Below are 132,739 nucleotides of genomic sequence, written 5' to 3'. Positions count from 1 at the left end.
ACTCCATGAGTCAACTTTATTACCCATCGTTTTGAAAAACTAGTTTACTTCTTTGTCTTGTTCTATTTGGATGATCGCAATTCATGACGTCGATTTAGAAGAACCTTCTTGCTACCTGTTGTTGGGAATTCGACCAGAATTTTCTTCTGGCTTTTTTATATATCACGTGTATGTATGGAGGAAAATCAAGTTAGCGAAGGCATCAAAGTTCTCCGAATTTTCTTGATTATTTCTAAACTAGGATAAAGTTAAAAAGAAAAGAAAAGAAAATATATAAAATAAAATAAATAATGTAGTACAAATGATAAAAAAATAATTTGAAAAAACATTTTTGAAAATGGGAATAAGGATAAGTAAATCCAGTTCAGTGTCTTAAGAGATTTGGAAGGAAATAAATTTTTTTTTTATTAATATGTGACAATAAATTCTATCAAAGATTTTAATATATCTCTAACGTAATCTTTTAACTAATATTAAGACATTGATTAGTAATGTAATAAGTTTAAATATACAATCTAAATCCCTTCAGCTCAAGATTGCCACCTGATTAACTTGAGCATTAAAATCATACTGTTCTTCAAGTACTGCAGGGGCAATTAATAAAACGCAAGATAAGAATAATTAGGTAGTACTTTGTCTTTAAGTGAAACTCTGGACCTCTATTTAGTAATCATGATGCCGAAGGCTTCAATCAAGTTAGGTGCATCACCTAAAACAAGCTACCTGCTTTCATTACACGAACACCACTTTTATCATTGCTGTGATGAAAAAATTAAGGCATTCACCAACCCTTGCAGCAAATGCACTTCATCCTTAGACCTATCCTTTTCCCTAGGGTTCTCAAATTGATATACTAGCAACAAAATAAGATTTTTTTTTACCGTATATATATATATATATACAATTATAAAATATTTTGGACCTTTTGAGGAACACTTTTTACGAAAGTAATAAAAGATATTTTTTGAAATTCATTAATACCAGCTAGCTAATTGATTAATACATATCTTTGTAGCAATTTGAAATGAATGTCAGTTACAGTTGGCCAGTTCATTTGTGTTTTATTATAATATTAATGATTCAGAAAGTTATATAAACTTTGTTTCATATCGGATTCTTTTCTTGTGATACTTTTTAAAAAGTATAACGTTAATATATTATATTTAAGTGATGAAACCTGTACAAACAAATCATTAATAGTATTCGATTTGCTATTTGCTGAATTAATGAACCTGCATGTGAGTCCAGGGCTCATGTTTTGATTGGGGTTGGTGATTAGAGTACTGAAGCACATGGTAATCCTCAACATTGCAACTTTGTGTTCCCTACTCCCAAATACGTATGTAACGCTTTGACAAGCTATGTCTCCATCCGTAGGACCCTCAACTTTTGATACCTCTTAATCCTATGGCCCTTTTTGTTAATACCCCAGTGGATCTGGCAACGTCTCTGCTGAGTCAATGTACTGATTTTGCAATTTGTAGCTTATAGTAAAGTGTTAAATAAATAAATTTGGAGCATTTACACTCTTTTCCTAACTTGGCATATCACTTCAAAGCAACAACGATGAAATTGAAAGGGTTTGGTTGGATAGCACAGTCAAATGATATTGTGAAAGTAAAACGGACGTAACTCACCACGACCTGTTCAAGCAGATGGACCCAACTCAATCTTCAAGGTAAATGCTGTCTATCTATAGTCACAATAAAACTCAGAATGAGTTGTAACAGTTATATTAATTTATTATATATTGTACGACGTCTTTAAATATAAGATAAGGTATCAATTCTTTAATTTTATATTTAATGTATACAAATAAATTTAGTAACAGTTAAATACACTTTCTCTAATTCTTTTTATTAAACTTATTTAAATAATTAAATTACATAAATTAATAAAAATAATTAAATAAATCATATTTATATTAATAGTTTAATTTCCATTAAATATAAATTACGCTGACAAACACTATTATAATGCTAATATGATCTGTTTTAGAGTAAATAAAATAGCAATAAGGATAATTTACTAAAAAGAGGTTCAACTAATAAGTAACACAAAAAATTGATAGCAACACATTTTTTTTAATATATTTTTAATTATTATTTAAAATATATTAAAAACTATCAAAGTACGAGTGAGAAATATTAATTTAAAAAAAGTTACTTACATTTGTTATAATTTTAATAAATTTTAATCAATAATAAAAAATGTGTTAAAAAATATATTGCTAGTATTTTTTTTATATTAACATTTAAATTTACACAAAATTATTATGGTAGTATACATACAAAACAAATATTTAGTTTATTAAAATTAATAAAAATTTAATTACATTTCATAAATTTATATTTTATTTTAAAAATATTTATAGTGTTAATTGTTATTTTATATGCTAAACAAATAATGTATCTACTTATGCCGATAAAAAACAAATATCTTGTGGACATGAATTTTATAATAGATAAGGATATATTTTTTATAATTAATATATTTTTAAAAAATTATTTTTATATGTAAAAAATAATTATATTTTCTTATAAAAATTGTATTTTTATAAATAAAATCTAAAGTAGTATTTATGAGTGATATGAGATTGTATATAAAAATGAATTTCACACGAGTGTACAAAAGTTTTGTAGCCAAAGCAAAATTTACAGCATTTGTCCAAATGTGACACCACTCATTCTGTAATTTATGTCCCTGCTTGAAAGTACTTGTTTTATGATTACCGGAATGTCCCACCACTTATTACCTTATTTTCATCAAGTTTGTTGCACCTCAGGGCCACTACATTATGAGTTAGTCCCAGGCCTCCAAATTTCATAAATCTTATAATTTATAATATAAATAATCATAACAACGTGAGCAACATTTATCGGGTCAATTAAATAAATAAAGCAATATTGAGAATTTTCTGGTCAAAAAAGATAACGGACACTAAATTAACTGCGAATCCGTAACTGTAAGCAAAGTAGGGCAGTGGATTATTGAGATTGTGTAATGAATTGAAACAGAGTGAAGGAGCAGGGGAGCGGGGTGGGGAGGGGCACAGGAGAACAGATTCTAGAGATTCCCGAAAGTGCCCAAATCGACGTAGGAAATGCCAAACTAGTAGTAAAATAGTAGGAGTAATGCGAGTGTAAGGAACAGATACCATGTGTCTGCAGCCGGAACCGTCTTCGTTGCACGTGCCTCTTAAAAGATGCCACGTCACCGCATGATGTTCGAATGAGTGGCTTCAAATCTGATGATGCCTCATGCCCCCAGCCAATTGAGGTTGAAACCGAAGCTTTTATAATAATAAGATAGAGAAACAAATAACCCACACTGCACACATTAAAAGAGCAAATATTTTCAGCAGAAAGCAGCCGCAGCACCACCTCCACTACCACCCAAGCACACACACTCTCTCTCTCCCTCTTCCCTCTTCCCTCTTCCCTCTCAAGCATCCTTTCAGTTTAGTTGAGTCCCACTTCACCAATGGGCGAGGTAGAGGTAGCTCTTCACTACCATTCCATTTCTTATTCTAATTTTTTTTTTCAAATTATCATCTTTTAAATTTATTTACTGGGTGTTTTGAATAGGAAGAAAAGAAAGCAGAGGAAAGCAAAGTGGAGGAGAAAAAAGAAGCAGGGGAAGCAAAGGCGGAAGAAGAGAAGAAAGAGGTTAAAGAGGAAGCCAAAAAAGCGGAAAAACCGGAGGAAACAAAGGAACAAGGTGCGCCGCCAGAAATTGTGCTTAAAGTGTTCATGCATTGCGAAGGTTGTGCTCGCAAGGTTCGTCGCTCCCTCAAAGGATTCCCAGGTGAGAACGACTCTCGCTTTTGTTTTTTTTCCCTGTTTTCCCTCAACGTTTGATTCTAGACTTTGTTTGTTTGTGTGTCGTGGATTTTTCAGGGGTTGAGGATGTAGTCACGGATTGCAAAACTCACAAGGTGGTTGTTAAAGGAGAAAAAGCGGATCCGCTGAAGGTTCTAGAGAGAATACAGAGAAAGAGCCATAGACAGGTCGAGCTTCTTTCTCCCATCCCAAAGCCACCAGCGGAAGAGGAGAAGAAGAAGCCACAAGAGGAAGAGAAGCCAAAGCCAGAGGAGAAGAAAGATGAGGTTTCTCTTTAATTCAATTTCTTTTAATCTATCCGTTAATATTATTTTTGAATTTTTTTACCTCTCGTTAAGTTTATTTTATTATGCAGCCTCAGGTCATCACTGTTGTTCTTAAAGTTCACATGCATTGCGAAGCCTGCGCTCAGGAAATCAAGAGACGCATAGAGAGAATGAAAGGTGGGTAAAAACTGATATGTTAATTCTCGTGGAATTTGAAGATTTTATTCTGTGATTCAGTTTTATTGTATAAATAAAAGAGAGTATTATTTCCACGCCTTCCGATTCAGCTTAAAATTTTTATTAAAGTCGTTGGTTTCCAGTGAAATGAAAGTGGTCCTGCCAGGTCAAATTTAATGACTTTAATATCATTTAAAATTGCATTTAATATCATATTCTTCCATTTTCAATTTTAATCTGAGTTTAGGTATTTCTATCGTGTCTAAATTTAATACACAGGTACCATTAATTGCAATAATTTATAATAAATTTTTTTATTTATTAATTTTGTATTACTTGCCTTTGTGGAATGTGTTTTCTGAAGAACATTTATATTATTTATAGACAAAATTTAAGTATTATTTTTTATTCAAATTAGAATTTTATCTTAATACTAAAGATGAAACTTTAATATCAATATTAATGGTGTTAATGTGGTTGAAAACGATGCAGGGGTAGAATTAGCGGAACCGGATCTGAAGAAGTCGCAGGTGAGTGTGAAAGGAGCGTTTGAGACAGAGAAGTTGGTGGAATACGTGTACAAGAGGACAGGGAAGCAAGCAGTGATAGTGAAGGAAGAGGCAGAAAAAAAAGAGGAAGAGAAAGAAGCGAAAGGGGAGAAGAAGGCAGAGGAAGGTGACAAGGGTGGAGAGAAGGGAAGTGGTGAAGGAGAGGAAAAGAAGAAAGAAGGGGAAGAGGGTGAGTCCAAAGGAAGCGAGGGAGGCACAACAGAAGAAACGACGAAGGTGGTGGAGCTGAAGAAGAATGAGTATTATTACAACCCACCAAGGTACGGCATGGACTTCTATGCATACCCTGGCCCAGGATACCCGCCCCAGATCTTCAGTGATGAGAACCCCAATGCCTGCTCTGTCATGTAAAAACTCACCATTGTCAGGGGTAATCTTGGAACTTTCCCAAACATTATGAAATTTCAGGGATTTGCTGTATCCTCAGATACATGTACCCTTCCTCTGTACTTTTCCCCCAATATAAAAGTGAATCTACAGATAAGCTGTAGAGTTTTGTAATGCTTCTACTTTTTTCCTAAATTTAACTGTTATATATGAAAATATATAAGTAATTGTAGTTTTTAAATAAACTTTATTTTACTTTTTGTTTTTTTAAGAATAAATAGCACTTATATCTTTTAAAGTTTAACAGAATTTGATATAATATTTTTTATATTATTGTAACTTATTCTAATCTTACATAAGAAATTACGAATAGTTAATGTGGTTCATGTCAGGAGTGTTATGTAATTGTATAAATCAAAGGAAGTTTGTAAAAAATTGATAACATTTTATTGAACTTGCAATTTATCTTCTAAAAATAATATAAATTTAATTTTTTATTTTCGTAGTTTATATAAATTTTTAGGTGTGTTTCTAATGTAATTAAAATATCAAACAATTTTGAAATTTAAGAGAAATAAATTTAACAACAAATTTAAAATATTATAAGATGTGAAATTAAGTTACTAAAAAGAAAATTTTAATCTTTTAATTAATTAAAATCATATATTTTCTGAATCCTTATGGACTTGAAAAGTTTTAAGAGATTAAAAATATAATTTGAATTAAAAAATAACAAATGCAATTAAGTTTCATAACGTTAAAATATTGTTTAACGTGTTTTGGCTTCCAATCCAATTTTTCCTTTTCAATTGTTATGAAATAAATAAATAAATAACTTAATTTACTTTCTTTTTTCTTCTGCTTCTACTTTATTCCGTGTTGCAAAAAAAAAGAAGAAAAATTTGAGAACAAATGTACTCGATGTGTTTAAAAATTACAATTTTATTATTTAATTTATTTTTAATTTAATTAAAAATAAAATTTATTTTTATTTAACATTTTATTAATAAAATATTGATTTATTTTGTTATTTATTTATATATTGTTTAAATTATTTAACAACAGATAATATGAATAAAATGACATTATGTTTTTTATAGTTTGTAAATTTAAATAAAAATTGTAAAAAAATAAATATAAATATCAGTATATCAATCATGTTCAAATATTATAATTATTAATTATAAATAAAAATTTATATAAAAATATTAAATCATTATTACAAAATTCATAACAAAATTAAATTTAAATAAATATAAATCTTTAAAAATATATTTTTTTAATTTAATTCTTATAAAAATTTGTTAATTTTAGTTCTAAATAATTTTTTTTAACAACCCCTATTTAACTAAAAATTAGTAAGTAATGATTAAATAAATAATATTTTACGTTAAGTATATATAATTAGTTCTTAAAAATATATTATTTTAAATTATTTTTATCAAATTTTTATTGTAATATTATTTAAAGAATACCTTACAACTCGTCTTTTTCTTAAAAATGTTTGTCAATATAATATTATTTAAAGTTGAAATATTATATTTTAAGAATAGTTTTTAAAAGATGAGTAAAAAAGTTGTGTTATATAATGTAAAAATATTAGCTTTATCATGTTTCATTTAAATTTATATTTATATTTATATTTTTCACTAATTAAAGCATGAATAATAGAGAATATAATAAAATAATTATTTTTACTTAGTATATTATAAATTTTTGTACTCATTTTATTTTTTTAAAATAATATTTTAATCTTAAACAACACTACTCGAAAATTATTTATAAAATAAATATGCAGTATATGATATCACTTAAATAAAAAAATTAATTTAAAAATAATAATGAGGTTTATTTTAAAAATAAAATTTTACATAATTAAGATAAAAACAAAAATTATTAAAAATTAAATTTAAAAATATAGATTTTTTAAATACTAATTATTTATTTAAGTCCTATCGTATTTAAAGTTAGTATTTCACGCAATAATTATTACATTAAACAATATTTATTTAATTATCACTTAATAGCTATCAGTTAATAATAAATTATTTTTATAAAGATTAATAATAATAATAATAATAATGATAAAAACATTGTTAGAGCTTATGCTTAAGAGTAACTAAAACTATTTACAACCGTTTGTTTTCACCCGTAGACTCGAGTGCACCACCCTTTTGTATATATAAACTCATAAATTCTTTTAAATGCTTTATTTTTATAACAGGATTGTTAGCCGTTGGTTGGATTGACCAACTTCAAAGCTTAATTTCCAACAACAGTGAACATTTCCAATTTCCATTGGCTGACTGTAATAAATAAACCATAGGTTTTTATTTGAAGTAGAAGACAAAAAGAAACACAATATAGGAGCCAACTCCACGACTCTTGATGTATATTCTTTCCACTAAAAAGTGTAACTTGGGGTTACCTTTAATTTTTGAAGTCAATGGCTTTAAAGACACATCAAATAACTTGAAGAAAACAATAAAACATCCTAATTTCCAGTGTGTTAAAAGTGAGTTAGATATGCATAAGCTCCCAAACAACAATCACTCGCTACTATTTATTAATAATGAAAGATAATTATATCATAAGCTTACATATTATTTTAGAAAAGTCTATGGTAGCCTTTTGAACGCCAAACAAAAAGTATTCCACTTCGTAGCCTATGTGCGAAAGAAAAAATATTAACATGTAGATCTGTTATAATATTTGACAATAAAAAAAGATATAATATCGTATTTTTATTTTTTTTCTTATTGTTAATTTTTTATTTACATTCAGAGATTGCCTCAAATATAAAAAAGAATACACTTTTGAACTTATATTACTGTAATAGTAAAAACAACATTTTGCGTGAAGAAAAAACACACGATTGAAAGCTATCTTCGGTTTCTAGCGTATCGAATCCCGTTATTTGCGTCGCTAGCGATGTGATTATTGTATCATTATTTTTGGGGTAAATGTTTCCACTGCGCAAATGTCGGCTTGTTGGCGGAAGGCGTGATATTCTCATTCCAACCAATTTTATATATTATGTACTTTTTCTTCATTCAATTACTAAAATATATTAATATATTATTTTAATTTTTTTATTATGAATAATGAAATGTAAAATCAAATTTTTTTATATTTTAAAAGTATGTACATATAACATTAAATTTAATTTATACTATCAAGACATTAAATAATTTTCTATTAACATAATTTTTATAAAAATGTCTTCATGAAAATTATAATACAGAATTTATATGTAAGAAGTAAATTTTTAAACACGTGTTTAATGATATATAATATAAATTAATATATAATTATTTTTATTAAAAAATTACACAATATATTAAATATTATAATTTCTAATAAAATTTTCTATTTATTAATTGTTAATATGTATTCTTAGACACATATTATATATATATATGTACATGCATATGTATATGTATGTATATCACGCATATTTATTATTTTATATAACGACTCATGCTAATAAGTATCTGACATTTGATAGGAAATTAAAAAAACATTATTGATGTATTTGTATAATAAATTTTCATGTGCATCAATACAATGTGATTTATTTTTTTAATTATTAAATTAAAGATACTTATTAACAGAAAAATTAATATAAAAAGATAAATATAAATATAAATATTTCTAATCTGGTATACTTTTAGTTATTCAAAATTTCAATAAATTTAATATGTTCCAAAGAAAGTCACAACTGAATTGATACGAGAGTTTAATAATGAAACAAGGTGTATCTACAAAATATATTTTAAAGATCAAATCAAAGTTTGTATTAGTAGAATAACAATAAATAATAATTTGAGTACTTGGATATAAAATATCTTACTTGTTATACGGCATTCGAGTGAAGTTTATGACATGACAACAAGTTTACTTGATATGCTATGGCGTGATAAATGTCAAAGAGTTTAGTAGTGTTGTGATTATGGGTGTTGTTTGTGATTATTGTCTTATAATTTTTGAAGATTTTAGTAACCTTAAATATTAGGCTCAAGTCAATTAGCCCACGCATCAATTCTATGGAAAATAATTTTAAACGAAAAAACACCTAACTTTATTTTTTTTTCGTTTAAATTATAGTACTCAACTGGCATAGGTTTCACTTAAATTCTTGAAAATGGCACTTTTTGGAAGACCGCACTCCTAGTCCTCAAAATCAAACCCGAGTCAGAAACAAACTGAACGGTTTTTTCATCCCAAGTGGTAGTTCTCTTTTTCCCACGTAGATTATAAAATCACTTTATAATGAGCAGCTCAAAAGTTCACCGAGTTGGATAAGACGGAGAGTATTGATCAAAATTTTGGGAAAGCTCAAAACTTAAAAGCATCTTCATTATTATCTTTCTTTCATGCTCTGCGTGGTATTATAAGCCAATTTGCTGTCGAAATGGCTCTCCCATTATTTCATTTCCATGCCTCACGCCTGTTCTGGGTTCCTGCATTGCTTTTCTTTGGTTTTTTTTATAAAAGAAATATCATAACTTTTATTGTAAGAATTAATAAAATATTAACTTTAAACGACTAATAATATTATTAAAAATATTTATTACATTTTTATGTCTTTAATATATAAATATTTTGAATAAAATACTTGATATTATCGGAGATGACGGAATGTTATAGTTCTGCTTTTGCTCAGCTGGGCAACACCGCTCTTCCTGTGGTGCTATATTACTTGATAATTTTCTCGTGCATTGATTGGCGAGAAAAATGTGCTCTGGAAAAGAAAAGCAAAAGGAAAAAATGAAAAAAGAAAATTTCAAGTTGAACTCATCAATCAATTTTATGGCTTAAAAAAAGAGGTTTTATAAAAAAAGAGAGGAAAAAAGAAGAAGAAAAGAAAAGAAGGCCCTTGAGATCTGACAAAGTAGCTACCAGTAATAGTGGAAGTAGGTCATGGTGGGGGGTTTAGTAGACCAAATAATGTGAATAAAGACTCATAACTAGCATAATTGGCCGGGTATTTGCACATGCAATGCCTTTTGGTTAAGTGTGTGTTCAAAGTGGTATTGTCGAGAGTTGTGCCAACAAACAGTTTTAACACATAAGTTAATCATGTCATGGCAACATATTATTAGATTATGGAACAGTCTATGACTCAAAATTCCGATATGAAAAGTTTGTATGACTGTTTGTGCATAAAGATTCGATCTCACATGCTAATTTCATCATTACAGCTTGGAGGGCTTTGTTTTTGTTTTCTTCTTAGGGGAATATTGTTAAAACTTTGCGATCTAGTTGTGGCTTGATGGTGGATCAATGAGTATTCCAATTATGGCATAATGTCCGAACCAATGAATATAAACATTATCAAGATAGATGATCATGTACGTACTTTTTGGCAAGGGAGAGATGGGCAAAGTATTAAAAAATGATACCAAAATACACTTTTTGGATTTGAATTGTTAACTCACATACTGTTCTTTCATTTTAGTTTAATCAGACGAGAATACGAGATTGAATGTGCTTTTTGTCATTTCCTAAAAGCCTTTAGACTATGGCTTTATCTGTTTTGGCTTAACTGTATTTCACTCTCAGCAAATGTGTCTCAATAAAGGAAATTCGTTTTAGAATGGAAAATATATCCCATTTTTTAAGCCTTTGGTCCGTTTATTTTATTACCTTTTGTCTAATATTTCTCCAAAATTAGTACCATTCTGTCGGTATTCATTGAGCATCAATAAATAAAATTTAAAACAGAATAATGTCAATTGCAGTGCAAGCCTCATAATGAACAGATTCATTTGATTTTATAATGGCAAAAGTTAATAATGCGCTAAGACATTAACTAAAAATAAAATTACTAAAATTATTTGCTATATTTGTATAATTTATGAATGTATTTTTTTAAAATTTTAAAATGCTTAATGATGTATGTTATATACTGTTTAATTAACATTCTTCAAATACTCATCAAAACCTTAACATTTATTCAAACCTTAAATAGAGTGTAACTTTTTATAAAATTTACCTGTAATGATAACTGTTCAAACTCCAAAGTCATCACTTTGAGAAGGATTTACCTCATCATCACCTGTAATTTTAAACTTCGTTATACAACTATTAGCTCGTTTATTCTATTTCTATATTTTGAATACATCAACTTAAATAAATTTTAAAAAAATTAAAATGATATATTATTCAAATAAATCAAATAAATGATTATATATTCATACACAGATTGTATATTTTTATTATTTTTTCTATTTAAATAAACCATCCACTCAAAAAAGAAAAATCATTAATCCTCCTCTAATATTCATGATGACCCTAATTGCTTGTAACAAAGGACCAACTGAACCACTAATGCTAAGCATATTTGAGAAGTGTCAACGGGTTGCGAGAGAAGCAGTGGTTCAGTGAGAAAGGGTATCGTCAAAAGTCAGGGAAAAATTTTGTTTCACACGAAATTCTTAGCAAACTTTGGAGAAAATGCAGAAGGTAAGAGTCAAGCTTTCTTTTATTTATTTTCTTTATAAACACAGTGTAAGACTCAAGCTTGCAATCGCGTCAAGGTCAATTCGGGTAATAACGGTAGGGTAGTGTCAATTCAGTTTATGTTCCAAAAATGTATAAAATTAGGTTAAACTATATTTTGGTGTTAAAATTATCAATTATAACATTAAAATAAATTATATTAGGTTGATGTGCCGATTATATATTTATGCTTATATAATTGAAATTTTAAATCCGTGTGAAGAAGTCCATAAAAAAATGAATTAGTTTGTCCTATTTTTACAAAGTGAGATATATATTTTAGCTCGATTCATTTAAAGGTAGATTGAGTAGCAAGTGGATTAGTCCGTTGAAAAAAAGTTAGAAAAAATTCGCCTAAATTAATATAAAATTTTATAAAAATTATTAAAATAATATTTTTAAATTAATAAAAATTAATTATTCAACTAATAAATGATTATATGTTTACATAATGAAATAGAGTGAGTTAGGCTGGTGATTAAGTGTAAAACATTCGGCCTAACTTGTAAAACCAAACTCACTTTCTTACTTTCAATTGTTGATTTTAACTAATTTAGTTTTAAAGCATAAATATAATTTTTTAAAATAAAATATAACATTTTTGCTAAAATTTGAACAGATAAAAAATATAAGAATTAGTTATCATACTACCGTAACAATTCTTTAAAAATGCGTCATTTTTTTTAGGATGAACGTTGTGGGGTCTTCGTGGGTCCTTAATGTTGTGAACATGACAATTCAAACAAACGATTTACCATTGTTTCGCGCGGTTGCAAAATCTTCGTTCTGCCAAATCCACAAATGCGAAAGTGGTCCTAACAATTTTTGGACCATCCATGAAATATTAATAAACAAAATGAATTGCTCATTGGTAGCAAATTAAAACTGTTCTAATTTTACAAAATAGTTCCTCAGCCCAGTTACTCTCTTTTACTGTGGCTAGTAGCCGTTGGCAAATAGTTACTTAACCCTCTATTCTCGTTGTATATATATATAATGATTCCCTCGTTGATAACACGATTACGTCAAAAAAAGGAAATTATGTTTCTTAATTAGGGATTTGTAAGCTAATTAGAAATGCTTAAATGCGATAATTATATGTTTATATAAATAGTTAACACTGCTAAATGTCTACCACGTCCTAATCTTATTATACTAAGGTTTATAGTAGCGATAGACGATAATAGCTACGTTAACTACTTAGGGATTAAATTCTATGACACAGGTTAGATTTCGTTCAAATCTTCAGCTAACCATGTAATCACTTCTATATTTTTAATGAGTGATCCATTAACCTGACTTAACTTCACTTAACATTCTGTTTCAGCCTTGAATCTTACACCAAAAATATAACAATTAATTATACAGCTAATTCTCATTTATTTTTACTTGATCAAAACACTTGTTTTTGTATAACCACGGGATAATTTTTCCTCTTTCCATTTCTTTTTACTCATTTATCTTCAAACCAAGGCTAAGTGGATAATAATAATTTAAAATAAGTAATATTATTTTATGTTAAATAATTAAATGAATTTGTTTTTCTAATAATATATTGTTCTTATTAATTATTTTAATTTAACCACATTTCATTCAATCAATTCTCGGCCGTGAGATAGGTTTTGGTCGTCACATGCTGACAGTAGACACCACGACGATATCTATGATTTTCCTTTTAATTATGTGGGCTTCCACGCTCCCACGTTATGTTTAATAGATGGACACGGGTTAGGATACTGCAAGGTAACTTCATCAAAAGGGTAAGGTCAAATTTTTAAAAAAGGCATTTATATTTTATATTAAATGCATCCATGCTCAAGCTTTTGATTATTCATGTTTGGTATAAATTTAAATTTATGCTGTGTCATTTATTTTTTATTTTAAGGAGAATGCTTACTTTTTTTTATGGTTCGTTAAAAAAACATGTTTTATGATCTTATTTGTGAAAGTTAATGATATTTTCATACGAAAGATTATTGGTTGCTTTATAGGATTCATATACAACTGCATAAAAAAAAGGGATCAGATATTATTTCATGGCACATATCTAATTTTGTATAGTTATGACTAATCATGCCAATAGAATTATTAATTACGTGATCTTGTTAATTTAAAAATTAAATAGTTTACATTTATTCATGAATTTTGGGTATTAATTTTATTGGTTGAAATGATCATAGTTTCTTTTTAAACATTATCAATTTTGTTGGTAAACATAGAGTTGACATTCAAGATTTCTTTTAAAGACTAAATTTCAATCAATATTGTTGCAGTGAAAATTTAAGAATTTTCACTATTTAAATTTATAAATTGATGATTTGATTTAATAATATACGTTTAATTGATAAATTACAATTCTTATCAATCGAAAATTGAGAAGTATCTAAATGATAAATAAGTTTATCTTATTTTTATATGATTGTATTTTATTTTATAAAATGGAATCAAGTTTTTAAATTAAAAAAAGAAAAGAAATGGAGGATCTGACTAGCTAGGCCTAGAAAGTAAGAGCTAGGAGCTATATTTGAGGAGGAATTATATGACATGGACGTATTCCTTGAGTCATCACTAGTCCCTGTAACTTGTCCTAACCTTTTCCAAGAACTTATTATATACGTAATAATGAAATCAGAATAGATCTGGGCCCAAAGCCCAAAACTATCCAACAAGAGAAGAGTCAAATCGTACGTACAAAAAGGATTGAATGATATTGAGAGATATATAGCTTCTTTATTCGATTTCTGTCATTGTTCAAATAATTGAGCTCCTTCTCACTTTGCATTCCAATTGGAAAAGTTGTGCAAAGTATAGATTATTAGAAACATTATTGATCTAATTTTATGATAAATAAATTTAATGATATTTAGATAAGTTTTTTGAAAAATTTTATAAATAACAAAAAATAAAACAATAAATACATTGAAATATTTGTGCAACTCTCACAATTGTTCATCCTTCATCTCTTTCCTCTAACTTGTTGACATTGTTTACCATATGTTTTCAACTTTCACGAGTTGTTAATATTAATTAATATTTATTAAAATTTTTAATTTTTATTGATTTTATAAATAAAAAATATGTAAAATTTATTATTAATGTTCATCAACATTTATTTAAAATTTATTTTTTGTTAAGTCTATACATAAAAGATATAGGATATTTACTAATAGCATAATAAAAATTTGAATAAAGCATTCGTCAATAGCAAAAGCTTAAATAAAACATATAATATTTGTCAATAGCGTAACAAAAATTTAAATAAAGTAGGTATTATTATACTTACACATAGTGCTCGTCAATAAAAAATATGTAATTTTCTATGTCATATGTCATTTATTTAAAATAATTAATATAAAAAATTATTATTAGTGAGCTTTAAATTTTTAAATATTTTTTAAAAGATTATTAATTTATTAATTTTTCCTTTTTTTTTGCTAATAAAATTGTTTCCTTATTTTTATCAACACTTACACAAAAAATTGTCATTGATAATATTTAAACTAAATTTTGTAATATTTTCAAAATTACTATATTTTATTATATATAATTTTAAATTCTATATATATAAAAATAAAGTGAAAATGTACGTATTTAAAAGCATGTTAAAAATTATAAATATAAATTTAACTTATAAACTATAGTTAATAATATTAAATAAATGTAAGTGTATAATTTAGATAATTGTGGAGATGCAATTATCTATTGTTCAGTGTCACATGTGTTATCAGAATTTGATTGGATGAGAATGGCAGGCATCGACAGGGAGCTTCAGAGTGATATTGGATTATTAATTAGAGAATAATAATTTATGAATTGTTTGGTTCTAGCGTCCATAAAATTCATTCTCTGTATTGATTACACTTTTTGACAAAATGAAGCGTTCAAAATGGTCTCGAATCCTCGTTGACGAACTCGGAAAAGCTGGTGGAAGCTCTATTTCTTTTGTGGTGGCCTTGGCAGTGGAGAAGGAACACTATAACTTGATGATTTAAAATGGCAAAGGATAGCAATAATATAAACTTTAAGCAACAATTGACATATATGGAATCTCTTTTAAATTTATGATCTGTTATATTAATTATTAGTGCTAATCAGTGATGTGAGTGGAGGCTTGTCCCCATACCTAGTGAATTTTCATCAACGGGTAAATATTTTTCTCTCTTTAGTGCTTTCTCTGTTTTAATTCATCGCAGACGATGCTTTATGGTCGGGGCTAGGCGTGAAGCTGCCTCTGTATTGTGATTGAAGAATAATATAAATAGCTTTGATTTTTCATTTGATTCAATAAAACCGTATAACACTTGCATAGTATGTTAAGGATCTCCCACCAAAGTGATGAAACCTATATGTTTACCTTTTTTTAGATTCATGAGAACAGAAAAAATATAAAAATAGAGAGAAGAGAAAAAGGATAAAATATTAAACTTCTATTATTTGTTTTTGCAAAGATTAATAGATTGTTAATTTAAATGGTTCATGCTTATTTTTTTAAAAGTAAAGTCTCAAGTTTGATTTTGTGTATGAAAAAGCTAACTCCAGTTTCTTGTGTTTTTTTTTCTTTCAATTTGAACAATATTATCTCATGTGAAAAGTACTTGTAGTCTATTTATTTGTTTGAGAGACCCACGCAAAAAGTGGGTAGGGAGTCATTTTTTAAAATTAAATATTTTTTTATAAAAAATGCTAAAAAAAATATAAAAAATGTTTAAAGTTCTTTTTATTAAATTTACTTTTTTAATTAGTATAATGCTTTTTTACATTATTTATCTTTTTCTTTGTTTTAAAAAAACAAAGAGAATTTTACACTTTTTTTTAAGTATAGAAGAAAGGGATAAAAATTGAGAAAAGAGAATAAAAGCATGTTTGATTTTTTTTTTAATTTTAAAAACAGTTTTTAATTTTTAAAAATAAAATGTATAAATATATATTACATTTTATTTTAAAAACTAAAAATTATTTTTAAAATGGAAATCAAATATACTCTAAAAGTGTGATTTTATATGAGACAAGATTTTAACCTTACTCCTTCTATTCATCTCCCTCTAGCTTAGAAGTAAGTTATCATGGGGGTACCTATTCTCTGGTTATTACGCTACCGTTTTTGGGTCTGATTCATAAATCTTCAAACACAATAGGCCGAAAATGAGGCCCACAACTGTAATATTTCAGTGTCACTTTAAAGTAACGAACACCTTTAATGCACTTGGGCTCTTAAAACACTAACGTAGACTAATTAGTATAACATAGGCCTTCTTTGGGCTTGGTCAGTTTTCCCAAATAGCAGATGGCGCTAGGGTACATCAACTAATAGGTGATGTTCAAGATCAAAGAATGCTAGTTGACCAAAAAACATCGACAAAAAAAACTAATAGGTGGAGTTGGACCAAAAAAAAAGGAAAAAGAAAAAGGCAATGTACCAATCACAACACCAACAATTCTAGAATCATCACCTAGCTAGTTTCATTTTTCTTTTGGTCTTCAATCTAGGCTTTCCTGTTTTCTACGTTTTCCCTTCGTAGGCATTTACACTCTTAATATAGATATTATCAATGTTCTTAATATCAAACTCTGAATATAGTTACGAACAATTCATCTGTCAAGATATTTTTTTCTTCCCTCACTGGAGTTCTTTTCTTTTTCTATAACATTGTACATGAATAGTGTATCAAAATTAAGCTCTTAATATTAAATTATCAATATTCTAGATGCTATAGAAATATTTCTTTCAATTTTTCTTTGTTATTCATGGAAAGAAATTAATAGGTCGGTGGTAACTAGGTATTCCTGTACATAACGTGATTTCAACAGTTTATCCTAGTTGAGTGAGTTTTTTCAAACTTTTGTTACCTTTCTAGGCCTCAACTACAAAATTCTAACTTGCTTAATCGTTGTGATTTATATATAATGCAGAAATGAAAAATTACAAATTATCAAATTGATGTAAATAAAAAACTTTTAGCAATCAAATGTCTTTGATGTTTTGTCCATCTTCTAAACTTGTGTATAGCTACGAACTCCCTATAAAAGAGAAATGGGTTTTGAAATTAGAAAATTAGAAAATAAAAGTCAATTATACGTTGGTCACAAATGCATGCATTAGTATGAGTTACATGAATGAAGTCAAGAACAAAAGTAATTACATTATCCTGGTACTAAGGTAATACAAACACAAATATTTTTGGTAAATCAAACCAATGCACATGATAATTGGCTTTGATTAGATAAAAATAGTATTTAAATTATATATACGTAATTTTATATGTTAAAATATAAAATTTGAAATGAAATTATTACTCTCCTAATTAATATTTTGATTAAAAAGATAGGAAATAAAGAAGTGTAAATTTTATTTATCGCATGAGTATTATTAAATTAACATGAGACTTAGATAAAAAAAAAACGAAGACATATTTTGTGTTAATTTTAAAAATTTAAAAATAATAAAATATTTTTGTTTTTAGTGACTATTCTATTATATTAAATAAATTCAAAATAAAAGAGATCAAATTTTTATAATTAAGAAAAATTAGAAAAAATTAAAATTAAGTTCCTTTTCCATCTTTATCAATATGCTATGTCAAAATGTTTAAAAATTAGTTTAAATTCAAATTAATATTGATTAGGAATGTAATAATATTAAAGTTGAGTTTATTTAAAAAAAAGATATGTTAATTTTGATAGTATATGAAGATTTAAAATTTAAATTAAATTAAATTTAGAATAAAAATAAATAAATAATATTTAAAAGAAATAAAAGGTAATAAAAAATTCAATACTGTATGCAGTAGAACGATACAATGAAAATAATTAATGGATTGTTGAAAGTTTGTGTTTCCAAAAAATTCTGGACCATTTTGTAGAATGCACTAATAAACGGATTATTGGGCCTGCTTTATCTACATGGTGTGTATTCACCGACCCGCTAACGTTGGGAAGCGTGCACACGTGGCTTGTGCTTTGGGCAAAGAACCTCTGATAAACAAAATAATATCAAAATTACACCTAAATTAGATGATCAGTGAAGTGGACGGCGCTAATTAAGCGTGTCAAGTTTCTTTAAGAATCCGATTCTATGCTGTTTCCTCTCTTCTCTCTCTCACGTGCTCATGCTCCCTCCCTTCTATTACAAATTCACGCCCCAACATTAGAAGTAACTGTCTGTTCCTTCCATTTAACAACTTCGTTTGCTTTCGTAACTCTCGAACGTTTTCCCACTTTCCTTCGTTAAGGTTTTCTTTTGTCTTCTATCCCCGTTGAGATCAAGAGACATTTTATCTACATAGAAATGAGCAAGTTCTGGACCTTGATCACCCAACTTCATTCCCTTGCTGGGTATGCATTATTCTCTCTACATTGTATCTTCTTTCCCTTCATTTATCAATATATTGAATTACCCTTTTTCTGGGGTGAAGGTATTATCTTGAATTACTAATTCCTATACATTTCATTTTTGCAGGCCGGTGGTAACGTTATTGTATCCTTTGTGAGTGACGGATTTACTACACACACATTCTACCAACATATAATTTATGAACATTGATTAATTTCTACTTATTATTATTACAGGTGCAGTTATTTAAGAACTTAAATTAATTAATTTATCCTTTATATTATTAAAGGTATGCATCGGTGGTAGCGATGGAGAGCAAATCCAAATTAGATGACGAACAATGGCTTGCCTATTGGATCATTTATTCGTTTCTCACACTCATGGAAATGGTTCTTCAGCCTCTCTTGGAGTGGTGTGTTTGACATTGATTAATCAAACCAATGTACGATTAAATTTTGTCTTTGAAATAGAATTGTAGATCATGAAATGCGTGGAACTCCGTTTCATTTGCAGGATTCCAATTTGGTACGATGTGAAGTTATTGTTTGTGGCTTGGCTGGTTTTGCCGCAGTTCAAAGGTGCTGCTTTCTTGTATGAAAGGTTCGTAAGACAACACATTAGGACGCACATAACGGAGAGAGCGCAACACAATAAGTCTAGCGCTGGCAAGGCCAAGGTTAAGTTTGTTGACTTCATCACCTCCAAGACAGTGAGTTAACCAATCTATTCATTTCGTTTATTTTAATCAACAGTTTTTAAATATTTATTTTAAAACACACAATAAAAAGTTAATAAATAATAAAACTTTTGTTAGAACTGCAGCATTTAATGTTATTGTTGAATTTTGAATGTATTAAATCCTCTAGTTTTTATAAAAACATTTTTTGTATTATGTGTGCTTAGAGACATATCAAATTAAAATGAATTGCTTAAATGGGGTTTTAGAGTTTTCGAAATTTGATGATATTTGCGGTTGTGTTTTGATGGCGATCGAGGAAACAGGGGGATCATGATTCATGAAGCATATTGAATTATGAAGACAGTGTGTTGAGGTGAATGCTGAGCAGTGAGTGGCTTTTGACTGAAGACTCGCGTGTTGGTCTTTGGTTCTGGGATCAACTTTACTTTTTATTTGGTTAATTACGTATGGATTTGGTCACAATTTCAAATCTTAGCTTTGTTTTCTAATCGCATCATTATATGTAATGTGGTTTCTTCCGTTCACATTTGCTTTGTAATAAACGGTCATTTGAAAGATAAAAAGGGTATTGGATTACAAGGTATATTCAACGAGGAATAGGGATCTCAAATAAATGAAACTCACACAGAAATTGGTGAATGCCGCTCCTTTTTTGACCAATATTCAATGTCCCCTTCAACTTAGCCTAAGATGCAAGTAAACTAACAATTGCAATCTCATCTCCATTTGTGGGTTCTAGTTTTTAGCTCTTATAATTTTGCTTTTAATTTTTTCGCTGAATTTTTACTTTAAAAAATTATTTAAATATAAAAAAACTTTGTGCATTGTATAGAAAAAATCTATTAGCTTTTTATCGTTGTTTCGCAGCACCACCAATTGGGAGCATTATATCACGGTGAATTATAACATAAAATTACTTTGAGGGGGGATAAAATAATCTAATGATTTTTAAATATTTTTTAACCGTTTAAAATGACCCTTTCCCTACTTATGCTTTTTTCCCCCTATTTATGTGAGGACACCTTCTATTAATGTTATTATTTTCGTTGTTTTATCAATGTCAAAATTACTTAGCACTTTTTGTAATCATTGTAGTATCACTCTTTTTAGGATAATTTTGTCTTATATATAAAATTTATAATATTATCTGTTAGACTTTTTTTGGTATATACCAAATAGGACAATAGCTTAGCATGATATTGTTATTTTTATTATTATTTTATTTTCTTTATCGCATGTATTCTTATCTTATTCTAATTATCAAATAAACTCCAAAACATATTTAACGAAGTTAAGATTTATATTTGAATTTTTTTGTTTTATTTAATTACCTTGGAAGTCTACTTGACTAAAAACAATGTGAACCCTATTTGCATTTGTATACAAGGTTTTTTTAAAAGCTTTGTATTAAATTTTAGTGAAAAATAAAGGATTATATCAGCATATGTTATATTACTCTATTAGTGGAAAATACTTTAGCTACCTCTTTTGAAATCGGGGTCGATCTTTCCCATCTCAAAGATGGACTGTGATTAAAATATTTATATTTCAGTTCAAATAAATAAATGTGTGATTTTTAATTTATATTTATTTAAAACATGAAAATTAAGAAATCATAAAACATATAATGGTTTTAAAATTATACAATCACAAATAAAATATTTTTAACTTGACATTGATTTGTTTTCATTAAATTAGAGATACCTTAGAACGTGTCTTAATTCAACAAGTCAAAACTGTTTTTTTTTTTTTTTTGCATGATTTAGTTTTATTTTCTAAATTTAATTTTTATTTATAAAAAAGAAAAAACTCTATCTATAATCCCATAATCATTCTCAAGCCTAAATAAAGGAGAATTATTATATTAATCCCTCCACAACTAACACACAACTTATTGAAACGTATACATGAATTAATCATAGTGATAACATTGTTGTTGTAGTTTTTAGTTAAAAAAAAATTAGTGTATTTTTTAGGTTATTTAGTTTGACACATTTTTTTTAATCAAAATTTTACACTATTAATTTAGGGTATCCATCTTAAAATAAATACATAGAGCGGTGAGGTAAAGTTAAATTCTTATATTTTCTATGCATAATTATACTCTTAAATTCAATGCTGCATCTAAAACCATCTTTTAATTTAAATAAAGTTGACGTGATTTTATTATTTTTTAAATTATCAACTTGTTTTGATTCTAGTTGTGACACCATGAAATATTCATATGGTTAAACCTATCTTTTTCTTTTAAGAATCATACCATTTTTTAAAAAACTTATTTTATAAAATTCTCCCATAAAAGTGTTTACTCAAAGCATTTATTTATATATTATCCTTTTTTTTTTTTCTGCTCCAACATACCTTAATAGTGATTCCCCTCCCCACTCTTAGGGTGTATGCATGTTTTTCCTTTATTGAAGGGGTCCCAGTAATGCCGGCCAACCAAAATGCCTTTTGGCAAATTTTTGCAGATCACTATAAAAAAATAATTTTAACATCTTTAAAGTAAAAAAATTAGAAAAAATATTAATTATTAATGTAAAATTAATTATAGCTATAAAATATTTAAAGTAAAATTAATAATAAATAATTTTTTTTTTATTTTTTTCATATCTCTTTACTTAGACGAACAAAATTAAAAAAATGCCCCCACATGTCCGAAGAGCTCTTAGCGTTTTGCAATGACTAATAAAGCTAATAAGATGACTAAGCTATCAAACAAATACTCTAACACTTGCCGATAATCAATTGTTTTTTTTCCACTTTCTGCTTTCATTGATTGATTGGCACATTATTGTATTTATCATTCTGTGTTTCGTACTGCCTTTGCCATGCATGCACAGACTCGTAGGTGAAAGTCGGCACGTTTTATTCAATAATTTTATATGAAATAAGTGTTTAAAGTTATACTAATATTTTTTTTTATCATAAGTTATGCTAATATGATTCTCAATAAAATAAATTTAAAAACTATTCCGATGAATTTCCTTTAAAAATCTCGTTGAAATAGTTAGAATTTTATTTTTTAATATATTATTCCACTTTAAAAGAACCAAATCTATTAAGAAAGCTAAAATTTTATAAGGAGATAAATCACTTTCATAAAAGCGAGCATAATATCTACAATCAAATGCCTTTCAGAATGGAACAAATAGGAGATTACTTTATCAAAATTGACACTTAACGGTAAGCACTAAGCATAGAGAAAAACGACGCCATTAATACAATTTAACTGAATTATGAAAATTTAAAAATCTTTAATCTGGGCGTGTATCTGTAGTTTGCTGGGACGTCGGAGTCAGTTTTTTATTTACTAAAATAAAGAAGTATAAACTTATAAATAAAAGAATTAACTGATATGTGTATCATATATGTAACAAAATTTACATATAATTAATATATTTTTATGATATATTAATTTTTGAGTCTTAACTCATCAAGAGTGTGAGATGGTAAATGATTTTACTTCGCCCCATCATGACATTCTGCTGCTTATACAATACTGTATAATGCCATTCACACAATTAATATAGAAAATTAATTATAACATACGGGTCAAGAAACACGTAAGCAAAATAAAAAAAAATTAAAAAAAAATTAAAATTAAAAATAAGAAAATGTCATGCATCCCTTTAGCAAAAGAGATTTAAAAAAATATATATTATAAAAAATAAATAAATATTTTATTAAAATAAATAAGATTATTTTTTATTAAAATTTATATTGTATTTTTAAATATTAATTGTATTAAAGAATTAAATTGATGGTATATATATATATATATATATATATATATATATTAAATAGTTATATATAAATGTTACGTGAATATAAATCTCGTAATAAATAAAAATATTAAAAAATAATAGTTAAAAAATTTAAGAATAATCGATATTTTTTATAATTATAAAAAAATACTAATTATTATTACCTATAAATGAATCAAAGTAGAATATAAATTTGGCTCAATATTTAAAGCACCTGTCAAGAGTTTATCTTCATGGAAATAAACAAGCAATCATTATCATTGTCATTTTTATCAAATTTGTGTAAACATAAAGAAACTTGCATAGTGCATAGTGCATAGTGGTGTTCACTTGTTAAATGTCAGTAAATCTTAAGTTACGATTGAGACGTGTAATTAAACTGTGAGTTAGCCACTGCCATCGGGTTCTTACTTCTTACCAGCTCATGGTTCACAAAATAATATGTTTCGGAATTCTGTCATTGCCTTGAACAGTGAAACCCTCTTTTTTTGGCTATGTCCTTCGTGCCACTCATTTAAGAGGCTTCAGCTAGAAGAAATGTTAAAGGAAAAGCTAAAGAGCTTCTTTAACAAAAATCTATCCCACTTCTCTACCAGTATAAGACCAAAGAAAGAGAGGGAAAAAAAGAGATACCGAGGCTTTCTTGAGGAGATTCTGTAGCCAATATCGAGAGCAGTCAAAATGTTATTCTTTTCTTAATGGGAATGTTGGGGTGCAACAACTTACAAATGGTAGCTTTAATTAATCAATTAATAAATTATATTTAATTTGGCACCCAAAATCCCAAAGTTTCAAATTGTTGTGGAATCACAATCAGGGAAGCAATGAACATTATTTGATTAATTATTTTTTGTTGTGCAACCAATATTTTTAAGTTATCACAAAGGAACTCGTTTAACTTCCAGGTTAGCGCAAATTAATTATACAAAAGTCTTCCAATGAGATGAAAATAAGAACTGCCCTCATACAATTAGGTGAAAAAAAATTGAAAATGATTAAGATTTGAAATGAAAAAGGGCCAATAAACGCCACGCCACCATGTCCCATAACTTTTTAAAAAGCTGTTAATTAAATTCCTTATCAAATAATGAAAAAGTAGCATGTGAACAATATTACCAATCAACCCTTTTCCTCAATCTATATAACTTGCCGTTTCTTATGCTCTTAGCTCAGTGAAATAATTTCTTCCCAATACTCTCCAAACCCACCTTAAAAAGACAAGTCGAGCATAATGGATCCTACACAAATCAAGAAGATTCAAGCCATGAAGAGGTATAAGAGGCGTCAATTCCTAGATAATTTGTATTTCTATTTCTTCTCTACCTTAACTTGCAGTTTTATCTTTTTTTTCACACTGTGCCTACCCTATCTTTCTTCTCATGTTCGGGTCTTTTTCTTGGTGCACATCTCAAGTTTAATACCAATCTTGTTGAGCTCAAAGCTAATATTCATCATAGGCAACCTCATAATTTTTTTCCTTTTGGTAAACTCTAGAATCCTTTCCTCAGATTCATCTTCAACTTCTGTGGTTTACTATGATGAGTACATTCATAGCAGTCAAACTAGAATGCCTCATATTCCAGCTACTGAAGTCAACAAAGCTAAAACATTGGAGAAACTACATTTTGTGGAGAATATGGACAAGACTTTGGAGGATGGACCCAACAGTGTGGACTTAAAAGGTAATGGGTGGGTTAAGAAAGCTACAGAAGCATGGCTAGGCAAAGAGGTGGAGAATCTAGAAGGAGGAGATGAACAAAGTTTTCTTTCTTCTTCTGATGAATTGAACAAAAGGGCTGAGGATTTCATTGCAAGGGTCAATAGGCAGAGAAAGCTTGAACTTATCCTTCTCAAGCATGATAATTACTAATTCTTAGTTAATCATGTTCGAGATAGGAACCTTACATTAACTTTTTACTAGAAAATTTTTCTAACCATAAGGTTGGAATCTGAAACTCGAAATTAAACATGTACCCTTAATCAATTACCTTAATAATTGCAGGTCTTTAGTATAGGAAACTTTTTATTCTTGATTAAACTATCTTTTTAAAATGATTTTTCTTTAAAATTTTATAAACTATAGTTAATTATTATTCAATTTCTTAACAATAATATATTCATAATTAATTATTTTGAAAGTAAATTTACAATTAATTATCATAAGGAAAGTTTTATTCTTATTTATAAAGGTAGAAAAGAAAATCACTTATCAACACATATGAATGCTCTTAAAGATAATTTTTTCAACTAAATATGAAAACTCTTACATAGTCTGCAACCAAGCGATACGGTAAAAAACGTTTTCAAAATATTATAAGAGTCGCTACTAAAGTTTATTTTAAGAAAATCTTAGAAAAAACTTTTTTAAAATAGTATAATCTTTGAAACAAAAAATGAGTTCGGAAATCATTTGCGTATGAGAAATGTGTTAGCACCCCACAACGTCCGTTTAAAAACGATTACCTTAAATTAATTATGCAAATTTATCTTAATTTTAAAAAATATTTATTTAACCCCTAAACAATAATTTTTTTTATTTTCACTTTAAAAGAAGAAAAATTATTTATTAAGATATTGTTTGGGTATTTTAACAAAGAGAAAATTTATTTTGATTTGACGGGTCCGTTTCTTGCTCTTACGTATCCCCGAGTGCAATAGAGAACTCAAAATCACATAATTCTATCTAAAAATTGTGAAATTAGTTGATTAAAATAAAGTTTAGTAAAGAAAATTTGTTTTGAGATTAAAATTATTTTCATAAAATTATAATGTTTAGAATACAAGATAATACGGTTATACATGTACCCTACGAGAAACAATACAATAAGTGAAGGAAGATCACACAACTATATTGCAAATCGTTAAAAAAAAATTTTGTTCGTAAATAAAGTATTTGAATTTGAATTTTGATTATGATTAATGTTGAAAGACATTTAAGATAACGTAAGCTATACATAAATCTCTTTTAATTTTGGACAATCAATGACAATGTAAATCGCACATCGATGTTGTGAAAATTTGTATAATAAAATGAAGAAGAGATTGGTTGTTTAATTTATTAAATTAGAAGTATGATTTAAGAAAATTAAAAATATGAAATTAATTCTATTTAATGAAATGAATAAAAAAAATAAAAACTTTGTTTGATAAATTTATGTTATATAGAACTTAAAGTAATATTGGTATGGATAGGTTCTAATAATTTATAATGCGTAAAGGTAGAGTTGCTACACATTAGCATTATAAATTATTGTGTTAATAAAATAATTTTTATTGATTGATTAATAAAATAGTTATTATAGGGAATACATTTTGATTGATTATTAGATAATCTTTTTAATTAATTAAAGATAACATATGTCAAATTAATATTGTCTAAAGCCTCGGTAATATAAATACACATAGACTTTATCAATTTATAACACACAACGATAAAGAAGTTACACGTTAATATTATAAATCGATACACTTATATATTATGCATTTATTTAATAAATCAAAAATATGATTTGTAAGCCATAAAATAAGAGAGTATAGAACATGAAATTAAATTACATCAACGTCTAAAACTTATCCAATGCAATAAAAGATGATCATATTAAAGAACAATATAAATAAATAATTAAAATAAATAAATAACATGCAAGATGTAGTGAGAATCTAATATGATTGTATAAATCAAGATTTGAACGGTCTCTAAATCTAATTTAACTATTTTGTTACCATTATTATTTTTTAAATTAATTAATAAATGAAATTAAAATAACCAAGATTATAACTCATGGAACCACAAAACATGCAATTTCAAATTCAAATAAAAAAAGGAGTAAAAAGTTGATTTGTAATTAAGGCTATTAGCTTTTAACTTTTAGCTTTAGGCCCTTAGGCCTTACGTACTGTAGAGTAGTGCAGGGACTTGTCCAATCCATTCATATTACAGGGTTAATAAAAATATTAATATTTTATTTTTAAACAAAGTATTTGAATTTGAATATTAATTGCGATTAATGTTGAAAGAAAATTTAAGATAGCATAAGCTATACATAAATCTCTTATAATTTATTGGATGATTGAAGGGAATGTAAATTACATATCGATGTTACAAAAATTTGTATGGTAAAATGAAGAGATGATTGGTTACTTAATTGATTAAAATTAGAAAGATGATTGAAGAAATTTTAAAATATAAAATTAATTTCATTTTAATAAAAGAAATAAATTTATTTGAATTGATTAAAGAAGATTCTTTGTAATAAAAATATTAAAACTTTTATTTGATAGATTTATATTGCATAAGACCTAAGGTAACGCTGACACACAAAAGTCTTTACGATTTAAAATGTATAAAGGTAGAGACGCTACATAGTAATACCATAAATAATTGCAGTAATATAATAAAGGTGTTTTAACTTAATTAAATAAATAGATTATTTTTTTATAATAGAAAATAGGAAAATATTTTTAATTAGATGATATAATTTAATTAAATAAAAATGTAATTGATTGGTTTTATAAGTTAAATTAATTTTTATATAAATTGATGGTGTATAAAACTTAAGGTAAAATTGGTTCACATAGATTTTAACAATTTATAATACATTAAGGTAGAATTGCTACACATTAGCGTTATAAATTATTGTATTAATAAAATAAATTTTTATTTAAATTGATTGATTATTAAATTAACATTTAGTGGGAGTCACATCTTGATTAATTATTAAGATAATTATATAATTAATCAAATACAACATATAATAAATTTATATTGCATAAAGTCTAAGTAACATAAGTACACATAAACTTTATCAATTTATAACACATGATAATAAAGAAGTTATACGTTAGCATTATAAATTGATGCAATTATATATTATTTAATTATTTGATAAATTAAAAATATGATTTTTAAACCATGAAATAAGAAAATATAGAACATAAAATCAAATTACACCAGCGTCTAAAACTTATTCAATACAATAAAAGATAATAATAATAAAGAACAATATAAATAATAATAAAAATAAATAAATAACATAAAAGATATAGTGAAAATTTAATATGGTTGTATGAATTTAAGACTTGGTGTCTAAATCTAACTTAATTATTTTGTTACCATATTATTCTTTAAATTTATTAATAAATGAAATTAAAATAACCAACTTTAAAAAAATAAAAGGTAAGATTCCAGCAAAATAAATAAATAAAAATAAAAAATAAGATATTTTTATTTTATTAATTAAATCAGAATACGTTTAGAAAAAAATTGTTATTTAAAAAATAAAAATAAATGAATAAAAAAAAACGAATAAAAATAATATTAACAAAAAAGATTACAAGCTGAATGATTAGGAAGTATCTTAGAAGTTTCTACTTTCTCATTTTTCTTTATTTTATTTTGTTACATTTTTTTTTAAACCAAACAAATAAGTTATGCATGTTTTTGAGACTCAAATAAGATCGTGCTGTGTTCTTGTCCAATAACCACTCAAAAATTAAATAAATGAATAAAAATAAAAATTTTATTCAGACGCACACCAATTCATATTTTTATCACTATACTAAAGTCATTTATTTTTTTTTTATTTTTTTGGTTAGTAGCAATTATGAGACCCATTTATCTTACCTAACTCTGATGCCTCACATAACCACAACATGAAGTTTCAGATTCAATCAATAAAAAAAGTCGCTATTACTTTTAGTTTTTGTCTTTCGGCCTTATGTATTGCAGAGTTCTTTCACATCACACGCTCTCATAGTCAATAAAAATATATTAATATTTAAATAACATAAAAAATAAAAAAATAATTAAATAGAGAGTAATAAAAGCTAGGACATTTTTATTTATCATCATTCCTAACTTTGTTGCCTCCGTTAAGGTAACATTTTCTTTTATTATTCAAGAAACATTCAAGAGTAAGAGCAAAGAAATACTTTAAATGAGAATAAACTTGACCAGATATTATTGAGAGGTGACTACAATAACTCTTGCGACAATCAACAATGCTAATTTTTTGCTTCTTTTTTGTATTTTTTTTTATAAGATCTCTCAAAAGAAAGTTGTTATCTCTTCTAAAAATTTTATTTTTCTTTCTCCGGTCTTTCTCTTTAAAACGGAAAATTTATTATAATATTGTAAATTAAAAAACAATTTATTATTTTATAGTAAATCTGAAACAATTTCTCAATCTGAGATTTTTTTGCCACGTGAATCAAATTTTTGCCAAACGGCTAGCGAAAGTATTAATTTTTGAATTTTTTAATATCTATTTCGCCACAAAAGTACGAAATATGACTTCTTAGAACGGTTAAATTAAAACCGCTCTCTAAAATAGAGTTATGAGAGCGGTTCCTTTTGAACCGCTCTCTAAAATAGAATATTGAGAGCGGTTCCAAAGGAACCCCTCTCTAAAATAGACTTATGAGAGCGGTTTTAAATTAACCGCTCTAAGAAGTCATATTTCGTATTTTTTGTGGCGAAATAGATATTAAAAAATTCAAAAATTAATACTTTCGCCAGCCGTTTGGCGAAAATTTAATCCACGTGCCCCAGATTGAGAAATTGTTTCAGATTTGCTATAAAATAATCAATTGTTTTTTAATTTACAATATTATAATAAATTTGCCCTTTAAAACTATGACCCTCTTTCTAAAAAACTTTGTTGCTACCTCTTCTAAACTTTTTTTCCTACTTGAAAGCTTGTTACCTCCTCTTCGAAAAAAAATTTCCAGAGAAAAAGTTATCTTTTTCAGATTTTTTACTTGAGTTTTTATACCCCTTTCATCTCACGTAGGGTTTTTTTACAAAATGTCAACGTTCTAAGTTTTTCTTTCTTGTGTATGAAGTCAGTTTTGAAATTGTAGTGTAAGCCTGTATGGTGCAAGGCTTTCATTTCCGATCTTTCTCTTTTTTCAAAATTTTCTATTTTTCTGTAAAATAATTTTATCTTATTTTTATAAATTAAAAAAAATTTGGAGGCCATCTCAGATATGCAAAAATTGGTATTCACAGTGGGATTATTCACTTTTGAGACATAAGGTTTATTATAATGAGACCTTTGATTAGGTTTGTTGTCATACCTTTTCTTATTAGCTTGTATCATGTTTGCCCTCGATGTTAATGCCTTTGCCCTTGAAGCCTTGAGTTCTTTTCTATTTGTATCCTCAATAATAATGTGAGTGATAAGTTGAGCTACAGATAGCGGTTTATTCTTATGCTTTATTTGCTACTTATAATTTTTCCAAGATTCTGGTAATTTTTCAATTAGTAGTCCAATGACAAAATTCTCAAGCAGTGTGATTTTCTCATCTTTCATGTCTTCCAGCAGCTTATGGTATTCATTGATTTGAATCTTGATATCTTCTTCATCGTTCATCTCCTACTTATAATAGTGTCCGATAATGAACTTCTCTCTTATTAGCAGAAGTCCAGTCTTCTAACAATTTTGGGGTAGCATTTGAATATGGTTTCGGTTGTGCGAGAGCATGAGCTACGCCATGCAGGTCAAGAACAGAATAGATACGCTCCTGCCATCGTTTAAAGTTTTTCCTTAGAACATTTCTATTTTTGACACGTTTGGAAAAGATTTTGCATAGTTAACTACGGGAACAATTGGAGTAGGTAGATCCACGTTGATACCATTTTCATGGTTATTTGCAACGTTGTTGATAGAGTTTTCATTATTTATTGATTCAGCCATAACCTTAAGATTGTTGTCAATATGACCTGAAGTAGCTTATCAATAATTTAGTCTGAGGCGTGTACAACACTGTCCTTAAAGATTATTTCAGTACAGTAAAAAATCCTCCAAGATACAGCAGACTCTTTTTGTCTGAATGTACAAGATTCTCAAGAACTAGCAAGCTTGCTCAACTCATAATTCAAAGAAATAAATATAATAAAAGTCTGTGCATCTTTCGTGCAATTTTTTGAAAAAATTTAAAATACTTTAATCACTATAATTGCTCACATAAATGTTACATATAACTGAAGATATAAATAATAATAATTATTAAATTAGAGTAATAAAATAAAATAATTAATAATTTTTTTTAAAATATAATTATATTATTTTTAACAGGATATACACGTGAGTTGAGTGTTCCCACCAAGTGAAAAAGTGCCACAAAAGAAGGAAGTAAAATTAGGACACATAAATATTAAATTAAGAATGAAAAAAAAGTAAAATTTATATATTTTTAAATAAATTCTGGTTAATAATTAAAAATTGTGTTAAAAAAATATGTCAAACAATGTATTGCTAGCATTTTTAGAATTTTTTTTTTAAGAAGGACAATGTTTTAATTTATAAAAAAATATATAAGCTAATTATATTATCAATGTTATTATTAAACTGTCAAAAATAAATACTTTATATAATATTATATATTATCATTTTTATCTTTCACTTATACTGTATCTTTTCTACTAAAAAAATACATCAAGATATAAAAGAGAAGTCCAAAGATATCCCCACCCATCTATACAACAAAACATTCATCTGTAACGGGTATATATGGAACGATTGTAGAAATCATTGTATCATTTTTCACAAAAGGCCAAATGATTAATTGATCCTCCGGCCAAGGTGGTGACCGATTCAGAGAAACAATAAGATCATCATTGGCATTGAAACGCAAATAGAATCGTCCGCGAACAATAGTCACCGATATGGTTGTGTCTCTGAGATACGTGTCTTTTACTTAGCATGCAGAGTGACACCTTACCTATACTTTTTTTTTCTACTTGTAACACCTATCCCTTTCCCATGTTGCTTCCTTGTTTATAACTAAACCCCCCCAAATTGAAATGCAACCTTGTTGATCGCATAGTTTCAATTTGCATGAGTCATGGACCTTATTCATAAATTCCTGAACTTAGTTGCTCCTCCAACCACCTTCTTTTCCCTCTGCCTCCTCTTACCACCTTATTGGACTTTCAAGTTCTTCCTTTCCTTCATTAATTCAATCTTTTCTGAAAATGTTGCTGGTAAAGTTGTTCACATCACAGGTGCTTCCTCTGGTATTGGCGAGGTAATTCACCCATATATATATATATATATATATATATATATATAAACTTAGTCCGAATAGACTGCATTGCGGAAGAGTTTATGTATAGTTTATGAAAATAGTTAATGCCTTATTTCAACGGACTCCTTAAAATACTTTATAAAAATGCTTTATGTTTTATTTTAATAAACTTTATCATTAAATTTATGGTATAAGTTTTTATATAAACACAATTTATGATTAAATAAAAAATTAATTAAATTGTGTATCCTAATACTCCAAATTGATATGTGACATCTGGAATAACGATAATAATAGTAATATTTAATAAGAACCTAGCTTAAAGTTTTTCATGTGTCATTTGTCTCATTGATTGCTCTTATCCTACTCGAATCCGACCTGGGTCAGTAAAATTCAAATTATATAAAAAAATGTTGTAGCAAAAAAATTATCTGAGTCCTTTAGAAGTTATGTAGTAATTGCTCTTCAATCAATTGGATTAAAGTTTTAATTATTTATCTAACAGAGATTTTGAGCAGTTACATTATCCTTGTATTTTAATTTGTGCAGCATTTGGCGTACGAGTATGCTAGAAGAGGTGCTCGCTTAGCACTTTCTGCAAGGAGGGAGACTGCACTACGAGAAGTTGCTGATAAAGCGCGTGATTGTGGATCTCCTGATGTTATTATAATGCGTGCAGATGTTTCTAAGGTTGAAGATTGTAGCCGATTGGTCGATGAAACTGTGAATCATTTTGGAAGATGTATGTTATTTTAGAAATTAAATTCTTCGAATCAATTCATTACACATTGACCCACTGTAACGATAATTAATGTAATGCAGTGGACCATTTGGTAAATAATGCCGCAATCAGCGTTGCCACCTTGTTTGAAGATGCAGATGATATCACCAATTTGAGACCTATAATGGTAATTAATTGGTCGTATTTAATCTGCTTAATTATTTTTCCCGTGTAGCTAGTTGTGCATATTTTACTATGTATTTTTCTTTTCCCTCTTTCATAAGTAGTCTTCATGCTCTTTGCTGGTATGGTGCTGCATTGTTAATTTTGATATGATGCATAAAAATAAAGGAAAAATAGTTCAATAGTAAACTCATTTCTTCTACTTTATAAAATTAACAGTCCCAGTAGTTCAAATATACAGGAGAGGAACAAATTTTGAATGGAATAGAGGGAGGGCTCCCCTTGTTTAGAAGGGTAATATTACCTAGTTTGATTTGAAGAGAAGGGAAAATATGAATATTTTGTTATATAATATAAGTATGTAATTGAAGAGATGAGATGGAAACAAAGTTTTGAGACAATTTTGTATATACAGACATAATTTTAATTTGCATAATCTAAAAATTATTAACCGTTTTTTCTTCCCTCTAAATCCCCTATTATTATTGAAAGGGAGGCAAAAATAGGAGAGGAATTATAGTTTCCTTATCAAATAATCAGTTTATTTCCAACTCTCGAGTTTGGTCACTAGGACTAATTTGAGTCTTCAGCTACTTAGTTCCTGGTTGTCAAGTTAATTGCTTTTTGCAGGAAACAAACTTTTGGGGATCAGTTTACACAACCCGTTTTGCTTTACCGCACCTGAGAAAGAGCAGAGGTAAGATAGTGGCCATGTCATCAGCTGATTCTTGGATGCCAGCACCCAGAAGGAACGTGTACAATGTAAGTGACATAAAAGCCTTAGAGAGAATTCATAAGGTAGAATTAAATACATCTTTGGGTTCAATTGATGTTCAATTATTCATTTCACACCACACAGGCAAGCAAAGCAGCATTGGTGAGTATGTATGAAACATTGAGGGTAGAAGTTGGGTCCCAAGTTGGTATAACAATCGTGACACCCGGTTACGTAGAATCTGAAATGACCAAAGGGAAGTTCTTATTGAAAGAAGGCAAGATGGACGTGGACCAAGATTTAAGAGATGTAGGCAAATTAAACCTTCCATTTCATATATTATTCTTTTCCATGCCAATGTCATTACTTCGCTGGTTTTAATTTAAATAAGATTTTTTATCATGAAAATTGACGATGCAGGTGGAAGTGAGCGCAGTGGCAGTAGAGTCGGTGAGTGAGTGTGCCAAAGCCATAGTCAGTAGCACGTTGAGGGGAGATAGGTACCTAACGGTACCTGCGTGGTTCAGAATGACGTACGTGATAAAAATGTTGTGTCCAGAGATAGTGGAGTGGAGCTTCAGAATGTTGTATTTGACAGAATCAAGAACTACACCTGCAAGGGAAGCCCCCAGCAAAAAGATATTGGATGCCACTGGTGCCAAGAAGCTTCTTTATCCCTCTTCAATCCAATCTCCTGATGTCAAGATTGAGTGATTAACCAACATAAAACCTTGAAACAGCGATTGCGTATGTGTATCTTATTCCTGTTCTTGTTACATGTTTTTTCGTCAACGTTTCTTATGTTTATTTTCTTCTCAAAGTCCGTTCTCGTCTCTTACTCTTCTGTTTTGAGACTGTTACATGCTTTTATGTTCTGCTTTTATCCACACTCATGTCTTTTTCACAAAATTTTAGATTAAGGAGTGAGGTAGGAACTAGGAAGAGGAGTGGTGAGTGAGACAGATTTTAAAAAATATTGTAAAAAGGTGGTGTTACAAATGAAAAGTGTTATTCATTATCTTCTGGTGTGTCTACTCTACTTTCGTTTTGAAGGAATAATATTTTTTAAGGCATTTTTTATTATTAATTAAAATTTACTATAAAAATTAAAAGAAATATTTTTATAATTTCATATTTTTAATATTTAAAGCTAAATTTGTAGATTAGTCTATTACATTTTTTTAACTTTTTAATTTATTTTTCACATTTTTATTTAACTTCAAAAAGTATTTTGTTAAATTTATTGTTAATCTTCTTTCTCCCTCTCTCTCTCTCTCTCTCTCTCTCTCTCTTTCATTCCACATCTCCCATATTCACTAGCATTGAATTCACGCTCGTCGCTATCGTTTTTGCTGTAATTTTCGTTATTATTGCACTAAACTTATGTTCTGTTGTTCTTTAATTACATTGGCAAAATTGGCTTCAATTTATGCCTTTGACATTGGCATCTCTGTCGTTATCTCTTTTCTCTCTTAAGAGGGGTCTGTAAGGATACATAAAGATAAAATACAACGAAAGAATCATAAATTTTCAAGTTTTGATGAAAATAATTAAATAAAGAAGAGAGATAAATAAAGATAGTATATAATAAAAATAATAAAACAAAATATAAATTATATATAACTAATTAAAAAAATACTATTTTATTACAATTAATATAATTTTTAAAATTATTTTTATTTAATACAGGAGTCTAATTATAATAAATTAATAAACCAATGTTTTAGAATAATAATATAATATTTTTTTACATATAAATGAATCTAGAACTTACACATTGTTTTAAATATTATTGTTTTTTTTAATTTAAGTTTTGTTTAAATAAAATTTGGTAGTGATTTTTTTGAATTTTTTAATATTTATTTTAATTAATATTTTTAAAAAACTATGACTCATGTTGTAACATAACTCAACAAAATAAATTATTATATTTTATTATTTAATAAATACTAAAAATAAAAAATATATATATTGTCTTTTTATCATATCCAGCCTTAGGATATAAAAGAATTTGTTGAAACTTACTGTATATTTTTTGAAGTTTAAATTGGGCAAAAAGTGTTATAAAGATATGAATAATGGTTAAGGAAAGCAGGAAAAAAAAGAATATAAAGGAGAAAATTTGTAGAAATTAATATTTTTATAAAAAACTTATTTAAAATATTTAAAAAATTAAAAAAGTTAGAAGACCTGACAATTAAAAAATAAATATACTAATTTAACTTTTTAAAATAATATATCGTTTTTTTTTCAAAATATAATAAATTTAAAAACAATTTCCCAATTGAAAAGCTGGTGGATTCCAGCTTTGTGGCAGTTTTTACCTGACAGTTGAAATTTGTTCAAAAACTAGTGACATTTGATTTGATATCAAATAGTAACGGGTAAGGAAAAAGCAGGCGTTTGTCATTTCATGCACGCTTTATCTTACGTTATTTGAAATTTTCGTTATTGGATCGCTTTCTATGCGACGTTGTACGTTGTAAATCTATACTATGAGTTACGGTGACCTTACCTTTTAGTGGTATTGAATATTCTATTTCAGATTTATTATTCTTTTAATATCTTCAAAATTAAAAAGTATTTATAATTTTTTAAAATAAACTAATAATTTCAATTTTTATTAATATAAAATTAATAATTATGATTATTTTACATATAAAAAAAACATAAAATACTCTTATTTTACATAATTTACCTTGTAAGTTCGAGAACTTCTTACTTGTAAATATATACTAATTAATAGGCATAAGTGGGTCTCAAGCTACTTCGAATAGTCAATTTCATGTTGTATAGCAAAAAAATAAAAAATAAAAAAACCTCATTTACAAGAGTCACTATCGATAATTTTATTTCAGGCAGAGAATATATTTTTTAATTATCTTATTTTGAAATTTTTTAAAATTTTGCGATATTAAAAAAAAAAACGATATATCACTGGGTTTGATACGGGCAAAACTAGAGTTGCGCAGTATTCCCCTGCAAAAATCATAATCTTTCATTTTACATAAGGTGGTTTACATTAAAAAATTTCATTGAAAAGTTACCTAACTTGTCCCCAACGTGTATTACAAATTGGGAAAGTCATGTCATATTCAATGATTTATTATTTTTTTCCAGTTAATGCCCTTTAATTCTAAACTACTAACGTGTCCTGCTCCATCTTCAATATATTTTACGTGCAAGGATTTTTTTTTTTTTAAGAAGTGTTGTATTTTTTAACTTTTTAAAAAAAAATTCTTAATATTTTTAATTTCCTGGTAACATAAATATTTAATATGTTTTAATATTTTTATTTTATATATAAAATATATACGTTAAGGAGTGTTAAATGGATTTTTAAATGTTTTTAAAATAAATACTAAATATTTTAATGTTTCTTATATAATAAATATTTTATTTTTTAACAAAAAAATTGAGAAAAAACTACTTTATTTCTCGAAATCATTATCCTAATTGCATTTTTGGCTTTCATATATTAAATTAAGAATATAAAATACACTTTAATTTAACATGTTTAAAATTCAATGCAAATACTATACACATAATTCAGTCTCATCCAATTTAACAACCAGCAAAGCTGGGACATAGGAAAAGGAACGCGGATCCCTTGCAATCCGAAAGAGATAGGAAGCTAATTTATCTCTACTCATTATTTTATTTTTCATCTTTGATGTTCACGTAATTAAATAAAAAAATAATATATAGTAATATTTCAATAAACAGGACTAAAAATAAAAATTTATAAAAAGTAAGGACTAAAATAAAAAAAATATTTAAATAAATTAAAATAGAAAATTCACTAAAATATAAAAATAAAAATATATTTAAGTTAATATATAAACAAAAAAGTTGATATGAGTACATAAAACTTCGAGGAGAGCCAGGTTCTAAGAATAGCCACGGTTCAAGGAAAGGTTAAAAGAGAAATATAAGTAATATATTTTTAATTATTAATTAAATTTTAAGAATAACACTACTTTGTTAAATAAAAGGTCATATTATGAAAGAAAAAGTAATTAAAACGAGTAAGGAATGAGCGGATTCAAAAACTGGATTTTAAATATAAATTTAAAATGTGAAATTTGAATATAAATATAAAATTTGAAGTTGACAACATAAAATTATATATATATATATATATATATAAAACATATATTTTAGAACAAATTATTATTTTTTAAATTATACGTTATATGTGAAGATTTTTATGAAGTTAATATTATTTATTAAATATAATTATATTTTTTATGTTATTATTATTCTTGAATTGACTACTAAAGGGTAAATTATAACTAATCAATTAATAGATGAACCTATCAATTATTATGTTAACAGAATTAATGGTAATTTAAATTTAAAAATTAAAAAAATTAATCAATTACATCAACTTCTAATTATTTAATTAAATTTAATATTTTTTAATACTCTTATTTATATTATCACTTTCTATCATTATAACATATAAATAAGAAAATTGTTAATATTAAATAGTAGTAATAATTAATTAAATAATTAATAAGTATTTTAATATAATATAATAAAATTGAATTAGATAACATATAAATAATCATAAGAAGAAACGGAAGTTCCGAATTTTTATCCATATAAATTAACTTTGTAATTTTTTTATTTTGATTTTTTTAATTCAAATACTCCATACATTATGTTGTTTAACATTAAAAAAACATTAATAATAAATATTAGTGATTATAATCATTATAGTTATGATTATAGTTTTTGTAAAAACAACAATAAAAAAAGCAAATATTTTTTTATTATAATTTATGGATATACTTGTCTGTTTAATTTTTTTTTTAAAAGGTTTAAAATCCACAACATTAATAGACACTACTTGCTGGACCAGGCTGACTGAATCCTTTCATATTGCTGGCGTGCAATTAATTTTTTGTCTTTTAAGTCCTTTTTTAGCCATAAGTGATGTGAATAGCATGTCAATTTTATTTTCTAAAAAATTCCTCTTCAATGAATTGAATGAAAAGGAAACTTTACAATATATAATGTTAAATTAAGGCGCATTATTCCTAATTTGATACACGAAGATAAAAGATGTAACTATGGTAATAATTTATAAGAATAAATTATTATACTTGATATACATGATAGAAAAATAATTATTTAATGAATATGTCTGATTCAATTTATTTTAACAATATTACATTTTTAAAAAGTATTTTTAATATCTACTTTTAAATTAACATTTAGTTTAAACACGGGAACTATCATGAAAGTTTTGCGAAGATGTTTTTTTTTTTAATCTTCCTTTGAACTTTTTTCTTCTGGATACAGCCAATCAAAGCAAAATATCAATTATAACTTGAGGAGAGGAGATAATTTTCTTTTGGGTATTTCACTGCTTTATTAATAACATAATACGTGCTATCACCTATTTTGCATCACTTCGAATTAATGCATTTACACCGGTTAACTTGTCTATATTCATCACCCACCCTCTTTAATGTAACGTGTAAGGTCTCATGTCGGCATTATATTTAATTGATAGAAGATTTTATTACATATATTATTTAAAATAAGATGAGTAAGAATGGAATTTATCTAATATTAGAATAAAATAAAGCCTAAAAAATTAGTAGGTTTATTATTGAAATATTTTTACACGAAAATCCATCCTTGCACCCTTAAAATAAGCTTAGGAAATAAAAATATGTTATTATGTTATGTTTCATTTTATTTTTAATAATTTACTCAATAAATCCTAACGTGTTTCTGACTCCAGTCCATCTTATTAATCCACTAATAGCTTAAATATCCAAAATTTGATTACGTTTTTTTTTTAAATATATATCTGGGTTTTAATTTTGAATTATATATATATATATATTACAAATTAATCTTTAGTCTTCATAATTTTTTAAAAATTGTGTTCCTTAATATCTATAGACTATAGTATGTCACCTCACTTATATATGTAGTGTGCCTCTCAGCTCAAACCGTTGAAGCGCAATGAACATTACATGCTGCAATTAATTCAGGTGGATTAATATCTTGGGAGAAGTTTGAAGACACAACTTTTGCTCTAGCTTTGAAAACTCAAAACTAAGAGCAATGACTGTAATTCAGATGCTTCTGAACGTTGCATTGCCCCCATTATCATTGATTCTGATGTCTGCTTTCATGCCACCTTTACTTTTATTCAAGCTACTTATGTATGTCAAAAATTTGGTGCATACCGAAAACATGGCAAGAAAAGTAGTACTAATCACCGGAGCAGCCTCAGGGATTGGCGAGGTCTAACTCTCTTTCTCTCCTTTCATTTAAAGAATTAAAAATAAATAAATAATAATTATTATTATTACATCTTTCTTATTCATATATATTTTAATTAAAATTTTTCTAATCATGCTATTAAAGCTTTGTTCTGTGTCTTCAAAAGCAACTAGCTTATGAGTATGCAAGGCGAGGAGCAATGTTATCTCTGGTCGACATCAGAAAGGACAATCTTGTAGCTGTGGCTGATAAGGTGCGCTCTCTGGGTTCCCCTGAGGCTATCATAATTGGCGCAGATGTATCCAAGGTTCAAGATTGTAAGCGTTTTGTTCATGAAACGGTGAACTACTTTGGACGATGTACGTCACGTGCTGCGCCTGTGATGATTTTTGTTTTTTTTTTTTGTGTTAGATATTTCTGTATGTCAATTTCTATCTTCTTCTCTTTTCATGGTTTCTAATAAAATTTGATGGAATGGTGTTACTTGCAGTGGATCATCTGGTAAATAATGCTGGAATTGGTAATTCTTTAGCAAGGCTGGAGGATTGGAGAGAAGGTTTTGAATTGTTTCCGATCATGGTAAGCCACTATTTGTAAGAAAAATCATTGTTGTATATACCTCGTTTGTAAAGATATGGACATCATTGTTATATTTTAAAAAATAATTAACCTTATTTTTAAATTTTATAACACTTATTATGACTCGTTTTTTTTTCTTTTATCTTATCACTTATTTTATATTACACTTGGTTTTCTCTTGGTGTTAATTCACAGGACGTAAATTTCTGGGGAGCAGTTTATGGCACTTTATATGCAATTCCACATCTGAAAATGAGCAAAGGCAGGATCATAGTGGTTGCTTCAGGTTGCGGATGGTTCCCACTTCCAAGAATGAGCATCTATAATGTAAATAATCTTTGGATATACATTTCAGACTTGAAAAGATAGTGCATGCCACAAAACAATTAATTACATTATAATAAATTTAAATTGTGATTGTTGAATGGATACAGGCGAGCAAGGCAGCAGTCATAAGCTTCTTTGAGACTCTGAGAATTGAAATTGGTAGGAGTATTGGCGTAACTATCGCCACGCCCGGTTTAGTGAAAACGGACCTTGCACTGAGGGCCATTAAGAATGAGGTTGGTCTTGTATACAACACCACCTCTTCCAATGACTATTTGTAAGTTGTTATTGAAAACTTTATTTATCATAATGTTGATTCTGTATTGCAATCCAGAGTACTCTAGGAAGAATTCCACTGGAGTCAGCATCTGAATGTGCTAAAGGCATAGTGGAGAGTGCATGCAGGGGAGATAGGTACGTGACAAACCCATCATGGTTCAAAGTGATGTTTCCATGGAAGGTGCTTTATCCTCAAGTCGTGGACTGGGCCTGCCGCTTTGTCTTTGGGCTTTTTCCAAACATGAAAGGCGATGTGCACTTGTCCACGAAATTAGAGAATAAGGCAGAATAAAATGTTACACGCATTATCAGTTTTATTACCGTCATCCAAGACTAGTTAAACTGCAGCTACAACTTTTGTTTATAGAAGATTATTTAAGTTGCTCATCTAATTACTGTTTTTAGCTCTTGTTTATGCTTTGTGCTGATTCAAAGGAAAAACAATTATTTTCTAGCGGCTAGATTTTTCTTACAAGGTTTGTATTTTTATTTTGTTGTATTTAATGTATACAAGATTGTAAGTGTTTTAATTTTTATTATATTGTATCGTTGTAACGATGTTAATATATATATATATATATATATATATATAAGTCTAAAAAGTTTTAATTTAATTTAAGCTTTTTATTTAATTAAATCTAACGGTTAGTGAAATAATAAATTATAACCCGTTAGATTTAAATTAAAAAAAAAGCTCAAATTGGTTATAAAATTTATAAGAAGATCCTTCCCATATATATATATAGAAACTGTTAGACTTTTTTATTGAGAGATTGTTGTCGGCCTTAAACGCAAGCTTTATGGACATAAAATTTAATTTTAATTGAACAACAAAATAAAAGATGTGATATTATATTTAAATTTTGTTCATTTTAATATACTAAATCAATCCTCTTATTTTCATCTATTAAATGAAAATTTTATTTTTTAATGGAATTAAACTACATAAATATTAATTTACTGATGAAAAAAAAATTACCAAGACACAAATAAAAATTGAGCATAAAAAAGACGTTCACAATTTGAATTTGTTTAATGTAAATCCATATTATTAATAAAGTCAGCCGTAGACCACTCATCTTCCAAGTTGGTTCTTGATCCAAGCTTTTCTTCGTAATTACTAATGAAAAACTTTAATATCACCCTTTAATATAATCAAAATAATCCTTAAAAAATAGATAAGGAATCCGTTCAAAAAACAGATTATTTGAAAATGTAAAGCATAAAGCTTGATTAGCTTTACATTAAGAGAAATAAGAATTATTTTGCACAAATTGTACTTATTAAGTAATACGATTAATATATTACTATTTTAAATATAAAACAATAAAATAATTTTATATTATCAAAACTTAAATAATTTTGTATGTAACATAATAACAATAACGTATATGATTTTATTATTTCAGCAAACAATTTTGTACACAATAATTATATGCGAATTCTTCACCCACAAAAAAATATACACAAAATTAAATTGTTGTATCGGTGATGGAAGAATACTTTTATTTCAATATTATTTTTTCATTATAATATTTGCATCACAACATAAGACGGGATAAAAAGAGAAAGGTAAAATAAGATGAGAGATGTGATAAATAAATAAAATTTCAAAATTATTTCTTTTTTATATTAAATGTTATTTTGAGTTTTTTATGTGTTTTAAATTATTTATCACTTTAAAATATTTAAAAATAATTTTTAATTATACTTTTATTTATTAGATTAAATTTTGTCAAATAACTCTTATAATAGCTTTAACATTACAATAATTTTAATATTTTTCATCGAAATATTTTAATGAATTAATTATTTTATTAAAATATACATTGAAGTATAAATGACATTTAAAAATAACATAAAGGAACTATGAAAAGACTTTTGAAATAACATTATTCTAGCTCTACCACTTGTCAAGATCCAAAAGATGCCACGAGTTGCTTACTCTCCATGCAAAATGCCAACGTTGCAAAACTTTAACACCTAAATTGTCGTGGCCATTGAAACACACAATCATAAAATTGCTGTGTGTTTTTATCGCTCAAGTTTTCTTTTCTCCCAGACAAGGCAGAAAGGCCCAACAAAAACCATGGATTTAATTCATGGAATCTTGAACATTCTAGCTCCCCCTCTAAGCCTGATTTTGATGCTCTACATTATACCACCATATATGTTATTTAAGTTTCTCCACTTCATCATAAGATCAATGTTTAGTGAGAACGTGGCAGGAAAAGTGATACTAATCACTGGAGCCTCCTCGGGCATAGGCGAGGTTCTTAGTTCCTAATTACAAGCACCAGTGTTTAAATCATTTAATGTTCCAATCATACATGTTCTTGCAATTAAGTGGAATTGGTTCGTCTTTGTTTTCTTTTTTGATTTGTTTTGCATAGCATTTAGCATATGAATATGGAAGAAGAGGAGCACGTCTAGCTCTTGTTGCAAGAAGAGAGAATCGACTCAAAGAGGTTGCTACCACTGCCAAGTCGCATGGATCCCCTGATGTCATCACCATTCCTGCTGATGTTTCAATAGTCAAAGATTGTAAACGATTCGTTGACTTAACAATCAACCATTTTGGACGATGTGAGTTATATAATCTTCAGTTTTAAAATTCATTGTGTGATTTTAATTAGCTTATGATTTTAAAATACATCGTTTCATTTTATTCTGTTACTTGCATGTGTATTTACAATCTTAAAAATATAAAATTAGTTTTTTTATACAGTAATTAGAGAATTTGTAGACGTAAACAAAGAAGATTTATAATTATTTTATATCATTATACAATCCAGATTTATTTTTCTTGTCGTAGTGTAAAAATGGCTTATCCATTGGATATATGTCATACATGTGTATATATAAGTGTGCATTGATTTCGAAGTTTATGGGATACATGGTTGATCATTTGTTAATTTTGACCTTCCTTTGTAGTGGATCATTTGGTGAACAATGCAGGAGTAGTTCCTATCGGCTTGTTTGAACACACCACTGATACCACTAATTTTGCACCTACAATGGTAAACGATCTATCAATTTTTTTTTAAGAGTTCTCTATTAATTAACATTTGCCAACACATCATGATGAGATTATGGAAATGGGAAATATCGATCACATCCCCTTCTTCTTTCAAGAATATACGATGTCGATTTGTGGGTACATACAATACACTTCTTATATATATAACCTTTCCAATTCTTCAATTCAGTAATAATAGCTCATAAGAATAAAGCAACCGCTCTCACAACCTCCTTATCATCGAAATATGGAGTCTGTTAATTTCCTATTAGGAAGAAAGTCACCAACCCTCCATTATCTTATACTAATTATAATTCAAAATATGTTTGAATATACTATAAAATAAGAATACACTAGGAATTATCAAAGCAGGAATATGGTAAAAGCAAGTGGAAGTACTTTGCTTACTAGCTAGTTTAGTAAGTTTCACATACAGGAATTCCAAACCAGTAGAGATAGATTGGAGCACAATATATTCATATAATTTTATAGTAATATTGAATGGTTTTCTATGGATAACTCTTGCAATCCATATTCAACAGGACATTAACTTCTGGGGTTCCGCGTATTGCACATATTTTTCAATCCCCCATCTCAGAAAATGCAAAGGCAAGATCATAGCAATAGCTTCCGCTGCTGGGTGGTTGCCTGCTCCAAGAATGCTCTTCTACAATGTAACATAGGAGACCCCATCACCAAGCTAATTAAGCTTTCGTTATGATATCTTTCTTTCTTGTGGCAATAGTCATTAACCAATTTATAGCTTTCCAAATTCTTTAGGCGAGCAAAGCAGCAGTGATAACCTTATATGAGAATCTGAGAACCGAATTGGGAAGGGACATAGGAATAACTATAGTCACTCCTGGGTTGGTTGAGTCAGAAATGACGCAAGGGAAGTTCCTATCCAAGGAAGGCCAAATGGTTCTTGACCAAGAAATGAGAGATGTAAGCTACCTTTATACTGTTCAAGGCAATTATTTAGTTCTCCTATCATATGACTTTTATTTATATATTTAGGTTAAATTATAATTTTAATCTCTATATTTAACTTACTTTTATTTTAAACTAATACAAAAAAAATTATATTTCAATTCTTACGTAAAAATAATGTTTATAAATTGACTTTCATAAGTTCTAAAGATGTTAGGGTATTTTTTTTAACGGAAATCGTTAAATAAAACTGTTAAATGTTGGAACTGAATTTAATACCATATTTCTAACTTTAATAAATAGAAGGAATTGGTCAATAAATATTTTTTTTGGAGAGAGAGAGAGAGAGAGATGTGTTAAGTGAGGAGATAAAATTTATAAAATAAAAATTCTTTTTTGGTTTTCTGGCAACAGGTTCAAGTAAGTGTGATGCCTATAAGATCAGTCACAGAAGCTGCAAAAGCAATTGTGAATAGCGCTTGCCGCGGGGACTCGTACTTGACCGAGCCAGCATGGGTTAAGGCAGCGTTCTATTGGAAAATATTCTGCCCTGAAGTATTAGAGTTTTGTAACCGCTGGCTACTAATCTCGGGGTCTTCAGAGAGGGATACAATTAGCAAGAAGCTCCTCCATCTATCGAGGTTAAAGACATATCTGTATCCCGAGTCAATCAGAAATCCCAATCTCAAACCCAACTAACTACCAAATTTATGCCTATGAAATATACAGGTTATGCCATGTTATTTCAACTAATATACCTAGCTGTCCTAAAGTAACGTGAACTAATTATTGGTAAGGAAATAATGGCTAAGATGGTCCTATACTTATGAATTCTTGAAGGACTTGGACAACTGACACCAATCACTTTCATCGCTGTTTCATTTTGATGCCTTGAAACTCAGTCTAAGAATTTAGTTTAGATTTCCACAAGTGCATGGCCAACATTCGCATGAGTGAAAATATAAAAGGTAAAAAGGGGGCGCTCATGTTTGTTTGTATTTTTAAAAAGAATTTTTTCCTTTTAAAAACTAAAATTACATATATTTTTAATTTTTAAAAAGAGAAAATTCTTTTTAAAAATGTAAACAAACGTACTCTTAGTTTATTATTTTTAATGAACATTCCTTAATTTACTATTTTTTTTAAAAAAAATCTTAGTTTTTATTTTTGTTTTATAAATATATAGTTTTCTTAATTTTAAAAATAAACCTTCTCAAATTTTACTCTTCAACATATATTTACAAAACTAGTTAGCTAAAAGGCAGCAAAGCTAAAATCAATGACAGAAAATTTACATTTCAAATTTAATTACCAAAACAATTGTTACATATATTCATGAACTACAACGCATCCTAACAGAAGAGATACGTCCCATCCTACAAAATAACCTCCAACGGCAACACGAATGACGATGAAAACATGGAAGGCTAATTCAGGCCTATATAGCCTGTAGGGATGTACCTGGCAACCTTTGATCACATTAGTTATCTTAATTTCTTTCCTCCTTTTCCCAATAATCATTCATTACTTTTACCAATGCAGGGTACTAGTAACGTCATTCCTTGATATGATGTCAATGAACACTAAACATTTTATCGCCTTTCCTCTGGACCTCAATATATAGTCTGTAGGTCAACTTTGAACCTTTACCTGTGAGGTAGCATACAAGTTGGTTCAGCACCAAATGCTAACTCATAATGCCATATTTCTGAGTCCATCTTAGTTATACTAGGATCTGGGGACTCGAGGATTTTGGTGAAGTACGGAGAACGAAATTATTTTCATATTGAATACGTAATTGTAAGGCCTGCAATAACACATTTCCATTCATGTTATATTTGCTTGGTGTAACCATTTTGAGCCCAACTCTGTTGCGCCCAAATAATGAACTGCTAGCCATTCAGAAAATTACGGGGATAATTCAATTGGATCCGAAGGAAAATGTGTTTGAACTTGTGCAGGGTAAAGAGTCTTCAGTCTTCTCAGAAGTAACCACGCATCGGATTGAGGACAACCTTGATTCATATCTAAGGCAAGTGGAAGGGAAGATTTTCTATTTAATTCCACAAGTATTACTCCCTAGAGAAAAAGAAAGAAGATGTGAATTAACAGAACGAAGATACAATTATTAATTTGCAACCAATTCTCATGGCTAACTGCATGCAACTTGCAGGAATCTAACAGATTGCCTTATGTCTATCGAAATAGAGATTGTATTACCTCAAAATTTGCTAAAAAGGTTTGAAATTTGCGCATTGTATCCTTCATGTTGTGGACAACATTCGTGTCAGGAGAAGAAAGAGCTGCAGTGACCTCCTGGGCAGAATAACCAATTCCTTTCTGTACAACCTAAATTTTTTTATCATTGATCAACTTAGTACAATAAAACGATGAAGCCTATCAAATAAAAGCTTAAATTCTAGAGCTAACTCACATCATGATCAATGAGGATTTCAGAAATAAGGCTACCATCGTCTACATATGCCAGAAGCTCATATGTTGTCCTTTTCTTATACTGGAATCCTTTTACACCAGTCAAAAAGCACTGCAAAACGAAAATAGCATTTATACTCAAGAAAAACATAAGATTGCACAAACTCCAAAGAAAACATAAGTAGAATTATGAGATGCTCGAAGAAAATTTCATCCAAAGAACCAATGAAATTGCAATGAATGGCTGATATTCAAATCTCAAACAATAAGGTGCTTAACATAAAGAGGAGAAAATACAAACACGTGGATTCTGGCCAGAGAAACTTCTGACATTATTGTCGTAAAACATGGTTGATAGTCCATACCAACTACTCATTGGTTGAAGAGTGAAGAATCAATAAAAGAAACGTGAATACTAACACATGCATAAGTGGTAAAAATCACTGCCCAAAGAAAGAAAGAGCATATAGTTTTAACTTTTTACCTTAATTTTACCCTGAATCGAAGGAGCTTTCTCCTTCATTGCAACCCACTTGGCTGACAAACTAGCTAAGTATGTGAATGGAACCTCTTGGACTCCGGACACTGTGACTGGGCAGTCACTGCCATCAACCATCTGTATATCACTAGTGTTTGAGATAGTGGAGGAGGATCTTCTCGGAAGAGCATTATCTGTGGTTAGATTAATTCTATCCCTGCTTGTCTCAACATTTTCAACAACAGGAGGGCACTCAGTAGCCCCAGAACTTTCTCTGGTTGTATGAACAGTATCCTTATGTGCAGCTGCAACATTTGATCGCATGTGAGAAGACTGATTATCAACAGAATCTTCCCTGGAGACATTAGCAACATCTATGTGCATATCCTCAGCCTCTGAGATAATAGAAGAGAACTGGTTCGCCATAGAATTGGCACGGGACATCGGATTGATGTCCCCATGCATATTTATGTTCATGGCCTCAGCATTTGACAGCATGTGGGGTATTGAATTAGAAGCAGAATTTTGTGCACCCATGACAAAAGTATCATCAGTTGTGAAGATGTTACCAGTGCCAGAAATGCTCAGGCCAGCACCTGTAGTTAAACACACATGTGAAGAACAGACAAGAACAAGATCGGGGAAACTAAGATGGTGATTGGCTACTTCACATATGTAAACCCTCATCCACATACTTTTATCTGTAGCATAAGAATGTACCTTGGCTGTTTGCCTGGATAGAATCAGTACTGTGCAATGTAGAGCCACTTTGCCCAATATCATCAACTCCACTCGAAGGCCATGCAGCAAGAGTTGCTCTAGTTGCTAAAGGAGGAAACACTCCATTTTTGGTTCTGCATGAGGAGAATGAAGACTAACTAATCAAGGTTTACCTATGTGCAATAAAATCATATATTGTGATAGACTAATATTAGAAGCCAGTAAGAAACAAGAGAAAGTTGGACTACTGCAGTTTCCATTTTAAGATATCACGCAACTTCCCCCTTCGCACATTTTAGTCCAAATAATGACTGCAATAAATTCTACCTTTTTCCCCTAGGCGGCTTATTTAATTCTTCAACCAACTGTTTTCTTGCTGCATCCAGCTGCTCAACTAATCCCCCCAAAATTTCAATGGTTTCAGGGACAAGCATCAGAAGTCCACGATGGACACGTACGTTAGAGATAGCAACCTACATGTATCAAATAGATCCCTCAAATTCACTTTTACTAATAACAAGGAATATAACCAAATAAGTTGTGTGTCACATGGATAGCAGATGGAAGTGATAACCTAAAAGAAGGCCAAAAGAAAATAAGAATAAGAATGAACTGCTATTTATTTGATTGAGCTGGTGCCATATATCAGAAGTATTAAATTTCCTAAAAATATTGCATCCAAATTAGTACAGTTTAGAAATCATTTATCAGCATCTTTTGTTTTAACAAAATTTATGCAAAAGTAATCCAACAAACACAAGGTTTAATTTAATAGTCCACGTCGCAAGTTACTTAAAATACCTGTTGCCAAATTATAGTCATAAACATTAGTATTACACACAATACCACTGCCACCTTAATCTCAATAACTCAAACGTAATTAACATGTATTCAAGGAGTATATCTAGTTTTTCTGATAAGTGTTTTTGGAAGTGCATCATGCCCGTGTATTCAAATTAAAAGAAGGAAAAGCATTGGAGAAACCTTTAAACCAGAAGATGCACAAACTTCAAGAGCTTGGATGGGCCTGTACTCCATCCCAAAGACTCTCTGAACGCCATCAGTCAATGACAACTTCAGGCACCTTTTAAGTCCAGGAGGGGCTTGTTCATATCTGCTTCGTAGAGGACAACTAATATTGATTATTTCATCAACCTGCCAACGCAATCCATCAAAACGACAGTGAATTGGACATTGTGGTGAAATTCCGCGAGCATGTCATTTTTCACGGTAAATTGAATGCTGTGCTGAAAATGCAAGGACATGCGAGTTTTCAGGTTCCACATATGAAATTGATAGAACTTAGCTATCAGCAGAAAATACACATCAGTAATCATCTACACAAAATTGCTCATTTATGCGCCGAGTCTGACAAATTATTCAAAGAGGGCTCCAATTTCAAATAAGATTTTGTTGTTTCTAAAGCACATTAACTTTACACCAAAATAACATAAGCAAATCAAGCAGACACTTATTTAATCAAATTCAAAAACCATTTTTGCATGCATCAAACTTACATTTCCTTCTTACTCGAAACATTCGATAACTAGTGGAGTTCAATTCAATATAAATACAACATTGGAATGCAACACTCCATAATAATTATAACAATAACATAAATAATTCAAAGGCGCACCTGCAATACGTAGGGACCAGGGAGAACGCTAAGGTGCATGGAATCCACATTGGGAGGGAGAACGCCGCTGCCACAGAAGTTCATATCAGCAAACAGAAATTGCTCAAAACAGAGCTTGGCCTTTGCGGCGACATCGAGGCCTTCGAAGCCAGTGACGGAGGCTTGGAGTTCGCAAAGACAGGAAGCAAGCCAGTCTCTCTTCAAGGCCAATCCGAGGCGAGGGAGGAAATTAGCGACGGGAGAGCCGGGAACAGGTTGCGGCTGAGGAGAGGGCGGAGAGAGGCTGTCGGAGACGTCGATGAATTCGTCGTCGTCGGAGATGTCGACGGACTCCGGGGGGAAAGTGGAAGCATTTGAAGGTTGATGAGTAACTGTAACTGTCTGTGGAGGAAGTGTGTTTTGTTGTTCTTCGTCGGAATCGGAGTCGAGCCTTTCCTTTTGGGTTCGCTTTTTACCTTTCTGTGACATAGAAGCAAGCTTCAAAAAACTAACACTAAAATAAAATTCTATCACAAATTTAAATAACATATTTATTCAACAGGTAAGGACTCAATGCCACTACAATGGCTTCATAGAACACAGAAACTTGAAGGAAATCAAGATATCATGTTTTGTTCACCTAAATGCAAAACAATCCCGAAAACTATATGGAGAGTTCAGAAGCAATTACCAACAATCAAAACGACAATTACCTAGAGCTTAATCCACTACATGCAGAATTTTAGCAACTGGAACTGAAAAATCCTGCTATAAAATTTAACCTATAACCACAAGCATCATAACTGCCCAAGATATTCACAAAACAAACTTTCAACTGCTTTACAAATCGAAAGGAACTTCATTTTATTTGCTAGGAACATCAAACGGTATCTTAGAAGTCAGGGATTCAATTATTATATTTAACCAATAATTTTTAACTTCAAGTTTGTTCACAGTTTCAAGAAACTTCTTCAGGTGCAAACATCAAAGAACAACTCAGGTGATTGGCTGAATTAGTGCAAAAAAAAAAAAAAAACAGCTGGAATATTTTCAGGCTCAATTACAGAACTTCAGAACCAAACTACCATCAACAGTAAACCTGTTAATATGCCAACATCAGACAAAAACATACTTTATGATACAACGTTCTACTTGAAGCTCATCCACATAAGTCCATATAAATGGAAAGTAAATTCAAATCCCACTCATAGGGGTAGGATCAGACAAACATAACTGAAAACAATCACATTCAAACCTAATTAAAGACAAAGAGATCATCACTGATATACATATAGCGGATGATTACAGATACTGAAGCACAATCTACAAGAATCAAATACTCAGTCACATTTTGATGCAAGCAAGAGAATGCCCAACATAGTCTAGCACATAACTATTGTGAGGCAAACCAAAATGAATTTCATGTATAGTATGGCAACACACCTTGGCAGGAGTTTCAGATCCTTCACCAGAAGATTTGCTAAGCCTTTCCTTTCGGGTTCGCTTTTTACCTTTCTGTGACATAGAAGCAAGCTTCAAAAAACTAACACTAACATAAAATTCTATCACAAATTTAAATAGCATATTTATTCAACAGGCAAGAACTCAATGACACTAATATCAGCTATACATGATTAATTAAATCTACGAAAATATACTTCTGAAAATTGACTAATTCAATTGTTGAATTATAAGTCATACTAAGCTTGCAAGTTAAATACAGAAAATTGCACAAAATAAATCTTCAATCACGCATGGACATGTTAAATATGAAAAAGTTGTACTCTATATGAGAAAGGTAACAGTGGGATTAATTTTGTCACAACTTATACCAATATTAATTAACCCTTATCCTCACACAGTCATATTAAATAAAGTAAAATAAAACCTTTTCCTTTTCAGAAAGCAGAATGTCAGTTGTAGCATGTGGGGACTCCAAAAATTCCAACAATTTCGCAGACAGTTCCTCCTGAAATGTCACATCAATAACAGATTTTTGGATAGACATTCTTTGATTCCATGTGAGAATGGAAAAATATTACGATCAACACTTACCTTCTTCATACCAGTTTTGTTTATTGGAATATTAAGCACATCACAGAAGTCCAACAACTTTTCTTTGATACATTTGTCAATTCTCTCCCTTATCTTGGCCCTCTGTTTTTCCTGCCAAGAATTATAGAACCATACTATTTGCAGGTTAATTACAGCTTCAGACATTCAAATATTTAACAAAAGACAACATGCACACCTAACCAAAATAAATAAATAAACAAGACATTAAAACAAAACCCATTCATCTGCATATTTAAGAATAAAAGACAAGCAATATTACAGTGTATAATGCAACTGTACCTCATTTTCAGCCCACACAAAGTCAGAAAACAGCCCTATATTTCTCTCTAGATTGGCTTCAGCTAGGGGTTCTCCCACTTGAGGTTTCTCCTCTTCTAGGGTTTCTGAAGACATGGTTGAGACTTAAGAGACAGAGAGCGAGAGAGAGGAAAACGAATTGCGAAGAAAGTGAAAACCTAAGCAGTGGATGAGAAGATTAGAAGGAATCAAAGCGATTGTGATTGGAAGAGAGAGAGAGAGAGGGAATCGTGAAATGAAATGAGATTGGAGGGGACGAAATAAGAGGAGGCGCGCTGAAGGAGTTGTGTTTCAAATTTGATACCAAATTTCTGAGTTGGGTGTTGGACATTGGACATTGCTTGCTTTTACATTCCTACTACTCCTACACGTGCTCGTTATCACTTTGAGTGCCAACTGGGAAGTGGTGCTAAGGGAATCTCTTTCCTTTCGGGCTAATGGGCTTCCTATTCTCAACCTTTCACTAAATTGTTAGCCCATGGTTTTGGGGAAGTGCGTTGTAGATTTTAGATTGTGGAAATGCTTCAGCAAAATAAAAAAGATTGCGCAAATGAGGGATCGCATGCCTGCCATTGCATTTACTTTTGAAGCAAAGCTATTAACTACGAAGGGAAGGAAATTCAACATTTAAATAGTGATTAATAGAATACAAGCGAATTTCGAAAAACTGGGAAATGATAATACACAGATATAGATATATGCTCACCTTTTCAATTGACAAAGCTTTGCTTGAAGAAGACCTCGGAAACTTAGAAGGCGAAGAAACAGTGTATCTCTCCCCCGTTTTCCTCTCCCTAGTTGGTCTCTCACTTGCTGGCGTAGCGGGATCGCTTTCTTTGGTTGACTTGTTTGACTTGACTTTGACACGCTTCTTCCTCTCTTCCTCTTCGTCCTCTTCATCATCTGCTTCTTCCTTCTACTCTTCTACTTGGCTTTTCTCATCGACGTCTTTCTTCTCCGAATTATCTTCTTCTTCTACAATTGGTAAAAAATGGAATTCTTGGGGTGAAGGAGAGACTCTTTTTTTTTTCATTGGACAGGGGAATGTGAAAATTTTCTAAATTGAAGATTCAAATTCTAGCCATAATACACATATCATATTTCTTTCGCCACTTAACTATCACGGCAAGAAAGGGCTTTTTTCCCTTATTGGGATCATTTTAAAAAAAATTTATTGATATGGATTTTCTTTAAAACAGATTCTCTTTGGGATTGGTGGTGTAAGTAGTATCAAAATCGTTTAAAAAAAAGAAAATATAAGTGATCACATATTAAATTATCAAAATATCATCTTATTATTAGCCGATACAAATGATATGACAGTTTATATGTCATTAAAATTGTCTAGAAAAGATATGACACATATGATGATATGACATGTTATAAAAGTATCGTCTCATTTTTAGCTAACATTACTGATATAGTAACACGTGTCCAACTAAAAACTATTATCATTCGTATTTAAGATGTTTGGTAATGTGAATGTTAGACCTTTTTATTTATTTTTTTCAAATTTTATAATTACATTAAAATTAACAATTTTTTAAAATATATACATAATTTTATCACTTTTAATTTATTTATGTAATTCTTAATATTAGACAATAAATTTATTATTCTTTTAATTTTATTATTCTTATTCAATAATAATTTTGTTTCTTAAATTATAAAGTTTATTTTTAATATGTAATGTTTTCAATAATTTTGAAGTAAGAATTCTTATATTTTATAATTAATTTTTTAATAAATATAATACTTTAAATCTGTTTATCATTATTATATATATTTTTTTTATCTATTCTATTATATAATTGTGTATGTTGTTTTTTAACAATAATTTTAATAAAAAAAACTCTATTTAATCTTTTTTTAAAAACTAAATATTATTTTTACTACATCTAATTTTTTTTTTATCTTAATCTACCATCAACATATAAAATTTATTATTTTCATTGCATTTCATATTTTTTTTTTCCATTACCATGTTTTTTTTATTTTTTTTCTGAACCATGAAACTATTTATAATTTTCTTTCCTCTTAATTTATCAATTTATTTTAATTAAATTTATCTTATTATTTAATAATTAATAAATATCATTTAATTAATATATTTTTAATTTAATACATTTTTAAACAAACTATTTATAAATAATATAAATTATATTATATAATTTCTAATAAAATTTATCTAAAATTTTAATTGTTACAAATACATAAATTGATATTAATAATATTTAAAAATAAAAAAATTGTACACCTCCGCAGACTGGTTTCTTTTGAAGATTTTAAACTCTCTTCTAATAAAACACGTGTCACCATCTCATTAATGTAGACTAGAGATGAAATAATACTCTTATAGCATGTCAAGTCATTACTTATAACATCTCCTTTTTATTTGTTTTAAAGAAATCTGCATAATTTATTTTTTAAATTACGCCAATAAGAGTAAAAAAAGCCGCAAGAAAGGGTGGAGAGACCCTAAAATGAAATGGGGGAATTTTGTTTTTTGCTGGAGTAAGTGATCTTAATTGGGCCAGATTTGGGTCTGAGCCAAGTTACGCCCACTTTGGGGGAAAAAACAAAAGTTTCCATTGTTTCTCCACTCCGCGCGCTGGAGGGTGGAGTTGGGTTCCTTCTCAATGGTCTCATAAGGGAAAAGGAGGAAGGAGGGAAAAAGAGCACTGCACATTTCCATTCTTTTATTCTGCAAAAATGTCCATTCGCCGTCTCAGGCTCGACTCTGATTCCGACGAAGAACAACAAAACACACTTCCTCCACAGACAGTTACAGTTACTCATCAACCTTCAAATGCTTCCACTTTCCCCCCGGAGTCCGTCGACATCTCCGACGACGACGAATTCATCGACGTCTCCGACAGCCTCTCTCCGCCCTCTCCTCAGCCGCAACCTGTTCCCGGCTCTCCCGTCGCTAATTTCCTCCCTCGCCTCGGATTGGCCTTGAAGAGAGACTGGCTTGCTTCCTGTCTTTGCGAACTCCAAGCCTCCGTCACTGGCTTCGAAGGCCTCGATGTCGCCGCAAAGGCCAAGCTCTGTTTTGAGCAATTTCTGTTTGCTGATATGAACTTCTGTGGCAGCGGCGTTCTCCCTCCCAATGTGGATTCCATGCACCTTAGCGTTCTCCCTGGTCCCTACGTATTGCAGGTGCGCCTTTGAATTATTTATGTTATTGTTATAATTATTATGGAGTGTTGCATTCCAATGTTGTATTTATATTGAATTGAACTCCACTAGTTATCGAATGTTTCGAGTAAGAAGGAAATGTAAGTTTGATGCATGCAAAAATGGTTTTTGAATTTGATTAAATAAGTGTCTGCTTGATTTGCTTATGTTATTTTGGTGTAAAGTTAATGTGCTTTAGAAACAACAAAATCTTATTTGAAATTGGAGCCCTCTTTGAATAATTTGTCAGACTCGGCGCATAAATGAGCAATTTTGTGTAGATGATTACTGATGTGTATTTTCTGCTGATAGCTAAGTTCTATCAATTTCATATGTGGAACCTGAAAACTCGCATGTCCTTGCATTTTCAGCACAGCATTCAATTTACCGTGAAAAATGACATGCTCGCGGAATTTCACCACAATGTCCAATTCACTGTCGTTTTGATGGATTGCGTTGGCAGGTTGATGAAATAATCAATATTAGTTGTCCTCTACGAAGCAGATATGAACAAGCCCCTCCTGGACTTAAAAGGTGCCTGAAGTTGTCATTGACTGATGGCGTTCAGAGAGTCTTTGGGATGGAGTACAGGCCCATCCAAGCTCTTGAAGTTTGTGCATCTTCTGGTTTAAAGGTTTCTCCAATGCTTTTCCTTCTTTTAATTTGAATACACGGGCATGATGCACTTCCAAAAACACTTATCAGAAAAACTAGATATACTCCTTGAATACATGTTAATTACGTTTGAGTTATTGAGATTAAGGTGGCAGTGGTATTGTGTGTAATACTAATGTTTATGACTATAATTTGGCAACAGGTATTTTAAGTAACTTGCGACGTGGACTATTAAATTAAACCTTGTGTTTGTTGGATTACTTTTGCATAAATTTTGTTAAAACAAAAGATGCTGATAAATGATTTCTAAACTGTACTAATTTGGATGCAATATTTTTAGGAAATTTAATACTTCTGATATATGGCACCAGCTCAATCAAATAAATAGCAGTTCATTCTTATTCTTATTTTCTTTTGGCCTTCTTTTAGGTTATCACTTCCATCTGCTATCCATGTGACACACAACTTATTTGGTTATATTCCTTGTTATTAGTAAAAGTGAATTTGAGGGATCTATTTGATACATGTAGGTTGCTATCTCTAACGTACGTGTCCATCGTGGACTTCTGATGCTTGTCCCTGAAACCATTGAAATTTTGGGGGGATTAGTTGAGCAGCTGGATGCAGCAAGAAAACAGTTGGTTGAAGAATTAAATAAGCCGCCTAGGGGAAAAAGGTAGAATTTATTGCAGTCATTATTTGGACTAAAATGTGCGAAGGGGGAAGTTGCGTGATATCTTAAAATGGAAACTGCAGTAGTCCAACTTTCTCTTGTTTCTTACTGGCTTCTAATATTAGTCTATCACAATATATGATTTTATTGCACATAGGTAAACCTTGATTAGTTAGTCTTCATTCTCCTCATGCAGAACCAAAAATGGAGTGTTTCCTCCTTTAGCAACTAGAGCAACTCTTGCTGCATGGCCTTCGAGTGGAGTTGATGATATTGGGCAAAGTGGCTCTACATTGCACAGTACTGATTCTATCCAGGCAAACAGCCAAGGTACATTCTTATGCTACAGATAAAAGTATGTGGATGAGGGTTTACATATGTGAAGTAGCCAATCACCATCTTAGTTTCCCCGATCTTGTTCTTGTCTGTTCTTCACATGTGTGTTTAACTACAGGTGCTGGCCTGAGCATTTCTGGCACTGGTAACATCTTCACAACTGATGATACTTTTGTCATGGGTGCACAAAATTCTGCTTCTAATTCAATACCCCACATGCTGTCAAATGCTGAGGCCATGAACATAAATATGCATGGGGACATCAATCCGATGTCCCGTGCCAATTCTATGGCGAACCAGTTCTCTTCTATTATCTCAGAGGCTGAGGATATGCACATAGATGTTGCTAATGTCTCCAGGGAAGATTCTGTTGATAATCAGTCTTCTCACATGCGATCAAATGTTGCAGCTGCACATAAGGATACTGTTCATACAACCAGAGAAAGTTCTGGGGCTACTGAGTGCCCTCCTGTTGTTGAAAATGTTGAGACAAGCAGGGATAGAATTAATCTAACCACAGATAATGCTCTTCCGAGAAGATCCTCCTCCACTATCTCAAACACTAGTGATATACAGATGGTTGATGGCAGTGACTGCCCAGTCACAGTGTCCGGAGTCCAAGAGGTTCCATTCACATACTTAGCTAGTTTGTCAGCCAAGTGGGTTGCAATGAAGGAGAAAGCTCCTTCGATTCAGGGTAAAATTAAGGTAAAAAGTTAAAACTATATGCTCTTTCTTTCTTTGGGCAGTGATTTTTACCACTTATGCATGTGTTAGTATTCACGTTTCTTTTATTGATTCTTCACTCTTCAACCAATGAGTAGTTGGTATGGACTATCAACCATGTTTTACGACAATAATGTCAGAAGTTTCTCTGGCCAGAATCCACGTGTTTGTATTTTCTCCTCTTTATGTTAAGCACCTTATTGTTTGAGATTTGAATATCAGCCATTCATTGCAATTTCATTGGTTCTTTGGATGAAATTTTCTTCGAGCATCTCATAATTCTACTTATGTTTTCTTTGGAGTTTGTGCAATCTTATGTTTTTCTTGAGTATAAATGCTATTTTCGTTTTGCAGTGCTTTTTGACTGGTGTAAAAGGATTCCAGTATAAGAAAAGGACAACATATGAGCTTCTGGCATATGTAGACGATGGTAGCCTTATTTCTGAAATCCTCATTGATCATGATGTGAGTTAGCTCTAGAATTTAAGCTTTTATTTGATAGGCTTCATCGTTTTATTGTACTAAGTTGATCAATGATAAAAAAATTTAGGTTGTACAGAAAGGAATTGGTTATTCTGCCCAGGAGGTCACTGCAGCTCTTTCTTCTCCTGACACGAATGTTGTCCACAACATGAAGGATACAATGCGCAAATTTCAAACCTTTTTAGCAAATTTTGAGGTAATACAATCTCTATTTCGATAGACATAAGGCAATCTGTTAGATTCCTGCAAGTTGCATGCAGTTAGCCATGAGAATTGGTTGCAAATTAATAATTGTATCTTCGTTCTGTTAATTCACATCTTCTTTCTTTTTCTCTAGGGAGTAATACTTGTGGAATTAAATAGAAAATCTTCCCTTCCACTTGCCTTAGATATGAATCAAGGTTGTCCTCAATCCGATGCGTGGTTACTTCTGAGAAGACTGAAGACTCTTTACCCTGCACAAGTTCAAACACATTTTCCTTCGGATCCAATTGAATTATCCCCGTAATTTTCTGAATGGCTAGCAGTTCATTATTTGGGCGCAACAGAGTTGGGCTCAAAATGGTTACACCAAGCAAATATAACATGAATGGAAATGTGTTATTGCAGGCCTTACAATTACGTATTCAATATGAAAATAATTTCGTTCTCCGTACTTCACCAAAATCCTCGAGTCCCCAGATCCTAGTATAACTAAGATGGACTCAGAAATATGGCATTATGAGTTAGCATTTGGTGCTGAACCAACTTGTATGCTACCTCACAGGTAAAGGTTCAAAGTTGACCTACAGACTATATATTGAGGTCCAGAGGAAAGGCGATAAAATGTTTAGTGTTCATTGACATCATATCAAGGAATGACGTTACTAGTACCCTGCATTGGTAAAAGTAATGAATGATTATTGGGAAAAGGAGGAAAGAAATTAAGATAACTAATGTGATCAAAGGTTGCCAGGTACATCCCTACAGGCTATATAGGCCTGAATTAGCCTTCCATGTTTTCATCGTCATTCGTGTTGCCGTTGGAGGTTATTTTGTAGGATGGGACGTATCTCTTCTGTTAGGATGCGTTGTAGTTCATGAATATATGTAACAATTGTTTTGGTAATTAAATTTGAAATGTAAATTTTCTGTCATTGATTTTAGCTTTGCTGCCTTTTAGCTAACTAGTTTTGTAAATATATGTTGAAGAGTAAAATTTGAGAAGGTTTATTTTTAAAATTAAGAAAACTATATATTTATAAAACAAAAATAAAAACTAAGATTTTTTTTAAAAAAAATAGTAAATTAAGGAATGTTCATTAAAAATAATAAACTAAGAGTACGTTTGTTTACATTTTTAAAAAGAATTTTCTCTTTTTAAAAATTAAAAATATATGTAATTTTAGTTTTTAAAAGGAAAAAATTCTTTTTAAAAATACAAACAAACATGAGCGCCCCCTTTTTACCTTTTATATTTTCACTCATGCGAATGTTGGCCATGCACTTGTGGAAATCTAAACTAAATTCTTAGACTGAGTTTCAAGGCATCAAAATGAAACAGCGATGAAAGTGATTGGTGTCAGTTGTCCAAGTCCTTCAAGAATTCATAAGTATAGGACCATCTTAGCCATTATTTCCTTACCAATAATTAGTTCACGTTACTTTAGGACAGCTAGGTATATTAGTTGAAATAACATGGCATAACCTGTATATTTCATAGGCATAAATTTGGTAGTTAGTTGGGTTTGAGATTGGGATTTCTGATTGACTCGGGATACAGATATGTCTTTAATCTCGATAGATGGAGGAGCTTCGTTGGGACTCTATAAACTATTTAGTAAAATAGCGATATTCTGTATATAAATTGGAGTGAAATAAATCAAGCTACTTTATTGGGAGTTTATGACCTAGTTTACATGATGCTCAGAATATACTAATCCTAATTTGTTGAAAAAATCAAAACAAAACCATTTCAAATGCTACTTCAGTTAAAAATACTCAACGCCAGACTATTTAAGAACTTATTTTCCTGCTTAGGACGTTTGTATTCTATTAATCACTATTTAAATGTTGAATTTCCTTCCCTTCGTAGTTAATAGCTTTGCTTCAAAAGTAAATGCAATGGCAGGCATGCGATCCCTCATTTGCGCAATCTTTTTTATTTTGCTGAAGCATTTCCACAATCTAAAATCTACAACGCACTTCCCCAAAACCATGGGCTAACAATTTAGTGAAAGGTTGAGGATAGGAAGCCCATTAGCCCGAAAGGAAAGAGATTCCCTTAACACCACTTCCCAGTTGGCACTCAAAGTGATAACGAGCACGTGTAGGAGTAGTAGGAATGTAGAAGCAAGCAATGTCCAATCTCCAACACCCAATAAAGTATAAATTTGTTTTTTTATGGATAATTTTATTTTGTTTGGTTAAATTTTTGCCGGGAGAGGACAAAAAGAAGGTTAAGGCAGGAGGCATGAGAAACCCGCTCAGAAATTTGGTATCAAATTTGAAACACTACTCCTTCAGCGCGCCTCCTCTTATTTCGTCCCCTCCAATCTCATTTCATTTCATTTCACGATTCCCTCTCTCTCTCTCTCTCTTCCAATCACAATCGCTTTGATTCCTTCTAATCTTCTCATCCACTGCTTAGGTTTTCACTTTCTTCGCAATTCGTTTTCCTCTCTCTCTCTCTCTCTCTCTCTCTCTCTCTCAAGTCTCAACCATGTCTTCAGAAACCCTAGAAGAGGAGAAACCTCAAGTGGGAGAACCCCTAGCTGAAGCCAACCTTAGCAAGCAAGAAAACGAAGCTGCAGAATCTGAAGAAGAAGATAATTCGGAGAAGAAAGACGTCGATGAGAAAAGCCAAGTGGAAGAGAAGAAGGAAGAAGAAGCAGATGATGAAGAGGACGAAGAGGAAGGGAGGAAGAAGCGTGTCAAAGTCAAGTCAAACAAGTCAACCAAAGAAAGCGATCCCGCTACGCCAGCAATTGAGAGACCAACTAGGGAGAGGAAAACGGTGGAGAGATACACTGTTTCTTCGCCTTCTAAGTTTCCGAGGTCTTCTTCAAGCAAAGCTTTGTCAATTGAAAAGGTGAGCATATATCTATATCTGTGTATTATCATTTCCCAGTTTTTCGAAATTCGTTGTTTTCTTTCTTCACAGTGACATTATTGGCTTTGATCGTGTGGATCTCCTTGGGTTTCAGGGCAATGGTACGCAGCTGAAGGACATCCCAAATGGTACAATTAAATATCGTTATTGTAGCTTTTGTACTAGTTGAAATCGTGTGATCTTGTTGATGGACTACTCAAGCATAAAGTTCATTGTAAAAATAGACCTATAAAATGTTGAAGTGATGTAGCGTGACTATGATTTGATATCATTATCTGAAGCTACAAAGTTTATAGCCAAACAAGATTTGGCATACTGTAAATGTAAGATTTGTAACAAAAAAGACCTAAGCAGCTTTGATTAAAGAACTGAAACACTAAGGGTGCACCCATTGTAACGTCATCAAAGTGGATTGCATAACTGCTGTCACTTTCATATCCTTCGTCAGATTTATACCCTTTAATATATTTATGTCTCATCCAACTCAACCTATATCGCATCAGTATCAAGATTCTAAAAATGAATTTGAAATGATGGATGCTAACTAAACCACTGCTAAGAGTCTAAAATGCCTGTCATGCATGGGCTATGGGTATATGCTTGTACCTAAGAAGTACATATAGTTCTACACTGTACTTAAACTGTATTATAATTGAGTCAAATATGTTTCCATATTGAACACTGACTGGATACTCCAAACACTTTTTTATGCATTTTTATATGTTTTTTACTTAATTTTTAAATACTGACATTAATTTGGATATTTCATTATGTCTATAAATGATTCATAATCATTTATTAAAATATAATATCTCTTGTGATTTAAAAATTTTCAATCTATGTTAATTTTAGGCTAAATTTATAGATTCAAATGTATTTGTGGTGTGTCTCATGATTGTTAAAATTTATCATGTTTCCCTATTTTGTATCATATTGTATTTGTATCTTGTATTGTATCCATGCTTCTCAGGCTTGGGCTCATTGAAATGTTGGAAGTAACAATTTTTACTAGGAATTCCCTTAAGAATGAGGGTTCATTCTCAATTGTATCTTACATTGCAGGTGCAGTTTTAGAAGTTAAATATCATGCCTTCTGAACTCTACAGAAGTTTGTAAAGTGTAAACATACTCCAACCCTCTAGGGATATTCTGCTTGTTGAAACTGGTTTTAAATTGAAAAATGGACTCTTAACATTATCTGCTTATTGAATTTGACCTCAACACGTCAGATGGTTATGAAAAATATTCCTCCTGAAAGGTGTAACATTCCATATTGTCAGAGAAATGTTTTTCAGCTGTTTGATATATTGCAAATTTTGGGTGTTATGTGGTGGCTTTTTTGTTGGCCATTTTTCTTTAACTCATGCATTCTAAATGTGCGAGCTGTGAAGTGATGAATGCAAATTGGTATTCTGTTATTCGATTCACTCCAATGGTGATTGAAATAAAGTTTGCACTTTTCCTAATTGATAGTGTTCACTTGCAAGTATGTTTCTCTAAAGCAGTGTTTCTAATGAAATTATTTACTTAATAAATTTTCTCAGTGGCTTTCAAGTTATCAAAGAGAAAAGCGGATGACAACCTGCGTATGCTTCATAATATACTGTTTGGGAAAAGGGGAAAGGTGACTGACCAACTTAGTTCTTTGGATGGTTTTGCATTGTTTTTGACAAGTTTCCATTTTTCCCCTGCTTTTATTATTGTTAATTAAGGGTGGATGGATGAGCACTCAAATATTGTGGTTGTTGCTTGAATGTTAGTGACATGCTTTCTTGTGTAGGCACACAATCTAAAGAGAAATATAGGGCTGTTTTCTGGCTTTGTGTGGGCTGAAAATGAGGTACAGTTGCATTATACACTGTAATATTGCTTGTCTTTTATTCTTAAATATGCAGATGAATGGGTTTTGTTTTAATGTCTTGTTTATTTATTTATTTTGGTTAGGTGTGCATGTTGTCTTTTGTTAAATATTTGAATGTCTGAAGCTGTAATTAACCTGCAAATAGTATGGTTCTATAATTCTTGGCAGGAAAAACAGAGGGCCAAGATAAGGGAGAGAATTGACAAATGTATCAAAGAAAAGTTGTTGGACTTCTGTGATGTGCTTAATATTCCAATAAACAAAACTGGTATGAAGAAGGTAAGTGTTGATCGTAATATTTTTCCATTCTCACATGGAATCAAAGAATGTCTATCCAAAAATCTGTTATTGATGTGACATTTCAGGAGGAACTGTCTGCGAAATTGTTGGAATTTTTGGAGTCCCCACATGCTACAACTGACATTCTGCTTTCTGAAAAGGAAAAGGTTTTATTTTATTTTATTTAATATGACTGTGTGAGGATAAGGGTTAATTAATATTGGTATAAGTTGTGACAAAATTTATCCCACTGTGACCGTTCTCATATATAGTACAACTTTTTCATATTTAACATGTCCATGCGTGATTGAAGATTTATTTTGTGCAATTTTCTGTATTTAACTTGCAAGCTTAGTATGACTTGTAATTCAACAATTGAATTAGTCAATTTTCAGATGTACATTTTTGTAGATTTAATTAATCATGTATGGCTGATATTAGTGTCATTGAGTTCTTACCTGTTGAATAAATATGCTATTTAAATTTGTGATAGAATTTTATGTTAGTGTTAGTTTTTTGAAGCTTGCTTCTATGTCACAGAAAGGTAAAAAGCGAACCCGAAAGGAAAGGCTTAGCAAATCTTCTGGTGAAGGATCTGAAACTCCTGCCAAGGTGTGTTGTCATACTATACATGAAATTCATTTTGGTTTGCCTCACAATAGTTATGTGCTAGACTATGTTGGGCATTCTCTTGCTTGCATCAAAATGTGACTGAGTATTTGATTCTTGTAGAATGTGCTTCAGTATTTGTAATCATCCGCTATATGTATATCAGTGATGATCTCTTTATCTTTAATTAGGATTGAATGTGACTGTTTTCAGTTATGTTTGTCTGATCCTACCCCTATGAGTGGGATTTGAATTTACTTTCCATTTATATGGACTTATGTGGATGAGCTTCAAATAGAACGTTGTATCATAAAGTATGTTTTTGTCTGATGTTGGCATAGTAACAGGTTTACTGTTGATGGTAGTTTGGTTCTGAAGTTCTGTAATTGAGCCTGAAAATATTCCAGCTGTTTTTTTTTTTTTTTTTTGCACTAATTCAGCCAATCACCTGAGTTGTCCTTTGATGTTTGCACCTGAAGAAGTTTCTTGAAACTGTGAACAAACTTGAAGTTAAAAATTATTGGTTAAATATATTAATTGAATCCCTGACTTCTAAGATACCGTTTGATATTCCTAGCAAATAAAATGAAGTTCCTTTTGATTTGTAAAGCAGTTGAAAGTTTGTTCTGTGAATATCTTGGGCAGTTATGATGCTTGTGGTTATAGGTTAAATTTTATAGCAGGATTTTTCAGTTCCTGTTGCTAGAATTCTGCATGTAGTGGATTAAGCTCTAGGCAATTGCCGTTTTGATTGTTGGTAATTGCTTCTGAACTCTCCATATAGTTTTCGGGATTGTTTTGCATTTAGGTGAACAAAACATGATATCTTGATTTTCAAGTTTCTGTATTCTATGAAGCCCTTACAGAAATTTTCATGATATTTAAATTCTATCGCTGGGGTGACTTCAATTAGAAACATGTCTACTATAGTGGATATTACTTACTGTTTATTGTGGCTTCTATAAATTTCATGGTTCGGTTTTGTCTGACCTTTGTTTCCTATTTCGGATGTAAATTATCTCATTCTGCAAGGGCATTAAATATGGATTGCTTTTCAATTATTTTTCTTTTGTTTTGATTGCTCTTATATATTTTATATGGGTTTAGATGCAAAAGCAAACTTCACAAGTTGGGAAAAAGCGAAACCAGTCTTCTGACACTGAGGAAGATGATGCAGCTGAACCTTCGGATGTTAAAGATGATTCTCAGGAAGATGATGTCTCAATACCAAAAAGTGACAGTGATCATGAGGAAAGCGAATCCGAGAAAGAGGATGATAAAGAAAAGGCTCGCAAACGTACTTCAAAAAAGACTCTGAAGGATGAGCGAAGTCCACCTCTAAAGAAGACCACCGCTGTAAAGACTGCCAAGAGCAGTGAAAAAACTCCTAAAAAATCTACTTCAAAAAAAGCTTTTACTGTCAGTACATCTAAGTCCAAGCAACCTGTGTCCAAGAAACAGGAAACCGTAAAGGAAAGCCAGGACTCTAAAGGGAAGGTTGCAAACAAAAAACGAACTGAAAAGTCTTCAGCAAAGGATCAAGGTGAGATACACTAACACAAATATTTCTAGCATTGAAAAGAAAACGATAATGTATCAAGTATCCTTAAGATTGTTGATTAAGAATTAAAAATTGGAAGTTTTATGGAAGTGTTACCATTGTATTTTACGATAATTATAATACATTATTATCTTAATTTTTAATTAAATTTTTTTATCTATTAAATTTTAACCAATATTTTTAATAAAATCCAAAATATAAAATTCCTGTGGGAGGAATTAATACATGTAACATTAAAAAAATATGCGGGTGCAATTGCCCCCAAAACCTACACTGAATCTCCGTCAATGTGTACTACTTAATCTAATGCCAGTTGTCATTGTTTGTTTGTGCTCGTAAGTTATTTTTTTGGAACATGATCAATTTTGCTAGAGTTGGAAAACATGCCCTCTACATATTACCGTGTTACATTTGAACAATTTACATAAAATCTTAATTATATAGGATTCAATTCTGTTAAGTATGTCTGTTTTGCCTTGTTTTTTCATGCTTACCCATTCCATTCTGATGCCAATGGCAGGCAAAGGAAAAAGTAGTAAGAAGGCCAAGACAGAACCTACGAGGGAGGAGATGCATACTGTGGTTGTGGATATTTTGAAGGAAGTTGATTTCAATACTGTAAGTAATGTTTTTCTGTCAGATTTTGATTGAATATCATACTTTTTTTAATCATTTTTGTATGTTCCTTGATGTAGGCAACTTTATCTGATATTCTCAGGCAACTTGGTAAGACCATTTCCAATAACTAAATTCTCTCCCCCTTCCCAAAAGGAGAAGGGAAATGATTTCTTGAACTCAGCTCATTTATGATGAAATGTTGGCAGGTACCCACTTTGGCTTGGATTTAATGTATAGAAAAGCAGAGGTGAAGGATATAATTACAGATGTAATTAATAGCATGTCTGATGAAGATGGAGACGAAGCGGAGGATGGTGAGGATGACGATGCAGATAAAGATAATGCGTAACTGTAGATTTGTTGGGTAAATAATCATAGACCCGTGCAGAAATTAGATGCAAGTGGTTCATTCTACAGCAAGATTTCCCCACCATAAATCTCGTGACAACTGTCTCTTCGGATTACAGGCTTTCAGTGGAGGATATTTTGGTTAATTGGTTTGAGTTCTGACTCTTCCTAGATAGGTTTTCTCAACTAGGTTGTACTTTGTATCCTATTAGACTAGATTTAGCCCTTCTCTGTATTTCTGATGTGACCTTAATTTTACCGTATATTGAATAGGTTGTTTATTCACCTGCCTGTAAACGAAATTGGCTTTTAAGTTAGATCAACATGTGATTTTTGAGTTCGAACTAGATTGTGATTTTTCCTAGTTTATTGCTGATATGCATCCGCCCCCAATTATTACGAAATTACTGTTTTTTGTGCATTTTTATAGTGCCAATTCTGCTTCTAGCTTCTCATTTCAAGGGTGATCCTCGTGTAAACTATGTACATCAACTTAAAGTACTAAAATCAATTATTCCTTATGAACAAGAATTTCGTAGTTATATTCCGGAGTTTTAATTTATGCCCTTGGCTCTGATATTCCATACAAGATCTAGTTAGGGAAGACAATGTGTTCATACTCATTTTGCAAAATTATCAATAATGGATTGGATAAATATTTGCTTAACAAAGTTGAGTTTGAGTATGAATGTGTTCTAAACCTTAAATACTTGCAAAATATTCATACATGTATTATCCGATTCTATTTTATATATTTTTCTAAGTTAATGGTTATAATTTTTGTTATTTTAAAAATATTTATATTTTTTAATAAACTATTAATTTTTATTATTTATTATATATATAATATAAAATTAATTATAATAATTATTTCACATATAAAAAATATAAAATATTGTATTAATTAAAGCATTTTATAAATTATAAAATTTTAGTTGGGAACTGCAATTAGAAGTGGAGGCAACAATTATAAAAGTTTTAATGATCACAAATGTTTGGAATTTTGATTTAGATTTTGATAATTGCACATGCTCAACGCCATTTAACGCCATTTTAATATTTAAAACAAACGACATTATAATGTTGGTACTAAGTACTCCATTCCAATGGCAATTATTTCTGACTGCCAGTTAAACACGTCATTTCAAATCAATTTGCTAGCTGTCAACATAAAGCTCGGCTTCCCGTGTATTTAGATATTTATAAACTTGAGACTAAATAAAATTACTTTTATTTTAAAAAAATTAATTGCTATAATTTATGCTTTAATTTTTTTAAATTGTAATCAATAAATTTTCGAACATCAATCAAAATACAAGTTTATTATATCTATTTAAATACGAGTTTAAAATTATATATATATATATATATATATATGTATTATTTACTTACTAAATATATTAGAACAACAATCAAAATATATTTACATTTTGAAAATATAAACACATTTTCAAACATCTACTTCCTCTACCTTATTCTCTAACATCAATCTTGATGTTTTTGCTTTCTTTTATTTTCTTGGGACTAACATTGTGTTTATCAAATGAGTTAAAGAGTGCATTAATAATATTTTAATAAAATTATGATCATTTTAACATATTTAATTAATGTCATAAAGATATTAACAAATATTTTCTAAGAAATAAATTATTTTTTTTTACTCTTTATACTTTTAAATTCTCTTAATTATAATAAAATAAATATTTTTAATTTTTAAAATAATAAATATATACTTTTTATTTAATGTTTATTATATAAAATAAAAATGTTAAAAACGAAAAGACAAGATTAATACTTTACTCTTTTAATTTTTTTTTATTTCATTTTTTAAATTTATTTAATTTAATTTTTTGTTTCATTTTAATATTATTTTCAAATATCAATCAAACAGGTCATGTATGGTTTAATTATGTTTAACTTCTTCAATCTAATAAAAGGACAAAGAAAAGAAAGATGACAGTAGTGAAGAAAATTAAGAATAATTACAAGTCTATTACATAGTTTGCATCGAGGATACTTTTGAGTAAAAACTAACAGTGCAGTTTTTTACATAAAAATTATGTTAATATATTTATACAACATTTTATGTTATTTTTAAAATTTTTATCATATCATATATTTATACATTTTTCTCTCTTTTTTTCCACTTCATATACTAAAAAAATAATTCCAACATTCCATTTTTTTACGACACCCTCAGCTAATGCGAAAGTATGCAAACTCGCAGACGAGGTTAATTTATTAATTACAGTGCCTTTTATGTTTCAAATTTTTGGAGACTAAATCAGAATCATTATAATTGCCTTAAAGGTATGCTATGTTATACTGGAAACTAGTAAATGTCAAGTAAATCATGTGCAAGTAGCAGATGTCAATGAGCAAGAAACAATTATTCAAACTTCGATTTGGTGGCTACTGCTATTAAATAGATTATTGAAATTATAAAATTGTTGGTGATGGACTTCAATTTAATTCCCACCTGACATAGACATTGGTATACTACTTTAAGGCTCTATGTGGTTCTAATCCGTTGAGGTCCAATAATTTAAGGCTGCAGTTGTTTTTTGAGTTATGTGACACATAAATAAATTTAAAAAATTAAGATTTTGTTATTCTTGATCTTTAGAATTGTGTTTAAATATACATAAATAAAAAAATATATAATAATTATATTAAAGTTATAAAAATATAATAAATATTTTTTAATAAAATTTACTATTATTAATTACTTATTTTCAGCACTAAAAACTGACATTAACAAAATTTAAAAAATTATTAGGTTTTATATTTTTAAGTTAATAAATATATTTATTTTTTTCATAAAAAATAAAATAAAATTTATTGGTTGAAAAAAGAAAAAAAAATGATTCCGTTGTATTCCTAGTTTTAAACAAAATGGAAAATAGGGATTTCAAGAATCAAACATACAGTCGTCATTTTATCAACCAGAATCAGCATCGCCAATTTAAACCTACCGCGGCTAAGTAACAAACATTTCACACAATCTCACATAAACCTTAGTTTGGATTTCTAGCCATTCTGACATGGCCCAAACGTCATATAATTCAGTCATAATGTTGCATTTTGACAATAAAATTGCACATCTACTCCTAACGAAAATACTAACAAGTATATAAAATAACAAAACTAAAAAATGTTCTATATACAAAGAAGGAATTTTCATAACTTGAATATACATTCTACCATATTCAACTTTAACTTGAGCAACTTCCTCTAATAGAATACTTTTTGCTGAAACATCTACCATTATAGCTTATTCATGATCAAATATTAGTGCCAACCATCACTTGAGATAACTTATGTTATAGAAACCTGTCTCAATTGTCTTATATACACTAGGGGTAGATAGATCAAACTCTAACTATATAACTCACTGCAACTTAGATTTCTCTTTAGTTGATTAGCTATTTTATCATTGTTTTTTTTCCTCGTACATTGAATAAAAATCAATATTTTTAAGAATATTAGTTAAAATTAAAATATTTTGATTTAAATATATTATTAATTCTTCTAAATATAGGTCGTTTTATAAAAAAAATTTATAAATTTTTTTTTTGGAATGTAGTTATTAAAAAGTTAAAAATTTAAAATTTAGTCAATGATATTTACCTTATCTCTATTAAGTGCTAAGTTGACTAATCGTTAATTAATTCAGCATTTCACATAGTATCACGTAGCCTAATCACAGCTTATATACTATGTCACGTCATTTATTATTTATTATTATTTAAAATTAAAATTTACAAATAATTCTATGAACTTATTTAATATAATTATATAAAGCCCTTTTTCTTCCATTTCTCCGCACATTTCCAGCATCTCTCCTCTACTCCTATCACTTCCCTTTCCCCCACCTCTACTCCCTCCTCACACTACCATTCCTCCCCTTCATTTCACACCTCCTTCCTCTTCCCCACCCTTCCATCCACACCACCCCTCTCCTCCACCCACTTTCATTCTCCTAATTCGCACTACTCCCCTCTTTCACTCCTTACTTCCTTATCGCACTACCCTCTCTTTTCATTCCTTTCCTTTTCCAAATCACTTCCCCCTCCAATATCCACATTCTCACCCCAATTCGCAGCACTCTCCATCTCTTCCTATTCTCCTATCCGCACCACCCTTTACTCTTTGCCACAATCCTCTCCCTCCAATACTTCCTTTTCTCCACACTCATCTCCCTCCAACGCCCCCATCTAAACCACCCCTCTACCCGCCCACTTCCATTCCTCCATCTACACCACTCTCTTTTACTACCCTTTCTCATTCCTTCGCACCACTCCCTTCCTTTTTTCCACGTCCCACCCACCTTTGCACTACCCATTTTCCCAACTCCTTCCCCATACCCTTCTCCCTTCAACCTCCACTCATATTTGCGCCACCCCTTTTTTCACATCCCTTTCTCTCTAACACTTACACTCATATCACCATCTGCATCACCTCTCTCTCCTACCCCTTTCCATTCTTCCATCTCCACCACTCTATCTCCTTTCTCTCCCTTTCTCATTTTTAACGGCACCACCCATTCATCCTCCTGAAAACAAAATGTTGAAACCAATAAAAAAAATAAGAAAAATAATAAATAATAAATAACATGATATGCCACATAAACTGTGAGTGTGCCACGTGGAGTGCTGAGCTGACTCTCCGTTAGCCAGCTCAGCACTTAACAGAGAAGTAACAGCAAGACTAAATTTTAAATTTTTAACTTTACAAGAACTGAATACTAACAAAAAATTTTATAAGGACTTAGTACAAAACAACCTACATTTATAGGAACCAATAACATATTTGAGCCAAATATTTTTTATATTATTTTTTAGAATATTAGTAATTTTATATATATATATATGTTCACATTTCTTTTAACACAAGGATCTTTTTTTATTCTCTTTTACAAGGTCCAATTCCAATGTTGTTCACTCGGACTAGTTGTGACCAAGGCTACCTTCATAGGTGATATTTAATCCACAAAGCTAAATAAGATAAGAAAAACAAAAAAAAAGAAGAATAAGAAGCAAAGACAATATAAGAAAAAAAAGTTATTTGGAGTAAACAATCTGATTTAGATGAGAAAATGGTCATGTGTAGAGTATATGAATTTGTTTATTTTTTTATCTTATGATTTAATTTATAATTTTGTAAAAAATATGATGTGTTACGTATGTTATATTTATATGTTGACATATTATAATATTGTTTATGATAGTTTGGAAACTTTTTTCTTAAGTTAAATTTTCTTTGGTTTGTTTTTTTTATAAAAAATAATTATATAATTTTTAAAATTGTGTAGAAATGATAAAATTAATTTTAAATATTGGAAATTAAGAAACAATAAAAAAAAGCAGACTTATATATTTGTTTATAAAAAAAATACTTTTCTAAACTAAAATAAAAACTTTAATTCCTTAAATAATAAGTTATAGACCTTAACATTATAAAAAAATTAGAAAAACGTTTTAGTGATATACATATGGACATGTAACTTGCAATTGGAAATACTAATTACAAATTATTTTCTCTAAAATATTTATTGTTTATTTTTGGTTTTACTAACTCTTTGAGAAAGGAGACAAAGAGAGGAGTCCTTTGAATTATTTGTCTTTGAAAGTCTTTACATGGAAAGAAGAAAATAAAGAGAAAAAAAATACCCAATTTTAACTTGGTTTGACATATTTTATTTAAATTTATAAATTTTTTAATAATTTTATTATTTATAATTTTATTTAAATAAAAATTAATTTTCATCTATAAATTTTGAATAGACAAAATCATAACTTTCTATATTTACAATTTTTGAAGATATAAAATTTTAAATTCTCACCAAACACAGTTATTTAAACTTCCAATTAGAGGTGTCAAATAGGCTAGTCCTAATTAATTTAGTCTTAACTCATGTAGGTTAGGGCTAAAAGGCTCATTGGATCAAAAGGTCCAAAATATGAAAAAGTTCATTGAGTCCAAAAGCTCATGAGATTAAATTGACATGGACTAACTAATTTTAAATAAATTATTAATTATAAAATTTCTTAACATGTTATTTTATAATTTTATTTGAGTCTTAATCATAAAATTTATCATGTTTTAATCTTTTTATACTATTATATTTTATTTATTTGTTTTTATAAAATTATCTTAAGAAAATAACATATTCAATAAATAATTTTAAAGTCATAATAGAGATACCAAATTAATCTCAAAATATAATATTAGTTAAATTTATTAAATTATTTGTTATAAAATTATCAAAATGTTTGAAATGATTTATTTAAATAAAATTTAATGTGTTAAAAAATATAAATATAATATTATCATCGTGAAAATCATAGACATGTGATACTTAATATTACCAAATTCATGAATGCAGAAAAATAATTTATAAACTTAGTAAAAATTAATGAATATTTGAAATTTTAAATTTTGATTTATCTTAATTTAATATAATTTATTTTTAAAGTAAAATAATTTGATTATACAGAATTGATTAATTTTTTTAAATATATTTTTATATTTAAAATATAATTTTAAATAAAATAATTTAATAAAAAAAAATAGATGTGTCTTTTATTAAAAAATATTTATTAATTATTCTATAAAAAATATGTTTATTTATTTATTTTTATAAAATTATTTTTAAAAAATCATATGTTTAATGAATATTTTTAAAGTCACAATAGAAACACAAACTGACAATAAAAAAAATAACAGTAACTAAATTTGTTAAGTCATATATTATGAAAATGCTTAAAATAATTTATTTAAAATAAATTTTAATATGTTAAAAAATAAATATAATATTCTCATCATAAAAATTATGAAAAAATAATACTTAATATTACAATATTTATTAATACAGAAAATTAACTTGTAAACTTAGCAAAAATTAATTAATATTTATAATTTTAAATTTTAGTTAATCTTAGATTGATAGAATTTTTTATTTTTAAAATATTTTTTTTAATTTTAAATTAAATATTAATAAAAATAATAAATAATATATGTATCTTTTATTTTAAAAAAATAGGATAATATTTATTAATTACTTTTTAAAAAGTGTAAACTAAGATCCTAACCCTAGTTTACATTTATTTATATATTAGAGCTGAAGGTCAGAATAAGCCTACTATATATGAAGTTTAAAAAAATTGGAGCTGCAGAGAGTAAGTTATATGAGGAAGCTTGAGGCCAAATGGACACATCTACCTCCAATATACCTAAATAATTATATATTATAGTGAATAAACATATAATTACACTTCATATCATAAATATAACTACTTCTCCCTTTCCTCAAAATTTTCAATATAAAATTTAAATAAATAATCCACTTAAGCAATTATAGATTGAAAATCCTCACATGCACATTGTTAACCAAAGCGTACGTGTGGCTAAACTCTTCTTATATAATTGCTTTGAAGAAATAGAACATGCACAGATCTCAGTTATATAATCGTTTATTTCTACTCAATTTTCTCTGACCATCATTACTTTGCCAGTGAACATCTGATCTGAGTGAGTTCTACAACCTCTTTTTGCACATTCTTAGTTAGCAATAACAACGCTTATAATTTGCTCTACCTTGTTCCATTTAGTGTTTTATTGTATACAAACTTTGCATTGCCATGCTTTAAACACACTTTTTAAATACGAATAATGTCACTAGTTTTAGATTGTGGTCAGGTTCATATGGCAAATAAAATGGATGTGAGAGTAGGAGAACCAATATTGGTGCCTCCTGCAGAAGAAACAAAAAGGGGTCTCTACTTTCTCTCAAACCTTGATCAGAATATAGCACATCGAGTTCGCACAATTTACTGTTATAAGTCAGATTCTAGAGGCAATGAAGATGCTACACAAGTTGTCAAGGATTCTTTGTCAAAGATTCTTGTTCACTATTACCCTATGGCTGGGAGGTTCTGCATCAGCTCAGAAGGGAAGCTTATCGTAGAGTGCACAGAGGAGGGTGTTGTGTTTGTTGAGGCTGAAGCAAACTGTGTGATTGAGGACTTGGGAGATTTGTCAAAATCAGACCTTGAAACTCTTGAAAACTTGTTTATGATATCCCTTGTTCAAAAAACATACTTGACATGCCTCCTCTGCTAATTCAGGTTTGTGGATATTCTTTTTGCCCTTTGATTTTCCCTCCTTTTCATTCTATTTTTCTCTTTTTTCACGCCCATCTTATTACACCTGTTACAAAGGGTGAGAAAAATAATATTCTTATAAAATTTGATAGCATTATGAAATACTTCTCCCTTAAATAAGAAAAAGATATTTTGACCCACAAAACTCACACTGCCTATATTTATGCCCATGTATTTGTGTATGGGCAGAACAGAAGAGATTGAAAAATTAAAGTTGCCTTCCATGATATGTCAGTAAACCCTAATAATTAGTATATTTTAAAATTTTTATATTTATTTTCTTTAACATTCATTTTTTATTCTCCTTTTTGGTTTTATATATCTTTTCTACATGTCTTTTCTTCTTCTTTTTTTATCACATTATCCATTATATATCTTATTTTGTTTTCTCTCTCATAATTTTTTTTTCTTATCTCACTATTTCCTCTACTCAAAAAGGGTGTATAAGTATAATTTTCCATTTTTTTATAGTAAATATCTAACTTTTTTCCTGCCAAAGCATATGCATATCACTAAAACGTTACATACTAATAAAAAATAATTGGACCTTAAGATTATCTCTATTCGTATATTTTTTATCTAAGAAAAGTTTAACTTTTAATATACATTTAATAGTTTACTTTTTGTTAAAAAAACTATTCTAAATTCCTAATGGGCCAACAGGGCAAACCCAATCCCTAATTGTTAGTATGTGCATTTTTTAAAGTATATGTTTACCAGACCCTCTCTTTCAGGTGACAAAATTCAAATGTGGAGGATTTGTATTAGGGGTAAACGTAAACCATTCCATGGATGATGGTTTAAGTGCTATGCAATTTGTGAATGCATGATGGGGTGAGACAGCCAGAGGCTTGGACTTAAATATTCCACCAGTTCTCGACAGAACCATACTCAAAGCGCGCAACCCTCCTAAAATAGAGTTCCCACACCACGAATTCGATGAAATTGAAGATGTTTCAAATACCAACAAACTCTACGAGGAAGAGATGCTCTATGGGTCCTTCTATTTTGATCAACAAAAGATTGAGTTGCTTAAGAAAAAGGCCACAGAAGATGGTGTTACAAAAAAGTGCTCTACTTTTGAAGCACTCTCAGCTTTTGTGTGGAGAGCTAGAACTGAAGCGTTAAATATGAATCCTAATCAACAAATAAAATTACTTTTTGCGGTTGATGGAAGATCAAGATTTGTGCCACCAATACCAAAAGGGTATTTTGGTAATGCTATTGTGTTGTCAAATGCTACGTGCAAGGTGGGGGAATTATTGAATCACCCGCTGTCATTTACTGTGGGATTGATTGGCAAGGCAATTGAAATGGTCACAGACAGTTACATGAGATCTGCTATTGACTATTTTGAGGTCAACAGAACAAGGCCTTCCTTAACAGCAACACTTGTGATCACAACATGGACTAAGATACCTTTTCACACTGCAGATTTTGGATGGGGGGTGCCTTTGTCTTTTGGCCCTGTAACTTTGCCAGAAAAGGAAGTCATTTTGTTCTTGTCACATAGTGAAGAAAAAAAAAAGCATAAATGTGCTCTTGGGTTTGCCTGCTTCTGCCATGAAAAAATTTGAAGCGCTTATGGCGATATGAATAATGACCACATGAATTCTAATTTTTCCTTCATTAGTTACCTTATTTGTAAGCCTGTTTTGCATAAAATTGTTTTGTAATTGAAGAATGTTTAGAAGGAACTGTTAATTAGTAACAACTACTAGGACATTACCGCTAGTGGGTAATCATTGATCATTTATAGGTTATTATATACTTGAAAAAGGTTGGTTTATAGGTCATTTACATAAGTAAGGTTGGTGTGCATGATAAATATGGAGATCATTTTTATTAATAACATGCAATAAAGAAGGACTATCCCACTGACTACCGAGCACATTAAATATAGGAAGGCCACTGTCATGCCCCACTTTCACCCATAATAATAACTTGATTTTAAAGTTATGATTATTTAACCCTTGATTCAAAGAAAAAAGAGAGATAAAAATATGAAGTAAGGTTGAAATAAATATAAATAAATTGAAAATTCATGGCTCATAGTCGATGTGACAGTGAATATTTGAAAATGCGGCAACTTTTTTTTTAAAAGAAAGGTGTTATTGGCTCCCAAAAGAAATTTCACTATTCAAAATTATAAAATCAAGTACATAAAACATAAATGACAAGTTTCAAGAGTTTATTTTTTGAAAAAATCGTACAAGATAAGTAAAACCAAATTAATGTACATTGATTTAGACATCGAATGACCAAAATAATAACGAGACAATCTGTATTATGAGAACCAAGCATCTTGAACTTAAGTGTGATCCCACTGACCTTAATTAACATTTTTTAAAATCACTTCATTCCGATACAATATATCTAATTTCCTTTTAATTAATTTAACAAACCTGAGTGTCGAAGGACATGTAACTTGCAATCACCTCCAACCCAAACCATACATAAATATGTCCGTACGAAAGAAGTAAAAAAAACGAGAAACATGTGAGCCTTGAAACAGATTACGCAAAGGAGGAGTCACTGAACTTTTTAATTTGTTGAGTAATAAACTATATGACACCTAAGGCTTTTATTTGCGTTAATTATTCCATAACCCTACAAAATTTGAGACTTTGATTGGCGATAATATATGTGTAAAAAAACTTCAAACATATCCAATCAAGGTTGCGGTGCATGGATTTTGATTATAAGAACAACGAAGAACTCAAAATTTTTAATGTTTGACAGTTAAGATCAGATCAGAAAATACTTTTATTAAACTGATACCAAACTTCAATACTCGACGATCAGCTCATCGTCAAAAATTGTCTATACGGACAAATTAAATATGTTCTTAATGACATTTTTGCCTTAAATCTATTTCGATTTTCGAGAGCCTCAACTTACAGCTTACAAGGGTCTCATAATGGTCATTGATGCATCTGTCACATATCTACGACTAACCTTTTAGTTATATACCAAACAATTTTGATTTGCAGATATCCATTATGTCATCTTATTCTTCAACTCACACTAAAAATTATTTTTAAAACTTTTAAAATTAGAGACAATCTATTATATGAAATTGATAGATTTATCCTTTTAAGTTAACAAACAAATCTATGTTATAAAAAACAGTGTATCTTGTTTAAGAAAAATTGAAATTCAACATTATTAAAGTAAGGGGACGACATTTTAGAATATAAAAAAGAATTAATAATTTGGGAGACGTGAATGATTATGAGATAATTTAAACAAAAATTTAAATTTAAATATGACAAATAAAAAAATTTAAAAGATAAAAAAAAAGTCACAAATTCAATTCAATAAAAAAATTTAAGATTTGTTTTAAATAGTTAGTAATTAAATTAAAAAAATGAAGTTAATATTCTTTTGTTACTTTATGGGTTTTCTTGCCATTTTGTGACTATATTTACTGAATGCTACAAAAAGTCTTACTCTCATTTTCGCTCTTATATATGCTACTACTGTAATAGTAAAAGAATCTTTTTGTAACTTGTTTTCTTTCTCTTTTTATAGTTCTACCTTTTATAATGAATGAAATAGCTTTTAATAGATATAATTAAAGTAGTTTTAAAATTTATTTTAGCTATTACTCAAAAAAATATTAAGAAATATTTTACATATTTTATAATGTCTTAATTTGGTTATATAATATTATTTCTAAGTATGAGATTTTATCAAGCCACTTTATTTCATTTGCTTACTCATGCTTATTCAAAAACATTTTTAATTTTAGGATCTGAATCCATTGTTTATTAATGATAGTTATTGGTGGATGGAGAAATAATACAAGTAATAATTTTTTTCAAAAATTTTAAGAAACATACAAAATGACTTTTAATTTTGAGTTTTATTCTTAGAAAGGTCTTACACAAGTATTTATAATAAAGAATAATCCATTATTTTTTTAGCAATGATCAAATTCAATAACAATAATTTAATAAAAATTCTATAAGACTTTAATAATCAAATCCATTAAACATGCTTAAACTCAGCTCCCTGTCTAAAACATAATAAAACATTTAATTAAAATATAAAATTTTGACTCAAACCTAAATAAAAATAAGAATTAGGCTAATAATTTTGAATTTAACCTTAATCTACGTAGTCTAAGACAAGAATTTAGGTTTCATTCTTCTTTTTCACATTCTCAAATATTTTAAACCATTATCATTTTATCTACAACTTTTTAACTTTTCTTTATTTTAATCTTGTGATATTACCTCCAAATCCTTACAAAAAGATACATTTTTTTTATAATTTCCATCCTTCTTCTTCTTTCTTTCTTTTTGTTCATCATCAATTCACTATCTCTCACCTTAAAAAAAATACATAATCACAAATTTCACACATCTCTTTTTTTTTCAATTTCTTTTTATTTTTTAGACAATACCACCTCTATTTTTATTTATTTAAAAAATAATCATTTATTGGAAGTAATTTTTAAATATTTTTATTCTTAACTACTCAAATAATATAAATATTACATATAGATAAAATAATATTGATAAAAATATTTATTATTATTATTATTATCCAAAATTTTATACAGACAAATAAATATGAACAATTTTTTTTCTCTCTAGATAAACAGTAGCATAGGTTCTCTTTTCCCAATCCATTTCTCTCCAAGTTTCTGCCAAACATTTTACCATCCGAAAAGCTCGTAATCAACATCACAGCTCGGGTTAGAAGAATAAGACAATGGACTGTATAGAACTGAAGTGGGGCTATGCCTGTGGCTCTGACCCATAGGAAAGGTGCAACCCATATCCTCTTGGCCAGTCTCCATCTCCCTCAATGCCTCACAGAACAAGTCAACGTCGCAGGGGAGCCATAAGGGACCGTCGTTTCTGTAACCATATTCTCTCTCAGCAGCATCCAAAAGCGTCTTGAACAAAGGGTGGTTCGCGATCTTTATCTTGATTACAAATCTTTGCCTCTCAGGTCCAACGTACACACAAAGGCAACCATGTGGAGTCTTCTTCTTCTTCTTGTTGGTCAATTTTCCATAGCTTCCACTACCATTGTTTTCAGGGTGCAATCTCTTGCTTCTTCCCAATACCCTCTTACACTTCTTCACAAGGTCCATCTCTTTTTTTGGAAAATAAATCTTATATATCTCTCTTGTACTCCTTCTACTTATAGATGAAGCAGATATGCTAAGGAAACCTACAACAAGGTAGCTTATGTACTCTTCTTGTGTTTAATATAGAAAGTAGACGCAAAAAAGTATTGATTGGAACCTTGAAAGAGATATGAAAGGATAAAGCCGGAGATTGAACTGGTGTCAGTTTGTTGTATGATGGGTATTGAAATTGGAAGTTAATTAAGGGTTCCTTATATAGAGGACTTGGTCTCACACGGTCGCACCCTTGCATAGACTCTCCGACTATTTAGGTCTTACATTTTAGATCACAAGCACGCTGTGGATTTTGAATCCTTTTGAAAACGAAAGTAGCATGATATGATGGAAAGAGGGAGGTAATTATCATCTTGAATTTTATATTTCTGTTTTTTGAAAGAGTTAAAAATTACCTATAGTCGACATTTTCCATAGAAAAAGTCAAATGTTTGATAAGCAAACTAGAGTTGAGTCTGATTAAGAATTTCCTTTGTCTAAAGATAATAATTTGAATTTGAAAGCTTCTGCTTTGTAATTATAGTAATTTATGATAAAAATATTTCATTAATTTATTTAATAATAAAATTACTTTCAACAATTATGAATAAAATATATTATTAAAAACATTAAAAGAATTCCTATAAGTCATCGAATCGTTTAAATGCAAGTGCAACTTGAATCCACCGTTGCTAAATGTCAAACATAAGAACCAATAATAGCAAGTGGACACTGAAGTAGGTGGGTGAGAACTAGAGAGGACATATATTCTTTTTGGGGAAAAGAGAAGAATAATAAAAAAAAAAAGGGGAAAAGTAGCCATTGCTTGCGCTGTCATTCCTGACGGGCATTCAGAACTCCTAGTTTCTATTTTCCGACACGAGAAAACACGTGGGTTTTTAATAGGTCACATGCCTTTGTCTGCTTCATCGTTCAGTCAACTGTGAAATTCTTTTTATACTTTACAGGCTTAATTAAGATCTTCTCCCTTGAAAAATTGCCGTTTTTTGTTTTCAAATTTTTAAGAATATTTTCATATTTTTTAATTATATTTATTTTTTATTTTATCCTTAATATTACAATTTTTTTGACTTAATCTCTCATTTTGTAAAAAGTTATAATATTGCCTTAAAAAATATAATATTGGTGAAAATTATTAAATTAAAAAATTATTTAGAAAAGTTAAATATAATTTTTTATAATATTTAAAGAAATTAAATTATAAATATTTTTAAAAAACTATTTAGTGAAATAATATGATTGATTCATTTTTAAAAATTCAAAAATTCAAAAAATATGTTTCTTAAATATATAAATAAAAAATATATTAATTATCTTGATGATAAGATGAAGTACAAATATACAAATAAAAACTAGTTTAATAATTTATGCAATGCACAATAATTTTTTTAAATTTTATTTAAATTTAATTTTATAACTATTAATGATATATTTAAATAATAATAATTCAACTAAACTAAATAATTTTAAAATATATTTTATTTTAATAATATTTTTATTGTGCATATTAAAAAATATTTTAATTATATATTAATAATTAATATATAATAAACATTATTTAAGAAATAATTTGCTTAAAAGTAAACTTTAAATTAATAAACAGAATTAAAATATTTTTGTAAATATAATAATATATGTTCACAAAAAAATTATATAAGATAATAAAAAATTTAATTTCTAAAAATATTTAATGAAATTAATAAATATGTGAGTAAAAAATAAAATTATTATAATCCTGTAATTTATATATTATTTTTAATTAAATATAATTTAAAATTTTAAAATATCTGAAATATATTTTTAGTTGCATGAATATTTAACTTTTTAAAAAGTAGATTATCAATACGAAGGTTGATTATTTTAATTATTTTAAATCTCATTTAAAAATTCATAAAAATATAAACATGTAGATTACAAAACTATAAAATTTAATATAATTTTTGCAACGAAACAAAATGTTTATAAGTGTACTATTCACCTACAGAAATCTAATTTTATAGACTATATAGTAATGGACAATGTAATGTGAATGATGCTAATGTGTTGAATACCATTGTGCCAATCACTTTCAACTCAGTGGAAGAGGATCGATTCAGTAACTTTCCAAGAAGCTTTGGTCACCTATTGAACGATGGAATACATGCGTCCATATTATCTTTAATTAATTCAAACGTTGCTGAATGCAGACAGTGGCAGCCAAATTCAGATTAATCTTAATTAATTATATAATCAAGTGTCTATATTCAATTGTTTAATGCCGAATGGTAAAACTTTCAAAAGTCTTGACAATGAACATGCAGCTATCGTTTTTCTAGAATCTCTTCATATGCATCCTTTTTAGGTTATTAGAAAAAAATAATAATAACCTCATTGCTAAATCATTACTCATATGCCCATTTATTTTGAATAGCCAATGGATTAAAAGTTACGACTTTTTGTTTTTCAATTTGAAAAGTTCAGTCAAGTTACATGATTGATTAAGAGTTAGTTTAATCCTTATCGTATACAGTAACATGTGATTAAATAATACTATAGTAAAAAAATACAAATCAAACTAAAACAATAGTTAATTCTCTTCAATCTTGTTAAATTGATGGCATTTATTATTATTTTAATCAATTATTTATTTATTTGTAGTTTTTACTCTTACATTGTAGACGATACTTAATCATCACAACTGGAATTCTCAAAAGATATTTGAAGAAAAAAGCATGCTACATTATGTAAATGATAGTAAATATATTTACAATACATGTATATTTAAATTTATAAAAATAAAGGGGAAGGGAAAATAATATAATAAAAAAAGACTAAATAAAAATAACAAAATTTTACTGTTGTTTAGAAAGGAGAAATTGGGAGGATGATTTTTTTTTTATTTAAAAAAATAACTTCCTCTTAACAACCATGAAAAATGAGGTAGGGGAATTTTTATTTCTTTTGATTTTCTTAAAATTTGACTTATTTTGTGTAACATAAAAATATTATAAACATATGCATATGAAGACAAAACTAGTGACAATCTAAGCCAATGCATAATAAAGTACCAAATTTAAGATAAAACTGAGCACATTAAAAATAAATAAGTTGAAAGTTTCTCTAAAATATGACAAAAGTAACAAGTTATATTGTCAATTTGAATATCACGATCAATCAGTAAACCTTTATAAAGAAGTGCATTCAACAACAATTGCCAAGAATACCAGACACTTAAAGGGAATATTTCCTCTTCATAGCCTTTGTAAGGCGTCTGCTATACACTAATTTACACTATTAAGACCACCAAAAAGTTTAAATAGCCATGAATACGCACATTGTACTAAATAACAACATAAAAAATCTGTCCTTTATACTCATTTATCTTCTTGTAGCACCTTAATAGAAATTTCATCCACAAGTTCCAACAAAAGATTAAAGCTTTGATCACATGAGTTCTCTTCGCCAACTAACATCCCAAACTCACCTAGTGCCATCATGAAAATTATTCTCCAATATACAAGATTCAATATTCCTTGCCACTGCAAAAAATCATGGAAATGCCTTACACAATTGTACTCCACCTACCCACTCTTCTCTCCAAAAAAAGGTGTGCAAACTTGCACCCACACTCTTATTGAACTTCTCATTCAGCCATGAATTTTCTTGATGAATAACTTCCAATAAATCACGCTAACACAAAGAACATTTATTGTGGATTGATGGACGCTGAATAGAAGAAGTTAATCTGCTATGCCTAACTTACAACACCTGCACACAATAAACTAGAATAATTAACACCTCGCCACAACTATTTACCAATAAACTACTGCACATTCCTAATGCCTAAGTCACCATTCTTCCACGGTCTACAAATCATTTTTCATTTCACCCAGGAATTTTAGATCCATCTTTAACACCTTTCTATAAAAATTATGTTGGATAGTGACAATCTCCTTTATAACCGACTTCGGTACCTTAAAAAAGGATAACGAGTGCAATAACATAGAATTAAAAACGACATTAATCAATCACCCTGCCTCTAATCGATAAATACATATACTTCAATGATGTCAACCTCTTTTTAAGAGCATCTAACACACCCTTCCATGCACTAGCCTTCATTGGGTTAACACTTAACTGTAACCCGAGATACTTTAATGAGAAACTACCAATCTTATAATGTAGGAACTCTGCAACTAAGTTTTCAAAGTCATTGCCATTGTTAATCCCTAATATACAACTTTTATGGAAGTTAATTTTCATACCTGACATTAACTCAAAGTTACAGAATATTGCTTTCAAAGTCCACAAGTTCTGAACCAAAACCTCTCCTATAATCAATGTGTCATCCGTAAATTGCAATAAAGAAATGTCTGGTCCCCAAACCCCAACCTCTTTTTAAGAGCCTCTAACACACCCTTCCATGCACTAGGCTTCCTCGGGTTAACACCTAACTGTAACTTAAGATACTTTAATGAAAAACTACCAATCTTACAATGTAGGAATTTTGCAGTCAAGTTTTCAAAGTCATCGCTAGTGTTAATCCCAATACACAGCTTTTATGGAAGTTATTTTTCATACCTGACATTAACTCAAAGTTACACAATAGTGCTTTCAAAGTCCACAAGTTCTAAATTGAAGCATCTCCCATAATCAATATGTCATCTGCAAATTGCAGCAAAAAAATATCCGGTACCCCAACCACAATCTTCACACCAAAGAATAACTCATAAGCTACTGCCTTCCGTATAAGAACTCCTAACCCCTCTGCTGCCGCAAGAAAAAAAAAGGGCAAGAAGATCCCCTGTTTTAGGCCCCGCCCAATATGAACCTCCAATGTAGAACAACCATTAATCAAAGCTGATAGGCTACCCCCCACACAAGCTTCCATTCAACTAACCCATTTTTCTGAAAATCCAAAGCTACATAACATAAACAAAATATATCCCCACTCCACTAGATCATAAGCTTTCTCATAATCAAACTTTAACACAAAACATCTCTTGTTATGCCTTCGCACATACTCAAATACCTCATTAGCCACAAGCACACTATCTAACATGTTCCTTCCTGAAATAAAGGCTGACTGTTGTTCCGAAATTATTGAATTCATAACCTCTTTCAACCTATTTGTCAAAAGCTTGAAAACAATCTTATAAAGGCAACCTAGCAATGAAATAGGCCAAAAGTCAGAGATCTATTGTGAGCAAGACACTTTTGATACAAGTACTATAAAGTAGGATAACAAAGAATTAAGTAGTTTTCTATTTCTTAAAAATTCAGCAAGTATATCCATCACTTTTTTCTTAATCACTCCCCAAAACCTCTTAAGGAACACAAAATGAAATCCATCAAGCTCTGGACTTTTTCTCCCTCATACTCCAAAATCATCCTCTTCACTTCCTCCTCTAAAAAAGCATTAACAAGCCCTCATTTTGTAGAACAAAGACTCTTGGTAAATCATTAACATTAATGGTAGGTTGAAGCCAACCTTTACTGCTAAAATGATATACAAAATAAGACACTACACTTACTTTAATCTCATCAACCTCTTCAACACATCTCTCTCCAATTTGAAACGCATGTATTTGTCGCCTGCTCCCGTTAACACACAAATGAAAGAACTTTGTATTTAAATCACCCTCCTTCTCCCATCGCACCTAAGCTTTTTGAGCTATGAGACTCTCTCTATTATTCTTAACCTTTCAAATATCACCCGCCAATATCTATTGACGCTCCTTCTCCATATCGGAAAGTTCCATCATAGAATTTTTATCATCAATCAAGCTCAACTCAATTGTCATCAGAAATTACCTTATCAACATTTCCAAACACCTTAATATACCATTTTTTCAATGCAATCTTAACATTTCTCAACTTCTGGCTAACTCTTTGGGCAGCCCATGGAAGAGTAATATCTCTTTTTCATACTTCTTTCACCACCTCCACAACTCCCTTATGAGTCAGCCAACAATTGTTAAATCGAAACGGCTTTGGACTCTAATTAACCGCTTTTGTGTTTAAAAATATGGGACAATGATCAGACACATCTCTACTCAGAACCTGAATAAAACCATCTCCTTAGTAATTAAGCCAGGAACCAGAAATAAGGACTTTATTCAGCCTGCTCATTATAGAAGCATCCCCTCTTATCCATATAAATTTCTTACCCATAAGTGGAAGATCTACAAGCTCCATTTCCTAGATAAAAGAATTAAAGCCATCCATTTCAAAGATACTATAATCTATCTGATAACCCTTCCTCTCTTTCACCTGTCTCACAACATTAAAGTCACCCAATATACACTACATAAATTTACTAAAATCCTTTCTTGTCATGAGCAAATCATTCTGTAAGTTTCTCTTCACACTTAGTCTCATGATGCATAGACATTCACAACACATAGAAAAAATAATTTTATTATTTTAGAAATGAAAAAAAAACATAATTATGTATCATAAGTAATTTTATTGTTTTTATTTGAAGTTTTAATATATTAATAATTCATATAATAAAAATTAATTATAAAGTTTATACTAGTTATTAAAATAAAACTTTAATTGTAATTAAAAACATGAACTGTCATATCTAAATTTTATCTTTTATTTTTAAAATTTTTATATGGTGTCAAGTCTAATAAGTTATCATTTAATTACTCCACATTTTTACATTCAAAGTCTTTAGAATTTATTTCCTTTGACTTTTTTTTAATAAGAAAGTTTTAAATATTTGTCGGTTCTTAATAATTTTTTATAAAATTTTAAGAGTATTTATTAAATAATTTTTTAATAATTAATACAATGATAGAGTTTATTTTTAAATCAGTTATAATAAGTTTTTATTCTTATGAAAGGGGCGGAGAGAGAATGTGTTTGTCCAGGTGGAATCGACTCTGCAAAATGGGTATTTTCACAGTCCTTCAAATTTTCGTGAACATATAATGAAAATCCATTTATCTAGACATGCAAAATCATGTAACAAACGAAGTTATATGTACCCAACAAAAATATGGAAAGTGGATTTTTATGTTGAGAATGTGGATTGAACCAGGCTGTGGTCCCCATTTCTAATCCAAATTGCCAAATCTAACGATAGCATCCTACTAACTTATAATAAGACACTTTTTATCACATAAGATTTATATATACTTTACAAAAATATAAAACGTGTGGTTTGTTTGTTTGTCTAACTATGGTCAATGCATGAAACGTGTGGTTTGTTTGTCCTTACCATCACAATCTAGCTGCACTCACATTTACGGTATTTACATTACAATTTAATACCCTTATATATATATATATATATATATATATATATATATATTACCGATGAATTTTTATATATTTTATTGAGAAAATACTTATCTCAATAAGAGTATTATAAATAAAATTTTTTTAGATATGTTTTAATTATATTTAATAATTCAAACTATTGAGTTTTAATATATTTTTATTTCTTAAATTTTTATATTATTTTAATATTAATATTTATTTGCTTTTACTTTATTTTTTACTTTTTAAATATAATCTTTTTGGTTACGATGATTCAGAAAAATTGCTTCACGTTAAATTTCTGTGACGCTATGTTATATCAGTGAGAGGAATCAAAAGCAGTGAATTTAAAAATATCAACTACTAAAAAAAATAAATTAAATTTTAAAAAATAAAATTAAAAGTATATTTAAATCTAAGTTTTATTAAAAATATTTTATTCAATTTAAAAAAATATATTAAAATTAAACTTAATTTATATATGTCAGCAGCACACTTGCTACGAGACATTATCATTGTCACCCACCAGGCGCTAAGCAAGAAGCTCTACTCTTACCAAAGATATGTACAATGATAGTTTACATAAGATTAAAAAAAAAATAAAGATTGAAACTACAGTACCTGAAAATAAATAAAAAACTAGAAATCTAAATAGATTAAAATAAACATGTAGTTGTAATTTGGGCTGTATGACCAATATGAAGGATTTTCAAGAAATTATGACATTTGGGTCCTAATTTAAAATGTCCATATAGATAAATATGTTAAAATAATTGTGCAACTTCAAATGAATTATCACTTTTAAAAAAATCAATTGAATTGAGTGTACAAATATTATTTAAGTCCACACACTATGAGTTGATTATATTTACATAAATACAGTAATGATTCAGCCATGCATAATACGGGCTTAAATACTTGTTGAACTAATAAATTTACACTGTTTACATTACAATTTAATACCCTTTTTTTATATACTTTTAGTTATGAGTTTTAAAAGCTCAATACTTGTTTGTAGCTCTCTTGTTAATTGCATGTGATTTTTTAATTTATTTTATAATTATATTTGAAACCTTGTAATATTTTCTTGTTTTTTCTTACTTCATTTCATTTAATTTTAGTAATTCAAAATAAGTCTCAAGCTCTATCTAATAAAAAATTTGTGTTGGCGAAACTCTTAAACATTTTAAATTAATTTTATAATATTTTAAATATCTAATAAAATATTTGATTGATTTAATTTTGAGTTAACGGTATATTTTTATTTTTTTTTACAATAAGATGTTTTTTTATACTTTTGAAAAGGAATTAATTTTATTTTAGATATTTTTATTTGATTTTAATTTAAAGTAAAAAAGAATATAATTATTTTTTGACAATAAATCTACTTTCTGTTAATAAATTTAAATTATAAAAAAATATAATTTGTAATCTAAAAAACAAAAAAAAAAGTATTAATAATGTGATTTTAAAACTGCTTTTGGTTTTTTTTTTTGAAATTGCTTTATTTTTTTCAGTTTATTAAATTATTATTATTATAGTTAATAATAGTTTAATATTTAAAAATAATTTATTTTTTTTATTAAAATTTATTATCAATTCATTGGTTATTTAATTAGTTTATGTTTTTTTGAGTTATTATGAATGTATTATTATTGTTCAATAAATTAAATTTTTTCCGTTCATTCTTCTTACAATTTTGTATATATATTTTTTTGTCATAAAAATCAACAACGATTATGGATTGAATTTGATTAAAATAGTTTTTTTTTTCGAAGTAAAAATAAAAAAAATAATAAAACATATAAAATAGACAATAATAAAAATAATAAGTATTCACATATCTTCCTATTCTCGTCTTTTTACAATATTATTTTTCATTTCTTTAAGTCATTTCATGCCACATATATGTGTTAATTTACTTGACAAATTATTTTCTCTTTATATTAAATTCAAATGCCTAAAAATTTTGATGCATTAGAATAATTTTTTTTATTGATTTACCTTCTTAATTAATTTTACTTTTCTAAATTTTTAAATTTAATCTGATTTTATCCCTTAGTTAGGAGGTTTTGAGTTTACCATGTAATGACCTTTAGAATAGTTTAAAAATTTCTTACAAGTGGCCTTACAATTATCATTCATTTGACCTTAATTTTGTGAATTTTTGTTTTGATATTTTTTTAGGCTAATTAGAGCTTGTTTTGCACGTCCTTAACCTCTAATATAAAAGTCAACATATAAAAAAGTTTTAAAAAAATTATAGTACTAACTAATTATACAAAAAAAAGTTACAAAATACTTTGTTAAGCTAATTTATTAAAAATCTATATAGTTTTGCATTTTTTTATTTTTATTCTTTTTTTTTTCATTCCCTGATTTTTCAAATGTTTTTTTTTCATTTTTAAATTTTTTTATTCTAAAATTTCAACATAATCATAACTTAAATAAAAGTTCAATAAAATGGAATAATATTGTAAAAGTATAAAATATTTTATTTTATTACAATTGATATGTACTTTACTTAAAAAAACTTCTTAAAAGCATAAAAAATGCGAAGTTTCAATTATAAGTTATAAAATTTAACTTTGCTTATAGTTATAAGTTATATCCTATAAATATAGGTCATTTTGTGATAAGTTTTTGTAAATTTTTTTTTTTAGGATGTAGTCCTTAAAAAGTTAGAAATTTAAGATTTAGTCTCTGCTGTTAATCTTTCTCGATTAAGTGTTGAGCTGGTTGACAGAGAGTCAGCTCAGCACTTCACGTGGCGTCACGTGATCATCTTGAGGCCTAATCACAACTTATGTGGCATGCTATGTCATTTATTATTTATTATTTAAAATTATTTAAAAATAAGTTCCTGAATATATTTTACATAACTGCGTAAAAGTCTCTCTAACTTTCATTTTTCTTCTCCACAGTCCTTTTTTTTTCTCCCTCACAACCCCCAGCACCCCTTCTTCCCTCTCCTTTTCCCCTCTCCTTTGTCATTTTCATCTCATCTTCCACTTATCCCACAAAAACTTTCATACTCTCTCCACTTGCTATGGTCCCATCATTTAACTCTCCCTCCTTTCCCTTTATTGTGTTGTTGTTTCAACTCCTGAAATTGCCAACTTGCCACAACATGGTACATGTGAGAAAGATGGTTGTGAACACTGTTGAGCTGACATAAAAGTTTAATGTGTCAAATTTTATTTAAAGTGGAGAAGAGAGTGGTGCGGATGGTGGTAGGAGTATAGGTGTTGGAGAGAAAGGAATGTGGGAAAGGAAGAACAGTGGTGCAGATGTGAAGAATAAGTGTAGGTGTTGGAGGGAGAAAGATGCGGGGAAGAGGTAGACGAAAATAGGTGGGGGGTTTGGGGATGGTGCAGATAAAAGAAAGGGAAGGGATGTGGGAGGGGGTGGTGCGAATAATGGTAGAAGTGTGGGTGTTAAAGAGAAAATGATGTAGAGAAGGAAGAATGATAATGCGAATATGAGAAATAAGTATGGGTGTTGGAGGAAGAATGATGTGGGGTAAATAGGTAGTGGGGAAAAGGAAGGGGAGGGGGTAGTATGAATGAGAGTGTGGGAAAGAGGAAGGAGTGAGAGAAGGAGAAGTACTTTTATACAATTATATAAAATAAAAAATAAATAACATGATATGCCACGTAGAGTGTTAAACTGAGCTGATTCTTTGTCAGTCAATTCAGCACTTAATAGAGAGAGTTAACAATAGAGATTAAATATTAAATTTTTAACTTTTCATGGACTATATCTTAAAAAAAAATTTATAACAATTTATTACAAAATGACTTACATTTATAGAGACTAATAACATATTTAAACATAATTTTATTGACTCTAAAAATTATATTGTACTTTAACTTTTTGCTCTTTTCTTTTCACAAAATGTATTTATTAAGAAACTGACTTTTCGCTCTTTTCTTTTCACAAAATATATTTATTAAGAAAGTAACTTTTCTCGTAAGTTAAGTTAATTTAGCTTACTACACAAATTATGTTAATTTTTTTTTCAAGAAATGACTTACATTTTATGTCATCATACATATTTTATTATAAGAAATAATAATTTATTTTTTATGGCAGTGATATTTTTTATACAAATAATCAATCATTTTTAATATATTTTAATTAATTTATACTAAATAAATAATAAAGGTTTATCAAAATATAGTATTTATAATTTTTTATGTGCCGTTAAACACACTTCAAAAAAATTAATAATTCATTATTTTTTACTTAAATCATTATTTTATTGTGAAGCTGTAAAATTTACACAATTTTTTTAATAAATTATTAAATATTTTCAAGAGGCATCGATAAACATGTGAAAATAAAAATAAATTTTATTCACATTTTTATTATTATGTATCACTTTACTTCAAACATAGATAATAGCATTTAAATGTTAAAATGTAATAAACAAAATGTATTAAGCTATAATTAAATAGCAATATAATAAAATTGCATAAATATGACATGACTATGTAGTAATATCATTGGTTGGAAACGAAAGAAGATGTGAATTGCAAAATTTAGCGTGCCCACGAGATTTGATGCCGATTGGACGACAGAGAACAGCATTTGACATCCAAAACCAATCATATTGTTTGAAACATATAGATTGCACAGCGCCCCCAAAAAGAGGGGAAATCTGAGAAGGGAAGAGAATTGGTTCAATTTGAGACATTTAACATAATTACCCAACGTGTGTTTTTTACTTAATAAGACCTTCACCATGATACCGTTTTACCATTATTCAGCGTCTTAACTCTTCAACTCATAGCTTCAATTTCACGTTTTTACTTTATTAATATTATTAAGGTTTTACTTTAATTTTAAAAACTACTGACACTTTAAATTTTTAGAGTTGTTAACAAGAATATATTCTTAATAAAAAATAATATATTTTTCATAATTTTAATACAATTAATAAAATATATTTTCAATATATTATATTATATTTTTTTAAATTCAACTTTAAAAATTAGAAAAATTAAATCATCACCAAATATATGGATTAATTAGTAAAAGTTATTTTAGCTTAATTTATAATTTCAAATTTAAGTTTTAATAAATATAATCATATTAAATATTTATAATATACCGTAACTTAGAAGAAAAAAAAATGTCTTACCCTAGTCCCAACGCGAGGTGGTGTGCGTGCACATCAAACGGTACTTCAATATTCTAAAAAATAAAATTTATATACATTTTAAGTGTTATTAATATTATTTAAATAAAAGAAGTTCTGAAAAAAAAGATGTTATATTTTAAATTTTAAATTAAAATAATCATATATTATTTATAATGATTTAAATAATTAAATTTATGATAATACATGAATTTATATTTTTATTTTTAAAAAATATTAATTTTAAATATATTTATTTAAAATATAAAATTTATCTTTTCTTCAATTAGTTTTTAAGATTTTACTTTCCAAATAACTCCTGAGAGTTATGATATGTAAATATTTTTTTAAAATAAATTTTTAATTTTATCAAACACAATATATTAAATAGAAATTTATATGGAACGAAGTTGATTTTATTTTATTTTTGATTCAAAATTTTGATAAAGTATTTTCCAGATTTGTACAAAATTTGATAAAAATACGATAATATAAAAGAGAAGACTAAGCTAACTTAAGTTTATTAACATAAAATACTGGTTTTAATATTGCATATAATTAAATCATAAAAATAATAAAGTACAAATTAATATCATGATATATTTTATAATATATATTTCAAAATAAATAATAGTTATTTTTTATTGTTCCTTGTTAATACGTATCCAATAACACAATAATGACATATATAGTATTTTTTTTAATTAAAAATTACAAAGTTGTACTATGAGGACATGTTTTAAAAACAATTTATCAATAATGAAGATGAGTATTCGGTATTCCATTTGGAAGCCATGCTCAATAAGTATCAGCATTTATGATAAGCACAGATTAGTGTAGTATAACAAATTTAAATTAAATAATAACCCAAAAATTTCAGCGTCTGAAAATAAAATGAATAGAAAAAAAGAAAACTTGTGTACTGTAACGATTTAAATTGAAGCGTTGGGTGCACCGTATTTTCCTCGATTCGAAGGATCAAGCCGAGAGGCCCGTCTTTTGCTCCTTTTCTTTTACCAACGACGAGACTAACCCCTTTTGTTCAACCATTGCATCAACCTCACTCCATTTTCCTTTCACTTTTAAAACCTCTGAGAATTTCCTTTCCTTCGTTTGTTCTTTCTGTCTCTATAATCTGTACAAAACTGAATCTGTTGAATCTTTATTTAATCTTTTTCGTTTTTGCTATGGATGCTTGTGTCAAACAAGAAGTCTTCGACACTCCGACGAATGTGTCCGAGCGGAGGCAGAGAAACGGTGCCGTTTCAGAGCCCCCTCCCGAGTCGGTTATCGAACTCAGCAGCAGCAGCAGCGATTCCGATTCCGAAGGCGATTTCGACAGCGAGATCGCCGGCTTGGTCGAACGCGCCGCTTCAGGAGAGAGTCCTTGGAAGAAGCGCAAGACTGAGGATGTTGGAGGAGTGGTTTTGCCGGTTGGGTTCCTCAGCCCTCTCCCTCCGGCGCCGCCGCAGCCGGCGGCGGAGGACGCAGTGCTATCCTTGCCGGCGCCGGAATGGGCTTCGAATTCTGCGTTGCGTTTGAGTGTGCAAAGCTGTAAGCAGTTCTGGAAGGCTGGAGATTACGATGGTGCTCCTAGTGGTCTTAGTGAATCTTCAACCGGTGTGTTTTGATATTTTGTTTTTGAATGTTATACGAAATGATGTGTAATTACTAATTGCAAATGCTATTGTGTTTTAGATTTGTTATATGTCATGGAATGCTTGGAGAGGAATAAGTTATTGGTTAATTTTATATGAAATGACGAGTGGTTACTAATTGGCAATGCTATTTTGTGGTCCTTGTGTTTCATTTCTGATGTTTGTTCTAAATAGGAAGAGTTTAAGCGCATGTTTTTGTGGGACTAAAATGTAAGGAGTTCAAAATTGAAATGAGTTTTTTCACTGGTTTCGTGGCACTCACTCTCGTATCAAACATATCCATGGTGGTATGTCTGTATGCAGTAGAGATTATTTTCTGTACTGTAGATTTTTGAGGAAGGGTAACTTAACTTGCACGGCTCAGGGAAATACAGAGATTATTCTACGTTGTTTCCAGCCCTGGAGTTCTACTTGTACCCATACAGTCACAGTACCGTTTAGGAGAACCCATGCATATTTGGTCAACCGTTTTGGCAACTGTGTGCGCACTCAGTTGTGGTTTTACACTGTTTATCCTGCATAAGAGGGTTTTCAGAGTTAGAATCCTGTCATCTATTAAAAAAACTCAGCAAGACCACACTATCCTCACAGCGTAGTATTCTTTTGACATGTTTTTTTCACTCACTCTCAGCAGCCCAGCCTGCCCTTTTGCATCTTGCCCTTTTACTTGTTCTCAGCTCCTTCTTTTGTATCGATCTGCATTTTTTATATGACAACGCACATGCTCTTTAATTCCCCCCTTTTCCTTCTATGCTCATTGATTATGTTGATATTGACTTGTTCAGTATGCCCTAGATTGATGATGGTCATTTTATCCAAACTATGACTTTTGATTATTATTGTTCTTTACATTTGGGTAATTTGTTTTTTAATCATTTTCATGTGTATTATAAAATAATTACTTTTTATGCTTAATCTTTAGTATACTTTAATCATCATGCTCTCTGCTATCTTGTTAGGCATTTTCTGATTTTGACAGTTTTAGGTTGCTATTAGGTATAGAATATTATGCTCTCTTGATTAATATCTTGGGACTTGGCTGATCATGGATCATCATGTTGATAGCTATCGAACAAAGAATATAATTTTTATTGAATCTTCTCTGAATAAGAGAAGAGAATAGGATACAATACAGCACCCTCCCACTGGAATTTCGAGAGTTCCAGCCTCTCCCTTCAATATCTGATTTCTCCCAAGATACCCTCCCCCCTTTCGAACTAACTATTTATAGAGCATGAAACAAAATACAGTTATAACTAATACAGTTATGACTGACAATTCAAATTATCTGCAGTTGTCCTATTTTTAGGCTTCCTCTGATAAACCTTCATTAAAGGTGGCCTACACCTATCACATGTTGACCTAGTTAAGTGTTGATAGTCATTCTTTGATTTGGAGGTGATACTTTGTTAAAATCCTATTGCAAGGTATGAGACTTGAGTCTCACATTGGAAGTATGGGGTCTTAGTGTGAAATTTGTAAGACTCTGTACTCTTGAACTACAATAGCTAGCTTTTATGGTGCGATTGTCCTAAGTTTTTTTTTCAATTTGCACTAGAGATTTCCACCATATCTTTCAATTAATCAAATGTTGTGGAAAGTGATGTGGGCATTGCAGTGCTTGCTTAGGACTAGTCAAAGTGCTAGTGCAAAGCTATCTCTTGTGTTGGTGCTAGGGTTTCAATTGTATAGCATGAGATTTGAGTCCCACATTGGAAGTATGAGATTCAATCTCAATGTAGTGTTTTAAGGCCTTAGGTTTTCCCAAGGTTCTTATCATACGTTAATCAAGGATCAACATAGGACTTTTTTTTATCCTTTTTGTTATGCAATAGATATATTCAAGAAGTTCTTCTCTTTTATAGATGTTTTTCTTTTTTTATTTCCCTATTGGTTAGTTGGTTCCTTTATTCATTCTGTTTGGCTGTCACAAACTAAGGTTTTTTGAGTAAGCCTGCGTTCTTGACAATGTAACATAACCTGATATTTCTTGTAAAATCTGCAGTTGGTATGGATCATGTCAGGGTTCACCCCAAATTTTTACACTCTAATGCCACAAGTCATAAGTGGGCTCTTGGAGGTAAAATGAACATGCTTATATCAATGGTCAACCGCTAATCAGTATTTTTCATATTAAATGAATTTTTATTTCCCTTCCCCCTTGACTCCTAGAGATTTATCATTATTTAGTTAGTATGCTTAGATTGGTTATGTTCTGCAGCTTTTGCTGAGCTTTTGGACAATTCGTTGGATGAGGTATGCCTCGCGTCCCGTATCTTTGGAATAATGCAATGCTAGTGATTAGTACCCTGCTTTACTTCTTGAATTTGACTTCAGGTTTGTAATGGGGCCACATATGTTAATGTAGATATGCTTGTAAATAAGAAAGATGGCACCAGGATGTTGCTGATTGAAGGTATTTTCGTTCATAAATTTTTTACTTAATAGATCTTTGGAAAGAAAAGGAAAATGAAGCATATTGATAGTTGAGATGATTGGTTTCGGTAATAAGAAACAGAAGGGAGAAAGAAGAGCATCTATTTTTAAAATGCTTGTGAGTGCAAGAATATCCTACACCGTCATAAAAATGTGTTTTTCTCTTCCTCCATGAACTAAACAAGTGTCAATGTATATATTTTGCCTGTACCCAACTTGTCTTAAAACAAGTGCAAGTGGAATATGATTGGTAATTTTGATTTCACTCCTATTCCTTTGAAATTTGAGTATCTAGAAATCCAATCTTTATTTCATCAATAATTGGTTTTATTTCTTTAAATTGGAATCCATGGTACAATCAGCACTGCACACTATTATTCAGTAGTTGCATTTATGATTTGGCTGTTAAAAATGTGGATAAGGTTTAGAAATTTGATTTTGGAATGTCTTGTGACTTGTGAGTAAGTTGTAGATGTCCTCTTTTCTTTTTACTATTCTTGTTTTCTTTTTTATGTTTTCAAAATCTAAAACAATGCTTTGTTATTTCTTATTTCAGATAATGGTGGTGGGATGGATCCTGATAAAATGCGTCAATGCATGTCGCTGGGGTATTCTGTGAAAAGCAAATTGGCAAATACAATTGGACAATGTATACTTTTAGTATAGGGTAGAATTTAAATCTTGTTGAATGTTTCTTTCAAGAAAGCTTACTGATTTTTTGAGTTCATGTGATAGATGGAAATGGCTTTAAAACAAGTACTATGAGGCTAGGTGCTGATGTAATTGTATTCTCCCGTAATCAAGGGAAAGATGGGAAGAGGTTTGTGGAGCTTTTGGATTTCTTCATTCAATTTTCTTTCAAAGTTCGAGCTGTGTTCTGCATTTAATTAGAATTTAACTTTGAATTAGTTGCTTTAGTGTTTTGTGTTTTTTTCTTAAGAAGTCAACAAAATCTAGTTATGATTTTCTCTTTTTGGGGTTTAGGATACTTGGTTTCATACTCAGTGGTCTAGTATTTACCCAACTTGAAGTTATGGGATAATATTTTGTTGGTAAGATTATATAAAGTAAATCTTCGTTTATGCATTAAAAAGCCAAATAAACTGTTTATCTCTTATCATATATGAATTGTGGTGAAGTTTCTGTAATAGTGAGGTCCTGACTTCTGAGGAACTTGGTCATTAATTGTGCAACTTAAAATACACCCTTCTGAATGATACTTATTTGCTGGATTCTGATGGTATTATTTTTCAAAGAAATAAATATATGTTAATATCTTAGGCTGCCTGGGGCATCAGGGGCACGATCAGTAATTGTAGAATTCTCCTTAATAACAGCCAGTGATTATATTGTGCTTGAGGATGAATTTGTGTTTACTGCCTGTTATATTCATGCTTTATATTTGTTTTTTATGGCTTGCTTCTATTTCTAACTGAGTGATTTGGATATTTTATTAGCTCTACACAAAGCATAGGCTTGTTGTCTTACACATTTTTGAGGAATACTGGGAAGGAAGATATTGTAGTACCCATGGTAATTTGTTTTCTTTACTTATCGATGAGTTTTTTAAAGTGTGTATATTATTATTATTAAGAGTGAAATCAAAATATTTATGTTGATTTTTGTCTTTCATTCTCACTACAAGCCCATGAGCCAAAGCCACAAGAGGTGTTGCCCCTGTCAATTGATGAACTTTGTCTTTTGTGGTATTATTTAATGTGGGGTTTATACTATTTGTTGGAATAGTGACAGGGCGGGCTAATTTGTTTGTTTCAAGATAGTTGAATTCCCATGGTCTTGATCATCTTAAACCTGAAGTGTACCTCAATTTTTGTAGGCACACACTTGCAGTAATTATCCAATTTTATGCTGTGAGGTTCATGCATTATAAAAAAATATTATGCATTGATTACTAAACATGGGATGGGGTGGGGATGTTTGTGGATCGGTTGAATTATTTTTAAGAGCCATTCAGGGATGAGTATGTGTTTTATATTTCATTTGATTTTTTGAATGTTTTCTTATGCATCTAACTTTTATTTATACTGAAATAAAGCTGGACTATGAAAGAGGACAAGTGGAATATCAGAAGATAATACGAACTTCGTTGGATGATTGGAATAAAAATGTGGAAACAATAGTACAATGGTCACCATTTTCCAGTGAGGCTGATCTTCTCCGTCAGGTAATCCCTTGCTACTTGGGGTGAAGGGGTGCGTGTTGCCACAAGTCATGAGGTTATTTGTTTATGTTGATTACTTGCTCTCATCTTACTCTTACCCAATTTCTAGTTCAATTTGATGAAAGATCATGGTACACGAGTCATAATATACAATCTTTGGGAGGATGACCAAGGTCAGCTGGAACTTGATTTTGATGCAGACCCACATGTATGTGTTTTAACTGAGTCACTACTCCCTCCCCTTTGTCCTGTTAATTTTTTTTTATAAACAATTTATATAAATTTTGATATGTTTATGTTTATGGCTTTTGTGTCAGGATATCCAAATAAGAGGTGTAAATCGAGACGAGAAGAATATACAGATGGCAAAAGAGTTTCCCAACTCCAGACACTTCCTGACTTATCGCCATTCACTAAGGGTAAGCCAAGATGATAATTATTAGTTATTACTAATATTATTTATTTTAGAAAAGTAACATATCATGTTATTTCTTACATTCCTGCTCAGTTGTATATGTATAGGGCTCTTTCTACTTTTGATGAACGCAAGTTAGATACATTGTGTTATCCTATCTTATCATATTTTGTTGACTAAACAAATGTAAAAAGTAGTACAAGATAGGAAAAAATATCTTAAACTATTCAACAAACAGGCCTTGTATGTAAATGTAAATACGTATATTGTGTAATTTGGTTTCTATTTTATATTTAGTATGGACATGAATCTGACTAATATATCTCTGTGTGCATCATCATGCTTCTCATCATTATTTATTATTATTCTTGTTTATTCAGAGTTATGCCTCAATTTTATATCTGAGGCTTCCTCCTGGCTTCCGAATTATTCTTCGAGGGAAAGATATTTTGCATCACAATATAGTGAATGATATGATGATGTCTCAGGAGGTGACCTACAGGCCTCAATCTGGCATTGATGGAATTCCAAAGGATACAAATGTAATTTTTATATAAAATTTTAAGTTTGATATTCCCAATTTGTGCTACAATATGATTTTATCTTGATCTTGTGACAGATGGTCGCCATTGTTACTATTGGATTTGTCAAGGATGCTGTTCACCATATTGATGTTTCTGGGTTTAATGTTTACCATAAGAATCGACTCATTAAGGTAGGGTATTTTATGATAAACATCAGCATCTCATGTGAGATATATGTGACTCTTGTGCCCTTTCTCCCTTTAAAAGTTTCTGTGCTCCAAGTACTTTTGAGATAATAGAGTACTTTTCTCAGTTGTTAATCTGGGTTTAGTTCATACATTGTTCTATCATAGCAATCAATATGAACCCTTTGGTAAATTCTTGGACTTAAGGGAGTTGGTGTTCTGTTTGTTTGTAGAGGTCCAAACATTGTCATTATTCTTACAGGTAGTTTTCTTGATTGTCAGCCGTTCTGGAGGATCTGGAATCCAGCAGGAAGTGGAGGGCGTGGGGTCATAGGTGGTGCCTTTCCTGTGATCTTTGAGTTCAGGGGTCTTTTTATCACCTTGACTATGCTCATTTAAGATAGGGTTCATTTCTATCTGCAGGTGTGTTGGAAGCCAATTTTGTTGAACCTGCGCACGATAAGCAAGGCTTTGAGCGTACACTAGTTTTATCGAGACTAGAGTCACGGTTGATACAAATGCAGAAGAGTTATTGGTGATTCTTTATTCTCCATTGAATTATTTATGATAATTGCTTGTATGTAATATAAATTATTTGTTTTACTAATTTGTTATTGTCCATCATATTTAGGAGCTCTCACTGCCATAAAATTGGTTATGCTTCCAATCGAAGTAAAAAGAAAATACGAGATTCAGCTGGTAAAGCTATGATATAAGGCCTTTCTCTGTTGTAGTTTTATAAATATAATGCTTCCTCATGGAAAGTAAATTCTACAAATGCATCTTATTTTGCAGAGACATCTCCTGATGTTGTTCCAGAATCATCACAATCAAAAAGAAAGCCTTCTACCATGGAAGGCAAAGCAACACCGTTGACATCAGACAAATTAGATTCACACTCGAATCAGAAACGGATTCGGAAACAAACAGAAAGATATAGTCCTTACTCAAATGGTCAGTTATCAAACTCTCAACGTAGGATGCGAAGTCCATCGGAACAATCAACGTCATCAGATGAGGACAGCGATCAAATTAACATTGTCTTGCCTAAGAAACAAGGTCAAAAGGTATCTATGGCTAAAAAATCATTTGAAAATGAGAATGAACGTTTTCAAGATACTACATCAAGTGGAAAAGCCTTACGATCTTTACAAGGATCGAAGCTAAAGGTCATGCTTCTCATCATCTATCTTTTTTTCACTTTATTCTTGTACTTTTATTTCTTTGGCTAGTATATATCCATGCATTGTAACATGAATTATTGTTGTTAATATGTGATGCTTGAAGAGGGTGGATAAGGAATTATAATACTTATAATTAATGTTCTATCTTTTATCAGTGGAAAGTAATGAAGAAAGAGTACATAAGATGAAAATAATAGAAAAATGGCGAATATGTAAGCATCCCAACAGGAAAAGTTGTGCTCTTTCGTCTGTGGGGGTGATGGAGGTCATAGGTGTCATGTTTTGATTTAAACCATATTTTAGTATTAAGCAATGAGAATAGAAGGTTACTTTAAAATATTTTACGACTGGGATACAACTGATACCTATAGGAGCTTCAAACAAAAATAGATTTGGCTTGTATAGCTGGTTATCTCGGTTAAAATAGATGTTACGATTATTTTTCATCAATCTCTTACAAGTCATCAAACATAATGTGTAATTCTGGACATTGATGATTTTAGTAATAGAATTTGTTTTAAAAGTGGACATCCCAAAATGACTTTTAGTAGATTTGATTGTGAAAAATTGCTTCTAAAATCCAAATTATGGTGACGATGGTTCAAGAGTCTAAAATGCATTTTTAACTTGAGATCCTTTTCTTGTTTGTTATTCGGAAATGGCTCCTGAAAAGTAATTGAAGTATTGCAGGGAAAAAATGTAAACGATGGTGAGCAACCGCTATTTGACTCTGATATATTGACTCTAGAGAAATTGAAAAAAGAGAATCGTGAGTTGAAGGAAAGGTATATATTGTAATTCTAGAAGTTTTATCTTGGTTTCTTCGGTGAATTGAGGTTGTTGTCTCTTATCTTCCTGTGTTTTATGTTTTTGGGTTATAGACTACAGAGGAAGGAGGGAGAAATTTTAGGGGAAGTACTACAGGATTTGAAGCACGAGAAAGACAGGTGCACATCTCTTGAAGCTCAGGTTTGGACCATGATCTTTGACACTTCACAACTGACTATTTCATGTCGTAGAATGATGTAGACTGGGTTGTTAATTTCTATTATTCTATTTTGGATTAGGTTAGTTTGATTAATTTTTCTGTTTACTTCTCTATATTAAATATGAATTCTCATTTTTGAACCAAAGTATTTTTAACAGTTATTTTAAATCAGGCTGTTTTTAGAAACTTTTTTTTCTTTTCATTATGTTATATATTTTCTTCATTGAGCATTTAACTTTTTTTGAATTCAATATCTGATTAATTTTTTCATAATTTATTTTTCAATCATCATAAGTTTTAGTTATTGTTATTTAATATAATAAAATGTTTATTATTAATAATGAATATATTTAATAATGATGACTTTGAAAATGATACTCGATGAATGCCTCACCCTTGAAATTGCTTTCGTCCTTTTCTAAACATTGCATATTTCTTATTTCTTCCCTTCTTTATCAGCTCCATGCTGCGGAGAAAAAGATTGAAGAATTAAACAAGGATCAAGAAACTCTTATTGATGTATTTTCTGAAGAGAGGGATAGACGTGATACTGAAGAGAAAAACTTGAGAAAGAGACTCCAGGTTCTACTCTCGTACATAATTGCCCTGCCCTCTTTTCGCCCAGAATTTAATGTAGAAATGAAAAAAAATGTTTCTCTTTTTGATCCAAAATACATTACAAAATAATATTTGAAAATAATATTTGCGTTTGTTGGTTAAGCGTCACTTTTGTCTTTCCCCTGTAGGACGCATCAAACACCATCCAAGAGCTGCTTGACAAGGTACGGTTACTTGAAAGGAAGGCTTCAAGCGGCAAAGTAGATCGATGAAAGCCTGGTTTCTACATTTTGTGTGCTTATGAGTGTTGCATGTACGTGGCATTGGGTGGCTATGCTTTTTGTGTGGGCTGGTTTAATGTTGTAGGAAGTTCCTAACTTAGGAGGTAGGATATAAGACCCATTCATTGTTTGTATAGTTTTATAGCTGACTTTTATTGATATTAAATTCTGGCCCGGTGCTGAGGGAAGACATCGTGACTAGGTATGCTAATAAATTCTTAATCCGTGGATCCTTGTTTCACCCTCACCCCTCTTCGATATTGCTTTCAGTGTGTTTGGCCTTTTTTTTGTTTATTGTTTTTCCTATTTGCAAACAAAAAAATTATGGATAAATAATCTTTTTGTTATTAACTTGTGTTTTTTAGTACTGTGGATAAATTTACATTCTTGTTGATGTATATAAAATTATGAACGATGTAACTTAATTATTTTATAATTCTGGACAGTTTATAAAGGGGATTCAAAATGTGGAAAATAAATAAATAATTTGTAATCTTTTAATCTTTAATACATATTGAACTATATTATTTTGAAAAAAAAAAAGTATTGGGAACTGGGATTCCTGCATAAGTCCCTTGCACAGAAGGATTTAGACTATCATCTTAAAGCCTCAAATAATCTTGGAACTTTTAAAATTGCTCCTAATAGTTCGATGTAAATCGACTCTAATCAGTTGAGTATTTTACACTAAAAATAATAAAATAAAAGTAATAATACATATCAAGGTAACATAAAATTGGATACGATCTTTAGACAGCAAAAATATACTGTAATATTTTCTTCTTTCTCTCTCGTTCCTTTGACTCCTCCTCTTCTTTCTTACCCAGCCTCTTCCCCTCTCTTCCATCCACCTACCCTAATCCCTCCTCTTTTCCTTTTTTTCCATCTAACTCCTTCTCCTCTTCTTATTTAGCCTTTCACTTAAACCCTTTCTTCCTCTCATTCACCCTTCTTCTTTTTGTTCTCTTAGCTCCTCCCCCTCTCCCACCCAGTCCCCTTCTCCCTCCCCACTCAATTCCTCCCTCTCTCCCTCCCCACTCAATTCCTCCCTCTCTCCCTCTCCTTTCAACTTAGCCATCCTCTTCCCCCTCTCACTCAGTCTCTTTTCTCCATCTCTCCCTCTCCCTCTCCCTCTCCCTCACCCAATCAACCAGCCCCTGCGTTCTTTCCTTTCCTATGCACTATTTTGTTCATCCTTTCCTCAAGTGAAATTTTTAATTTTTGCTTAAACAGATTCTAAGACTTATGTGAAAAGCTACTTTTTACTTATTTCGCTTAAGCTCTATGTTTGCATAAGGCAAAATATAGTGCAGGTTACCAATGTAGTTAGCGTGTAGAAGATCCGAATTCTAAAAAAATTCATATTTAATCGATAATAAAATTCTTCACTTAAAACCATAAAATAAAAATTAAATCAAAATATTCTTTTATTTAATTGAATTTAGTTAGATATGATATCTTGATCAAATCAATTTTAATTTTTTTTGAGCCACTAATTGTCGTTATTAAAGATCCTTCTTATTCCCTTGATGCGGCTAACAAAAGAAATGAATCAGGATGTGTATCATTATCGTGATTTTATTATAATTTGACATGTTACAAAATTTATACAAATTATTGTTAAAAAGATTTTAAATTATAATTTAAATTTAGTTTCAATTTTTTAATGTATCCTTTAATAAAGATATTTTATCAAATATTAACATTTTACTTCATCTATCTTTATAACTCATCCATCTCTTTATTTGTATCACCATTCACAATTTGTACATATCACCAAGAGAGATCAAATCAATTCTATGAAGTGATTAATAAATATCAATAATATTGACATGCAAATTTATATTTTAATTTTTAATAAAAATAATATTTTATGCTAAAATAATAAAACAAGATCATAATTTATTGATCTTAAATATTTAATATTCACTTCACCTAATAATTTATAAGATACGATATTAATTAATTTAATTATTAGATCTTTTCATATTATATTTATGATATATATATATATATATATATCAAATTTTATATAATATAAATATATAAATATTTATAGATATATTATTTAAAATTTGATATTTAGTTATATTTATAGATATTTATTTTATCAGTGTGAACATATAACAAAAGTTATAATGTCGTGGACAAAAACAAACTTACAATATATTATAAGGATTCAAATTTATCACGTACGAAGACACTGAAGAATCTATCATTAAATAATTATTATTAGGGAAATAAACTACATTTATTTCTAACTATATGTTTCTTGTATAAAAGTTAGAGTATAGAGACGAGCAAATGCAGAGAGGCAGCCTCCTCTCCACGGTGCAAAATTTGCTTTCACCTTCAAAGGTGCATTTGCGCTCTCTCTCCCATGAAATAGTTCTTGGTTATGAAACATGAACATACATACATATTTATGTGTTGTTTTGTTTCATTTCTTCACTTTTTTGTTGTATGACTTTCACTAACACTCCTTTCTTGATTTGGTCCTTTCCTTTCTCTTATTTTTTTATATCTTTTTGTCACACATATTAGAGGGGAAAAAAAAATGTTACTTAACTCTGGTTCCATCCCTTTCTTTTAATAGTTTCTTTTTCTATATTTTTTCAAACTGTGATGATAGTGTTTCTTTTATGAGGTTTTAGGGTTTGAGTTACACTCATTAGCTGTGCTGTATTATGATGAAGATACGGTCGACCTTAACGTCGTCCTTGTTGTTCCTAGGAATCCTCGCTTTTGTTGCAGGTGCGTTAATTAGTATACACACTCCATTATAACTTTACGTTAATTAGCATATACTGTATACTATTCACACATATTTATCAGGAGTTATTTTACTTCTACACATACCTCTCTCTAACAATTTTATTATAATTTTACATAAAATCATGTATTTTATCTGATACTTTTTTTTTTCATCTCATTCTCTTATTTGTAAAAGCAGTACAAAATATTATATAAATAAACATTTCATTGTATTATTGATGACTACTAGTTAATTTGATTTTGGAATAAAAGAATCTGACGACGAAGTTCTTCATTAATAACCCATGAAATAAAAGTTAAATCAATTTCAAAACCTTCTTTTACTTGATATCTAGATCAAATCAATTTAAAAAAAAAAAAATTGAGCCACTAATTGTTGTTATTAAAAATCTATTATATTCCCTTGATGTAGCTGGCGAAAGAAGTGAAGCAAGGAGAATGTTAGAGGACAAATGCAGAAAATCTGATATTGAAATAAATCAAAGTCCAACAGTTCCACTTCCAAGTGGCATTCCCACATACAAGGTAGAGATAGCTAACACTTGCGTGAGTGGGTGCAACATTTCTAACATTCACCTTTCATGTGGGGGGTTCAGTTCTGCACGCCTTATCAACCCAACAATCTTCAAGCGCTTAAGCTACAATGATTGCCTTGTTAATGATGGCAAACCCTTAAGCAGTGGTGCCATTATTTCCTTTGATTATGCCAATTCATTCCGTTATGTTCTCTCCGTTTCCTCTGTGGCCTGTGTTTGACCCTTCATCTCACAAGTAAATAATTTTGAATGTTTTTAGGTTTATTGATCTTGTAATGAACTAATTGAATAATATAGTTATTCACTTTCTTCTCCCTTCATATTTCTTGTTCTTTTTAGTTGTGTTTTCTGCGAGTTTTTCTTTCTTACATACTTTTATTCTCTTTGCACTATGCTATATATAGATCACTTAAAAAATATACTATTAAAAGATATAAAAAAAATAAATGAAATGCATGAACAATTTTTTAAATTAAATATACAATTTTTTTAGTCTTTCAAAAAATTATACTTAACATTAATTGAACTTTTTAAAAATTTATGAGATTAATTCTTCAACCATTGAAAGATATTTAAAATAATCTTTGTTCAAATTTAACTTAATAAAATTATTTGATATCATGTTTTTAATACCCAAATTAATATTGGACGAATTTTCAAATACTGAATTAATATTTTCTACATTTTAAAAGTAGTTTATTGCCATTTATTTATAATAATATAGAGAAATTTAAAAATAAATCGTTTAATAATATTATTAATATATTTTAAATAATTAGTAATATAAAATAAAATATTACTATTTTGTTAACTTGCATATCGAACTGATAAGAAATTTAATTTTATTCTTTGAATCCGACTAATGAATATTCTAAATATGTTTTGATTGAGAAAACAATCAAAAGTATTTTAAAATTAAATCAAGTTGAAAATGCATTAAGAATTTCAGTAAAAATACGTTAATAACACTTCAGTAGTTTTTTTTTTATCTGATGTCTTAAAGATATTGGTTAATATTTACCTTTTTTATTTATAAAAAATTAGTATATTTTGTATTTTAGGAGTAAATTTCACAAATGTTTAAAAGATGAAAAACTTCTTTTGATCTTGCAAATTAAATTAACCACTCAAGCCCTAAAGCTTAGACTGAGATATTTGTTTGGGCCTATAACTTCTAATTATACATTCTTGGTTAACAATTTTATTGCGATCGGACAACATAGAGTTGAAACACGCTCAACCAATAAACATAGAGTTGTCCGTGAATTATCGATGCCCATAATAAATTGAATGAACACGCAAATGTTGTCAAGTGCTTAGACACTCTCAGATGTATATGATATCACGCATGTCATTGCAAATGAAAAACGAAAGCTTCATGCACAACGGTAGCAATCAATGGTTACAATGTCATCAACCCTTTGGAGTTTGTAATGAAAGAATGAAACCATCTTCAGAAGTCACCATTAACACAAACTTTTCTATAAATATATAATTGCCCGTATACGTACTTTACACAGTAATGCTGAAATAGACACGTTTGTTCCGGCAGATGATTTCTGCACTTGACTAGTGATTGACGGAATAGGCATTAGCATCTCCAACTCAAATTATCTTCACAATATTGAACAAGAACATACAACCTTCTTGGGTGAATCATCAATCTTCTTTTCTGTTAAAAGGAAAAGAGAAATCCAAATATCAAACTAATATTTCTTCAACCTTCAAATCAAAGGTAAAGTAGGATTGGTGCAAAATGGAAAATAGTCTTCAAAGCCCATAAAATGCTTCCTTTTTGATGGATGACTCTCCACCCGCAGTCTAACCTATAGGTATCTCCTCCAGCAATTATTATATAGTATTACCCTCAACTAGAAAATAGAAAATATTGATAATCAATATTTGTATATTCATTTTCTTCCTATAATAATATTTTAGATTTTTAAGTAGACTTTTCTAAATGATTAATATTGTTTTTTATAATAGCAACGTCTTTGAAGTGCCCATCTGTATGAAAGTGTTGGCTATAAGATTGGTGGCCACGGATGACAAACTACACAGCTTACAAAGCAATACAATAATCAATTATGCAGAGAATGGAGGCCCTTGCCATAGAAAAAAGTTAATGTAACACTCGCTGACTGAATCTTCCTCTTTCATATGTTGCTTGACATACATCACTCGCATTTTAAGTTTGAAGCCTAAAAATGAAGCATACCCTTTTCCTTTACCACATAAACCAAACAGGGGGGAACCAAATTCCCATTAACAGGCAAAAATACAATGTTTCCCAGCTAGTGAAGTATTGCTTGCACTGATTAAACAACTTGATTCTATGCAACTTGTGTAGACTAAATTAATTATGAGTGGTTATTCACTCACCAAAAAATCCATTCATATATAATTCATCCAATTATAAAAATAAAACTTAATGGAATAGTTGGATTGAATCATTGTTTGTTATTACATGAATAATTATTCATAGTATATAATACTAAAATTATATATTTAATTATGACCGATTTTACCACACTTGCACTACTATTGAACCAATAAATGATGAACAACTGTTTCAGCAGTTCCATGATCAATCTGATATTTAAAAACATTAATCTCTAAAGGGAAAAGCCAGCAGCTAGCCAAGTTCATCTACAAGCGTTCCTTAAAATTCTGGCTCTTGGCCAGTTTTATCTCATCTATTATAACAAGTGACTAAAACACTCCAAAAGGGTTCTCAAATTACTGTATTACCAGATATTAGCAAGTGAATAAGTCATCATGCAGATCCAACTGCAAACACATGGAAGTTCATTCTGATATGAACTCTACCTAATTTTCATGCCAAGTAAAAAAAGAACAACTTTAAGAAAGGCTAACAATCTAAAGGGCACGTACCAGGTTTAGTTTTTGCTAGAGATGGCTGTACAACAACATGCATTATTATCACACCCCCTGCAATCTCACCAAATGGTACTTTACACTGACCGACAGTCTTGTTGTTTTCCAAGATTTTACCACAACTAATCAATTTCACTTCATTTGCTGACTTTGGGAGAACCGTTTTACCTACATTAGGGAAGAAGTACAACACATAAAATGAAGGAATAAAAGAGAGAACCTGTGCCAAACCCTAACTTCAATAAGTTCCAGAAAAGAACCCAAAGCTACATGAATAAATATCATAACAAGTTGACTGAATCAGTAACTCCTTAAATTTTGTTAAAGAGTTAACAATCACCACAAGGCCATCATATGTCACAGTCCATAATTTCAAAGGAGTGATAATCATCTTTAATTCCTCTTTAATTAAGAAATATCACAAAAATTCAATTTGAATTGAATAAATAAAGAGCCAAAATTTTCTTTGCAAAACGTTTGACCACAACTTTCTAATGAAGAGATTCTTCAACTAATGTTATAATGAGTATTTCATAAATAATTTTCATTTGGTCAGTGACCTCCATTTATATCAAGCTCACAGGAGATTAAATAAGATTCTCAAATGATCTAGACTTAATTAATGTTGGCTGTCATTCCTTTTGATCATTCAAGCATCTCTAAGCATTTTATAATTTCACAATAAGGTTGATGCAGAAATAAAGGGAAAAGCACTTATATTACATTTGTCCTAGGAAGGGTTCAATTACAAAGGTGCAAGTTATTATGATGTTTAGTGTTCTTACATCTATAAGACTGTCTTATTATAAAGGTCTAGTTGGGTTGGGCTTAAACATGTTGTCGAACTCTATATTTAAACCTAGATTATGAAAATAAATGGGAATGTTATTGTTTTGTATCATACACACATTTTCATTATATGTCAAATAAGTATTATTCTTTTCTGCCCTTTTCACATAATTGCAACATGGTAACAGAGCAGTATCATCCTTCATGACTGATTCCATCAGAATCTCCATTGCCAAGTTCCTAAAGATCTGAAACTCCTTTTGTTTGGTCTTCTTCATCCTTATGAACTTTGTCCAGTGACTATCAACTTCTTGATGGTTGAACACCAACTACAACTACTGCAGTCATAGTTTTCCCTACTATTCATGGCTACTGTGTAGCTTTCCAGACAACATTAGCGCTTGGATTCACTTTACTGATACGCTTTTCCTCTTTGCCATCAATGCCAGATCAAGTTCCTCAACTTCGTTGCCTCCATTCAAAAACCAGCACAACCCTTCTAATGAGATGGTAGTGATCCATTAGAACTCACCCAAAAACCTCCCACCAGAATGCTCACACATAATAGCAATCAAAAGTAGCCTGACTCCCATGTGCCAATGTGTGGTAGTGCATCCCAATCCTCCTATACTTGCAACAAGTCTGAATTTCCTTCCCCTGACTTTTCTGGCCAGGCGCTGACCTTGTTTGCTGGTATCAGCCACTCCTCTACCACAGTTGGCTGTGATATGCAGAGATTCACCAGCTTTGCTTTGTCCAAGTCTTCTGGTCCTTTATGGCCAGTTTCGTTTGGTTCTTACTACTGCATGGAACACAATATTCTTGCCTTTGTTTGGCTCTGGTCCTCTCAATTTGATTACCACTTGTTCTATTTGCAAGGATTAGCCAATTCCTGCATGGATTAGCTTATTCCTTATTTCAGCTAACTCAAATATATAGCTTCTAGGGTCGTAATTGATTTCACCGATGCAAGAGATTTTGTGACAAAATCTGGTAATGCCAATCTTGACATATGAACTGCAATCCAAGTCCTCAACTGCCATTGATATGTGAAAGGGGAAGGTAAATAAATGTCTATGCATCATTATGATCTGGACAATAGAATGACCATAGAAGTCCAGTAATATTTTACTTTATTTAGAAAAAAGCTAGGTAAAACCAACTGCTACATTCCTGTTTGCCTGTATGAAAGAAAATGCTGGCACAAAACCTTGTATTCTCTTCTTCAGTCTTCACACCCAAATAAACCTCCACATTTATCAAGTTTCCTCATTCTTCAGTTTTCACACCATAACAACACACATTCAAATTCATCAAAATAACACCCAAATGACAATAGTAAAAACCAAGCATCTCAACAACTTTGATAATAATAGTTGAGGAGTACTAGGAACACACTCTAACATACTCTTTTTAACACAATCCTAATTATTAACTTAAAAATTACAAAATTATAGGAGAGAAACATTAAATTAGAAGCGAAAAATAGTGGAATGCACACGATTTTTGTAGTTTTCAATAAATTTTAACGATTAACTAACACTGGTAGAAAAAGTGTGTTGCTACATTTCTCATAATTGTTTTCAGCTGTGAACCTGTGGTAGAAATAGTGCAATTCATGCTCTTTTATAAAAACACAGGTGAATACGAAAAGAGGGCTTCACTTGGCTTGGGTGATGCAATTTAGACTTACGTGACAGCTACAGTTTTCTATTATCAACATGACCACGATTTCAATAATAATAGCCACGGATTTTGAACTTATCAACTTCTAGCATAAAAAAAATAATGGATAACACGTTTTCCCAGAACCATCAGAGATCAAACAGTCCACATCTCTAAGTAACCTTCGATGGACTATGAACTTGGACTTCACCCACATACACATCACTGCACTCAAAAGGAAACTGGAAAGCTTGAACACCCCAAACAGACATATAAATTGAATTCCCAAACCAAACAAGCAGCTTAATGTTCTCAAACACTCAATTGACTTATAAACAATAAAAACTAAAGGAATCAGTAAACAAAAGCAGGAAACGCGATGAACAAAAATTGAAATAAATTTCGGGGTAAGGGAGAAGAAAGAGAAACCTTTGGGCCAATCGGAGACAATCCTTTGCTTAAGCATATCGACGGTGGCAGCGGAGGAGTACCTGAAGGGTCCGATATCGGAGCCATCGTACAACCTAAACTTGATATCCACCAAATCCTCTTCCGGCATTTGAATTAACCTCTTACTTCTCTTCTCGTCTGCCTTATCAACCCCAACCCTAACCTTTCCTTTCTCGATTCCTAAAATTCCAATCGAAATTGAATTGAATTGATAGAATTCCGTCACACACTAAACCGAATCTTCAAAGATCTGTAATTTGAGGATCCATAGCAATAAAAGAGAAATCGAACAGAAGACTACCTTCAGTTTGATCAGAGTGAAACCATTCCCGGGTTTTGACTTTATTCGCTATCGGTAGCTGTGCACACAGTAACCTTTTTCTTCTTCTGCTGCTTCTCTTGGTGAACGCTCAACTCCACAACAACACAAAGATTAAATTAAATTAAAGTAAACGACACTGATTTAACCAATTCAAAACGACACAGTCTACTAACCCCGTTCACATCAGGACAAACGGCGCCATTCCTAATCCTATGAATTTTATCATAAAATTTTACTACATAATAATGTAGATTTGGGTTTTTTTCTGGCCCAAGAATGGGCTTTTATTGTCCTGAATTGGGCTCGCTATCACTAAATTGACAGATAGAGAAAAATAAAAAAACACTAATTGTTCTTGGGACCATAAACCAAAATTTTTATTCCACGAAAAATTATAGCATAATTTAGCCACTTTTTTCCCCATACTTGAAATTGTCATGCCATTATTTTCTTACAAAATATTGACGTGACACTCTCTAAATGCTTCCCTCTCTATTTTCCTCCTTTTTAAATTTTGATTAATTTACTGATTTGTTGTTAATAATCAATGCTTTCTACACTTTCTTTGTCTTTCCGTTTGGCGAGAACGAGATTTAGGTTACAGGGATATAGTAGAGCGCGAGGTTCTCCTTTCAAATTCATTTTTGTCTCTGATATATGCTTAAAACTAGGATCATGTCATTACAAGGATATATATAATAAATGTATGATGTGGTTTACACGCTGCCACATGTGCTGCCGACTCAGTAATCTTGTGTCCTTGCCTTTTTGTTGGCCACTTGCGAGCCATGCTGTCTCTTAGGAATCATTTTGTTGTCATAGTCTTATCCAAAAACCTACGGAAAAGATATAAAAAGGAATTGGCATAAAAATCACATAGGCTATATTGATCTTCTTAATGTAATTACAAAGGGGTCATGCATTACTTTTTTGCCTTTGTTCAACTTATTACTACTATTATTTTTATTGAACTACAGATTATAAATGCCAATGAAGTCTTGCTTCTGGTATAGATACGTCGTTTATAATATTTGGGATATCGAATTGCCAATAACATGTAAAGCTAAGAACAAGCCATCAGCGGATCTAGTAGAAGGTCGATTCCTGATACTTCTTAATGGCAGATACTTCTTTCGATCTGACACTAAGTTTTTATGCAAAAGTGCTCAATGAACGTGAAGACAAATCCAATAGAGGTTTTAGCAGTGATGTTTTGTGTACAAAAAACAAAAAACTTGTATCTTAGTGATTAAAATATTTACTTCTCATTTGTAATAATGTAAATTGTAAAGGATGCATAACTTTTTTTATTTTCCTGAAAAGAGTGCCTTTTCTTATGCTCTATCCTTTCGCTCTGCTGTCTGTAGCAGCAAGAGCATCATAAAAAGTTGGTTGTCAAAGAGTAGATTTTCACTTATGGTCTAATCTCGTCTAGCTTGTCACAATTGTATCACAAGAACATAGTTCGAGAAAGGTCAAGAGAAAACTTATGTAGATGATTGAATGTTGCATACAAATAATTAAGAACAGCTATATATCAGTGCTCATTTTTTCTGTTGAAGTTGATGCTGCAAAAAGTTCCCTCTGCATGAATATAACGACTTTGCTGATGCCACCATTGTTTCAAAAGAATATTTAATGTTTGTTTTGGGGAACTAGATTGGCCATTACAAGACAGTTGGTTAAAGTAGATGTGTTTTATATTAATACTTTTTTTGTAAAAAGTGAGAACTTGGTTTTTCATCAATACTCAATAGCAATCATCATCTACTAACTTGGTTTGTGAATCACTGAATTTGCTTTCAATTGATTTTTGTAATAGCTGATATTACTGGCATGAAGATCTAAGGCTACAGCGAATTCAACATTTTGGACCCAGATGGGTATATGAGTGTCCATAACCTAATTGGGCAAAGCTTAGCTATAGTCTTCAAGAAACATGCAAATATGCAATAGCACAGTATAAATCTAACCTTACTTCTGTGCACGCTGTTTGATCATTAGATAGATATCTACTATAATGGTAGTTGTCCATGTGATTAGAGTTAAATTGCGGTCCCCAACTACAATTGCAACAGCATCAAGTTTTTTGGTGGTCACTATCACTGCTTACTGCAATTGCACCAATATAAACTACATTTATTAGTATTTTTTATATATTTTTATTAAATTCTTAAGATTGATTTTAAGTACATAAAAATAAAAAAATATTATTAAAAATAAAAGTTATTATATATTATAGTTTTTATTCAATAAATATTTTAAATAAAATTTACTATTTTTATTTATTTATTTAAAATAAATTTTTAAAGCTGTCAAAGTTAATTTTTTTAGAATGTGTTTTGATACACAATTTATTTAATAAGTTTTTTAAAATAATAAAATTTATTAATATAAGTTAAAAATATTTTATTTTAATAAATTATACAAAAATTTATTACAATAGGTTAAAAATAACTTTCTTAGAGTATAAGCTCTTTTAATTATTACAGCATAACTGCAGCTGCGACAAGGGTAATTTGGAACAATGATGTGTGCAAGAGGGTGGCAGCCAAAGCACAGATTCACAGGGACAGTGCTTTGATCATTGCCAGCTGAACCAACTATGCATGTGTTCATTGATTCTCAAATATTCGAGGTATATAGGACAAAAATGAACATTAATTCTTTTTTTATTTTCAGCTTTCTTTAGTATTGTGGATTGCTTTTTCTGTGTTGAACGGGGAAAGGTGCAGAGAAGAGGTGAGATGTTTTCTATTTGAAGATGACTACATCTACAAATACATGTTTTCGTAGTATATTTGTATTAACTTTTCCCGGTCAAACCACGTTCATTAATGATTTAACGTGAATGCTTTGCATTTGCCGACAAAATTGGAGGGTGGAACGAAGCCAAGTTTATTAAGGCATGCTACTTGGAACAGATGTCTCGAGTGTGTGGAGTATGGACCAGCTTCAAAGTTCGAAATTTGGGTTTTGAGTTAACGTTTCCAAAACAAATGCAATTATCGTATGTTAGATAACTATGATTTTTCACGTGAAAAATTATATTTATTTCTATTTGTGTACATATATAAAATTTGCATTTGAAAGTCTTATGCCACAGTCCATTCTCTACGACTAACTTATCATGTAATGAAATAATAAGTATCTTGTACACTGTACTAAGTTTTTAATTTAAGTATAAAAATATAAAAATAAAAGAAATGAGTGAATTATCGTATTAATTCTTAAAATTATAAGTATTGCTCATCTTATTTCTTAACTTTTTTCAATCATCATTTTATCCATAATTTTATAAAATTTCATTCACACTAGTCATTATTCATCTCATATTTTATTGATATTAAAAGCTAAAACAATTGACATTTTATAAAAAATCAAGACTAAATGAGGATCTAAAAAGATATTAAAGATTAAAGTTTTCAATGGTTATAAGAATAGAATTTAAAAATTGGTAATTAATGTCTTTAATTGTCCAAAGTAATAAAACTAATTAAATTAAAAAATTAAAAAAATTGAAATAAGAAAATATTAAACACCACATGCAATTTTAACAACGTTTGACTTTTGATAAATCAATTTTTATTTTATATTGTTCACATAATTAAAACTAATAACTTTTTTTTTTTACATTATAAGGTTACATGTTTATTTAATTTTGTAAAAATTATATATATATATATAATTAAACTCACAACTTTTTTTTAAAGAACTTCGTATGTCAAGATGTTTTTTTCTTTCAAATCATTGTTTTGATTATCAATTGTGATGTTAGAATAAGTATAAACACACTACTATGATATTATCCATTTTTGTAGTTTTATTTTTAAACATTACTTAAAAGGTCTCATATTAATAGAGATCTATCATACTTATATGTTTTTTATCCTCTTTAATTTTAATTATTGTGAAACTTTGTTTGCACATCTTACCAAGTTGAATTTAATTACTAGAAGGAGTAGTTTTCTCACAAAGTATACTAATTATGGTATCCCTATTAAGAGAAGCATTCACGTTTAGTGTTCAAATCATACTTCAAATGAAATTAACTCTTATGAAAAAAAATCGTAGAAGGGTGTGTGTAATTTTATGTTAGAAAATTAAATTAGTCTATGAATAATAACGTGGTCGGTTTTGTGTTTGATAAATTCAGTGTTTAATACCAAACTTTATTTTACAAAAAAATTGTACTTTTTATTTTTATTTTTATTTTTTTATGATGAAAAGGGGAGTCAAGGGACGTGGAAGAGTAATATTGCTTTCAATCTATAGTCTTTCTTTTTACAGCAATTTTTTGGGTACATATGTAGTCTACATAAAAGGAGTGTACCCAAAATTGTTTACGCAAAAGATGTGGACAGTATAATTTAGATCTAATTTTTTAATCTGTATAATGAAGCTAAAATGACTTTTGTGAGGTCCACTGCACAGAACAAGTTTAGAATAAAGAGTATATAATTATTTTCATGAGGTTTATAAATTATCAATTTTAAGGGGACTGAATCCAATACTATAAAGAATCTCTCCTTTATTTACACAGGTAGTTTGGTCTAAATTTTGCTACGAGAAGATTCACTTTTAAGTCAAAAGTAGTCCGGAATATAATGCAACTATATGGTATATTTATTTGTGTTTGGACTTTCAGAATCAGTGTTAACTGTAAAAATCGAAAATGATTGCAGTGGTAGTAACCCACCAAAGCTTCCTTCTTGGGTTAGAAAGTATATTTTAAAGGTGGGTTCAAGGATAACCATTACAATTGACATTATAAAAACAACTTTACCAAAAGTGCCAATCAATCTTCAAATTAAAAAATTCGTACAATTACACAGCAAAGGTAATTTTATTCTATATTTTAATACAATCATAGTTTTAAAATGATTATTTTAACATACGTTACTTTGTAACGCTACCTTTGCAAGGCAATATATTTTGATTTGGTTGCTTAAATAATATAATTTTAAACGTGTAAGTTAGATTATTTATAAGTTGATGAGAGTCTTTCTATAAGTAATCGAAGAACTACAAATCATACCTAAAATGCATAGCGTCATCGAACAAAGAATCGAACAACCTTGAGAACCATGTATTAATGAAGCTGTTTCATCATTATTGATTAGTGATATTATTGAGATCGAATTGTTATTAACACTTAATTTTAAAACTTAAATTATTCTCATTCCTGAGTGATTTTGTCTTTATTTATTTGGGGGTGGGGGACAAGGAAGTTTGTTAAAGTTTTAAATTAAAACTAAACAATTTAAGGAAAGTTTGTAGATTTGAAAAATCATATTATTAATACTGAACGAAATAAAGTTTAGTAGTGCATTAGTCATTAAGGATGAACCTTAATTAGTGGCGTGATTGTGTTACGGCCAAATCTTATATAGTTTGCTTGATACGATAGGACATGTAATAATGAATGTTGAGAAATGAAATTCAATAAGTTAGAAATAGGTTATATGCGAGCACATGATCAGGTAGCAGATATCTTGTATTCTTTGTCAGATTGATTTCATTAGAGCGAGGGGAAGCAACAAAGTAGGAACATAAAATCTGAAATTGGTCATGTGGCACAAAATGATAGGATCGAATGGAACACGTAGTAAGATGAATTTCCAGCCACCGTAACTGAACTGATGGAAACATTTAAACGGAGAAAGGAGAAAAGACAATAAAAGGTAGGAAGAGTAAGATATGATTGAAGTAAAGAATGAGCTAAGCTAGGTCCACCACAAAGTTGATGCATGACACATGGTACAGGCCTAGTCACTGAAAAATCAAATCAACCAAAACCAAATCAAATATATCTAGGACAGCATTATGGGGCAATCATTGGCTAATACTTGAGGTTAGCCACTAGAAAGTATGAAAAGCAAGGAATGGCATATCTTAGAGGTTGAATTGTCACCCCCATGCTATGTAATGAACGACGATCATTTCATTGACGTTTGGATAAAAACAAATAAAGCAATAGAAGAAGACAGGTTTTGATGGTTGACAAATACTCTAATGGGATTTGAGGGGGTCTTTAAAGGTACCCAACAAGTGGTTTATTACATCACCCCTTATCTATGCATGGTGGCACATCTGCTTGTAGGATCGATCACGGGAACAAGCCAACCATGTATTGTGCATGGCAAGGTTATCTTTCAGCACAATCATAGGCAACTTTTAGATCAACCTTGGCTCACTTATTTACGTAAAGGCCTCAAATGCTTATCTTGAGACGCATAGTCATCCTTTGGTGCGTTATCTCTCTCATTCTCTCTCTCTCCGTGGCCCATTCTTTCGTTTCACGTTTAGTTAGTGCATTTTCCTCTGCCTACCATTTCCCTTTAATTGGGTTTATCCCCCCACTCCCAAAATTTTAAAAAAATTTGAGCCATTTGAAACAAATCCTTCATAATTTTCGTCTCTAGATTAGAACGCGACATTTGATTAAAAGCATATACAAATTAACGACACATACACAAAAGGTTTAAGCTTTTCAAATGGAGAATTGACAGAAAGTAAGTAGAAAAAGAAAATACAAATCCCAACTTTGTCTTCTTTAAATTTCATCCCTCTATATGCCTTTTAATTTTGAGACGGTCAGTGTGTCTACCTTGCAAGGGAGGCTATACCACGAAACATGAAGTGGTGGGGCAATATAAGATCATCAAATTTTATGTCATTTGATACAAAATATCTGACCAAGAATAATTACACATTAAAAAAACGTAATAGGAAAATGCTAATCTCAGCCAACATGAAGTGGTGAGACTATAAAAGTATTGAAATTTAAGTTATTTGATACAAAATATCCGACCCTCTCAAAGAATTAAACATTTTTTTTAAAAATTAACAGTAATAAAAAAATTATCATTTTAAAAATATAACATATAATTAATGTTTTATTTTTAATAAAAAATGTATTATTATTAATTACTTCAACTTAACTGCAACACAAAATGGATAATAATATGATCATATCGTACATGTACAATTAATTAATTAATCTCACACGCGTATAATTTGTTCAAAAAGAGTGTCAAAGTAAGCTAGCTCATCCCAACTCGCCTTAAAAAAAAACACTTGGTTCATCCCATTTTTTAAAGTAAGTTAAATTTTTTAGTCCAATTTATTTAAATGTGTATCAGTGGACTATTGAGTAAACTATTCAAAGCCTAAAAGATAAAAATAAAATTGGATTAACGGATTAGTTCATCTAAAATTAACATAAAAAATAAAAACTAATAATAATTTATAAAAAAATTATTTTTATATTAATAAAAAATTATATTTTATTGTAATAAATTTTTAAAATGCGCTCAATGGACCAGCCCACTTCATCTCATTCTTAACCAGCTTTTAAAACACTAAAACAAAACATACTAAATGAGTTAATAAGTATAAAATTTCTAGTGGGATCCATATTTTAACGGGTTAGGTGAATTTGAGTCACAACGAATTTAATACCCTATTCAAATCATTACATAAAATCGTTACTATTTCAACGTGAACTATCTAGTTACCAGGTGATAACACAAGACAATAGTGAAAGAAAAATAAAAAGGAGAAAAAGTGTTTTGTTTATTTAAAAAAATGCAAAAGGGAGAGAGAGGAAGGTGCCAGCAAAGGAAGACAGTAAGACATGTGTGGGTTCCCTTGGCCTTGAGCCATTCACTTTTACGGTTCATCATCATGAGCACTTTTTTTCTGTTTTGACTTTCTCATACATATATATATCTTAGGGTTGGTGCTTTGAGCAAACGTTCTTAAGTAAATTTGAATTAATTAATTAAGAGTCAATGTTCATAGCTTTGGCGTTCTGATCCGTAGGTTTTTTAATTTCAAATTATTGGTATTGCTTTATTTTAACACGTTCCCTTTTAAGATGGAATGGAATAGGACCTGATTATATTAGTACCATAAATCATAATGTCCGGCGTTTTTGTCAGCAATTTGGAACGATGCTGTCATCAAGATATACAATGTATTTTTTCTAAGAAAAGAGCTTTTAGGAGGGCTTATCTGCCCCCTTGTATGACACATATGAAAAGCAAAAGGAATCCACTTCTCCATCGCTTTAACTACTTATGATAAACATATAATTATAAATGATTGGGCAATTATTAATACAATTTGTCATAATTTGGACAATGATGATTAAACTCAATATAAATAAATAAAAATTTCTAATTAAGTATCGGTACACAGCAAAGTTACTAAAATAATTAATTTTCATTACTTGAACATTGATTACGTATACAAAGGGAAAAGTGAATTGAAATGAGTTTGACTGAGGGATACACTTAGAGAAGAGAATATACTACGTTACACGTAGTAGTACAATATGAGAGTGATATGGGCCAAAGAGAGCCCAAGCGCTAAGCTTGTTTTGCTTACATGACTACCCGACAATAACAGCTACCCGAACAGGCAAATTTAAACCACACCTTTACATTAATAAAACCAAACACTTATACCAAAGACTACGTACTGTTCTCGCATTTTAGATATGAGTGAGATGAGATGTGACCTCACTCAGTAAAGTAATTGAACGTTTAGGTTAATTGTTTTTTTTATAATTTTTTTGTCACCGATTTCTTTTTTTTTTCTCCACGTTCATATTGTCATTGGTGAATTCAGACTTTGCTAACAGCACTCAGAGTAGATGCATGATTCGGGTCGGAAGGTACTGCGGTGCCCATTTTCACAACGTCAATGATGTGGCCATTCAACTCTTGAGCTTTCACTGGCTCCTCTAGTGCCACCGGCGTGGCGTTTCTGTATATCAAATACATCACCATCTGAACTATGCCGAACAGAAACCCAAGTGTGTTTGGAAGCTGCATCATCCAAATGCAAACATTAATTAATAAAAAATTATTTAATCAAACTTTATATTATGCTTCTCTTTATCCAAAAAGAAGAAAAGAATCAAATTAGATAGTCCTACACATAAAGTTGTTATAATCAAACAATAAGTACTACTTAGGATGAGGGAGAGAGGAGGGGGAAGGGGGGGGGGGGGGTCCATAACTGCACTTGGATTTATTCATGGGAACTCCACACTAATGGAGCACGCAAACATTTAATTTTGTTGCTATAATTAATTCGACATTATCACAAATAAAGCAAATTGAAAAGCAAAAGGGATGTACCCAAAAAAGGAATGGGCAAAGTGAGCAAAACACGTATACGACTTAATTTGTAAGAATAATACAATAGATCAAAGGTTTCAAAATTATGAATATGCTTCTAGCCGTACGTAGGAGTATAGCATTGAACTTACAGCAACGTAATAATCCCTGAGAAGAAGGCCATAGAAGAACCACATAACAGCATTGACGGTCAAAAACATGGACAAAGTAAATGGCATGTACTCCACGCTCCTTGTCTTTATGACTCGCCTCTGCATGAATTGATCATAACAATTTAATTAATCATTGGCTCATCTGTGTGTGTATAAACTGCAAAAGATTTCCAAATGCAAAAAGAAATTATTGTTAATTAGGTTTTGTAAAATTCTTACAATGATGAAGAGAGGTGCAGCAAAAACACTTATGTTGAAAACCAGGCAAATCCATCCTATGATAGCAAGACGCTTTGCTCCCTTTGACAGGTAAAGAGTTGATAGAAGCATGGCTCCGAACCCAAACACATTCAGCAAGAGAAGAAGCTTGATGGTTGAAAACTGTGATCCCGCCAAATACAGAAAGAGATATTAATTATAATAAATTATAAAGATTTAATTTTGGTGTAAAATTAAAGTTAAAAAGAAAAAAAAAAGAGAAACATGTTATAAGTTAAATACCCTAGCCTTCTTTGGGGCATAAAATAGAAACACTGCTAGGTAAATTGATTCCACAACAATTCCAAACGTGTTAATGGTGATGAGAAGGAGGGCAGCTTCCTTTTTGACGAATGCATAGTAAATCCAAAGCATTGCACTGAACAGTGCAACAACATAAGGAAGTGACTGGAACCCTTCAGTGGATTTCTTCTTGTATATTTGGTAAAAAGTTGGTCTACACGCAAATAATTATATAGTTGATGAAATTACTTCAATTAGCTTGCTCAATGATTGATTACAAGGATCATGCTAAAACAAAACCAAAAGAAAAAAGAGAAAGAAAAAATCACTTACAATGGAGCAAGGAACACCATAAAGGAGATGATGTTGCCTATAAAAACAACAGCAAAAAGAAACATCCATCAGCACTAGGGGAAAAAAATGGTATCTAACCACAATTGTTATTTCATTCACCCTACTTATATAATTGATATCTTTAGTATTGCACGGTTGGAATTGATAAACTCTAAATGTTGTAACTTAATTATCTAATTTAATCCTATATGGTATAATTATATTTATCGACAATACACTTTTATCCTGTGCTGTTCTTAGTTCCTAACTGCATTAGGATTGAAATTAGAAATATGCCATACAATATGCATGCTGCCTAAGGTTCCTGTTAATGATTCTAAAATTCTACCAACTGCTACAGTAATAAATAATAAAATTTATAATACGATTCTAAGTAGAAAAAAGTTGACATTAACTTTAGGTATTATAATTTGCAAACACGCTGAATATAATCAACAAAAAGATTTGATACCAAACTTGATGAATAAAGAGGCTAAATTAAGATGATGATGATGAATAATGTGGCGCATTAGAGATAGGTGGATTATAATTGAAGGTGCAAACGCTAATGAAAGAATTACAAACAATCAACTGTAACTAAAGGGAGCTGGTATCTACCCATAAGGCCGAACACAAAAGCCCAAGACTCGCGGTGCATGGCCATCTCTTGAATCTAACAGAACTATTGGATTAGTGCTCTCTATAAATTTCTGTCACGCTCACCCTCGGTTAAAGCTCTTTCTCTCTATCTCTATTTCTCTCTCTCTCTAAATCCCACGAATCGATATGCATATAGTGAGACGGTATTTATAGGTGAGAAAAGGATGGAGGGGTGGCTCAAGTTGCTAACACACTTTCCAGTTGTTCCTCCCAAATGCCATTTACTTTAACACTATCCAAATACCTTTCTTACCCTATTACTCTCTCTAACCTCATTTGTTCAAATCTCTTCAACACAAACGCCCTCTCACGGGGTAAATCATGTAAACTAGTACTATTACTGTACATACAAAAAATTCCCATGGCCCACCTTGGTTCTTTTTGATGTGTCACCCACCAAGTGGCTTAAAGCCTTACAACTCATACTTTGGGACTGGGTACAAAAACTTGTATTATACCACCTTGCCTCGTTCCTCTCCCTAAGGGTCAGGTTGTCACTCTTCTACCACTCCAAATTTTATACACTTCTTACCATAAAAATGTTACCGTGGTAATCTCTAATATCACCATATCTTTGGCAATATGATTCCGGGTCCACCTTATGAACTCTGGTTAGCGACAGGCAAATGAATTTGTGCTACTCCTTATGTTGATATTAATAATAAACGTGTTTCTTTTTAATAATTGGGCAGCCAGCCACCATAAAGTTTCAAATGAGGGGATGATGTAACACCCATATTCGAATTATTCTATTGTTTATATATATATATATATATATATATATATATATATATATATATATATATATATGTATGTATATATGCTTCCTCCGTCCAATTTTCCTTTGCTTCTCAATCACCGCATGTTACCCCTAAGGGATTAATCAATCAATACCAGCAATAATTTCACGTAAATTGGTAATTTGATATTTAATTAAAGTTATGACCATTACTAAAAGATTTGGACTACCAATAACTAAAAAATCAATAGCGAAAAATTCCAATTATATCATTAATTCAAAATTGACATAAATGGAATTCTTGTACATCGCGCACATCCTATAATTGGCTTAGCCCTGGTCCCTCGCGCCACCTTCCATATACATACTCATTTGTTCTTTCCTTCGAGCTTCTTTTGTCACAAAAGTGGTTTTAATTTTTTAAAACAACAATGTGAGTTGCCGCCAATAATTTTTCGTGAAAAGTATTATGAATGAATTTTTAATCAATACGAGGGAGATAAGGGTATTAGTAGAGAGAATTAGAATTTCAAGAGAGAGAAAAGTTGTTGAAAAATAGAAAAGTTTAAGGCTTGCTAGGTTTTTATTTACAATTTTAAAATATTTATGTAGAAAACACTCAAAACAAAATCGTTATATAATAAAAAATGAAAATAAAAATAAAAATCGAAAACATTTTAGGTAACTAAATAGATTCAATCATCTCAAAACTATTTCTCATGCATTTTCCTTTATAAAACCGTATAATGGGCTCTAGTAACAAAAAACCAAATAAAATCATAATGAGATACACAGCCAAATTTGTCATTGTGCACTGTAATGCACTGGAGGAAAGTCTACACTATATGTAGACTGAACCCACTTGCTCCCATTCATTTTTTCAGTAGGATTCTTGAGAGGTTTAAGAGATACTCTTCCCTCCCATTCGTAAAATTCAGAATCGCACTAGCTAACTAGCAATAGGGTATCTTCTTTTTGATGTGTAATCGCATTTGATGGTTCCGATCTTAACTTATTTGTCATAAAGGAGGGAATGAACGGTGGATAAACAAGCTCAACTTCATGATGGAGAATATGCTGTCTTACTTAAACGAGAAACACCTTTGCTTGTTGACCTAGCCGCAATGCACACTACCATTTCACAATATTCCTAGCCGGGTTAAGCAGTGGCCAGTGTGTGAAATTTGTGGCATTTAACCATAGGCGATAGTTGAGTGAATTCGCATATAGGTATTCGTATTTCCGTAATGAATGAAAAGTCATATTATATTATTGGCAAACACCCTCACTCCCTTATCCATATCATCGTTTTTATATACTCTCCACCTTCGCAAAAAGCTAGGAATACAAAGTTATGTAGTTAGATTAACTCGTAACCATTTAAAGAAACTTAGTGTAGTAAGAGATATAATATGACCAAAATAAAAGCACATTTAGAATTTTGATGTTTTCTATGTTGTCTTGAGCAAACGCATGGTTACCCAACAAAAAATATATAAGGTAAGGACAGGAGCCAGTGCGTACGGCATAAATTAAAATCGTGTAAAATTTTTCAATAATTCAATTAATTAACTTGAATTTAGTGTGAGATTCTATTCCACGGTGGGAAGAAAGTGTTAATATAATTCATTTGTGATGGCATGCAAAGCGTGGTGACGTGAGCTCGACCCCCCATAAAATTTGAAAGAAAAAAGAGAGAAAAGGATAATGATGATTTTTTATTTTTCCTGTATATGTTCGATGTGAAGGAACTCACAAGGGTTTCATTGTCAAAAATTATTTTTCTTGACGTCAGCTTAGTTTTTAATTGAACCAATAATGAATAAAGGATATGATATTATCTACGAGTGCATGGATGCAATAATATTTTAATACCAAAAAGATTCACTTTTTCTGTTTTGCATATCGCCATTGCAAAGTGAATAGGAGCACCCTGTATATTCCCACTACTTTGGATATGAACCATGTGAAAAAGCACTGTCCAGTGGTGCCTACACGAGTATTAATTGAATGTAATCTCTCCTCTAAGGTAGGACACATTTTTATTACAAAATTATCAAAGCAATTGCCAAAAGGGACGAAAAGGTGGAAGACAAGATCATGTTTAACTTTAATTTATGATCATTGATGATGTATGAAACTCTGAATTATTACCGCAACAGATAGAATGGATTCCAAAAGTGTTCCTTATCATAATGAACATGAACTTGAAGTTTTTTCTTTTTTAATCATAATTAGTTAATAAAATATTCTTTCCATTTTAAAGTTAAGAAAACCATTAATTTCGATAAGATTTTATAATAAGTTAAGGCAAATGAAACAATCTTACTAATAACTAATATCGATAATATTACAAACATCCGATTCACAGGTGAATCACTAATTCATTTATTTAAGTTCCCTTAAACTATGCTTGAGTGATATAATGTAATTTAATCAAAGCAACCCACTCTCTTTCTTTACATTTTTATGATAGTATGGTGTATGTTTGTTTATAATTATTTAAAAATAAAAATAAAAAATCTAAATACAGAGCAAGTTTCACAAAAGTCTGTGCTGTTTCTTTTTCCAAATTTAAATTGTGCGAATTTATATTAGTTTATTTTAAAAAAATACAGCCTCTTAACTTTTCTTATCAGATACAGCTTCTTGACAAAAATTTTAAAAATGATTATTTACTTGAAAAGAAAAAAAAAATCATGCTCAACATGATTATGGAATTATTTACAAATTCATATATACTATCGAGGCAATCAATTCACCAACTCGAAGTATCATTCTGTAGACTGGTAGAGGCTTTAAAATTTTTGAAATATTTTTTGCACTGCTAAGGGGAATATCTTTTATATGTAAATTAAGGTGTATTTTTAAAACATGTGGATACAAAAAAAAAAAAAAATGTAAATAAAATAAATGAATAGATTCTTTGTGAGGATGAGTGTGAATCAGGGGAGAGATTAAAAGTTATAAATCAGAAACAAGGACAAGAGTGAATCGGAAAGAGAGAGAGAATCCTTTTCTTTGGAGTAGAGAGATATTCTTATCTTTTTCTTTTAGAACATGAGTGTTGGGGTGAAAGAGAGACAAAACGATAAATGATAAGAAAGAGAAAGATACAGAGGAGTAAATAGGGAGTATCCAAAACGTGGTGGGAAAAAACATATAATTTTTTTCTTTTTTCTGTCTTTGGAATGAAATCAAGCCATTATTTGTTTATATACAATGTCATCTTATATAAATTAATAAAATTAAAATATTGTAGTAAAACTATGTCTATATCAACGTTTTATAGATAAAATTTCGTCATTTCATTTAAGTTCAGATTATTTACACTATAATATAATTTACTTATACCCTTATTGACTAATTAACCTGAACTGTTATGTTACTATTGGTTGCAACTGATTTAACAACTCTATAACTAACTACCACGTCACTCTGATAAGCCTTAGCCATAGAAGTTCCCACATGGGCACTTACCAGTCCAAGTAGGTGTTATTATTCTCTTTTTGGTTTATTTCAAAATAGAAAAATAATTGATTGACCAAAGCATAGCAGAGGATAATGGTCCATCTTCTGCGCCTTGGAAGAATGCGGAATGGAGGACAAGTTTTCATTATAATTTTTTTAAAAACTATATTAAAAAATTATATTTAAATGTAATAACAAATCATGAGAACAAATATATCAATAATTTCTTTCACAATTTTTTATTCATTTTAATTTAAGAGTTTTTAAGAAAGAAATAAAAAAAAAACAGATACACATACGTAAAATTAGAAAAATGTTTTTTGATCTAACTTTTTTTAAAATAAATAAATTTTTATTTGTGTGTTACACAAATAAGTTGACGTAAGTGTAATAATTGACACCATATTTAGTCTTTAGCGTGCATTTTTATTGTAATTCAAATAACTAGTTGTTTTTGTATTTTGCATTTACATAAGGTAATAAATGACTAATTATATGTAGATGAGGTTCACTGGGTTCGATTTCTAGCTGAAAGGCCTTAGAAATTGCTTCACTCTAGTGGTTGTTAGTGAAATCCACCATGGTTGCGCGTTATTGAGTTAATTGAACGAATTAAGGTGAATCAAAGAGGAGGTTTAAAAGGAAAAAGAAAAGGCTTTACATATGGGAAATCGATGACATAGGCACATATATATGCTTTTGACATGTCATTAATTGGTGTAATTAATTAAGATTTAATGATAGTTATAGACTTCCTAACTGTTTGTGTTCTTTTGGTAGATAAGATGAAAAGGATAGAAAGTGATGAAAATAAATATAATATTATTAAAGTTAGAACAGGCATCGCGTCATGTTAAAAAGAAAGAAATATGTATAATGCTTGCCATGTACCCCCCAAAATAATGTTTGTAACACTAAATCTATCGTTGAGTTAGAAAATAATTCAAAACACTTAAAACCATGAAGTGTTTAGATCAAATGGTGGCATGGTATTGCTTAATTGATATGAAGTTGTTCTAATTTAAAAATGACAAGAGGTTCACCTACGAATGGCTTGTACGTAGGGATTTACTACTCTGTGATTTTCATGTTCTGCAAAAAAGAAGCCCTCCAATTACGCTCAATGGCAGATGCACCACAAATAGAATGATTTAGCTGAGAAGTAATAGAATCAAATCACATATATTGAGTGTTAGCTTAATTGTCAGGGTTTCTTTCAGTTAATAATAGATAGTGAACTAATTAGTCTAATGAATTAATCTTAATTTTTTCTGCCATCAAACAATGTTAAATTTTTAAGATTGTCTGATTTTCATTTATATTTGGTCCAAGTTCAAATATTTGCATGTTAGTAGTACCGCTCGATTAATTTCATACCTAGCTAAGACCAATTTGAATTTAATAACTATGGTTGCAGGAGCTTAATAAAAATTAAGAAGTGATTTTTATTCTTTCTAAATTAATTTAGTATCTGCTTGTTTTAGATAAAATTAACATTAAACCTTTAAATATAAATTAACTGTTTGTCTTAATTGATTTAAATCATAATTAAAACATATATATACAAAAAGAATTAATTTCTGTTATAAAACAACCAAGTCTTCAGTATTTACTAAATAACACAAACTACAATTTCACTGCTCATTGACAAGAAATTTGCGGCGAATCGCTCATTTTAGTGTATGGGTCCCTCTCAAGTTTCAATAATTTTGTAAGATGGTTAAATATTTTGCCTATGTATGTAGCCAGTGGCTCATCGCTATTTACATTGAATGATTTTGATTCAATGACACAGATGTATACTTGTATACCATTATAAAGGTTTATACTTTTCAAAGAGTATAATTAATTTACTTTTTTAAATATAAATACTCATATTTTAAATATGACACCAAGTTTTTAAGCGATTAGAAAATGTAAAAAAATTAAATAAATTATTAGTCTATAAATTTTTTATTTACTTAATTTAATATTTTTAATAAATGAGATATCTTATTGTGGTTATAAAAAAAATAAACTAAGTTAAAATGATGTTAGCACATCAGTACTTTCGACCTTCGCTTAAGTAACTACAAACCATCTCAATTTAAGATCCAAAAATTATATAGAAGATCAAGTTCTTAGGAATAGTTAAAATTTAATAATTTCTAACGTATATCAACATTTTTTCTCAATTAAAAATATTAATCCCTTTTCTATTTTTTAATTAAAAAAATTAAAATTATTAATCTAAAAGATTTCACAATTAATAATATCGTTATCTGTTCCTAAAGCATTATAAACTATGTTGTCTAGCCTTATTTCCAATCCCTTGTCTAATTTTTCAATTACAACTAAAAACTTAACATCAATTACGAATGGTCAATTTATTAAAATAAGAAGAATAGAAGGGACCATTCAATAGGATCAAACGAACTTAAATTATTAACAATAATTTTCAATTACGAAGATTTAGGTTGAGCTTTCCCATCCCCTAGCTAACAAGAGAATTCAGCAACTCATAATGTGCGAAAAAGAAAATAAAAAGAAAAGTGAAAACCTGATAATACATTGAAGTTTCACAACGTTGGTCTATTTAAATATTATTCTTACAAATAGTTGTCATTAAAAAAAAACTTATCTTTATCATAATTGTTTCCAATCGTAGTTTTGAAAAACCAAGTCCCAAAACATGTTTTTAAAATCAGAAATTTGTAAACATTTCGTTTCTTCCTCGGTATGGGAAATTTACGTACAATAACCATTTCATTCTCTCGAGTCAGCATTTGATTACCCTTCCACTTCTGTTATAGGTTTTGGACATCATTTGCTTGATCATTGTTCCTCGGTTGCAACCTCATATGTGTTTTATTGCTTCACTTCTTTGCCATGGTTGGTTTCCAATTAACCCAAACCGGCATGAAATTAAGTCTTAGCCCTTCCACAATAAGCCATATATTACCTCTATGCCTTATTTGAACCAAATAGACCTCCATGCCAAGCAATGGCAGAAATGTAAAGTAGGAATCCACCTAATAATCTAGAGACGCTCAATTTTGGTGAAATTGTGCAAGAGGTCCAGAGTTTCTTTCTTCCTCTCATTCATTCAGCGTATTTATTTTCTCTAAGTTATTCTCCTTTTTATCAACTTTAATTCCTTTAATTTACTCCTTTCATTCTCTTAGGTAATCACTTCCTTCAAACACCAACTCTATCAATAAAAAACAAAATATAATTAACATTGCGTAATTAGAAATTGAACATGCTCTTTAACATTAATGTAACACTATAACGAACTTATGTATTCAAAACCAAACGCGTTAGAACATCACAATGTAATGCTCAATGAAAAAAAAAAAACAAAACACGTTAGAACATCACAATATAATGCTCAAGACAAAAAGAAAACAGGTAAAGAAGAAATGAGATTTTTTTTGGGTCTAAAATATGGCAAAATCGACCTTAAACGGGTAACAATGGTGTATCCAAAGAGTTGTAGTTAAAATTTTCATTTGAGATGTGGCTAGGGTAGTTTTAGATTGGACAGAAGAAGAAAAAAAGCATTCATAAATACAATTAATTTAAATTAACATGTTTTCAATAATAATATCTCATCAAATTTGAATTTGTTTTCCTTAAATCATATTGTGACTAACTTAATAACACACATCTTTATCCATAGCTTTAAACTATTATCACTAAATTATATTTAAAGTTAATTACTCAAAGACGTTAGAGTACATAAATTTAGATCATCTCAAAATAAATAAAGACTTGGTCACTTATTTTTTATACTATTCTAACGAACGTAACAATTTTTTTCATGATTTTCATACATTTTTATATAAGAACGCAAGATTCCAGCAATTATTTGCTAAACTAATAACTATCTAGGTACACAGCGTGATAAAAATGCCTTTAAGCCACCAAACGTGTACTTCTAATAAGTAAAATCGTTTCTAATTTAACTTTTAGAAAATATATTCGAATCTTATCCTTAATTTTGATTTTATTTTTAAAATTTATTTTGATTCATTTTATTTTTTTAACTTTTAAAAATAATTCAAATTGATCATTTTTCATTAAAAATTTGTCTTCTCTATCAAATGTATTATTCGTGCACTTTTCATAAATTTTTTCTTTCATATCTTCCTTCTCTCCTTTCTCTTTCTCTTTTTGTCTATTTTTTCTTTTTTCTTCTTCAAAATTTTAAGTAATGAAAAGATTATGCTACCACCATTTACCGCTTACTTACAATGCCACTTGTTGCACCTTCTCCAAGGAAGCCTTTGAGTTTTGTTCTTAGTTGGACCACCAATTACTCCAACTCTATTTGAGTCACAATTTGTTAAACTTGTCCACCTATGAGCAATCCTTCACCTCTATAAAAATTTGAAGAAAAAGATGAACCATACATGTACATATAGCATAATTTTGTTTTATAAAAAATGATATATTTAAAATGTTTTTAAAAATTAAAGAACTAAAGTAAATTAAAATAAAGTTTGAAGATGAAATAAAAATTTACCTTAAAATTAATGGATGAAAACACTAATTTTACTTTTTTGTTATTAATTTGACAAGTTTTAAAAATGATTAATTATAATTTGCAGTCAAAACTCCTTAGTCAATTAAAATTATATTTTATTATTTTCTGAAGAACGTTTAAAATG

The 132,739-nt window shown here is 29.8% G+C and overlaps 15 protein-coding genes and 1 pseudogene across 15 annotated transcripts; 11 read left to right on the top strand and 5 right to left on the bottom strand.

Annotated features, from left to right (window-relative positions):
• The first annotated feature begins 3,483 nt into the window (after positions 1 to 3,483).
• LOC113854967 (heavy metal-associated isoprenylated plant protein 7) lies at positions 3,484 to 5,310 on the top strand. The gene is made up of 5 exons (XM_027486337.1): positions 3,484 to 3,492; positions 3,588 to 3,807; positions 3,900 to 4,108; positions 4,198 to 4,285; positions 4,778 to 5,310. Exons 1-5 carry the CDS (start codon positions 3,484 to 3,486, stop codon positions 5,203 to 5,205), a joined length of 954 nt encoding a protein of 317 aa, XP_027342138.1. The 3' UTR covers positions 5,206 to 5,310.
• Positions 5,311 to 18,970: 13,660 nt separating this feature from the next.
• On the top strand, positions 18,971 to 19,733 carry LOC113855736 (HVA22-like protein e). The gene is made up of 4 exons (XM_027487365.1): positions 18,971 to 19,017; positions 19,142 to 19,168; positions 19,305 to 19,427; positions 19,529 to 19,733. The coding sequence occupies exons 1-4, from the start codon at positions 18,971 to 18,973 to the stop codon at positions 19,731 to 19,733; spliced, it is 402 nt and encodes a 133-aa protein (XP_027343166.1).
• Positions 19,734 to 24,713: 4,980 nt separating this feature from the next.
• LOC113856629 lies at positions 24,714 to 25,352 on the top strand. The gene is made up of 2 exons (XM_027488546.1): positions 24,714 to 24,899; positions 25,029 to 25,352. The coding sequence occupies exons 1-2, from the start codon at positions 24,714 to 24,716 to the stop codon at positions 25,350 to 25,352; spliced, it is 510 nt and encodes a 169-aa protein (XP_027344347.1).
• Positions 25,353 to 32,329: 6,977 nt separating this feature from the next.
• On the top strand, positions 32,330 to 34,845 carry LOC113856235 (11-beta-hydroxysteroid dehydrogenase 1B-like). The gene is made up of 6 exons (XM_027487970.1): positions 32,330 to 32,512; positions 33,062 to 33,254; positions 33,335 to 33,420; positions 34,047 to 34,178; positions 34,276 to 34,440; positions 34,552 to 34,845. The coding sequence occupies exons 1-6, from the start codon at positions 32,330 to 32,332 to the stop codon at positions 34,843 to 34,845; spliced, it is 1,053 nt and encodes a 350-aa protein (XP_027343771.1).
• A 5,267-nt stretch (positions 34,846 to 40,112) lies between these two features.
• Positions 40,113 to 41,857, top strand: LOC113853872 (11-beta-hydroxysteroid dehydrogenase-like 4A). The gene is made up of 6 exons (XM_027484558.1): positions 40,113 to 40,401; positions 40,547 to 40,739; positions 40,871 to 40,959; positions 41,155 to 41,286; positions 41,394 to 41,522; positions 41,621 to 41,857. Exons 1-6 carry the CDS (start codon positions 40,219 to 40,221, stop codon positions 41,855 to 41,857), a joined length of 963 nt encoding a protein of 320 aa, XP_027340359.1. The 5' UTR covers positions 40,113 to 40,218.
• A 1,797-nt stretch (positions 41,858 to 43,654) lies between these two features.
• LOC113853873 (11-beta-hydroxysteroid dehydrogenase 1B-like) lies at positions 43,655 to 46,213 on the top strand. The gene is made up of 6 exons (XM_027484559.1): positions 43,655 to 43,837; positions 43,959 to 44,151; positions 44,500 to 44,585; positions 45,127 to 45,258; positions 45,365 to 45,529; positions 45,929 to 46,213. Exons 1-6 carry the CDS (start codon positions 43,655 to 43,657, stop codon positions 46,211 to 46,213), a joined length of 1,044 nt encoding a protein of 347 aa, XP_027340360.1.
• A 575-nt stretch (positions 46,214 to 46,788) lies between these two features.
• LOC113855735 (recQ-mediated genome instability protein 1-like) lies at positions 46,789 to 53,229 on the bottom strand. The gene is made up of 12 exons (XM_027487363.1): positions 53,116 to 53,229; positions 52,816 to 52,926; positions 52,649 to 52,729; positions 52,204 to 52,275; positions 50,782 to 51,240; positions 50,130 to 50,300; positions 49,473 to 49,618; positions 49,146 to 49,279; positions 48,432 to 49,021; positions 47,949 to 48,059; positions 47,735 to 47,863; positions 46,789 to 47,593 (listed from the first exon to the last, which is right to left on the bottom strand). The coding sequence occupies exons 1-12, from the start codon at positions 53,227 to 53,229 to the stop codon at positions 47,423 to 47,425; spliced, it is 2,289 nt and encodes a 762-aa protein (XP_027343164.1). The 3' UTR covers positions 46,789 to 47,422.
• Positions 53,230 to 55,788: 2,559 nt separating this feature from the next.
• Positions 55,789 to 60,288, top strand: LOC113853869 (recQ-mediated genome instability protein 1-like). Its single transcript, XM_027484556.1, has 8 exons — positions 55,789 to 56,295; positions 56,777 to 56,947; positions 57,459 to 57,604; positions 57,798 to 57,931; positions 58,056 to 58,645; positions 59,018 to 59,128; positions 59,214 to 59,342; positions 59,484 to 60,288. Exons 1-8 carry the CDS (start codon positions 55,846 to 55,848, stop codon positions 59,652 to 59,654), a joined length of 1,902 nt encoding a protein of 633 aa, XP_027340357.1. The 5' UTR covers positions 55,789 to 55,845; the 3' UTR covers positions 59,655 to 60,288.
• Positions 60,289 to 61,534: 1,246 nt separating this feature from the next.
• On the top strand, positions 61,535 to 67,913 carry LOC113853870 (protein DEK). Its single transcript, XM_027484557.1, has 11 exons — positions 61,535 to 62,216; positions 62,332 to 62,365; positions 63,782 to 63,861; positions 64,018 to 64,077; positions 64,267 to 64,377; positions 64,464 to 64,544; positions 64,918 to 64,989; positions 66,094 to 66,529; positions 67,068 to 67,165; positions 67,243 to 67,273; positions 67,372 to 67,913. The coding sequence occupies exons 1-11, from the start codon at positions 61,848 to 61,850 to the stop codon at positions 67,512 to 67,514; spliced, it is 1,515 nt and encodes a 504-aa protein (XP_027340358.1). The 5' UTR covers positions 61,535 to 61,847; the 3' UTR covers positions 67,515 to 67,913.
• Positions 67,914 to 75,220: 7,307 nt separating this feature from the next.
• Positions 75,221 to 77,274, top strand: LOC113853871 (annotated as a pseudogene).
• Positions 77,275 to 80,344: 3,070 nt separating this feature from the next.
• LOC113855734 (indole-3-acetic acid-induced protein ARG7-like) lies at positions 80,345 to 80,788 on the bottom strand. Its single transcript, XM_027487362.1, has one exon. The coding sequence runs from the start codon at positions 80,786 to 80,788 to the stop codon at positions 80,345 to 80,347; it is 444 nt and encodes a 147-aa protein (XP_027343163.1).
• A 4,660-nt stretch (positions 80,789 to 85,448) lies between these two features.
• Positions 85,449 to 87,016, bottom strand: LOC113855733. The gene is made up of 4 exons (XM_027487361.1): positions 86,989 to 87,016; positions 86,143 to 86,226; positions 85,719 to 85,984; positions 85,449 to 85,649 (listed from the first exon to the last, which is right to left on the bottom strand). The coding sequence occupies exons 1-4, from the start codon at positions 87,014 to 87,016 to the stop codon at positions 85,449 to 85,451; spliced, it is 579 nt and encodes a 192-aa protein (XP_027343162.1).
• Positions 87,017 to 94,162: 7,146 nt separating this feature from the next.
• On the top strand, positions 94,163 to 103,990 carry LOC113853794 (protein MICRORCHIDIA 7-like). The gene is made up of 20 exons (XM_027484417.1): positions 94,163 to 94,853; positions 96,897 to 96,971; positions 97,113 to 97,147; positions 97,229 to 97,307; positions 97,884 to 97,976; positions 98,063 to 98,147; positions 98,785 to 98,860; positions 99,384 to 99,512; positions 99,619 to 99,717; positions 99,827 to 99,928; positions 100,305 to 100,466; positions 100,544 to 100,639; positions 100,916 to 100,967; positions 101,057 to 101,168; positions 101,265 to 101,332; positions 101,429 to 101,802; positions 102,508 to 102,602; positions 102,699 to 102,786; positions 103,265 to 103,387; positions 103,552 to 103,990. The coding sequence occupies exons 1-20, from the start codon at positions 94,421 to 94,423 to the stop codon at positions 103,633 to 103,635; spliced, it is 2,460 nt and encodes an 819-aa protein (XP_027340218.1). The 5' UTR covers positions 94,163 to 94,420; the 3' UTR covers positions 103,636 to 103,990.
• A 2,344-nt stretch (positions 103,991 to 106,334) lies between these two features.
• Positions 106,335 to 107,175, top strand: LOC113855731 (protein TAPETUM DETERMINANT 1-like). Its single transcript, XM_027487360.1, has 2 exons — positions 106,335 to 106,398; positions 106,832 to 107,175. Exons 1-2 carry the CDS (start codon positions 106,335 to 106,337, stop codon positions 107,173 to 107,175), a joined length of 408 nt encoding a protein of 135 aa, XP_027343161.1.
• A 1,119-nt stretch (positions 107,176 to 108,294) lies between these two features.
• LOC113854322 (membrane-anchored ubiquitin-fold protein 3) lies at positions 108,295 to 113,196 on the bottom strand. Its single transcript, XM_027485257.1, has 4 exons — positions 113,059 to 113,196; positions 112,737 to 112,937; positions 109,851 to 110,021; positions 108,295 to 108,627 (listed from the first exon to the last, which is right to left on the bottom strand). The coding sequence occupies exons 2-4, from the start codon at positions 112,864 to 112,866 to the stop codon at positions 108,572 to 108,574; spliced, it is 357 nt and encodes a 118-aa protein (XP_027341058.1). The 5' UTR covers positions 112,867 to 112,937; positions 113,059 to 113,196; the 3' UTR covers positions 108,295 to 108,571.
• An 8,095-nt stretch (positions 113,197 to 121,291) lies between these two features.
• LOC113854142 (bidirectional sugar transporter SWEET14-like) lies at positions 121,292 to 123,994 on the bottom strand. The gene is made up of 6 exons (XM_027485013.1): positions 123,836 to 123,994; positions 123,218 to 123,254; positions 122,885 to 123,098; positions 122,603 to 122,764; positions 122,363 to 122,482; positions 121,292 to 121,916 (listed from the first exon to the last, which is right to left on the bottom strand). Exons 1-6 carry the CDS (start codon positions 123,879 to 123,881, stop codon positions 121,713 to 121,715), a joined length of 783 nt encoding a protein of 260 aa, XP_027340814.1. The 5' UTR covers positions 123,882 to 123,994; the 3' UTR covers positions 121,292 to 121,712.
• Positions 123,995 to 132,739: the final 8,745 nt, after the last annotated feature.

This window comes from Abrus precatorius, unplaced genomic scaffold, assembly GCF_003935025.1.
Source record: "Abrus precatorius isolate BTA unplaced genomic scaffold, Abrus_2018 Scaffold11, whole genome shotgun sequence".
Classification (NCBI taxonomy): Eukaryota; Viridiplantae; Streptophyta; class Magnoliopsida; order Fabales; family Fabaceae; genus Abrus; species Abrus precatorius.
The sequence above is the reverse complement of the archived record's forward strand: the minus strand, read 5'-3'. Positions and strand labels throughout refer to the sequence as shown.

Excerpts from the sequence above, each read along its gene's own strand:
- LOC113854322 (XM_027485257.1), bottom strand. The coding sequence starts at position 112,866 with ATGCCGGAAGAGGATTTGGTGGATATCAAGTTTAGGTTGTACGATGGC. Across the intron at positions 110,022-112,736 it reads TGTCTCCGATTGGCCCAAAG|GTAAAACGGTTCTCCCAAAG; the intron begins GTTTCTCTTTCT and ends TCCCTAATGTAG. Across the intron at positions 108,628-109,850 it reads TCTAGCAAAAACTAAACCTG|AAAAGAAGATTGATGATTCA; the intron begins GTACGTGCCCTT and ends TCCTTTTAACAG.
- LOC113856235 (XM_027487970.1), top strand. The coding sequence starts at position 32,330 with ATGGACCTTATTCATAAATTCCTGAACTTAGTTGCTCCTCCAACCACC. Across the intron at positions 33,421-34,046 it reads CCAATTTGAGACCTATAATG|GAAACAAACTTTTGGGGATC; the intron begins GTAATTAATTGG and ends TGCTTTTTGCAG. Across the intron at positions 34,441-34,551 it reads TGGACCAAGATTTAAGAGAT|GTGGAAGTGAGCGCAGTGGC; the intron begins GTAGGCAAATTA and ends TTGACGATGCAG.
- LOC113853870 (XM_027484557.1), top strand. The coding sequence starts at position 61,848 with ATGTCTTCAGAAACCCTAGAAGAGGAGAAACCTCAAGTGGGAGAACCC. Across the intron at positions 62,366-63,781 it reads GCTGAAGGACATCCCAAATG|TGGCTTTCAAGTTATCAAAG; the intron begins GTACAATTAAAT and ends AAATTTTCTCAG. Across the intron at positions 66,530-67,067 it reads GTCTTCAGCAAAGGATCAAG|GCAAAGGAAAAAGTAGTAAG; the intron begins GTGAGATACACT and ends TGCCAATGGCAG.
- LOC113854967 (XM_027486337.1), top strand. Across the intron at positions 4,109-4,197 it reads CAGAGGAGAAGAAAGATGAG|CCTCAGGTCATCACTGTTGT; the intron begins GTTTCTCTTTAA and ends TTTATTATGCAG. Across the intron at positions 4,286-4,777 it reads ACGCATAGAGAGAATGAAAG|GGGTAGAATTAGCGGAACCG; the intron begins GTGGGTAAAAAC and ends AAAACGATGCAG.
- LOC113853872 (XM_027484558.1), top strand. The coding sequence starts at position 40,219 with ATGACTGTAATTCAGATGCTTCTGAACGTTGCATTGCCCCCATTATCA. Across the intron at positions 40,402-40,546 it reads CAGCCTCAGGGATTGGCGAG|CAACTAGCTTATGAGTATGC; the intron begins GTCTAACTCTCT and ends TGTCTTCAAAAG. Across the intron at positions 40,740-40,870 it reads GGTGAACTACTTTGGACGAT|TGGATCATCTGGTAAATAAT; the intron begins GTACGTCACGTG and ends TGTTACTTGCAG.
- LOC113855735 (XM_027487363.1), bottom strand. The coding sequence starts at position 53,229 with ATGTCTTCAGAAACCCTAGAAGAGGAGAAACCTCAAGTGGGAGAACCC. Across the intron at positions 52,730-52,815 it reads ACAAAACTGGTATGAAGAAG|GAGGAACTGTCTGCGAAATT; the intron begins GTAAGTGTTGAT and ends GTGACATTTCAG. Across the intron at positions 50,301-50,781 it reads CTGGTCCCTACGTATTGCAG|GTTGATGAAATAATCAATAT; the intron begins GTGCGCCTTTGA and ends TTGCGTTGGCAG.
- LOC113853873 (XM_027484559.1), top strand. The coding sequence starts at position 43,655 with ATGGATTTAATTCATGGAATCTTGAACATTCTAGCTCCCCCTCTAAGC. Across the intron at positions 44,152-44,499 it reads AATCAACCATTTTGGACGAT|TGGATCATTTGGTGAACAAT; the intron begins GTGAGTTATATA and ends CTTCCTTTGTAG. Across the intron at positions 45,259-45,364 it reads CAAGAATGCTCTTCTACAAT|GCGAGCAAAGCAGCAGTGAT; the intron begins GTAACATAGGAG and ends CAAATTCTTTAG.
- LOC113855734 (XM_027487362.1), bottom strand. The coding sequence starts at position 80,788 with ATGGACCTTGTGAAGAAGTGTAAGAGGGTATTGGGAAGAAGCAAGAGA.
- LOC113855736 (XM_027487365.1), top strand. The coding sequence starts at position 18,971 with ATGAGCAAGTTCTGGACCTTGATCACCCAACTTCATTCCCTTGCTGG. Across the intron at positions 19,018-19,141 it reads CAACTTCATTCCCTTGCTGG|GCCGGTGGTAACGTTATTGT; the intron begins GTATGCATTATT and ends TCATTTTTGCAG. Across the intron at positions 19,169-19,304 it reads GTAACGTTATTGTATCCTTT|GTATGCATCGGTGGTAGCGA; the intron begins GTGAGTGACGGA and ends ATATTATTAAAG.
- LOC113855733 (XM_027487361.1), bottom strand. The coding sequence starts at position 87,016 with ATGGAGCTTGTAGATCTTCCACTTATGG. Across the intron at positions 86,227-86,988 it reads TGTAGATCTTCCACTTATGG|AGGAGGAAGTGAAGAGGATG; the intron begins GTAAGAAATTTA and ends ATGCTTTTTTAG. Across the intron at positions 85,650-85,718 it reads TTGGATTTTCAGAAAAATGG|GTTCATATTGGGCGGGGCCT; the intron begins GTTAGTTGAATG and ends TCTACATTGGAG.
- LOC113853794 (XM_027484417.1), top strand. The coding sequence starts at position 94,421 with ATGGATGCTTGTGTCAAACAAGAAGTCTTCGACACTCCGACGAATGTG. Across the intron at positions 99,929-100,304 it reads CTTATCGCCATTCACTAAGG|AGTTATGCCTCAATTTTATA; the intron begins GTAAGCCAAGAT and ends TTGTTTATTCAG. Across the intron at positions 101,803-102,507 it reads TACAAGGATCGAAGCTAAAG|GGAAAAAATGTAAACGATGG; the intron begins GTCATGCTTCTC and ends GAAGTATTGCAG.
- LOC113856629 (XM_027488546.1), top strand. The coding sequence starts at position 24,714 with ATGGATCCTACACAAATCAAGAAGATTCAAGCCATGAAGAGGTATAAG. Across the intron at positions 24,900-25,028 it reads TGGTGCACATCTCAAGTTTA|ATTCATAGCAGTCAAACTAG; the intron begins ATACCAATCTTG and ends TATGATGAGTAC.
- LOC113853869 (XM_027484556.1), top strand. The coding sequence starts at position 55,846 with ATGTCCATTCGCCGTCTCAGGCTCGACTCTGATTCCGACGAAGAACAA. Across the intron at positions 57,605-57,797 it reads AAGCCGCCTAGGGGAAAAAG|AACCAAAAATGGAGTGTTTC; the intron begins GTAGAATTTATT and ends CTCCTCATGCAG. Across the intron at positions 58,646-59,017 it reads CGATTCAGGGTAAAATTAAG|TGCTTTTTGACTGGTGTAAA; the intron begins GTAAAAAGTTAA and ends TTCGTTTTGCAG.
- LOC113854142 (XM_027485013.1), bottom strand. The coding sequence starts at position 123,881 with ATGGCCATGCACCGCGAGTCTTGGGCTTTTGTGTTCGGCCTTATGG. Across the intron at positions 122,765-122,884 it reads ATGCCCCAAAGAAGGCTAGG|TTTTCAACCATCAAGCTTCT; the intron begins GTATTTAACTTA and ends GCGGGATCACAG. Across the intron at positions 122,483-122,602 it reads CTGCACCTCTCTTCATCATT|AGGCGAGTCATAAAGACAAG; the intron begins GTAAGAATTTTA and ends CAATTCATGCAG.
- LOC113855731 (XM_027487360.1), top strand. The coding sequence starts at position 106,335 with ATGAAGATACGGTCGACCTTAACGTCGTCCTTGTTGTTCCTAGGAATC. Across the intron at positions 106,399-106,831 it reads AATCCTCGCTTTTGTTGCAG|CTGGCGAAAGAAGTGAAGCA; the intron begins GTGCGTTAATTA and ends CCCTTGATGTAG.